The 143755-nt window shown below is 42.9% G+C and overlaps 2 protein-coding genes, 3 long non-coding RNA genes and 1 pseudogene across 12 annotated transcripts; 1 reads left to right on the top strand and 5 right to left on the bottom strand.

Annotated features, from left to right (window-relative positions):
• Positions 1-23597: 23597 nt before the first annotated feature.
• On the bottom strand, positions 23598-31765 carry LOC134477015 (uncharacterized). The gene is made up of 2 exons (XR_010048895.1): positions 28817-31765; positions 23598-24207 (listed from the first exon to the last, which is right to left on the bottom strand). It is a non-coding gene; the product is annotated as an uncharacterized LOC134477015 (long non-coding RNA).
• A 6841-nt stretch (positions 31766-38606) lies between these two features.
• On the bottom strand, positions 38607-61231 carry Map3k8 (mitogen-activated protein kinase kinase kinase 8). 3 transcript variants are annotated; one of them, XM_063253769.1, is made up of 9 exons: positions 60644-61011; positions 59055-59268; positions 56953-57309; positions 51207-51374; positions 47664-47925; positions 46481-46587; positions 41517-41669; positions 40620-40866; positions 38607-39703 (listed from the first exon to the last, which is right to left on the bottom strand). In XM_063253769.1, exons 3-9 carry the CDS (start codon positions 57286-57288, stop codon positions 39573-39575), a joined length of 1404 nt encoding a protein of 467 aa, XP_063109839.1. In that variant the 5' UTR covers positions 57289-57309; positions 59055-59268; positions 60644-61011; the 3' UTR covers positions 38607-39572. The 3 variants fall into 3 exon arrangements, with proteins under 3 accessions (XP_063109839.1, XP_013006742.1, XP_003468694.1); XM_013151288.3 differs by lacking the exons at positions 59055-59268; positions 60644-61011 and adding an exon at positions 61019-61231; XM_003468646.3 differs by lacking the exon at positions 59055-59268.
• Positions 61232-66141: 4910 nt separating this feature from the next.
• On the bottom strand, positions 66142-87793 carry LOC106027418 (uncharacterized). 5 transcript variants are annotated; one of them, XR_010048893.1, is made up of 5 exons: positions 79590-87742; positions 79220-79310; positions 76316-78012; positions 66557-75364; positions 66142-66401 (listed from the first exon to the last, which is right to left on the bottom strand). It is a non-coding gene; the product is annotated as an uncharacterized LOC106027418 (long non-coding RNA). The 5 variants fall into 5 exon arrangements; XR_010048890.1 differs by lacking the exon at positions 66142-66401 and having other exon boundaries at positions 67311-74193; positions 74748-75364; XR_010048892.1 differs by lacking the exon at positions 66142-66401 and having other exon boundaries at positions 67311-75364; positions 87628-87793.
• Mtpap (mitochondrial poly(A) polymerase) lies at positions 87786-111247 on the top strand. 2 transcript variants are annotated; one of them, XM_003468645.5, is made up of 9 exons: positions 87786-87960; positions 93251-93423; positions 94048-94281; positions 96013-96237; positions 101451-101662; positions 103708-103934; positions 108793-108885; positions 108966-109039; positions 110543-111247. In XM_003468645.5, exons 1-9 carry the CDS (start codon positions 87804-87806, stop codon positions 110861-110863), a joined length of 1716 nt encoding a protein of 571 aa, XP_003468693.3. In that variant the 5' UTR covers positions 87786-87803; the 3' UTR covers positions 110864-111247. The 2 variants fall into 2 exon arrangements, with proteins under 2 accessions (XP_003468693.3, XP_063109838.1); XM_063253768.1 differs by lacking the exons at positions 87786-87960; positions 93251-93423 and having other exon boundaries at positions 94100-94281; positions 96009-96237.
• LOC134477014 (uncharacterized) lies at positions 110195-123406 on the bottom strand. Its single transcript, XR_010048894.1, has 3 exons — positions 123247-123406; positions 114326-114534; positions 110195-110536 (listed from the first exon to the last, which is right to left on the bottom strand). It is a non-coding gene; the product is annotated as an uncharacterized LOC134477014 (long non-coding RNA).
• Positions 123407-125470: 2064 nt separating this feature from the next.
• LOC111756437 (U1 spliceosomal RNA) lies at positions 125471-125621 on the bottom strand (annotated as a pseudogene).
• Positions 125622-143755: the final 18134 nt, after the last annotated feature.

The following is a 143755-nucleotide window of genomic DNA, read 5'->3' as shown; positions in this document are numbered from 1 at the left end:
GGCAGCTAAAGTCTTAAGTCAGTTGACTTTCTAAGATCCTATGAAGTACAACAGCCCCCACTTCTTATCTTATTCTTGGATATTCCAAGACCGAAAAAGGCTGCAAAAAACTTCACGTCACACCAAGCCATACCTAAATTTTTTCTACATGTGCAGGCCTATGATAAAGTTTAGTTTCTAAATTATACTAAAAGGGTTACAACAGCAACTAATAATGAAAAAGACAATAATAATAACATTGTTATTTAAAATTTGTATTTACTTCTAGAAATTTCCATTTAATATTTTTGGGTCATGGTCAATCGTAACTGTAAACATGGAATGGGAAACTGGATAAGGGGGAAGCACCGTAATACAAACTACTAAATTAAAGGCACCCCCCCCCTGCCATTCTGCTCTCCACAAGTGTGGTAAATCAGTGATTTAGTTTTTACCAATGAGAATGAAATAATGAATTTGCCTGGTTTCAACCCCTAGATCTTGTAGTGGAAGGAAAAATGAATTCCTTTACCTTTTTAGGTCCTGGAGTGGGCTGCAGATTAAATTGCCATAAAATGGATTAAAGGAGTATCTTTTCTTTCATTGCTGAGACTAAACACCTGATGCCCACAAATTGAAGGAGAAGACATTTATTTCAGCTCAGAGTTTGTAGAGGTTTCAGTCCATAATCCTTGGCAGCAGCACAGTGTGACATGGCCAGAGAAACAGTCTAAGGCAGGGCAGGCAGGAGACAGTGAGCAGCAGAAGCAGCAGCAGAAGCAGCAGCAGAAGCAGCAGCCTCCCCTCTCTCCTTTTATAATCTATCCTGGCTGTAAGCATGTTGACTGGTGCTACCCACACCCAGGGAGGGGCATCTTTACTCCCAGCATCACACCCTTAATCCCAGCACCAAACACCCTAGATCTAACCACCTCCGACAAGCTCCACCTGTGACTGCATGAGGCTTTGGGGGGACATCTAGATACAAGCCATAACAAAGAGCAAACCCATCATAATTAGATGCATGCATAGGACAGTCCCACTAAGCAGAGACCAGAAGAAGGATCAGGTGATCACAGATTACACAGTATCCTGGGCTGGAGAAAGTAGTACTAGAGACTTGGGATTTTTATGGGGTGAGGGGAGACACAGGTCACATCAGGAGCAGGAGGGGGAAACGTCCAGAGTGAAGACTGCCGCTGAGGCAGATCAAAGTCTCTCGGGTAGTAAGAGTTGTGGAGCAGCCCGCTTCCTGACACATGTACTTTTACTAGTGCAGATTTCCTCACCTTCCCTGGGATGTGTGGATGAGAGAGCCAGTGGGGCAAGAATTATCTGCATTTGTAAAACTCGTCACTAGAGGGCCTCACTAGACACCTAAAGAACTGGTTCTTACTTTGTGTCTTTCATTAATAAAGAAAGAAAGAAACTCCACTGGCGCCTTTGGTATGGTTTCTTAGGTGATCAATGTTCTTTTTTTGAGTATTTTTCTCAACATAGTTCAACACCAGCAGCAGTTAATCCTGAAGCAGATGCATGTGAATCCTCTGAGCACCCAGTGCGCTAAAATATAATCTGATCAGGCCACAAGCAGCCTTTCTAGCCAGTTCTCAAACACTTCTGTGGTCCGCTTTCATGCCCAGACTTCACAGATGAAATGCAGAAGGGTTTGTACAAGCATCAGAGTAGACAAAATGCAGGTCAGGGTACCACAAGCTCTGATGAGAACCGCAGTTTCCGACCCTGAGGCTGTTCCATTCCATGACTAGAGGAAGTTAGCGCCAGTTGCCCATGATATGAGGCTTTACTGTTTTAGTTGTGTCCCCTTTTTGCCTCCCCACAGACCTTTCAAGTGCATGAGGTGAATCTAAAGACACTGAGCACCTAGCTGCACACCAGAACTGGCCTCTTAGACCTGGGCACTGAGAACAATACTTACCAAATAACCAGCCCAGGCTCACGCATCCTTCTGGTCCCCCACATAAACCTACACACTTTTCTTCAAACTACACAAACAGAGAGAGCTAGCATTTACTGAGCACCTGCTGCATAACTGATAACACGAGGCTCCATCCTGCAAGAAGCCTGCCTGGGCCAGGAAGACGTGAAGAGCTAGCCTCTTCTTTCTTTGCTTTGGAGGAGGACTCAGACCAGGCCCACAGCCCCAGTGGTCTCAGGAGGAAAGTGGGAAACTGCAGTGGAGAGGTGAGCACTTCGGGAGCCGATGAGCACGGAGCACCACAGCTGAGGTCCTGGCCTGGCCTACCTGAAACCTTGTGCCCAACATTCTGTGAATAGAGAGAGTCCAAGAGGGAATGACAGACAGCAAGCCCTCATTCCTGTCCTCACCAAGCCCTACCTGCACCTGTTAGGATGTGTTCAGTGACAAAGGACCATCTCAAATAAAGCTCCACCCCGAGCTGCATTTCTCTATACTAGAGCAGTGCACTTGCTGAGACTGGAAAGGAGATGCTGAAGGCCGTGTGTGTGTGTGTGTGTGTGTGTGTGTGTGTGTGTGTGTAACTGGACCTAGGAGATGAGCCTCACTCATGCTAGGTAAGAACACTGCCATTCAGCTGGCTGGACAAGGCCTTGCTAAATTGTCCAGTGTGACCTTCAACTTCTGATACCCCTTTGTCTAGCTCCTGAATATGGTAGCTGGGGTTACAGATGTGGACACCACATCCAACCAACAAGTTACTGGGTTGTTTCTTTGTCTTTTTGAAACAGAGTCTCACTATGCAGTTCAGGCTGATCTTGAACTGGTCTTGAACTCACAACAATCCTCCTGCCTTAGGGTAGGAGCTGGTAAGGATAACAAATATGTGAAACGGATTATTTGGAATAATTGTTTACACACACACACACACACACACACACACACACACACACACACACATATATATATATATAAATCTCCTCACTAGAGAGACAAAGCAAGGATGTGAATATTAATTTAATAAGCTTTATAAAATGTGAGCATTAAGCTAGAAGAATCATTTAAAAATGAAAAATAATGAGTAGTGGGATAATAAAAAGCAGCAATTGCTCATGCAGCTGACATGTAAAGACCTCCCACAACAAAGTCACTATGGAATAATGTATCTATTTCTTTGTTGCTGGTGGGTTTCACTTAGCATGTCTTCAAGGTTCATCCAAGTGACGTCATGTGTCAGAGTTCCCTTCCTTTCTGAAGCTGAATAATACTCCACTCAGTACTGACTTTCAGTGGGACGACTGAACGGCAACAGTGTCTGCCAGATCAATAGCTTCAAACCTCACACTAAGCTCTTCATTCTGCTCATAAGGATGCTACGCCTGGCTCAGAAGCTGCACCGGCTGCAAACTGGGGAAGCAAAGAAGTGTGACGGCAAAAATTATTCTACACTGTGTAAGTCTGAGGTGGTGCTGATCATCACTGGCCCCTTGATTTCAAGCATTTCCATTTGACTTTTTCTATTACAATGGCTCTTACTCTTAAAATGAAGAAATAAATATGAAAATGCTGTCTACTGCTTCATATGTCCGTTTCTACCACATAACTGGAAATTGGCAAGTATCCACCGGCTAAGTCTCTGTGGACCTGCTGCCTGATAGGAGAGACCAACGCAAGTCCTAGGCTCTCCACAATCTCCCAGCCCACGTCTAAGCACCGGGAGGTGAAGACAGAGCTTTCTCAGCGTGCACTAAGCAGCCACTCTCTTTCCTCGGCTGCCTCTCCTGTGGCACATGCTTTGGGATATTAACGTGTAAGGCAAAGATGCTGGTGCTGTGTGTGCCATTCCTGTTCATCCAGCTCTGTTCTTCCTCCTTAGCCCTCTTTATCCTCAGCCTTTCAGAAGGCCAGCTATCTTCCATGTGCCCATGTGCCCATGGCTTAGATGTAAAGTGTCCCTCAAAATTCTCCTGTGATTTAAGGCAGGACTTTGGAAGGTGACTGAACTTCAGGAGCGCTCTACCCATCAGCAGATTAACTCACTGATAATTGAGAGCCAATGGGGCTTGAATGGAAGAGGTGGTTGCCAAGGCGTGACCTGAAAGAGGGTATCCTTGTGCCCCACCCCTTCCCCTCTTTTTTGCTCTCTTGCTCTTTCTGGATTCTGATTGCCATGAGTTGAGCAGCTTTCTTCGGCCAGGTCTTTCCACCATATTGTTTTGCAATTGGAGCAGCTAACCATGGACTGATGCCTCTGAAACTGTGAGCCAAAATGAGCCCTTCTTCCTGTCTACTACTTGGTTGTGTATGTCAAGTACTTTGTCCCAGTAATGAAAAGGCAACAAATAAACAGCCCTACTCTGACACATGTGCAAGATGGCAGATGTCAACTCAAGTCAGCCACATATAACCAGTCCGAAAAGGAATGCATATAACTTTCATCCATGCGTGGTGACCAAAACAAACCACCAAAGTAAACCTTTTTGAGGAAAGATTAGGTAAAATCCCACCATATGCAATTGCCATGGTGCTACAGGGCCTTCTTTGTGGTGATCTGGACTATCCTTCAGCTATTCCAAGACCAACAATTTTCAGTCCAAGAGCTACATCAAGCCTGGAAACAGAACAAAGCCATGTGACTTCCTGCTAGGATGATTAATTTCTTTGGTTTGAAACTCTGCATTGAATAACACCTCTGAAGGCTGCATCTCTCTTGCTCCAGGGTCAGTTTATTCTATTGACCCCCGTAGATGAGGTTCTCTTGGGAGCTTTTCCAAGTGTACTGCACATAAAGTCATTCTACCAACCTAGCTTGTGAGGGTTAAACGTTTCCCCTGCCAACCCCTTTGCGACGGGGAGTCCCAGCTGTGGAGCAGTAACCTGTCCCACAGACAACATCCCTGCCAGCTTCTCACTGTGCCGGTGCATACCTAACCACAGAGTCCTCATTACGTGGTAAACAGGGTTTCCTGTAGGGCCTTCCAAAGCAAATGCAGCCACTGGTTTTTCTGGTTTTACACAGAAAATCCACTGCAGCAGGCCTGCCTCATTGGGTTCCTTCCTCCACAGTCTGCCATGACAGTGTTAGCACCCCCACTTCAGGTAACACAATTTTCTCCACATCCGCAAGGCCATCTCACCAGGGAGTGCTGTGCAGGGGAAGAATCCTTCTGATCTAGCATGCACAAGGTCTACCCAGCTACATGGTTCAGATTCCGGCCAGCACTTAGCCAGATCTTCATACTTTCATGCATAATCTTTCCCCTCCCTCAGCTCGTGTGGCATCCTCCAGGTCAGGTTACACCAGGATTTAATCCCAGGGAGTGCCCTTGTGGCCAGGAGGGAAAGTGAGGCCTCACTTGAGGAAGATGAACATTGTCTCATAAAGCATGTGCTTCATGTAAGGTTCCTGAATGGTCCTGGCAAAGGCGGGGAAGCTATTAAAAAGGAAATGGGCTACTTTCCTCCTTGTAGAGGTTTAAGGGAATTGAGTGTGTACAGTTTTTCAACCCAAACACCTATACACCCCCCATTCCAAGCTCCCAGGGTCTATTTTTGCCATATGAGGGCTCTGATGTGGCCTGAGAGGCTTTCAGAGCTGGGCTTCAAGCTTCTCTGAAACTCTGTCCTCTAATCAGTGGTCCCTGAGCCTGGCCCTCAGGATGGGATGGGCTCCAAATTTAGAGGAAGTGGAGTTGATGCCTCCAAGGAAATCCTTTTACTTCTACCTTTTTCTAATTGGATGATTGATAGCTCTGAACCCAACAGTCACTTCCTTCAAAGCATTTTCCACAGCCTTGCAAGCTCACAGTCTTTCCATTAGTTTGGCCTATGGTATAGTTTCAAAGCACATGAGAAACTGTCTAAATGAGAGCATCTTTTCCGTTTGTATCCGATTCCAGTGTAATAAGGGTGAAAAACACTGTAACCGAGTGAACTCTGCACACCAGGGCCCAGCAATGGCAGAATCGCTACGGCCACTGGCCCACAAATAGACTGATCCCAGCTCCCACCTCAGAGTCTGCTCCCTCAGATCACGCTTAGATCTGTTTCCCTAAAGCAGAGCTTGAGGTAGGGATTAGTGTACCTGTGACTTACTAAAGGTACACTTTCAGGAAGTATCCTGAAAGGAAGGAAAGGAGCAGGGTGGGGCAGCGGATGCCCTTGCTCTCACTGGAGCTCAGGTGAACCCCACAGGGGGCTCCAGACCATAAACTGCACCGCAGAATCAGCACACTCTGCGGCAAGGGAATTGGCCTCAGAAACCACACAGTAGGTGGTCACTGGCTGATGGCTACTCCAGGGGACTGCAATTGGTATAAGCTCCCAGGAGACACAGCGCCTACTGCATGGAAAGAAATGCTGAAGAAGCTGTGAGCCATTAGCAGACAGCACCCAGGAATTTAGTATTCAGTGCACAGGTCAGGGGCTTGGGGCTGGGGATTCATACACTGCCTACTAGAGACACCAGTGTTACTCAGAGGTCCAAAACCATCAAGGAAGGAACGGTGACCAGAACCTGTACCCAGAGACACTCATGACCCATAAGGAAGAGCTGAGGCCACCATTCCTCTCTCCCACCTCTCCCACAGTCCTCTGCATGTGGGCAGAGCAGCACAGTAACATGATGCACATGAGTTGGCCTCCTGAGACACACAGCTGGGCAGGGCAGGACACAGCTACTGGGGATGATCGTCACAGCTAAACATGCAAAAAGGGGGACTGCCTAACACCATGAGGGGACCTACCAGCATCAGACTCACACCTAGCATGCAGCGGGACATGTGCAAAGCTGTCCCTTTGAGACTGATCAGATGCTGTCTGCTCTGTTCACTTCTACCCACCCTGCGAAGGACATTCTGTTCTGAGTAACAAGACAAACAAATGAAATAAAGGACCAAGGGTTGGAAAAGAAGGAACACAATTGGCATTATTCACAGATAATGTGACTTTCTGTGTGCAGAAATCCCAACATATTCTAAAAAATAATAGAATTAGCAAATCACTCATCTAGATTTCTAACAGAAAGCAAATATCTGAACATCTTGTACTGTACATGTCTGTGTCCAACAACAAAGAATTAGAAAATCTACTTTTTCAAAAAAATTAACTTTTGTTTTTGAAAAACTGCAAAGTAACTTTGGATACATTTTCAGAATATATTCAAACTATTTCTACCTAAGCTCAGAAAGCATTGATATACATCAAAAAAGACCTAGATAAAGAAACAATGAGGAAAGTCTTCTCCAAATTCAGTGACCTATTGAATGTCTTTGCAATGAAATGGCAAGGCGTTTTGTATTGGCACACACTGGTCACACAGGACAGGCTTGCGCTAGGATAGTCACACATTACCAGGTAGACTTTGATCCTTTCCTCCCTCACGCTCCTACCTTGCCCTTTCCTGCTCGTCTGTATTCCCTTTCTCTTCTCCTATAGACTTCCTTTACACTTACCCCTTCTCTCTTTCTAGATTCCACAGCTGAGAGAAAATACAATACTTGAAATCACAAGTTTTATCATGAAACATGAAGTTTACAGCAAAATACAAGTAGAAAATGACAATACATCAAAAATAGCTGAGACATTCCTGAACAAAACAAATAAGAAAAGAGGATTTCCCTTATCAGAATTATTGTACTCTATTACCGTGGTCATTATTACCTAAGTGAGATATTGGCACTGGGTTAAAACAACAACAAAAAGTAGTCCAGTGGAGAAGAACAGACACTGCAGCTCAAATCAGCTGGAACTTAGCAAGCAATGGGAAGTGCAGGGCAGCTGAGTGAAGAGAGAGACTGCTCCTTACAGTGAGCTGGTAGTGAAGCCTCATGAGGGGACAGGAGAAGATGGATCCTGATCTGGATTTCTGGCCCTCAATCTGAAGCGGTATACAGAAAATTAGAAAGATAAGGAGGAGACAAAGGAGGAGACCTTTAATGCGGGCACGGGAGAGCTTCACCGGGCAGGGAGTAGAGAGGCTCTCAAAAGAACAAAGAAGTGGGACTACTTTTATCAGTTCTGGCTGGGGGAAGAGTCTGAGAGGTAGGCAAAATGACGTATTAACCACTGGTTTGAAGGGGCAGCTCCTGTGTAAAACAGGAGACAGAAAGGTTTACTGGGGGTTGGAGGTGGAGGCTTGGGTGGTTGTGGAGTCTTGGGATTGAGAGGGCTCCATGCATGGGCAAAAAGGGAGTGGGAGGTTTATCTCTGGAATGAAGAGGATAACATAGAAGTTACTCTTCCAGAGCTAAGTTGTTTCTCTGGGTTCAGTACCAAGTCGGGAGGATGTAGCTAAACTCAAGGCTAGCAGAACCTATCATATTCCTATATTATATTATGTATAAAATCAAAGGCAGGCACATTATAAGCCTAAATGTCAGAAGCAGAATAAGAAATGTTTAAGAACAATTTTCAAAGTAGAGTAGGAGAGGATTTAGTGAATTTCAGTAGCCATGTGCACACAGGCATAGTGCAAGCCTGGAAGGACCCTCAGTCCTTCAACTTGAAAATCAAGAAGACTGGACAAGAAGGAAATGGTTCCGTATCACTTGCCAGCTTCTGCTGAGGGCAGGGGGACAACCTTGTCCTCTTCTAAATATCCATGACATCAGAGGCAGAGTGAAATAGTCTGCAGCAGCAAGGTCGCAGTGGCTCCCTGGGCAGCTGAAGGCATTCTCTTAAAGCATCTTTTGTAGGAAAGTTTTGACCTTTGCAGAGAGGTATCAGACAGCCTCCCCTCTGTTCAGCCAGGCCTTCAGGTTCCAACTTTAATACTCAATGCTCACAATGGTCAGATGTGAAACTCAGATTTCAGGTATGAGTCATGCGGCCCAGGATGGGACAGGGGAATACCCTCTCCACGGGAGACCACTGTCCCCAGCAGATGGGGCGGGTGAGTCAGCCAGCAGCCGTCCTCTGGAACTTGTGTGCCAGATTCCCCTCACATGGTGCACATAATCAGGGACTTTTCCTTTGTTTAAGAAAACAAAAGCAAAAAAAGGGGACACAGCAGTCTGTCGAGTGGGATTGCAGGTCCTAATTTCCAAGTTGCTGCTTCCTGAATTCCTTAGAAGAAACTTTTTGTTTGATGATTTTTTTTTCTAACTTTTCATTATGAGCATTTCAAAAGTATGCAGAAGTAAAGATTTGGGTGTCACTTAATGGCAGAGATGTACTTGAAAAGCATGTGACCTCAGGTTCAATCTTCAGTACTGTAAGTGCACACACACACACATGCACGGACACAATATATATACACACAGAAGACAGAGAGAATAATAAGACCAACCAGCATGCTAGCCACTCATCGTCAGCACTATGAATTCAGGGACAATCTCATTTCATCTATACCCTGTTTGCTTCCCCACCCCCGGGTGATTTTAAAGTAAATCCCCCATATAATATCACTCAGCACTGAATTCAATGGAAGTTGGGGGTTTTTTTTGTTTTTTTTGTCTTTTTCCTTTTTATCGGTACCAGGGATCAAACTCACGACTGCCTGCTTGCAAGGCAGGTGCTTATGCCGCTGAGCTAAATCCCCAGCCCCTTCAATGGAAGTTTTAAGTTTGTGTTTTCAAGTTAAACTGAACATTAAAAACCTAGATGTTAATATTTACACTTTGTAGACCTTGATTGTTCCTAGGTTATCTTTGTAGTTAGTGACAGAGCAAGGTCCAAACCTAAGTAATCTATCACCAGCCAAAAGATCTATAATCAGTACCCCTGTCAACAGCAGTGAAATATATTGGATGTGGAAGGTAACTTCCAGCTTGTGTAACAGCTCCACAAATGTTTTATTAAGCACTTGCTATGTTCAAAATAGCCACATAGATACAAAGAGTGTTTGCAATCTGCAAAGCCCCTTTGAGTTTCCTGACAGTTCTTTGAGTTATTATCATGCACACTTTGTAAAAGAAGAAACTCCGTCCAGAATGGTCAACCAAATGTCTCAGACTTTTGCTAGTAAGAGGTCAGTCTCAAACTGATCTCAAGATCAACATTCTTTCCCACGTAGGCTATAAGTGTAAACATCCCCCAAAGCGCTTTCAAACATAAAACACCATGCACAAATACAACTTGTGTTTTCCTGCATGTCAAAAAAAGCAAGCAGTTTTGCAGTCAGGAGACTATGTAGTGCATGAACTAATGAAGTTCCTTCAAGTTACCTAAGGCCATTCAAAGGGCTCTGCTTGCCGACAGGTGTACCAGGATTCATAGCCCACATTCAGATCATTTTACCAGCAAACTCAGTGAATTTGGTAACATAGTTCATCCCTGGGGACATGAAATGTTCCGTAGAGAAAACGACAAACCTTACATAAAATTCTGACGAAAGCTTGGCCCTGACCACTCACTCACACCCGGTACCTAGCAGCATAGGGTCTGTTTGAATGTTGAAATATAACCCAGTGTCGGACTCAGACAGTCCCTAGAAGAGGGAAAACGGACCGCAGTAAAGGTAGCCCAAATGCAAGGCGTCACGTTGCACGTCCTGTATTTTGAGGAAAACATTCTCTAATGCTTGTTTCCTGCTGCTCTGTGAGTCTCCTCCACAATTCTGCTAGAGCAGAAGGAAGGAAGGTGACAAAGCACGAGCAAAGAAAGGAAAAGGAAAAAGGCCTTTACTGCCTCATGGGAGGGCTGCAGGAGAGTGCAAGATGCCCCTGGCAGACAAGAGAGGACTTTTCTTCTGCCAGGCAGGGGGTGGAGTTTGAAGGGGAGGGCACAATGACGTATTGCAAGCTGATTGGGGGAATGCTGGCGCACCCGCGAAAGGCGGGGAGTTCAGTTTTCAGGTTTGGAAGAAGGTGGAAGTGAGTACTGCCCAGGCATGCTGGGCCTCTATAAATATTGAAGTCGTCCTTTAATAAATAACTCTTGAGAGAAAAGGCAGGGTCTCCCGAGAATCCGCCACACCGGGACTTGGGGCCCCAAGCAAGAGAGCAACCAGCCAGCCTTCCTGGGGAGCGGCGCAAGTGCCAGGAAGGGAAAAGCCAGCATCTCCGGGAGCCAAAACATCCGAGCCCCACCCCACCCCAGCCCCTTAGCAACCCTTAAGGGCAGCCAGAGTTGAGAGCAGCCAAGGCACATAAAGCAACTAAATATTTGTACTGTTAGGTTGACTATGCAGGCCTGGGGCCAGCGGTCTGAGCATCTCTTGGGAGGATGACCGTATGCAATATAGCAAATATGGGGATTTCCTTCTGTCTTGTCTTTGAAGGCCAATACTGTGCTCCCTGTTTTGCTTTGTTCTGATGGTTTGGCTTTAATATTCTGTTTTGATTGGCTTTTTGTGTTTTGTTTTTGGTTTGATTTTAATATACCTGATGGAATGGACAACTATTGTGAAGATAACAAGATATATTATGGTAGCTATTAATGTTTTCCTGGTGTCCTGCTCTAAAATTCTGTACCAATTTTGCTGCATTGTCTTGATTGGCTTTGTTCTACCTTTTTTTGTTATACTTTAATATCTTTAAAATAAAAAGAAATAAAATAACTGCACACTAAGAAATGATACATGTATTAATTTCTTTAATTATCTGAGAAAGTGCTAATTTTCTTTCTTTTTGAAGAAGTGCATCCTTGAATCACTTTTGTACGAGGACTTACAATGTATTCTAATCAAACAGCTGCAAGCCCACCTTAGAGTCAGTATTTGGGGTCTATTACATTCTAGTAATTATTAATTCATGGTAAACGTACCCTAAACAATTTTTTTAAAGCAAAGTGCTACAATTTAAAAATAAAGATTCAGTCAGCTTTGAGTATCTGACAATGACTCATTGCTTACTTTCTTGCTTGACTGACTGATATTTTACTTTTGCAGTGACAACTGAACTACCTTTCCTGAGCAATATCCCTAGTCCATTTTTTATTTTTTACTTTGAGATGGGATTTTACTAAATCTGTAAATTGCCCAGCCTTTGCTTGAATTTTCACTCCTCCTGCCTCAATCTCCCAAAGCGCTGAAATTACACCTACTTACTAGCTTGTCCGGCTCTGAGTCAACTTTCAGAACCATGTCCCTCCCATCCTTTACCAAAATGCACCCAATGCATACCAGGCTGTGCACCTTACACATTCACCAGCACAGCACCACACACATACCACAATTCCCCCAAACAGGACATAGCTGGAAGATAATCAGCTTTGGAAACTAGGGATCCAAAACTCCAGCCCCAGTCGGACTGTCCTGGCCCTGTTTGCCATCACCCTTCTCTTGCTCAGTGACTGTCACTCATCCTTTTATGTAAATCTTCTGTTGTAAGATCTCCATAAAAATATTAAAGTCGTCCTATAATAAAACAACTCTTTCTACTCACTGAGAAACCAGATATGTATGAATGAATGCTCTGTAAGGCAGAGAAGCCGAGGCTAAGCTGCCTGGGCTGGCATCTTCGATCTCTAGTTTCCTAGCTGGTCACTTTCCGACTAGGTCTTAGGGTAGGCCCTAAAGGGAACAGCGTCTGATCTTTTCTTAAAGATAGAAATAAGAACAGTAGCATATGAATATGGAATTTCTTTTTTCCATAGCTGCTAAGAGAGATTCCAGGGTACATATTAAATTGTTATGAGAGATGATTTGCTTAGCCAGCTGTGTATTCAGCCATGCTTAGTACAATGAGCAGTCATTTTCGCACAGAACACTGAGGGCAGTGTCACATGTTCTACACAGAGCAGCGCAGTGATTTGCGACCTTACACCAGGTCCCTCTATTATTTCCCAAATGAAATGCATAGCAAATAAAACACACATACATACTTAATGTATAAGGATGTGCTTTAGATCTACAGAAACTACAAATGAATTTATATTATTATAAAGGGGAGATTCCCTATGTGCAGAGTACACTGCAGCTAACTTATGGTTTAAAATGGCAAATCCACACTCCACGTGCTCCTGAAAACCTACAGTTTTATAAAAGAGAAAAAAATGAAAGGAGAGAGAGAGAAAGAGATGGAAAGATACATGGTAACTGACTTAGCACACCCAAGAAAATAATACAGTGTTGGGAAAAGTCAAAAAAGGACCTGACATAAACAGCAGACTCCACGGCTATGGAAATATTTGATTCAAAGTATGTTTAAGGCCTCTGAAGACCACATTAGGCCTCTCCCATGGTTAGCCTGCCCCTCCACACCCTGGTGGGGCGCTGGAGGGTGATTCTCCATGAAGAGAAGCCTGGGGGATTATCCAGTTTTATCTTAGATCCCTGATCTCCCAAACAAGTGTATGGTGGAGGTTAAATAAAAAGAGACAACTTGTATAATTTGTAGGGTTCCGGGAGGGTCAAAACCCTTTAATTAAGTGCAAGGCTTTGAGGGTAAAGACAAAGGATTCTCTGGGTCAGTCCACTTATATTAGGACCAAGGACAAAGGGTGGAGAAACTGAGGAAAGCACAGGCAATGGCAGGACCTTGGGGGTCACTTCAAGGACGTCTCCAAGTAATGAATCAAGTCAGGTTAGTAGCACTATCGTATCATGAAAACATGCTAGAAGTGAGACTGTAGGAATAATCTTTGCAGCTGCAGTCTCTACCTTGTTAATTGGGGTTGGAGCCAGAGTGTCACAGCTGTGGCCTTATGTTACCCTCTGAGGTATCTCTGGCTTCACAGGCCACTACAGGCCTCAGCCAGGACCAGTGATGCATAGAGGTTCATTTACTATGAATCAGCTCCCATCGCCAGGCAAGGGGCCTAGGCCTAGGTCAGACTCACAGATAAACACAGAAAACCAATTAGTGAAATTTAAATCTTGCTCAAAGCTGTTTCATAGTGGTCTCCAACAGGGGATCTCAGAGAGGATGGAAGGAGCAGTGAGGAAACTGGGCCAGGATGGTCCAAGTGGCTCCCTGGAGCTCCTGCCCGGTTTTGTACCTCCATGGAGGACAAGCCACAAGTTAACCAGAGGTCAGTGTGAATTTGGGACACATAGCTCAGCTCATCCTGCAGGACAGAACTGGAGGGGTGAGAGGAGGCAGTAGCAGCCTACAGCTGTGACGCTCCTAGGCCATCCCAGCTCTCATGCAGGGCCATCTCGCAGTGGGATTTCCCCAGTGAGATCACTCCATCCGGGACTGCTGCCTCTCAGCCCCCTGCCTTCTCTGCTCCATGCCCAGGTTAGAGCTGTACCCTCCTCCCAAGACCTCCTCCTTCCCCTCATCTTTTTCAGAAGTATTTTCCCCAGTCACTCTCTTGCCCTTCAAGGACACAACTCCAAGACAGACAACATTCTCTCAAATTCATTCGAATTCCAGTGTGATTTTATTGAGCAATATTTGCATGGATGGGAGATACTTGGAGGGTAGCTGGTGGTAAGTGTGTAAAGCATAAGCTCCCTAAAAAAAGGGCAATGGTGGGACTGGCAATGGTGTAGCTTGGTGGTAGAGCACTTGCCCTGCATGTGTGAGGCTCTGGTTTAATCCCCAACATGAGAAAACCAAACAAAGCATACATAGTTAACTGTAGAGAGGGAAAGTCTAGTGTACTACATGATTCAGCTCTAAGCAATGACAGTAATGTAAACAGTGAACATCAATCTAACTGGAAGACTCAGAGACAGGAAGTGTCCATGAATGTGGTGGGGGTTGGGGGGAAAGGGAACTAAATCTTCATCATTCACATCCAGAACTCCATAGGTAACGCCTAAAGTAGGAAAAAAAATTAGCCACGGAAATTTGTTACTGAGTGATAAAGTCACTCTTACCCAAAGACTCAGGTAAAACTGTTCAGTGAAGTTATCTCTGCAGTGTAGAGGAGAGAATTGCTGAGGAGATTGTGTGTTTGTTTGTTTGTTTGTTTGTTTAAAAACATAAAGAATAATTCAAACCCCGAGTGGTGGTGCCCGTCTATAATCCTGGCACTCAGGGAGGCTGAGACAGAAGGATTCTGTGTCCAACCTACGTAACTTAGCAAGACACTATCTCTAAAAAGGACTTGGAATGTATCTCAGCTCAAGGGCCTTGGGGTGAGTCCCCAAAATGGAGAAAAGAAGAATAATTTAATTCATAATGCATTTCCCATTCACCCTAAAAATATTTGTTATCAGTGTTTATGGCTACAACTTCTTCTCTAAGCTAACTCATGGATCACAGCCCTTTCCTTACTCCAAATGTCTTCACACAAAATCTCGCTTTTATTATTATTTTTGAATACATCTGGTGGCCACCAAGATTGCTGCCTGCCCAGCAACAAGGATGACAAGGAGAGAGGGACGTGACACTTATGTGGGGATGCATGTCCCGAGTTGCAGTTTGCAATTTGAACCTCATCACTGCGGGAAACAATGATGTACTGATTGTTAAACCCATTTGTGTTACAACAGAATTCAAGATAAGTTCTGTTTAGTTTCCCAAGAACCCTGCTCTGTTTTACTTTCATGCCAAAACCAGTCAGATTGGCTTCAGCCACAGAGAACATGCTTGTGTAAGATTAAATGAAAATGCTGGCAAGGAGCTGCATTTTTTTTGTAAATAGAAAATGGATTAAACTTTGAAATATTTGAGCCACTGATATGAAGTCAATGTGGTAACCAGTGAGGAAAAATCCTCCCAGGAGTCTAGACCGGGAGGTGGTGACTAGGACGCCCCGGAGGGCCACACTTCCTCTTTCCCCTGGGAACTTCTCAGGGCTTGTTGCTGTGGAACTCCCAGATCTTTAAGAAGATCACCGTCTTGCTAGCTGGTTTTGTAGAGGGTCCTGACAATGGCCAACCCTGAGAATTAGTAGGCAAACATACAATATACACCCAGGAGCCACAGACTTAGGGGCAAAAGGTACAAAGATACTCACCTTTCATGAAAATAAGTTTGAATTCTAGGGAGCGAGTTCTCTAGGTGAGGAGGCTGTGGGATTGGAAGGAAGGTCTGATCACTAAGACATACAAGAGGACGAGCTCTCAGCAGGGCCTTGGGGTGCCAGCCTGGGGGACAGCTCAGAGCCACGCCCTTGGGTGAGGCCTTTGGAGCCCCACAGAGCTCAGAGCAGCCAGAGGATACAGAGGGAAGAACAGCAGAGGGTGTGCAGGCAGCCAAGGCAGAATTCTGGGGCTCCACCCAACATCCAATTCAAATCTTCTAATGGGAACACTTTCTAATTCCTGTCCTGGTAGAGAACACACAAAGGTCAGGTGCACCTGGCCACACAGGCTGCAGGCTGAGTGCGGGACGGCTACTGGAGGTCAAGCAGAAGACAGAGTCCCCTGTCAGAAAGAGCCAAGGGAGTGGCTGCCATAGCACAGAAGGCCATGAAGCAAAAGAGGAAAAGAAACCACACCATGGTGGGGAACAGCAAATCCACTAACCTGCTGGGAGTTTGGGGACCTTCCGAACTCACCTGAAAACTGTTATCACAGAGAGTTTAAAAGAAACCGTTTGATGCAGAAGACCAGAGTGTGTGATTTCTTTGACTTTCCGTCATGCCTTTGGGCAAACTGACGCCAAGGTGACGTGTCATTGCTTGGTGGCCCCTCAAAAGGCAGTGGGTGGCCTCAGGAGTGAATTGTTAGATTCCCCACACACATATGCGGTGTGCACACACACATACACACACACACGGTACTGCTTATCACACTCTGCGTTTGAGGTCTTTCCAACTGCTGAAACCACTTCCTAAATTCAAGAAATGAGCTGTCTTTCTCCTTAGGTAAAATACAAACACAGACTCTGTTGAAAAAGTAACTGAATAAAGTTGCATCACACTGAAATGCCTCTTTCAACACTATAAAAATCATAAGCTCTTCGTTGGAAGGGTCTTATTGGTTGGTGGTTTTGTCTGTATTCTGTCTTAATAAAACAATATGAAAAGCATGATGGGAAAGTATTACACTTTTTTACCTTAGCAGAAGTAGTGAAACTTAGTGTGCACAAGTTCTGGGCTATCTGGAAAGACCATAGGGATTACATTCTGCATATTTTCTGCACGTGTCTTTGATTGCTGTTGACACTAAATAAATAGTAAACATCTCAAAATAATGTTGAATGCTAATGAATGCTAGTTCATAAAAGGCAAAATAGGGCATCAGAAAAATCACAGGCCGGTTGTGGTTTTGAACACATCTGCATAGTTCACATGGTCACCTGCTGTGTCAGGAAGTATTTTCTTCTTCTCTTTTTCCTGTCCCCAACACTTGTTAAGTAGTACATTAAAAATAACTTGTAGGAATACTATTTTTCTCTTTCATCTATTTCTCTACTTATTCATTTGTATCACTGTATTTTGATGGTTTGAGAACTTGGGATAAGGATATAGGTGAATTAGATCCAAGAAAATGTATGCATTTTGGTTGCAGTCCCTGGCAATGAACAATAAAAGTTGACTCCAGAAGACTTCTGTAGATGAGCGGTTTGCTTGTAAATATGCTGAACGATTTACAGTATCAGAAACAGTGAACAACTGAAGGAGGCCAGGCACGGGGATATCAGAAGGCTGTAGCCTTGCCTTCCTCAGCAGCTCCTGGTCCCTTCTATGTTTGATGTGTGGGCTCCGTCACCCCGTTCCATCCTGCCAGCACGGATAAACCCTAGTGCCTTCGATCTGCCCTGCACCTTGTCCGGATTTGGAGTACATGATGAGAACACCCCACTAGTTTCTGTCAACAGGTCACACTGGACTCCAGGAAGAAGGGAGGTAGGATAGGTTCCCATTTGGGCCTCTAGAGAAGAACCCAGCCGCCATCATGACCCACACAATCCAGCATTGCACACCGGAAAGGAGGTTCCAAAAACTTTGGCACGCTAGGTGTAATAAATGCAATGTGAATAATATACCCTGGAGTGTGTGGTATGCACCCCTGCACCCCCATACCCAGCAGCCCTTTGTACAGTGCATTTTGGTCCATTTTCTTCTATTACTTTGTTTGGAAAGGCTCACTGGGAACCACTAAACTGACTCATAGGCTAGGATAGGTCTCAGCTCCGTCCTTTGGAAAACTACATTACAGTATGCTTCGGTCAGTGAGTGGGAAATACAAGAACACCTTACTAAGTTTCTCTGATAATTCCAGGCTACACTAGTTCCAGAAGAAAGCGTGTTCTGAACTTCTGCCTCCACAGGGGATCCCGCTTCTCTCCTGGGCTTTCCTCTGCCCCTCACTGCTTCCCATTTGGAGTCCTTAATGACTCTGCCTGGAAAATAAGCAAGTCCCCTCCCTCCATCCTGCCCCTCTGCCTGCCTTCCTTCCCTCCTCCTTCCCATCACTCCTTCCTCCTGCTTTACTTTCTTTAAAAAAATGTATAAATGGGCCCTAATTTCCCTATTGCCCTCTGTTGTTGGGGGAAGACACCATAGCTCTAGGCTGCCCCGATGATAGCCTGAGCCTTTCAGATCATCAGTTCTCCTTCTGGGAAGATTAAATCCCTGGGTCTGAATGAACAGCCCCTGTTAACAATCTCTTAAAAGTGTCTTTCTGGTTTGAAACTCTGTGATCCCTTCTCCTTATCCCATATGCTTGATTCATTGCTCAGGACTTTGTGGCCACACTGAAAAAAAACGGGTGCTAAACTGCTCTGTTTATTCCTAAGTGGCTGTTAGCTCTAAACAACTCATTATAATGCAGCGGATTAGAGTTAGCGCCTTTTTTCAGATCAGGAGTTAATACAAAGGCTTAGGTGTTAATTATAACACTTCAAGATTGGCAGGGACAGCAGGGAAGGTGTGGGAAGGAAGTGGTTAAGGCAAGGTGCTGGGGCGCAGTAAGACAGAGGCACAGGTGTCCCCAGAGCAGGGCTGAAGGGGTTTCTCCCTCCACATCCAGACACGGCGCACCTACCGTGATTCCCCAACACCCACTCCGGTGGGACTCCACTGAGGTCTTTGATTAACCAAATATTTCAGCCGGTGGCCAGAGATTAGTCTTACTTTCTCTTTTCTCCATTTAAAATGGGATTTTAGCTTTTGTGGCAATGAAGTTTTAAAGAAAATAGGGTGCGATCTACAAGCTCAACTGTTTATGGATTTTCAGTTCTGTTTTTTTAAGTACTAGGGATTTGAACTCAGGACCTTCACAATGAGCTACATCCTCAGCCCTTTTTCTTTCTTTTCCTCCACTTCTTCCTCCCGCTACTTCTTTTTTAATTTTGAGACAGGGTCTCACTAAGTTCCCCAGACTGGCCTCAAATTTGATCCTCCTGCCTCAGCCTTCCAGAATTCTGGGATTATAGGTACATACATACCACCATGCCCAGGTATGAACTTTCAAGCTCTTGGCATAACTAGGCCTTTGTATTCCGAGTCCAAAGTTCAAGTAATTTGAGTACCTTTTTATGTCCCTTGTCTAATCAAGCAAAAACGAATCCCAAGGCGCATCCAGGTCTTGGGCTGCTGTGACAAAATGCCACAGGTAGGATGGCTTATTAACTACAGAAGCTCATCTCTGGCCGTTCTGGAGGTTAAAACGTCTGAGATCAAAGCACCAGCAGACTACGTGTCTGAAAGGTCCCCTTCCTGGTTGCAGGGGTAGTTGTCTTCCCACTGTATCTTTGCTTAGTAGAAGGGAGAAAGACTGTGGTGTCTCCTGTAAGGGCACTAACTCCATGCATGAGCTCCCCACCCTTATTACCAAATCATCTCCCTACACTTCATTTCTTAATACCATCATGTAGCAGGTTAAGTTTTAACATGTGAATTGGGGGGCAGAAAAATTAATATTTATATTTTGAGGACATATGTGAGCATGGGAGAGGGAGGAAGATGAAGAAAAAGAAATACATGAACAACAGTGCAGAGCCGGTCAAGTGAGCCCAGGTTCCTGTGGGTACCTGGAGCCCACTCTTAGCTAACTTGAATCAGGTCTGGTGGAGGACTCGGGTGCGGACAGACCATAACATCACCTTCATCCTGGGCCACATATGGGTGGGTAGGACACAGCTTCACAGGGCTGAGAGGGGTTGGAGAGGGTAACTTCTCCTTGAAGAACTCTTCTGCCCACAGCACCTAAAAGTTCACAAACCAGTACATGTTCACTCCCTTAACGAATTTTCATTCAGATTATAAATACAGTTGGGAATGAATCACACTGACTCACTGTACGTTACTATGAGCAAGCCACCGAGTGGTGTCAAGAAGTAGAGTAATACAGAGGGACAGACACAGGAGAGTATAGTGGCTCAACAGGAAAATCCTTACCCTCTGTCACAGATGGCCCAGGACCAGCCCGCCCTGTGACACACACTCTATTCCCACTGCAGAGAAGACCCGTAATCAGGATGGGTTTTCTAGAATTATTACAGGATCCTCCCAGGATAGGCTCTACTTGGCAAAGCAACTACGACCAAGGCAAGAAAACAAATGAGAAAACAACATAAAACATCTCACATTGCACTAAGGAAATGTTTCTTCGTGCCCATGCTGGACACCAGGCAGGAAGGGAGCTAGAGGGGAGCTCCGGGTGGGAAGGACAGCTTGGAGGTCCCTGGCAAGGGGGAGCAGGTGGTGGAGACAGGGTGAACTGTGGGTCTCTCTTCCACAGCCCTGCATTGGTATGCTCTGGCCTCATCTACCCCGACTCCTCACCGCCGCTCTCTGCCAACCCCTCACATACGTCGTGCTGCACCCCAGTAGGCCTCACGCAGCGTGGGTAAATCTCCTCTGCCGCCTTCCCATGGCTTGGGTCTGTTTAACCTCAGGGGAGGCCTCCTGATCCCTGCCATTCCCGAGACTCTATCTTCTGTGATCCTCCCTAAGCCTCACAGCACCAAGCACCTGGTCTGGTTTTTTTTTTTTTTTTTTTTTTTTTTCTTTCTTTTCTTTTTCTGAGACAGGGTCTGTCTAAGTGTCTGAGTCCCTGCCCAGGCTGGGCTCAAAGTTGTCGCCACCTGCTTCACCCCAGGATGCCCCTGCACACTCATCCTATTGGTCCTGGCCCATCTTTGCTCATTATTTTATCCCCATCCCTACCACCAACGTAGGCACTCGGCATTTGCTTAAAAATGAATGAATAATGAGCCCCAAATCTTCTTCCCAAGAGAGGACTTCCTGGGTGAAGTATCAGGGGGAAAAGGCCTCTGGGAAAGGTAGACAGGAGAGTTTAACAGAGGGCCTGAGAAAAACTGTCATGGAAGGTAGCCTGTGGATCATGGAGCCCACGCTCAAGAAATGGTCCCATCCAGGTCAGCCTCTCAGTTCAAGTGAGGAGGAGCAGGGTAGTAAAGAAGAGAGAGAATGGAAATTTCCTGCTTCGGGACACAGGGCCCAGTAAATCCCAACAAAAGTGGAATTTCCTAGGTGCTCTGAGTATTTGACTGCGCGTTCACACTCATGATGGAAAGGTCTCAATGACAGACACGCCATCAGCCCTGGGACACTTGTAGCTCTCCTTCCCAAGGCTCGTTCTTAGATGTCTCTCAAACAGAAATTCTGTGGCACAGGGAAATGGGCACATGAATTTCAGCAAATCTAGGGGCACATTGATCTTGCATGACAAGGGTTCTCCAGTCTTGCATGGTGCTATGTGCACAATTATTTTAATCCACCAAGAGGACTTCAGACTGTGCTGACTGTGTGTTCTTATCAGTAAACCTTGGTGGCTCTGAGGTGAGCCCGTGGAACTGGTCCCTCGGTTTCCAGATCTAGAGGTGCCGCACAGTGCAGACACAGCAACCTTGGGTCTCTTTCCTTATCTGCCCTAGGGAAGGGGTTGATCTAAAGTGTTTGTATGTTTAGGATTCCAAGTGCATCTCAGAGTCAGGGTTGGACAATATCTTGAATTATTCAGGGCAGGTGCACACACAGACAGACACACACACAGGCACACCACATTCCTCTGATTCCTTCAGACCTCAGCTTCCTCAGATAGCTCACTGGTATCTGTCATCACCTTTGACCCAGTCCGAGGTGACCTGGATCCAGTTCTGTAGCCATGACTCACACTGTGTCAGTCTGTGACACTGCTGTATTCTGCAAAGTCACTCTTGCTCTGCCAGGGAACATGGGTCCTTGTAGCTCTGAGCTCACCACAGATCCACCCATTTGTCCTCAACAGATGCTTTTCTGCCTTTTGGTTTTCTTCCTCTATCATAGAAGTTGTCCTTGATAAATGCCTTCTTTTTCCTTCCAGCACTAGAAAGGATCATCTTTTTTTTTCTTTTTCTTTTCTTTTTCTTTCCTTCCAAAACCCTCTTCTCTCCTCTCACTCTCTCTTGTGTCCTTTTGGGCCTCAGTTACCACTCCCCTTCATGCTGAGACCTTAACCCCAAGCCTCCCCTCAATTATGACACATGCCAAGTTAGCTGATCACTCCGGAGATCTTAGAAGTGACCACTCAAAGTACGGTAAGCATGAAAGTGGGTGATAACAATAATTTTTTAAAATTTATTTTTAACACACTTAATTTTTCAAAGTTATACTTTTTATTTAAAGAGAAAAAAGAAAGGAAATAAAATAAAAAAACAAAGCAGTAAAAGGGTACAAATAATACAGGTAATAACAATAACTACATCTAAATAGGAGGTAGAAACCAGAACCATTCCAAACAAAGACCTGGTTCACCCTCACTGCTTGCAGACATGTCTACCGTGCCATTGAAATGCCATATGCACTTCTTTCATGAGATGCATTTATATCCTAATCCTGTGGGACTGAAGCCCAATTCTGACTACACAGTACATTCAGTCTCTTGAATCACATAGATTGCGTGTCTGTGACCATTCCCTGAATCAGCTGAAGTTCTCCTCTAAGGAACGGGCTCTAACTGAGTGGTTAAACCTGCTGTCTCGGTCATGGTCACGGTCACTGGAGTTGCAGTTTGGACAGCAGCTGCCTTCCCCTCAGCCCTGCCCTGCCCAGTCTTTGACACCTCCCGTCTGACCCTCCAGCTTAGCCTCAGACTCTTCCTTTCAGTTGTCTGGCACCTCCAGGAACAGTTCACCAAGACAGTCCCAAAGCCAAAAGCAACTCAGGGGTTCTACTCCTATCGGTCTGCTTCTGCCGTGAGGTTTGCGCTTCTCACCCTCAGCCTTCTCAGCCAAGCCCCACACTATAATTTCCCCAGCCTATGCTACTACTCCACGACGACCAACAGATCCCCAATTCATGCCAGGTTAGCACAAAGTGGGGCTCAGTATCTCCTGTATCCAAGAAATATTTTTTTATAATGACAAACTAAAGCCTGCAGTGGGGTTTGAGGAGAAAGCTGGGTGCCATCCAGCCCTGTTAGCAGGATCTCATCCTCTATTTGGGCATCAACCTAAGGCACTGGCCCTGGTGAGCTGTCCTGTGTGACGGGACAGTTTCCAAGCAGCCACGTCTGGCACATGCATATCTGTGTGTGTGCCCTCACGTGCTCGCCCTTCTGGGCAGCTCCGGGGATATTTCAGCATTTCCCATGTGTGAATTCAGGGTACCGTAACCACAATCCTCTGTGGTCACCCCAGCCTGGGAGGCCATCGTAGGCCTTGGCTAATGCCCTGCGGGATCATTGCTGAGAGGCCCTGCTTGGTTGCTAAGGCCTCGGTACGAAGCAGGTTGTTGAGGGTATATCTACACTGGTTGTCATCTTCCTGGCAGCTCCGACCCTTTTGTCAGTTGTTGTCAGTGACTGGGAAAGGAAGAATTTCTAATTTTGTTTTATTGATGAACTTGGTGAATGTGTGGCAGATTTCTGTGTCTTAGAACACAGAGCTATCTGACTTGGGGGAAAAGATCCTAAGAAATCCAAGATCCCAATCAGCAGACAACTGGATAAAGAAAAAGCAGTGTTTATGCACAATGGAGTCCTACTTTGCTACAAAGAATAAATCTGAGTCATTTGCAAGAAGATGGATGCACCTTCAGATCACAATATTAAGTGAAATAAATCAGACACAGACTTAAATATTGCATGATTTCTCTTATATGAGAAACTCAAAACCAGTCAGTGAGAAACCAGGGGTGTTTTCCAGGAGACCAGGCTGCTGGGCTGAGAGCTTCAAAGATTTCCCCACCTGAGATCTGGAGCTCCAGGGTTTGGGGCCCTCCGGGGCTCCCACCTCACCAGCTGCCAGCATGGGCCTCCCCCCACCTCCCATGCCTTGTGGTCAGGGAGTGTCACTCTGGCTGCTGTGCTGCTGTTCTAAGGCGGCCTTCACTGTGACCAACAGCATGGCCGGCCCTCTGTTATCATTAACGGTCACTTTCATCTGTGAGCAAGCTGTATGCATGTGCTAAGGCTCCAGCTGGAGGTCAGGGCAACTGGCGGGGCAGTGGAAGGCCGTCGTGGTCAGGCTGTCTGAAGAGATGCTCCCAGTTGGTGCATTTCCTCAAACCTGGTCCGCTGAATGGGCCAAGCTCTGGGTGCTGATACAGGCCCTTAACTGGGTGAAGGACGAAAGGTGAATATTTACGCAGGTTCCCAGGACACCTTTGCTATGGTTCATGTTTCTAAGATGCTATCATAAAACAGACGAGGCCACAAAATGGGCTCCTGAGGCCTCTACCAGCCCTTGACCAATACCTGAAACCTAGCACAAGAGACTCTGTTCTTTTGAAGATCTCCAAATAGATGTCGCTGAAAATGAACCACTCTGGGTTTGATATAAGTATTTGCTGGTCTTTTCTTTCACTTTAGTCTGAACACAGAAATTCCCTACTAAGACAGAGAAAGCCTCATAATATAAACTGCAAAATTCCGGCCCTGGATCCGTTACTCCAGTAAGGTGAGCTCATCCTGAGGACGGCTGGGAGGCCTACCCTGGCGGGCCAGCCCACTAAATGCTACCCTGAAGAGACAGTGCACTCAAAGCCTGGCTTCCCTCACTGCAGAAGCCGGCAAATCAACACATGGTTAAAGGTCGACTAAACATCGCACGCTGGAGCCCCTGCCCTGACTGACTGAGGTTCTGTTGTCCGAGTTGGGTTCTGAGTCCCTGCTTTCCTCATTTATTTCGGTGCTTGCTACTGGACTCTGGGTTGTGTCCCCAGAAAGCTAGACAATTCACTACAAGGCTGCTTTGTTATGCTCTCAAACTGGTGTAACTATCCTGCGGGGCACCTTGCTTTGTCTTGCTGAGTTCCTGATTCAGTTGCATGGCCATGTTGCTGGTTTCCTGGTTCCCTACCTTCTATTAATCTTAGTATTAACCATTATTCTCCGGGCTGCAACTTCAGCACACTGGGAGGAGACTACCAGGAAAAAAACAGAAGGTCATGAAGAAGCTGTCCTTGCATCACTGTCCCGCCTGCTTCTGAACAAGCCGGGAGCTGTCCCTGACACGCAGCTCCACCTAGTTTCTTCTAGCACAACAAACATTGAGCTGCCTGCTCGTCCAGTTCTTTCCGAGCCGGCTGCAGTCCGCTCACAGGCTCAGTCACGCGCACACCAGCTTTCAGCTGGGTTTCACCATGTGGGTCAGTTTCATAATCTCAGCTGACCTCCCAGGTCTCCTTCACCTTTGACACCTTTTTTCTGACGCCTCCGCCTCTGCTTCAGATCCCTTCAGATGCTCCTCCTGCTAGGCTATAGCTGTCCTTCTCTGCAGGTCTTTCCTAGGGCCTTGTTGCCCGATCCCGATCCCCACTGCCCGCCTCCCTGTCATCTTGCATCTGAACCAAGCAAAGTCCTGCTCACCCCATTGGTGATAGTCTGCTCCTGGCAGTGCTCTGCTCCCTCTCTGGGATCTCCCCACTACTCCCCCAGCTCCCTTCCCAATTCCCAGCCTCCACCAACCCATCTTCTTGCCCTCACCCTTCTGCCTGCCTCCAACCATTGTTGTAGGCTTCATCTTCTTTTCCGGAGTGGCCCCTTCCTATCCCGAGCAGATGTTTCGTTTCCCCTCTCTGAGCTCTGGTCTGTGCATGGGTAGTTTATACAAATGTAACTTCCTTCACCCTAAGAGTGTGTGTGTGGGAGAGGGGGAGTTGCTCCCTCAAAGAGCTGCTGTAGGTAGTGTGCTTGGGACACTATTCTCAAGTGCAAAGCAGACTTCAGATAGTTTTCTTTTTTGTTGTTGTTTTGCATTTTTAAAACAACAAATTGGTTCTTAGTACCTGCAAAAATTAATGCATGGCTGCAACAGACAGCTGCTAATGGAAACTCTAGTATTTTGTTTTACACAACTTTCTTTGTTTCTTAAAAATAATGGAAAAAAAAATTTTGCAAGCATGTCACACACACAGCTGTCGACTCCTGTTTTGCCCTCTGTTGAAATTCATGCAGTGCTCACTGCGCGTTTGTGTGTGTGAAGCATCCGACTGGGCCCTGGATTCCTACTTCTCTGCACTGAGGGGCTCAGGTCCCGGTCAGAGGGACTGAACAGCTGTGCAGCTTTGCAGAGCACACGGGCTTCTGTGGCTCCTGGTGTGGCCTTGGGACGGGCCAGGCAGGGCTTCTGCTGACCAGGAGGGACCAGGCTAGGTTCTGAGGGACTGAAGGATGGAGAAAGGCAATGAGGAAGGCTGGTTCCAAAAGAAAGGGCCCCAAGATTTTCAAAGCTGAGCCTCTATATAGACTCAAACTGTTTTTGGATACTAATTGACTCGTTTCTTCTATGTAATTCATTCCCTTTGCCCAATTGGAGTTTATACTTTACTCCTACAATCCAAGCCCCAACCTGACCTACTTAGTAGGGCATGTTAGGAATAACATCAAATCAGAAAGGACAGAATTTTGTCATTCAGGAAAATGTAAATGAAACTGAGAGGCCATTATGCTAGGTGAAACAAACCAAATACAGAAGGACAAATTCTGTGCCTTCTGCCCAGTGGGCTAGAAGAGAGTGGATCTCAGGGAACCAGAAGGCAGGCTGGACTTAGCTGAGGCTGAAGGGGGTAGGGATTGGTCAGCAGGTACAAAGTTACAGTGAGGTAACAAGGATAAATTCCAGTGCACCACTGCACAGCAGAGCGACTGGGGTTAATAATGTATTATATATTTCAAAACAGCTGGAAGAGAAGACTTTGAATGTTTTCACCAGGAAAGCATGCTAATTACCCACTTCTGGCCTTTACCATATGTGTGTGTAACTCTTAAATATGTAGTTAGAATGCATCAATTAAAAATTTAAAAAATCTATAACAAAAGAAATACCCTCAAAATCTAAAGCATGTACCCACAGCCCCTCCACATGCACAGGACTTCTCAGAATGACACGCAGTTCCTTGCACATCAAAAAAAGAAAGAAAGAAAGAGGCCCCATGAACGGCCTGGTTTGCACATGACTGAGGTGTCCCTGAGGGCTCGGGCCCCAGCAGGAAGGAGCAGGCCAGCAATCCACAGTGCCTGTGCTCACCGAGAATCTGAGCCTGCCGAGAACCCACCCAACTGTCCCCAACACTTCCCTTTTTCTCAGACCTTTTTAGTTTTCCTAGCTCAGTTCTTCATCACCATCAGTAAGCACAGAAGAGGAAGGAAATAAATAACACCCTTCTTGAGAAGTTGTACTATTTTCAGATCCAGATGCCACGGATCCACAATGAAGGCTTGTGCTGAAACCTCTATTGAATTTCCCACCGGAATCAAAAAGCCTTATTTCTTGGTTTTGGTGTGGGGAGCCAGGATGTGTGCTGGACGCTCCATGTTGATGTGGGAAGTGTGGATCCCTCCGTTTCTCTGTTGTTTTCCACCCCTTGCAACTCTCCTTGTTTGCCATCTTTCTCAACCATGTGCTTCCTCTTGAATTAAATTTTATTCTCTAAGGAAACACCCTGTTTTCATGGTTTATAATTTCTTGCTAACCAGACTGTGTGCAGCTAAGATATTAAAACTAAAGCCAGCCAGGCGTGGTTACCCACACCTGTATTTCCAGCACTTGGGAGGCTGAAGCAGAAGGATCACTGTGAGCTCAAGGCCAGCCTGGGCTACATAGTGAGTTCAAGGCCAGCCTGAACAGCATAGTGAGAGCTGTCTCAAAAAAAAAACAAAAAAAGAAGAAGAAGAAAATGCCAAAGTTCGTAAGTTAACTGGAAATACTACACTAATAATCCATCTCCTTCTTACTCCTTTTTTTAGTATGTTTTTAAACTTTCTCAGTCCTTTTGAGAATCTACATATACCTTATGCAAAATAGGGGTTTCCAGAGAGAAATACATTCATTCACTCAACCCTTCATTCATTCAAGACAAATAGGGTAAACCTTTAGAATGCTGAGCTCTGTGACACACCCTAACTTAGGTATCTGGGTAAAGTTACAGAGGAGCCGGCCCAGCCCTAGATTCAAACCGTGATCAAGAATTAAGAAGCTGCTCAGTTTCCTCAATGCATTTCCAGGGATAAAAAAACTCTTTGCACATTGTCGCAGTGGCATATCTAACATACTTAACCTCCAGAGCAGGTCATTTTTAAATACTTCCTTTCTGAAAAAGTTATTTTCAGTTATAGTCATGAAGAGAAACAGACAAATAGTTATGGTCAGAAATGAAGCTCAGACAATAAAAATATTATTTTACTATACTTTAAGTATATATCCATGCCAGTATAGAAAATCAAAAATAAAACAGTACAGTAGAAAAAGTTAAAAATAAATTACTAACTTAAATTGCTTTTTTTTTTTTTTTTGAGACAGGGTCTCGCTATGCAGTTCAGGTTGGCCTTGAGCTCACTTTGTAGCCTAGGCTGGACTCAAACTTGCAACAATCCCCCTGCCTCAGCCTCTTGAGTGCTGAGATTACAGGCATGTGCCATGACATCGGCTACATTAATGTATTTTCAGGACAGGAAAAACTACAAACCTGTTTCTCTTGCAGTAAAGAAAGGAAAATCATTAGTTTCTGCTTTCCTGCTCTAGCTTTTGTGAAAATCTTTGTTTCTGAATATGCATTGGACTAAATGCTCAGGTCTGCCCATCTTCATTCAGAATTAGCCAAAGAACAGTTTATAGTAACTTTAATTCAAGAGTTTCTTACACGAGTCAGTAACAAATAGGACAACAATATAGTGTAGCAGAAATTTGCTTAAATCTCATCTCATCATTCCAGAATTTTTATTACCTGCATTTTTGTTTCTTGAAAATTGAGTCCAGCAACCTCCTTCCCATTTGAGTCTTTTAAATATCTTCCTTTGAAAATTCATCATGGATATCTTTTTGCTTAATAAAAACTTTTAAATTTTTTCTTTCCCTGAAAAATCAAGAAAAACAACAGCAGAACTAGAGAAAACATTGATACTACTGGATATAAACCTTTAGAAGACTCTCCAGGGGTTGGGGGAATGAGGAGGGCCTGAGCACTCATCTCTGAGTTTCCTCTGGCATCGGAAGGCCAGCATCTTTTGTCACTTGTATTCTTCAGCATTCAGTCAGGAAGAAAGGGGTGGGGAAAGGAAAGAAAGTCTAAAAATGATCAAGATGTATGTATATACTAATCCACCAAGATCAGTACAATTATGTACAGCAAACATACTAAAACTTAAAAAAAAAAACACTGACAATAAAATAAAATATGTGTCAAAATGTAAAAGGACTGGTTAAAGATCAATTTTATTTATTTATTCATGAATGTCACTAGTTTATATTTCATGACAGCAGTATGGAAGGCTGTTGTGACTTCTGTGCACCTGTTTTCAAGGAACAGTTTCAAAGTTAAGTACTTACCGTAAGTTGTTTAAGGCTTATCCCAGCTGTTTGCAGGAATCTTGCATCTGATTAATCTCCTCTAAAGCTTCATCCAAGAACAATGCTACAACTCAGAAAATAAAAATAGCACATAGCAGATAGCAAGATCTCAACTATGAAGCTCAGAAATAACTTTCCAAAATCAGCCCCTGAGGTATACGCACAGCTTTATAAGAAGGCTCTGAGTTATCTGAGGAAGATTTCTATTTATTGCCTACATTATTCAGCATTTTCATGGATGAAGCACAATGACAAAAGATGAATAAAAATTTTCCCACCATCCCGAAAATATCACACATGAAGAAACAATCAAAGAGCACAAACTCCGAGAAACTGGGGAGAGTAATTTACAGAGAGTCCTAAAGAGACGAGGGATCAGTTCCTTTGCTCTTGCTGGACCCTACATGAGCCTCAGGACGTTGTTATTTATTTGAATACACTATGGGTTTATGCTCAGCCTATCTGTACCCCATTGTTCCAATGGATGTTTCAGATATTGGGCAAAAAATCTTTCTATAGATAAGAAAAAAGCTTTAACCTGCTCCTTTTCAGTATGGGCAAACCTGATCATTTCAAATATTTAATAACTGCAAAATATCAGGAACACAATCAGAAAGACGGCCAGTATACATCACTCTATTAATATTGTCACCCCGATATAATCTCCCAGAAGACAAATAGATTAATTTTGAATGTTTTGGAAATGTGTATGAAATAAAACATCTCCTAAAATATCGGTATGTTTAACTTCTGCAATACTGCGTTGTAATTTGAAGCTATTCCTGCTGGCACCAAAAAGGTCCCTTTTGTTTGTCCATGATGCACCTGCCCCTCAGTCACAGAGACAAAGGTTTTGTTTGCTTAAAATGATAATTAGGCACAAATAATGTTATAAACATTGCTCAGTTTGTTTTTGTCTTGACCTATTTTCACTTGGTGGATTTTATGTGTAGTTTTTAGGAGTTCCTGCTCCATTGCCAATATTCTGAATTTTTCTTAGCAAGACTGATTCGATTCCAAAGTTTCATATTCAGGAACCTTAAGAAATAATTTCTGCCAAATTTTAAAGCCAATTACAAAGCTAGATGGCTTTCTTTCTTTGTCGTTGTTGCCAGGGATGGAGCCCAGAGCCTCAGGCGTGCTGAACACTTGCTCTGCACAGAACTACACCCCAACACTCACCACTGCCTTTGAGCGGTCCCTTACTTAGGCATCCCTTACTAACTACATGGAGGAGAATGCATGCTCTGTCCTCCTGCTGGGGTTAACCTTATATGTACACAGCAAGCTGAGAGCAGATAATTAAATAGTGGATCCTGGGGCTGGGGATTTAGCTCAGCGGCATAAGCGCCTGCCTTGCAAGTGTGTGGTCATCAGTTCCATCCCCAGTACTGATAAAAAGACAAAAAAAATGGATCTCCTGGACCCCAATAACCAAAGCCCATTATCACCTCTCTCCACCTGTCCTAGGCGGCCTCTCCTCCTCTTGGGTCCAATCATCAAGACTTAAAGCTTATGTTTTCCATTGACTCATTTTTCTGTTTCACTCCCACATCTAGCCATTCATCTCCTACCATTTTTTTCCTCTGTAAAACATCTTTTGTCCATATCACCCAGCACAATCAAACTCCGGGCTTGCACTATTCCACATCCGTATTTATTTCATAGCTTGCCGGATGGCACCTAGAATCCGACGCCCTTTGTTCTAAGGTGAATTTGTTGTTCTTTTAAGCACAATCTTACTTCACGCTGCTTTCACCTCAAAACTGAATAGCAAGCTTTTTCCTGCCACATCAAGGGAAAGTGACCTGCTTTATTTCCAGGCCATTCGAGGTAATACTCCACCCACTTACCAGTATTTCTTACCATTCTTCACGCTCTTCTGGCCACGGCCACCCCCTTCCTTATTCCACCACGTGCCTTGCTCATCTCTGCTCCCAGATGTACGGCCACGCTTCCTCCCTCCTGCCCAGCCACAGCTGAGTGGCCCTCATGCTGGATTTCCACTGCTGTAAAAAAATACTTGCCTGAGATAACCAGCTTTTAAGGAGGCAGGGCTTACCGTGCCTCGCGGTTCCAGAGGCTTCACTCCAAGGTTACTTGGCCCTGTTGTTTGCACCTGAGGAAGCACGGGAGATCACGGTCGGTGCGCATGGGAGAGAAGACCCATTTACTACCTGGCAGCTGAGAAACAAACAAGACGGAAGGGCCTGGGTCCCAGTACCCCCTTGGAGGCCACGCCCCCAACGACCTAACTTCCTTGCAGTAGCCCCGCCTCCTAAAGGTTAAACACCACTGCCTAGGAACTGAGTCTTTCATACTTGATCCTCTGAGGGAAAATGCCAGATTCAGACTCCATCACCCTGCAAAAATCACGCTCAGTACAACAACACTGAGCAAGTTATTTCGTATCTCATTTAGTGTTTTAGATATTACAGGCAGTAGGTAGGACCTGGAGCCGGGCTTTGGTGCTAGACGACAGCGTCCCTGTGCCTCTTCCTGAAATTGCTCTGATCTGAGTGTGATATCTTTCTCTTGAAGCTCTGTGTCTGATGCAGTTGGCACAGCTCCTCAGCTTTACTTTACTCTTGCTGTCCCTGGTCCCCTGCTCATGGAGCCCCGTGGGGGCACCACATCTTCATCTTCGGTAGGCTCAGATAGTCTCAGCCTCCAACAAGGAGTGTGTCAGCTCTACCATGGCCCCCACTGCAGCCAGTGGGAGCCCCAGCCACTCTGTGCCCAAGCTGAGTGCGTCCAGCAGGCTCTGGTCCTCCCCAAACTTACACATTTAAATGAGTGCTAGACAGTAGTCCTGGAAGCTGCCTATCCCAGCAGCTGCCCCAGAGTGTCTGCATTTACCGTCCAGAAGGACAGCAGAGCTAACCTCATGGGAAACTGTAGACCACTGAGAGAAAGCCAAGGGAGGGCAGAAAACACATGCCTCCACCTTCTCCCCTTAATAGTGTGTTTGGGACACAGTGTTCTGTGTGGCCTCTCCCAAGACAGCCCACATGACTAAGCAACTACAGTGACTTTTCCCAAAGCTCCGGCCAGTTCAGTAATCCATGTCCTCTTGCTCGCTTCCCTCCTCTTCCCTGCCGACTTCCCTCTTCCCTCACTCTCACTGTCCTGGATCTGAAAGTCTCCCAAAATATTTTCACTTAAGATTTGCCTCGTGCTGTGTTCTCTGGGAAGCTCAGCCCTGCCTCACAGAAAAGATGCTAAGAATGCAGCCCCTTCCGATTCCATGACTTATGACAGACCTCATTTCTTCAGCTTTCTATTCTGTATCTTCTCCTGCAGTAGTCTGAGCCACACACATGTACCCTTCATTACACCACCTGACATGCTTGTATTTATTTATGTATTTGCAATACTAGAAATTGAACCCATGGGGGCTGGGGATTTAGCTCAGTGGCATAAGCGTCTGCCTTGCAAGCAGGCAGTCATGAGTTCGAGCCCCGGTACCGATAAAAAGGAAAAAGACAAAAAAAGAAATTGAACCCAGGTCCTTTACACTTGGTCTCAGGTCTGGCTCAGTCATTAAGTCCCCAGGCTGGGGTCAAACTTGTGGTCTTCGGCCTCAGCCTCCCAGAGTACAAGGATACTGTTTTCATAGTCCTGATCTTACTTCCCAACCAAATGGTTAACCCCTTAGAAGCGTAGACCACATTCTCCACTTCTGTTTGTAGAGAGATGAGAGCATATTCCATTCACAGATACAATGATAATTCAGTAACTTCATTTCTACAAATTAGAATAATGTCATTGTAAGGGCATTTGGATTACCATTTTTCAAAGCTTTGGTAGGAAATTTCTTTCTTCTTTTCCCTGTGATATTATGAAGCAAATAGAATTTAGCAGAAAAGGTATGAGTTTTGGAAGCTGGGTTCAAATCTAAGGTCTCCCTGGTACCATCGTGTACCCTCACATCGCATACCCTACCTCCCACAGTCTCTGTTCCCTACTTTGGTGACATATATAAAAATGGTTCCCACAAATGAGGCCATTCAGTAAACAACCCATTCCTTCCAAAGTTGTTTCCTACTTGGCAGAATAAAACCCTAAGACAGTGGTTCAAGCCACACACTGACCACTTCTAACTGAGCAGCCTCGGTGAATCCCCAGTACAGCTCTCCTCTGCCCAGCCTCGGCTCTGGCTTCCAGCAGGCAGGTCCAGCTCACTCTGGCCTTCCCTTTCTAAGCCTGAGTCACCAAGCAAATGACGAAGAAAGCAGCCCTCACAGCACAACTTTAAGGTCAAGATTAGTTTGGAAGAGTTTTGCTTTTACAATTGGCATCATTTTGTAGAATTCATAATTTACTGGGAATCCATTCTAAAGAGAGTACACTGCTACGATTTGGCTTAGATTCAGTTTTTAGGACTGAATCTTTCCACATGTGCATCCCAGTACCCTTAGGCTGGTGTAGCAATATTCTTTGTCATTGTTAATTTCAATGGGAAACCATGACTTTATTTTCTTACACCAAACATCATTAGTTTTCCTTTGAGGTCACTCTGAATTTGCCTCCAGCTGTAGAATCTTTCCTTCCCCTCTGTCCTTTATCCTAAGCCTATTCTTATGCACCTGCTCTGCACCTCATGATGTCTTGGACAGGATCCAGCCTCCTGCTACCAGTAAAAGGGAAATTTGGTCAGATAGTTCCTATCAATACCTCACCCCAAAAGCTAACAGAAGTACAAATTTCTGCCTTGCTTCTGCTCTGGGATTTCCCGAGCATACACACTAAAAAGAGAACAGTAAGCAACAATCAACAGTATTGTCTGTTAGCAAAATCTTGATGTTAGAGAAGTCAAGGGCGCGGTTCCCACCCCTGCTCTGTGCACAGATAGATGTAGACCTTCAGCAAGTGGGCAAATTGGCTGTGGTTCAATTTTCTTTTCTACAAAGTGAATCAATCGCTGAGTGTGACCTGAAGGGTACCTTGCTCTAATCCTCAGTTTCCAGAAGAGGAAGGAATCCTACAAGGAAAGCCAGATTAGAGCCTCTGACCTTGCAGCAGAAATGGCTAGGAAGCAGCTTTGCCCGCAGAGTAGGAGTTACGCTAAGGGATCACTCTGAATAAAATACTTCCTTCTGTAATCTTCAGGATATAGTCCATCAGGAAACCGTGTTACAGAAGTGGTATGAGTTAGGCTCCAGAGCTGCTTGGCTGTTGGTCACAGAGAGAGTGCTGTAGAATTGGGTGTTTGTGTGCGCTCAGACTGTCTGCCGGTTAGCAGCACTTGCTGCTGGGAAACACCCCCAGGGGAGTGAAGTGGGGGGTGGGGAGGACAGCAGCAACTAGGGAGGCCCTGGCCAAGCCTTCCTGTTCTCCTTTACCTGCTGCCAGACCAGAAGGTGCTTGGGACTTCAGTGAAACAATCTGAATGACTTTCCCTGTTTTTTTTCTCTTTATTTTGTAGGTGACTCAAAATGAAAATGGTAGTTTCTCACTCACTGGTCCTGCAGACTCACAGATAAGTCCACATAGAGAAGTTGGAAGGGATCCCAGGCGTCCTCTGGGCCCTGAGTTACCTCTCAGATCTCTGTCCTATTGAGAGCAAAACTTCTGCAAGACCTAAATTTCTGATTAAAAAAAAAAAAAATAGCTCCACAGATGGCTGGGTGTGGTAGCACATGTCTGTAGCCCAGCACTTAGGAGGCTGAGGCAGGAGGATTACTGTGAGGTTGAGGTCACCATGGGTTACATACTGTGTTCGGGGCCAGCCTAAACTACATGGTGAGAGCCTGACTCAAAATATCAAAAAAAGGAAGGAAGGAAAGAAAAAAAGAAAGGAAGAAAGAAAGAAAGAAAATAGTTCTACAGAAAGAAGAGACTGGTATGTGTTCATGTGCATGTGTGTGTGCGTGTGCATGTGCGTGTGTGTGTGCATTGCATGTGTGTGCATGTGTGTGCGTGTGCATGTGTGTGCGTGTGCATGTGCGTGTGTGTGCATGTGCGTGTGTGTGCATGTGCATGTGTGTGCATGTGCATGTGTGTGTGTGTGTGTGTGTGTGTGTGTGTGTGCAAGACTGACCAGAAGTCCATCCTAACTCCAGGTCTTCACTATTGCTAATTAACCCTCTCTGTGTTGAAAATCTTCCTTTTCATCTCCAATGAAGCCTTGGAAGAATGTGAATTGGGCTTGAAGAGTCAAGCATACCTGAATTTATAAATGAACCACTATGGAGACATGTTGTAAAATGCTCTGTGAGGTTCTCTACACTCACGTGTGAAGATGGAGATGAAGCCTATTCACCCTCATGAACCACTAAGGATTAATGAGTTAAGGAAAATTGTAACACCTCAATTTGTAGAGCAAATTCCATATTCTTTTGAATCTTACTGTGTCCTCTATGATGGTGGTATTTCGAGGCCAGCTTGGGATGCCTCCCTGTGGGCTGTAATGGGAGGATGCTCTGGTCTTCACTGCTAGCTCATTGATTACTGATTCCAGGTGGCTTTTCTCTTACAGTCCCCAGAATTAACAGAATCTCATTGGTCAGCTCTTCCTCTCCTGCTGTTAGCACCTCTAGTTCTGAAACAACTGTCTCCACCTCAGTTAAGGTCTTAGAACTGAGAGCAGATGAAGCACACTCTGTCCTTGAGTGGGTGGCTCTGGGAGGTCGTCAGCCAAGACAGCTTCCTACAGCAGGTTAACGCAGGAACATGAGCAGAAAGTTAGAAGAGGGAGGGTCCCCAGTGGAAGGAGCTCCTAGGGGTGGGGACCTTAGGCCAGCGGAATAGAAACTTCATTCCTCCTTTGTCACTTTCTTCTCAGAGAGAGCCAAGCAGAAATCCTGGTGAGTGTGCACACGAATCAGTGCAAAGGCTTGATGGGTATTGCTCACACCGTTCCCTCTCTGACCTGCAGCAAACTTTGCAAACTTTGATGCTGGCACCCAAGAATTGTTATTGAAATTATTTTCTCAGGCATTGAGATTAAATTGGTATTTAACAAAGTGAGGTGTCAGGAGGAAGGCAAGATGGCAAGTGAATGGTTGGCAACAAAGTCTTTTTGGAAACAGATTGGGGTGTAAATTAAAACAAATAACCTTCTAACACTTCCAAAACTGCATGTAGGAGGTGGCCGAGATCTCCTGCTGGTGCCCCATGCGATGTCAGCACATTCTTGGTCCCAGCAGTCCTTATGAGGTTTCAGTTCTCAGTTCTCCAGGCCTGGCGGGGCATGCCTTCACCCCAGCGCTCTAGGACACTGGGACCCAACCTGGGTAGAACAACTTAGCGAAACCCTGTTTCAAAGTAAAGCAGATTTTGTCCAATGGCAGGCCTGCCCTTCCACAGACCCCACTGCAGTTGGCTGTCCCTGGGACTTGGCATGCGGCAACCTTACTTCCTGTCACAGAGCCAATTTAAAACAAAAATCCCCCTGGCCCTCCAGGAAAGCATGGGCTTTCATATTGAGTTACACCCAGGAAATGAGCTGTCAATAAGAGGCCAAGTTTTCTGGCTGTCCTGATGAGGTGCAGCAGGGTTCTACACAGGCCTATGAGGGAATTACACTTAAGGGGGACAGCTGCACCGGCAGGTCCCCAGAGGCACATCTCCTCGATGCCAAGCAGCTCCCCATTTGGTCCAGCAGATGTCTGGCAGCCCGTCTTCATCTCTTTGTTGCTATTTTACAGATATTAAGACCAACCCAAGGAAGGGGTGGGGGCAGGGAAGATCAGAAGATGGGCTCCAGGTCGGCTGTATGACCTTCAGCAAGCGTGTTCCGCGACACCTCTACCTGGCAAGGGCTTGGATTCTGTGAACTCTCAGGCTCGAGCTGGAACACGACAACGAGCAGAAGCTGCTTTCTGTCCTAACCACACTCATGTCTGACATGCACCAGCTGTGCTGTCAGGAAGGTGAGTGCCGGATTCCCTCAGCACCCATTCAGGACATCCTTGCTTTTCTCTCTGAGCTCTGCTGGTGCCCATCTTCAGGCTGCAACCCCTGGCCTCACTAGTAAACAGCTCTGCGAGCCCTGGGTGCACATGTCTCAGCCGTGAACTTCGCTTGTAAAACTCTCTCACGGCCACTTCCTCAGATACCAGTGCCACAGACCTGTGCTCCCATTAGCTAGATTAGCTTTTCATAAAAATTATCAAAGTGTAGACCTCGACCCAAGTCTCGCTGGGCCTCACCTAGGGTGATATCAAATTAGGCCCAAGGCAGACAGAATTCCTGAGGCTGCAGCTTCATCAGATTCACAATGACCCACCTCTGCCCTAGGAATGGGTTCCCAGAAGGCCCCCGAGCTTCCTGGGCACGAGATGACCGCTCACTTATCAGTGCTTCTGTGTGCACTGTATGAAGAAGACTCCATTACTTTGTGAGTTTGAGCATACCAGCCTTCAATTTCTCTGAAAAATAAAGAAGAGGTAAGAGTGCCTCTTGCATGAACATGCCATGAGGCTACAAGATACTGTGGCTTCCACCTTGTATCGCTCCCCAAAGCCTCATGTGCTGAAACTGTGGTCCCCAGCTCTTAGCACTATTGGGAAGTAGCAGAACCTTGAGGTGGGGCCGAAAGGCAGGAAGTTAGGTCACTGGGGCATGGCCTTGAAGGAGAGGATTCCTCTTTCCTCTTTCCCTCTCTCTCTTTCCCACAAGTGACTGCGGGATAAAATTTCTGAACCCATGAGCCAAAATAAATGTTTCCTTAAAAACTATCTCCGGTATACGTCAGGGACAAAGCTGGCTAATAAGCAATGGCATGTCTTAGGTAGCATGTGCAAAAGTGCTGAATCTTCCTCATTCAGTCCATGAAAGGTCAGACTCCCATTCGGTGGGAATTCAGTGTATGTCACTTAAATCCACCTTATCCAAAGACCAGTTATTATTAACTTGCCAAACAGCAGGCGTACAGATCATGCAAGCAAGCACCCAGAAGTAACACAAATGGGTGTAACAAGATTCAAAACAGAATCCCACTTAGTCGAAAGCATGGGCCACGGTTATTTTCCGCCGCAGTGCACGAGGGGCTACAACACATGCCAGCTGACAACTCTGATTTTACACAGCAGCAGTCAGAAAGTACACTGTGCAAAGATGCTGGGTATATTCTGCCCTCCTGAGAAGTGTTTTCCCCTCGAACATTTATCCTAACCCCATGGTCCATTGCCTGTCCCACTTGAGAACCACAACCATTACAATTAAGACAAAGTATTGGTTTATTTAGTGACTGACCAGTCATATGGCACAAAAGTGTTACATGTCATTTACAGAATGTAAAAACATACTTTAGGTAGAAATATTTACATACTTTACAATGTTTTAAAAAATCTATGTATTCTGAAAGAAAGACTCATTGAAAGCATTTGATATAAAACATACACAGTATGTTATCTTAATACACAAATGCTTCAAGGAAAATAGTTATAAGAATTACAAAAGTAGCATCACCAAAAATTTACAAAAGTTCCCATCTTCTTTAAGGTCACATTTCTCATCCTTTGGGATGTACAGAAATTATGTGGTTTACACAGTTTTATCCACATTCAAAACACAAGTGTTTTAAATGTCTTAGGCATAGCACGTACAGTACAAAGTGTTTCCTTAGGAACATAACGAAAATCACCACTAGTGGCCTGCTGTCCGATGGCTCCTAATTAACCAGCCATTTTTAAGACACTAGTTAAGTTTCTGCTACAATATTCAAGTTGTTCTATTCACCCAAAATGTAATGAATTCAACTTATACCAGGATCTACTGACAGAGGCTCAGAGTTGTCACAGAACATACACTAATATATACAAAACAGCATTCCGGGTTAAATAGAGATCTCATAAATAAGAACCAAGAGCAGGATTCTGAGAGGAACATATTTGTGATAGTGAGTCTTAAAATTTCAAAGTGCACAGTGAATGGAGTCAGTCGGCAGAGTGCTGAGTCCTGCCACCTGGGAAAGGAGAACCTTGAGAGTTGGCGGAGACCAGAATAGCTTCACAAAACAAACACACAGAGGTGCTGGCAATCCCAGTCATTTGTCATGGGAGCCGCAGTGTCCAGATGGAGCATATAATTCACATCCAGAGCCACTGTGGAGAGCCTGGAGAGCCTGGAGAGCCAGCTGTCAGGAGGTCAGCACTGTCCTCGCTTAGAGCAAGCAGCACAATCCCTCAGCCATACTCCAGTGTTGGGGGGCCCCGCACGAGATTGAAGTAGCCCGCGAGGGCACCCAGGTCGATGTAGAGAGAACGCTGTCTCCTGAGCACCTCAGACTCCTCAGTGCTTCCTGTGCATGAAGAATCTGTAAAGGAAAACACAGGAGAAATAAAATAAACGACAAGGGACCCTGTCGAATAATATGTACACATTCCCGGGTCGTGTAAGCTCTGCTTTTATTATAGATTGGCCTCTGGACACACTGCAGGCTCGCCTATGGAACATGACATAGACCACAGAATTCCAAAGGGAGTCAGTGATGACAAGAAATTAGGTAGACACGCTGGCATATATGCCAACAGCCTGGATGGCTTTCTTACACATGGAAAAGTCAGGCAAGAATCAGAAAAATGCAAAGAGGCATTCCAGGCTTGACGTCGGGGTTTGTGAATGAATAAAAACACGTATATTCAGTGCTCATGGAATGAAAGTGGACTTTCCTACACAGGGACGATTCCAAGCTGGCAAAGATTTCAACCAGAGGGACATAAAAATGCAAACTGACATCACACTCCATGTTTTGCACACACTGAGCAGGGCCGGGAGGTTTCCCATGAATGCCTGGGACTCACCTTAACTGACTTAAACAAAACCCCACTTCACTGCCAACAAAGCTGCCTGCTTGATTTGTTTTTAAAGATAAACAATATTCTCTGTTGCATAAAATGAGTCAGAGGCAATTTCTCATGACTATAGTATTATCTGCACTTGGGCTGAAAACCCCCCACAATGAAGTGGTAAAATAAGGGCACTTGTTCTGTTTTGTTTTTGTTTGTTTGTTTTGGGGAAACACTGTTGCTATGCTGCCTAGACTGGCCTAGAGCTCCTGCACTCAGGTGATTTTCTTCCTTGGCCTCCTCTGAGCATTAGGGCTACAACTGTGCACCATCACTCTCAGTGCTATTTCCCCTCCTCCCCTGCACTTTCCTGGAGCACCCCAAAGGTCTGAGGACAGAAGACTGGCAGGCAAGAGCACCATCCACAGCAGGGCGTCTTCTTACCTGTGATGTTCTCTGGAAGCTCCAGCTCCTTCCTACTCAGCAGCCTCTTCCGCTCGAACAGGGCTGAGTCCAGACTCTGGCAGCGTGGCTGGTCCTCCCTGGGAGGGTTCAGGGCTTCGTGTTTGAGCAAGTCTGCGGCTTGTGGGCGGTGCTTTGGGTTCCGCTCCAAGGCTGCTTCTATCAGGTCCCTCATGCTAGGGCTGCAGTCGCCGGCAATGTCTTCCAGCGGAGGGGCCTGCTTGTGGATCTGCCAACAAACCAGCCCTTGTGGCACCATGGTCTGGACCTGAGCCCTCTGCGGGAAGAGTGCTCCAGGCCACCTCCCGCCATGGGAGCTGCACCAAGTCCAGGCCATCACAGTGTCAGCAATTATCCCTTGGGCTCCCAGTAGGGGCAGCATGCTAAACCCACCTTTTGGTTCTATACTGCAAAAAGCTGCTAGTTCTGACATCAACAGTGACAACTTCCCACCTGCAGGTGGCCCTAAAGTCACTGCAGTAACAGGTATATGTTCCCAACTCCTTCACCAGTGAAATGGGAGCGGGGTATCACACTACAAGCCAAGCTGACCTGGAGAGAAGTGCTGTCTTTCTTTAAAGTATTCAAAGAACATATGCAACTTTCATGGCTGTCAGCTCTACAGCATTCTGATGCCAGGAAATGGTGTTTTATTATATACACAGCACAGTGTGTGTACAAGGCATATTTTTCAGCAAGCCCCCACGGACATGGCCCTGTTTCCTCGGTCAGTATGGCCCAGCTTCCTTCCACATGGGAAGAACCTGCAGCTTCTCTCAGGGTCACTGTCACCTTCACCCCATGTTGGGGGGGGTGTCACAGGAGCACAGCAGCCCCTCCCTTCCAGCAGGCAGCACCTGCCCAGCAAGCCCCACTTACTATGTAGAGGTAGGAGGGGTAGGCTGAGCGCGGGTAGCGCTTCACCCAGGGCGGGGTACCCGTCTGCATGTGGATGAGTGTGGCCCCCAGGCTGTAGATGTCTGCTTTGGTGGAGTGGCCCCGGCACAGGATCACCTCTGGGCTCATGTAAATCTGGGAAAGACACAGGAAACATCAGCCTGAGGCCCCCATTTGTGTGCACTTCCATTTCCCCAATCAGCTTGCAAATTTGGCTCCTTCTCCTTTTATTTTATTTACTGTACACTTCAGCCCTTAGGAAAAAAACTGTCATGGGTGTGCACCCTCAAACCGAGGAGAACACTGAAGACTCTGGGTAGCTAGAAGCCTTGGACGGCAGCGTCCCTGTCTCCGACCAAGATGGCATCTTCTCACAGGCTGAGCAGTAACCGACCCCACGCAAAGGACCTGGAACTGAGAACTGGCCCAGACTCCCACCAACCAGTTCTGCTGACACTGGCTAGGTACTAGTTCACTTCCCTAAAACAGCAATTCCTCTCACATGTAAGTGACACTGCTCCTGCACCTCCTCCCTGTCTGTCATTTAACTGCAAACGTCTAGTTATCCATGGGAATAAAAAGTGGCAGGAACTATGGGATACTGGCATGAATTGCTCAAAAGGGAAGAACTTAAAAAGCAAAGAGCAACGCGGCCAAAGTCATCTCCACTTCTGCACTTCTGCAAACAGCCTCTTACGTCTCCCGAGCTCAGAGCCCAGTAAGTAAATTTAAATGCCTGCCCCGGTGGTTAAGAGCACACTGCTTGGTTTCACTGGTTGATGCTGAGGAAGTAGGGAGAGTTTTAGAAATAGTTTCTCGGCCGGCCAGGGATTTAACTCAGTGGCACAAGCGCTTGCCTGGCAAGCATGAAGTCCTGAGTTTGATCTCCGATACCAAAAAAAAAAAAAGAAAAGACAGGAAATAATTTCCCTAAGTTCTTATTATAAATTCAAGAAGGAAAGAGGAACAATAAACACAGTGACCAATAACCTGCATGGTGGGGACAGACACATAATAATTAATATCCCAATTATCGATGCAAGTGGAACATTCCTAATCTGAAAACCTCAAATCCAAAAATCTCCAAAATCTGAAGCCTCTTGAGCCCTGACTAGATATCAGAGTGGAAAATTCCACATCTGACCCTCACATGACAGGTCACAGTCCAAACACAGGCACAGGGCATGGTGACACATCTATCACCTCAGTGCGTGGGAGACTAGGGCAGGATGCTCATTAGAGCCCAAGAGTGTGAGGCAGACTCTGTCTCAAAGAACAAAACAAACAGCAAAACAAAAAAACTAAGCATATTTTTAAAATACTGAAAAAAATTACCTAAAGCTAAGTGCACAATGTGCACATAAAACCCACATTTCATGTTCAGATTTGAATCCCCTCTCAGAGCTATCTCATTATGTCTACGCAAATACTGCACAATCAGAAGGAATTCAGAGGTCTGAAACACAGAAGATATTCAGCATTTAAGAAAAGAGATATTCAATCTGTATTTTAAGTTTAAAATTCTGTAATGCTGTTATTTGAATATAGTCAGTGTGCCCAGAATACGTTTTTAAGTAAGTGAGCAGAGAAGCAGATTACAAAAACTGGGGAAATTGCCCAGTTTCCCCATCCTAATCCTGCTCAGCAACTTCCTGCAACCCACTTCCAGGCTGGCTTCCTTTCACTGTCAGCTAACAAGCTAAGCTGACCTCCGTGCTCACAAACTTTCTCTGCAGCCAAGCAGGGACTCTAGGAGGACTATTAATAAATATATTCACAAAGTTAAAAACTAGAAGTCTGACAATGTACCCAGCAGTGAGTGGCCGCACACTTAACACTGGATGAGGGGGAAGATCTCATGCTAGTGTTCCTAACACAATCGTGTAAAAAGAAAAGAGGAAAAGAACAGCACAGAGTGGGGATCACTGTCAGCAGATGACGCTGCTCCCACACAGAGAGCAGAAGTCCAGTCAAGTAGCCATAGACTGTCAGCACAAGCATAAAGACTGCACAACTACACACCAGGCTGCATGCAGGGACGGCAGACGATGGCACCCTTGCACCCAGGAATGTGGGCACTGGAACCTGGGAACTAGGTGGAGGTCAAGGGCTTTTCAGAAAGGGGACAGACTGCCTGTGTACACCTATGCCTGTGCATGTGACTGCCACACGGAAGGTAAGACCAGGCTCAGAAGTAACAACTTCTCTTAAAAGAGATCACAGAATCAAAGTAATTCTAATTTGAATTTCTAACATTCACTATTTCTTCTTTGTGCCATCTAAAACAAAAATAATATACCAGATTACAAGGTTAAATATAACACACTGAATGTAAAAGCTGAGAGAAGAGAGAGAGGCAGAGAGAGGCCACACAGGTGACCAGGCTTTGTATCTGTGTGAGCTATGGGGGTGGGTATCAGAAATTGTAAGGCACGCGCTCCTGTCCTAACAGGAGGCAGATCTGCATGGTTCACGGAATAAATACATCTTGTTTGCTCTTTTGTTCTAAGGCTTCACCCGGGACTTCACAATCACAACCAGACTTCTTGTTCTTAATGAACTGATTGGTGAACTCTGCACACACAGTGAATGTGGGCTTACTGAAAGGTCACTTACAACCACCAGAGCTGCAAAACAATCTGCACTAATTGAAGGAACAGGATCTAAATAAATACTCCTCGGGGGTGAAATGTGTCGGCATTTCTCACCCAAGCCCCCTAGGAGAATCCCAGAAAAGCCAAGTCTTTCTCCAGCATTGCAAAATGTGCAATTCCACCACACTGCCAGGAAGCGAAAGGTATTTTCCAGCTCTCATACCCTACAGCTGCATCTTGACCTAGCTCCAGGAAGGGCGGAATGTCATATAGTGGAACCCTTGACCCCTGCCAAAATAGTTCAGACATTTTCCAAAGAAAACAAGTCATAAGTATTACGTCCTTAGATGTGCTTTGGCAAAGTATTCTTAAGATCTGGGAACTAAACTTTATTTAAAAAAAAAAAAGCTGGCAGTTTTCTCTTTGAATCTTTATTTTGCTTAAAGAAGTGATCAAGAATTCCTTCTCCCTGCCAGGTGTGGTGGTGCACACCTGTAATACTAGCACTCAGGAGGCTGAGGCAGGAGGATTATCACGAGTTTGAGGCCAGCCTGGGCCACATAGTGAGACCCTGGCTAAAAAAAACAATCCTCTCTCAAGTTAAGCTGCAAGAAGACATCAAGAGTATCAGCAAAGCAAGAGTGGATCCTGCTACCCAGCAGCCTTTGTGCTGCAAGGTTTACGAAAAAGGACAGAATCTTGCTTCAAAAGGAAACCCTGCACTTGGGTTGTACGGAGCACATCTGCTAACTACACTAAGCGCTGCCACGGGGCTGGACACCAAGACTGACCTCAAGGCACAGCAGCATGGGACCCTCTCCCCACCTTGGATGGCGCTTCCACGGGAGAGAGGGTGGGGCCTGCAGGGTCTCAGGCCAGGGGAGAGGGCCAGGCTACCTTCCTGGCTACACCTGCTGCTTGCCCATACAGCCTACTGTTGATCCCTGAACAACTCAGGTACATTTAAAGGAGAGGAAGAGAGGAACGGGGAAAGTGGATCATGGGCACGGAGGGGCAGCCACATAGAGTAAGAAGCTCTGCTGTGCTGCGGCCCAGGATGGTGATTACAGACAGTGACTGGGAACCATCCATCTCACAAAGCCCAAAGGTATCAAATGTTTTCATCATGAAGAAGTGACACACACCGGAGAAGCCATGTTTATCTTGCTTACCTAATGTATTCGTGTACTGAAACAATGTGTTAGCTATATTTAAAAGTTACACAACCCTTAGACTTTAGGCTTAGACTTGGAAACCACGGAGATCAAGTCTGGGATCTGTCAGCTTCTGAGTAACTTCTGTACTCAGCACTGTTCGGTAATCTCGCTGAGATTATTTCCTTACTGTAAAATGGGGATAACGTTACCTGCTACAGTGCTTGTATCCACCAGTAACAGAGTCATTGTGGAGATTAACTAATGTAACTTGCTTAAAGTGTTGCATTTATTATTATAAAGTTAACTGTAATTCTACATTGTTTGTACAGCTGAATTGTGGCTATGGGCCTGCCTCATAGGAAATGTGTGGTGACCAGAGGCATTACAGAATTAGAAGCTTTTCAGATTTTGGAATATTGTTGGATTTTACAGTACCAGCTGCTATGGTAAATATATTGCGGCACCTTGAGAAGTTTAGAAGTTTAACTGAGAGACTCAACAGAGAGCCACGGTTCTTACTTTGTAAATATTTTGGTCCTGTGCAAAAGGAGGTCAAGGAGATTTTGTGAATGCTACACCCACCCCCCACTCTGAAGTGGCCCAGGAGGGTGGCCCCCCTGAAGTGGGGCTAGCCTGTGTACAATACAAGGCAGGAGAAGAGGCTTGTTTTGCTCCTTTCTGCTCTGACTGCTTTTGCTGGCTGCTGCCTTGAGTATTGCCCCGGTGCCTTGGGAATCTGCCTCGGAGCCAGCTGATTGTGGACTGAAACCTCCACAAACAGTGAGCTAAATTCTGAGTGCTGGGTGTTTTGTCCCAGCAACAAGAAAAAAGTAACCAAGACACCAGCTGAGTAACCCTAATCTGGATTTTCATACTGGGGATGTGAGATGTTAATGTATTTTGGCATTAGATTGTTTCTCTGTATCTATCAAATACAAATAGATACATGTATATAAACAGACACACATCATGATATACTTGATATATTATCATATAAATAACAGGAGAACAGATATACAAATTAAAATGCTAAACTTCACATCTCATATACAGCAAGTGCTCATTAAATTTATTCTAGTGATAATAGTGACCCGGCATAACGGTTTTTATCTCTTTCTCTGTGATTCTTTTTCACAGTACTCTAGTACTCTTTAACTCTTAACAAAGTACCAGTAACTGTCAGATGTATAGTTACCTCTGTTCCTCGGAGGTCTTTAGGTAAATAGGTATCTTCAGTCATTTGAACACTGAGCCCAAAATCCACCAAAACAGCTTTTGTGGACATGAAGACAATGTTGCTGGCTGTAAGGACAGAAATTCTCAGCAAAAGCTGTTTATAAGGCCACATCCAAGATGGAAACATTATTGAAAGTGAGGAATTCCGAGTCAGAGTGCAATGTAAATGCACCACACTCAGAGGAACAGGACGGGGATGCGGATGGTGGTGAAAACCACTTCTAACCTGTCCAGAGCCAGCTAACAGAGGCATAAATGACCGTGGGCATTATTAATCTCCAGGAGTTTGATTTATAAATTCTAAGGTATGAGCATACTGTTATCAAGACATTTTTCTAAAACACAGAGTGAAATTTCCAGTTTCCCTAGGAAAACCTGTTCTTTCACCCACGTAACAACAGGTACAAAGGACATAGAGTGGGTCTAACTTTCCCACTTCTTTACCCTATCTTAATTCTAAAAAACAGTCTCCAACAGATTATGGTCAACTTGGTTTTCAAAATTAAAAAGACACTTGCTCCTTAAAAGTGTATGACTGTTGGGCCAGGAGCTTAGCTCAGCGGTGTAAGCACCTGCCTGCAAGCCCAAGGCCGTGAGTTCGATCACTGGTACCACACAAAAAAAATGCCTAATTGTGTGCTATGTGAATATAATGTAAATAATAAATAAATTACTTTTTTCTTACTTTTGTTATTTATTTGTTCTAGGGATGGGCACTGGGGCTGAAACCCAGAGCCTTATGCATGCTGGGCAGGCACTCTACCACTAAGCTCTATCTCGAGCTGTAAGGTTCTACTTTAAACTCCCTGTCGACCAGAGCACAGTTGGTTTAGCTAACAGAAATGTGACTATAATATTGGCAACAGTTTTTGAGTAATCATCCAGTGACTTGATCCCGAGGCCTGTCTCAAGAGCACTGGAATCAGGTGACCAGGGCTCTCAGGGACTCGCCCTTCTGCAGAGGCTGTGCAGTTTGAAGGGAGGAACCCACCCGCCTGTCTCAAGAGCACCGGGATCAGGTGACCAGGGATCTCAGGGACTCGCCCTTCTGCAGAGGCTGTCCAGTTTGAAGGGAGGAACCCACTTGCCTCCTGTCTACCACAGTTCTGTAAGCCAAAATGGCACACACCCAGGCTACTCACGTTTGATATCATGGTGGATCACTTTTTTAGAGTGTAGAAAGTCAAGTCCTTTCAGAACATGCTTGGTCACCCAAATAATTTCAAACTCTCTCATGGGTCCACAGCTCTCCAGCTTTTCCAGGACAGAGCCTCCCTCTCCCGCCTCCATGAAGAGGTGGACAGTGTCCCCCCACAGGACGGCCCCGTACAGCTCAGCAATGTTCTCGTGCCGGAAGCAGGCCTGTATCTCTACATCTGACGGCTTAAACTGATCGACAGGGATCTAGAACAGAAAAACACAAGCAAGACTATAATCAACTTCAGGATAACTGAAAAACACAGAATACAAGTCAACCCACAACCGAAAAGCCAATATATACCACCCTGGACACCTTGGCCAGCATGAGATGGTACTGCCACATTAAAGTAATGTTTACCTCCGGTCTGCGTGTATCTCAGAGCTCAGGGTCAAACTCAAAACAACAACATAAAGAAAGAAAAACAGGGAAGAACTAGTTTAACTGAGAATTTAAAAATTCAACCAAGGTTTTGAAACTGCAGATACACCAGAAGAAACTGTCATGTCTCTTAAACGCGTCATTTCTATGGCACCTACTGTCAGCTATGTCTTCCTATGTTTCAGCCTGGGAGGTGGATGTGAAATTGTTAGCCCCCCAGTTTACCCTCTAACAGTGTATTTAAGACAAGCACTATTCATACACCACCCTGTGCAAGACTATTAATAAATACTTATTTTAGCGCAGATAGATTTGGAAGTGTCTCCAAAATATAGTGATAGGGAATAAAAAAGCAGGATGTGGAATTTCACATTTCATGTGCTCATTTAATTTTAAGCTGTGCACACATCTGCGCATAGAAAATTTCATGAAAGACACCTAAAAATCCATTAGCAGTAGTTGTCTCAAGGAAGGGATCTTATTGACAAATTCATGTCCTTTTAAGCTTGTTTCTTGCTTTTTATCATCTATATACTTTTCAAAATTATGTTAAATATTAATAAACATTTAGTGACAATAAACTCAAAATGCTTTCTCTATGCTTTTTAGAGTAAAATTGATAAACAGGACATTGTGGTTCTAAGATTTTAATAAAATGTCCCCACATTTTTTACAATTTGAACATGTACTTTCTAAAATGTGAGGTTTAAGAGTGAAGAGACAACCTCCAGAATGGAAAAAAAATTATGCCGTCTATTCCTCACTCAGAGAACTATTATCTAGCATATACAAAGAATACAAAAAATTCCCCCCTCTCCACAAAAAAGAACCAAACAAAAAGACACTTCTAAGAAGCAATACCAACAGCCAATAAATACTTGAAACAAATGCTCAACATCTCTGACCACCAAAGAAATGCAAATTAAAACAGCAGTGAGATTGCCTCTTACTCCAGAAATAGTAGTTAACGTCTAGCAGTCAAACCATAATAATAAATTCTGGGGAGGCTGCAAAGGAAAAAGGAGCCTTGTTGGTGGGAATGTAAACTAGTACACTACTAGTAAATGTAAACTACTGCGGAAATCAGGATGGAGAGTCCTCAAAAAACTAAAACTAAAAATGTCATGTGAGTCAGCTATTTCCCTCCTAGGTATCTTCCAGAAACAGTTTTTAAAGACACCATATTACAGTGGTATGTGCACACCCATGTTTACATTAGCACAATCTGTAGTAGCTACATTTTGCAAGTGGCCTATATGTCAATTAAAGGATGAATGGATAAAGACAATGCGGTATTTATGCCCAATGGAATACTACTCTGCCGTATAAAGGACAAACTTGAGTCACTTGTAGAAAAAGGCATGCATAGTGGTAAGTGGAATTAATCAGACATGCATGTTTAAACATCACATGGTTTCTCTTATATGAGAAATCCAACATATAAATAAAGGACAAGATAAAAGATAGATAATCGGAAATAGGGAGACAGACACTTTGCAAAAGGGAAGGAGACCAAAAGATGGAAGGACAGAAGGGAAAGGGCAGAAGAAGATAATGGAAAAAGTATTAAGAGGTGTTACATCTGTGTACCAATTCCCCATGAGGAATGTAGTCATGTACTTCAAACTTGTACTAATGAAAAATAAATTTTTTAAAAATTTATAAACTTTAAGTGACTTATTATAAATCTTTACCTTCTAATAATATATTCTAAATAGTATAAATAATAGCTACTGTAGCAAATTCTCTTTTCTTCCCTTCCTCCCTTCCTCCCTTCCTTCCCTCCTTCCCTCTTTCCTGAGTGCTGGGGATAGAACCCAAAGTCATGGGCATGTTCAGCAAGCCCTATACCACCGAGCCAGACAACCAGCCCAGCTCTAGTGCGTCTTTATGAAGGATACACGACAACATATTATTTGCCTTTAAGTATAGTACCAGTGACTGAAACATAACATCTAGCAATTATTTTTTTTTTCTAGCAATTATTTTTTATTAAATCAAATGTGAATGTTTGGGCCAGGAGTGAAGTTCAGTGTCAACGCATTTGTCTACCATGTGCGAGGGCCCTGCGTTCGGTCCTGGGCACTATGACAGAAAGTGAGTCTATTTTACTTTATCATATTTCAAACAAGCGAGTTAAACCAAAAAAGATACGCATGAAAGTATAGAAATGGTAAGTGCCAAAAGCAATGAATTATCAACCGAACATACAAAGGTAATCTTCACATAAACAAAAATACAGAACCCGGAAGCACCAGAGAAATCCCTTGCGATCCCTTCCGGCCATTTCTTCCCGAGGGCACTGCACTGTCTGGGACCCAGCAGCATGGATTTGCTTTGCCTGTTTCGGTCCTTGATACATAAATGGAGTCTCAGCCAGTATGTCTTACTTTGTATCTGGCTCTCTGGGTTCAAGATAATGGTTATGAGATCGAGACACAGGGTTCTATTTACAAATCACTGATTCTCTTTGTTGTGCAGTATTCCAGGGTGCACATTTTCTACCTTTCAGCATCTGGGAAGTTTCCAGTTTGGGGCTCTTATAAGTAAACAATGCTGAGATGAACACGCTAGAATACAGCTTTAGCTTCTAGTGACCACATGGACAGGGTTCTGTTGGGTTTAACTTCAGGTAAAGGACACATGCACACTCAGCTTAGGAGATGCCAAATGGTTTTCAAAAGCTAAAACGCCTTCACAGTTACAGTTTAGCAGGAAGAATCAGGGACTTTAAATAATTGGAATATTCAGATTCAGCCTTTTAAATATGTAGCCTGGAGAAGCTGTCCACTTTCCACCTGGCCTTAGCCTCCCCTGGACAGGACACAGAGGCTGTGCATAGGTTTGCTCCTACACTGAACAATACCTCGCCTGCCTCTCTTCCCAGCCAAGAGATATTTTTAGCCTAGCTGTTTGCTGCAAAAAACCATCTTGAAATCTATTAGGCACCTAGACAGAGATTTAGGGGCTGTGTGGTCCCAGGCAGCACGCAAATCCAGAAAAACAAATGCTTCCAGGAGGTTAGATCTAGTCTAAGGGTAGATCCCTGGGTTAATGCAAACAAACAAAAGCAGGAATGTCCAGCACACCGCCTAAATGCACATACCAGTTTGCATGCCATTCTTTTCTTAGTCTTCATATCTTGTGCTAAGTACACTTTTCCAAAGGCCCCACGAGGAATGAAACCAGAGCCAATGTTCCTGTAAGTCAGCTTCCAAGGGATGAGCAAAACATCAGAGTCTATTTGGTAGCGGCCATTGTGGGGAGTGATTACCTGAAAGAAAAGAAAAATGCAAGGGATAAAAATTTGGCCATGACCTCCTTTTCCAAAGCCCATCCAATAGAGGTTGGTTAGTGCAGAGGCATTCTGACACCCTGCAGTCAGAGTGCGTGGCGCTGGGCACACCCCAATGCTGTGCAGAGGCTATATTTAGAATGTGAGCAAGCAAGAGAAAGCTCGTGAGACATGGTGCCTGGTCAGACTCGATCATGTTTCCATCTGCACTGCCGAACAGAATGCTAAACATTTTTATCTCAAAGATAATGAGAAGAAGTAGGAAGACGGAGCTTTTTCAAAGGGGGAGGGGATCAAGAGATGAAAGGAGGTTGGGGAAGACAGGAAAAGAGAACTGATGTGTGTCATGTGCCCACAGCAGCTCTCCACAAGGACCAGAATCACTATGTACTGGAAACACACACAAAATAAAGGCTGAAACAATAACTGAATAATTTATCTAAGGAACATGAGGACTGTGACCCATAGGCTGAAAATAAAAATTGCAACTCATCCACTTGTTCTATTGAAATGTGCTAACCTGCTCGTCTGCATAGCGATTACTCACACGTGATGCAGACAGAGAGCACGGAAATCAGCTGAGGATCGTGGAGAATCGAGGAAAACAACGTGCAATGCCGGAGCAATGAGTTGGCAATGTCACCTAAGCAGCCAGGGCAGAGCTGTTTCTCACGGACTCCCTCAGTTACTATTACTGCATGTCTGACATGCGCCCAGAATGCAGTCTAGGCTAAGCAGGCAGCCACATGCAGAGACAGGTGACCCCTGTCCTCCGAGTTCCCAAGCAAGCAAACACTTAGGACCAGAGTTTGCAACACTAGTTGATTGCAAAGAAAAAACAGATCAACACAATACATAAAAATGATACAACTCAATTCACAGGGAAAAAAAAATCAGTAAAACACAACTCGGCAACTTAGAAATCAACAGACACATTTCCCAATAGCACTGTGGTTCACAAAGACATGAATGTTGGTCAAAGCTCTCCAACTGCGTGTTGAAAAACCTGTTTTTTAATGTATAGAAAGTACGTTAATGTCTAAACAGGAAAAAATATAGATGGAAAACAACAAAATTAATACGGTAATCTATGGAATATAGGACATGGAATAGATACCAAAAAAGAAAAAACTCTCTAAAGTGTTCACTGAGCGATAAACAGTTTGAAAAACCTGCTTTTGCTAGCTGTAATTATTGATATCATAGCTTCAGATTATAAATTAGGAATCATGAATCTACCAAAGGGGACAGTGCGCTATTTCCAGCACAGGGAGAGCTGAAGGGGAATGTGGAAAACCCCAGATCCATCCCCTGGAAAAAGGAGCACTGGACAGGGCAGCAGTCGTCCAGAACTTCTGCTCAGCACTGTACGGCACAGGCCAGGGTCCGGGAGGCTTAATCATCCATGTCTCGTATTGCTAATTTTAGTACTATATCCAGAAAATACTATGCTCACTGCCAATCACCAGTGAGGCAGAGTCACCCTAATACTTGGAAACTCAGTCTTCAAGCTAACGAGTGAATTATTTACTGAGAGTCCTGCTCTGTGGAATGGCATGCAGGCCCTGGAAGGCATCTGAGTGAGACCATGGTCTGGTCTTGTTTAAAACACAGCAGCAATGTCACTTTTGGCCACAGGCAGCCTCTGTGTGCAGTTTACTGAGGGTCTGACGATCGTAGACTGAACCATTCGAAGGCCCCCAATTCTCTTGCTTTGGTAGATATTAGTAGATCCAACATCCCAGGACGCTCCATAGCATCATTTCCAGGTTTAACCTGCCTCTTGAATTCTACTTTTGTTCCAACTACATTTGTTATAACTCAGTTTTCCCCTCTCATTCTGCCTGAGAGAAGAAGGATTTAAGAGCTGCCCTGCTCAGGACCTCAGAATATTACCTCACTAGGATCCACCAGTGCCCTGTGAGCTCAGTACTACTATTATCCCCATTTCACAGATGAGGAAACTGACATTTCCCAGATGAGGGTTACTTACTAGGCAGCGCCAAGGACAGGATTCAAACTCTGGTCTGCCGGACTCCAAAGCCAGAGCTCCCAGTGTTTGTCAGGAGCCTTTAGTGTTCCGGAGGCCATAATTACAGCCAAGCTATGAGACAAGCCTAGCTATTAAAAGTCTCCATTTACGTGTCACCCAGCACACCTGAGTGTTTCCTTTGCCAGGCCTGTAACCCTGAATTTACCTTCTGAGTTTGAGGACCCTACTCTGAATGTGTCCAGAGGACAGCTCTAACAACAGACCCTGAACCAACTTGGTAGTTCGCAAGTCCTGGCCAGCGTGCAGTCCTGCAAAGGTCCCGCTCTTCGCTGGCTGAGACCAAACCTATTGGAATCTGAGACCGTTTTCCCTTTTTCTAAACTCTCATCAAACAGCTCCAGAGATCTCCACACCCTTTATTCCTGCCAGTTCTTCAACTTGCCCAAACCACCTTCAAATGCAGACATTATAAGCTATTTCTTCACCTATATCTCTGTTATCTACAGGAACAACACCGGGCCCAGGAGCAACACTTAGAAAAATTCTTAGATATTTTAGTAAGAATAAATTTTGTAAGTGGCCAGTGTGATATTGATGGCTTTGAATCAGGTATGATCTTGGGCTACCTCCTGGCAGAGGTAGATTATTCTAGAACAAAGGCAAAATCAGCCTTGTCCTATTTGGCTGGTCACACAACAAGCAGTCACCCGTGCTTGGGTTCTGGGCTAGCCCGGGTCTTAGTTCTCCATGAGAAAGAACTTTTCTTATAGTCAGAACTGGATGGAGGAGCCAGGGCTGCAGGATGGGGTGAGCGCTAAGGAACAGGTCTTCAAGCACAGAGGAGAACGTGCTACCAGCTGCTAGAGAGGCTGAACAGTGGGCCGAGGGTTGTCCTCAAGAATCCCCTGGGGTTTTCCAACCCAAGAAGCCTGACTGCAGGTCCAACCACAAGAAACAGCAGGCAATATCTTACGCTCAGTGAATGCTTTGGGATCTTACTGCTCCACGCAGAATCATCAAGAGTTCGAGCAGAACCCATTTTGAATTATTCCAGGCTATAAATCAGCCTAGCTTAGAAATAATTTGCAGTGCTCTGACACAAAGAAATTCCTAGATTAGTTCCCTAAAGTTCTTTGGCTGGATTTCAGTAGATTCATAACAAGCATTATTTTTAGAAAAGTAGGACACAAACATACACAAAAAGAGCACCATTCAACACAACTGTGCTCCATGATGTTGTTGTAAATCCTGCTTCCCCACCCTTTCTAATTAACTCTATGGCACGGGGACTGCTGGCTGGATGAGCACACTAGGTCTCAGTGCCTCTGGGCCTTTGCACACACTGTTCCCATCATCTTTAATATGCCCTGCTTCATCTGATTGACTCTAACACAATGTTCAGACTTTGACCATTTTTCTTGGAAACCCAGGCTGACATTCTCCTCTCCCCCTGGCCACACTCATGACTGTGGGAAGTACCCTGCCAGAGCATTCCCAGGCTAGCAGGATGCAGCTGCTTCAGGCAGTGGCATACTGTACTACAACTGCCCGTTCACTTGTCCCGATTGCACAGGGCAGCGAGCTGCCCAAGGCACAGACGAGCCCAAGCATTCCATCTGGAAAGCTCTGACAGAATGCAGGCACCCCACCCTTGTCTAGCAAAGGAATGTCCCTGTGCGTACACCTGGAAGGTGGATTTCACCTCGGAACCAAGCTGTGTGGTAGCTAATGCGGAGACACAAACACCGCTAATACAACCCACAAGCGATGGTAGCAGGTGGAAGACATGATGACCAAGGCCTGGAACGCAGTTCAGCCCCAAAGAGCCCCAACCTCCACAGCATGAAAGGAGGCAGAATGCCGGCTACTGCGGTGAACCATCAGGGATGACCAGTCCAGTGCTAGGCTACTGCCACAGAAGCAGTGCCACGAGAGGTGCTGCCAGGCGCGACGATCAGCTGATCTTTAATTTCACCACCAGCAAAGTCAACCACGCCGGGAGAGGCCAGACCTACGGTCCTTTGGATTCTACCATCCAGTGTTTTCTTTCACTCTGGGCTTCTCTGTTTCAGTTTTCTTGCTTACATTTTATATTCTTGGTCATTTTAAAAATTTTTTAAAATTCTAAAAGTTTTCAAGATCCCTGCCTTTATGATATGACCTGTCACTAAATGTTCTTTTTAGCAAGCATTTGTTCCTCTTCACAGCGAAGTCCTGGACAGGAAGTGACCATATTTGACTCTTACCCTTTGTGATAAAATTTTCACTTCCTTTTAATGGCTCAGTTTCTTTTTCTGCACTAGCTCGTCCAGCCCTGCTCCTGAAGACCTTCAAGGAGCTGTGTCTTTATAGATGGAATTATGTTTATCATTATATAAATTATATCAGAGTGCTACAGCTTCCTTAAAATCAGGTATTGCCCCTAGTTCCTATTAACTAAAGGAAGCAATGCTCTGAAGACAGACCACTCAGCTAATTGTTAAGTGCCATTTGGTACATGCAGGCCAAAAGAAGTCACACCACAATGCAAAATATAAACCCGCTCCACAGAGAGCTGAGCAAAATTCTAACAAAACAACTAGCTGCATAGCTGACCCAAATTACTGCATTGTTTTTCATTAAATGCATGCGGCATGCCAAAAACAAAATAATTAAGTACTTTAACCAGACTCTGCTGGGTGGACACAAAGTCTCCCAGCACTGGTCACTGCGCCACTGAGATGCACCAGTGGTGAGAGTCACTTTCATCAAGAAGCATGTTTTGCAAGCTCCCACCTAATCCTCTGCAAAGTGTTCTTTTTAAAAAACTAGAGCACCTTTAGCCAGCACCCACACTCACCTCTGACACACATAAGGGCAGGTACATCTACACATGTCACCTGACACACTATTGTGGCAACAAAGTGCTGTCACAATATTTAGGATTATCTGCATGCTTGGGATGACTAAACTAATACCTGTTTTGTCATTCATGTTTTGCCAATTAAAAATAGCACATCTGTACACACACGCCATATTTTTGGGAGAACTGAATTCAGCCACTGTTCCTATTACAGCCCTTCAAGATGTGCTAAGAGAGAAGAGAATAATTCAGGCTCCGAAATTTCTTTCCTATGATAGTGATGATTAAGCTCTGTAATGAATTGGTAAATTAATATATATTCTCAAAGGTTAGGGTACACTTACTTAGCACACGCTAGGCAAAAAAAAAAAAAAAAAATCAAAAAAGAAAATAAAAAAACAAATTACATTCTTAATTATCTGTCCTTGTGCACAGGGCCCATTTCTCATCAGTGTGCCATGAGATGACCCCAAACACCTAAGCAAGAATAATGTGCTCCTGAGAGCTGCTCCTGAGTTGTGGTCAAGACAGTCTAAAGGAATCTTTTCTTGAAGACTATTTGGTTGCATTTTTATCACAGAGGTGATTCCTGTGGATAGTCACCTTTCTAATGATCATATCTGGCAGGCAGTATACACCAAATTCAAACGCCACTCTGCATTAAAGGAAGGCACATCAGTAAAGCTAAACACACAGCACTCGGTGGATTACGAAAAACGTACCATATTTAATAAAATCCCAGATTCCTGCGGTCGGTGCCCATAGAAATGCTTTGCGGTGTTGGATATGTGGTTTGCAAATGCAAGCAAGTCCTCCACAGTGCCATATCTCACTGATGACAACCAGGGCACCTCTTGTCCTCCCAGCAGCAGAGGCTCGGAGGGCTGCTGGTTTTGATTGCTGTCCTGACACATGGTCATGAGGCTGGGTTCGTACTCTGCCGGCTCTTCACTCGTGTAAAGATTTTCCATGATGTCGATTACATCCGACACGTTTAAGTGTTTAATTAACAAATCAATGTCTTCGTTATTGTCACTTCCAGTGCTCATGAACTCCATTCCTGTGGCGCTTTCTGGAGTCTACAAAAGGAAACACAGACACTCTGCTCACTGTACTGGCATCGACAGTTGAAGACAGTTGGAAGCTCAGAGGAAGGGCTGGGAACAAGGCTCCCTGCTTGTAACACCAGGGCCCCTGTCAACAGCGTGAGTGAGCCCGCGTAGACAGATGCTGCCAAGTGGAAAGAGACCTTAGATAATCCTTAGAGCCCTCACTCTGCAGGGAGAAACCTGAGATCCAAGCAGCTTGCTGGTTACTCACTGTGGCATCAGCTCAAGCTACTAAAAACAAACTTTCACCACTCAGTCACGTAAAGTGCAGCTCAGGAATCTCTGAAGACCTCAAAGACCTTGCTCCTGGAAGCTTCCAACCTTACACAACCCAGATGTTCCCCAAAGCACCAGTTCTCTTTGCAAAAAACACAAGCTCTTAGACCTGCAGAACTTTAAAGATACAATGATGCTTGACTAAACTCAGGAGCTAACTTGACAAGATTCAGATGCTGAGGGCAGAAGCACACAGAACAGATTTTAATCTAAGGAAAGTGATGATGGTAGGAATCGTGCTGGGCAGATGAGCTGGAAATGGGCAGGGGTCTGGGGTTCATGGAGGAGGGGGAAAAAGGATTAGTGAGGAGGATGAGAAAGGATTTTTGACTTGTTATTGAGCTGTCCCCCCTGAGACCAGAACTCTTTAACAATGCAAAGCAAATACCCCAAGGGTCCCCAAAAGGTATTTCAGCATCTAGATCAATGACTCTCTAGAAATGGTTGTAGTAGACAAAGACCAGAAAAGTCAAATTCACAACAAGCAAGTCATGGGTGAAGACTTTTAGCCAAAATGGCATTTCAGTTCTGCACAATCAGGTGCAGCACCTGTGGAGCTGTAAATGAGAAAAAGAGGAAACACAGCACATCACCTCTTGGAATCTCAGAACAATTCAACTCTACTACAAAGGGAATGAGATAGTAGGATTTAAGTGATCTAAGACAACTGCAAAGCTTGTCTATTTACTTATGCCATGGACTTCTGCAAACACAGCGCTCCTCTGAGAGATCACTTAGGATTTTAAAAGTCCAAGCTGGTCTGGGAATTAGTGGAACAGAGTTTACTTAGCATGCTCCAGGTCTTAGGTTTGATGCCCCACAGTGCCAGAAGAAAAAGTTGAAATACTGACACAGAGGATAAAGCCACACACTTTGATTGTGACAGATCAGGGCTTCAGTTCAAAGCTCCAGAAAGTGCTCCATGGCAGTGCCACCTACACACAGAAGAGCCATGCAGTTTACTATCACCCCGAATTCACTCAAAGGTCATTCTCTGCTGCACAAACGGAGTCTGGAAAGAAGTGTGGCAACAACCATCCTGCACTCTAACCCTCGCTAGGCTCAGACTGCTTAGGTCAAATCTGCCTTCCCTCCCCCTTTATTGTCCACATGATGCCAGATGAGCATCTTTACAGCTCTGCCTCAGCTTCCCCCCATTCATAAAAAGGAGCCTACACCTAGCTGAACAGTTCAAGAGGATTCAGCAGTTGAGAGGATTAAGCATATACATGTGCAGCAGGTGGCTGTCCAGCGTCTGGTGCACAATAAGTCAACTGTGTCATTTTTAGCTACTTTTGTGCATGAAAGAAAGAAGCCCTGAGTCGACCTAGCTTTGTAGATGATTACATTAACCTCCTTTCTCTTATCTGCAAAGGGATGTGGCTACCAATTCTTCACGCATCTAAACTAAGAAACAAAGTGTAGGGGGAGGCAGAAACCTGTGAGATGCTTTGATGCCGGTTATGAACCACACTTCAATCTCCACGCAGAGGCGGCCTGGCCCCTCTCAGAGATCTCCTGCATCTCTGTGGAGGCTGTGACTCAAGTTTTGGCATCTGTGGCATTATGAAGGGAACTTCTTGGGTTAATGGGAGAACTTCTGACTTCGGTTTCACAGAGCCATTTAGTTGCAGTTTCTACTTGTAGAATTTACTAGAAAAACAGAAGTTTAAAAAAAAACAGTCTAATTTAGAAGCCACACTGGCTGCAAAGACCCAAGGCTCCTAGACTGACTTATCAAACGGATAAGAGGGAAGCAAATAAACTTCCCAGTGCTAACAGGATGAGAGACAGACAGAGAGAGAGAGAGAGAAAGAGAGAGAGACTACAGAATTCAGATTCACTTAATGAATCTAGAGAGCAAAGACAGGTTTTGCTTTTCAAATCTTGCAGAAAGCCTCAAGCACTCCAGCACTCACACATAGAACCTGGGACAGCCACTGCACACTGGCGGTGAGCTGTCTGTATCCCAGGAAACTCTAAAAGGCTCACCATCACTGACCTAGGAGATTACACACATAGGAAGCCAGGGAGGAAAGGACCTGAGGAGGTGGAATGCTCCGACAGGTAGGTTTTCTACAGTGTTTGCTTAATTCCTTAGCAACAAGGCTCCTGTCACACAGACTTGCCCTCCCAGCAGCCCCGTGACCAGTGACCAGGCCGCCTACTAAGGGCTCCTTCAAAGTCTCAGCACTTTCCCACCTTGTCATTAAGCAGGCAATAAGCTAAGGTTCCTGAGTTAGGCATGCTTAGTACCCACCTAGAAAAACATGTAGGTGGTGAAAGCATTCTAATTTAGCAACAGAGGCTTTTAGTATAATTGTGCCCCACAAAGTTTACAATAAAAAATCTCACACATTTCCCACTTCCTAATACAGCACAGAAGTATGCCAGTGTTTGAAATGGAACGATGTGCCAACACAGTCAAAGCTATTTACTTCGACTTATTTCAGAAACTGGCAATAAAAGCAAACATGGACATAAATGGAACCGGTGTGTGGCCAGGCAAACATGAATAACAATGGCCAAGATCACAGGCAGAAGCTCAGGCCTGCCAAGGAGGACTGAGCCTAGTCCTGTTTCCCACTTAAAAGCTCCTTCTGCCAAAACACTACACTGACCCTCAGGGAATATTTCCTACTTTTTGTTCCCAAAAAGCCCAAGAATGATGCATGCTGGCCTTACAGAATCGAAGTCACTCTGCTGCAAAACTTCTACGCACTTCTCAGCTATTCTATCCTCCACAGCCAAGTCCTTCAGGGGCAGAACTTACTGTGCACAACTTTAGTCCACCGGAGAGAGGTGGGGCAGCAGCAGGCACCGGAATGGACACTACAGTGCCTACAATCAGGACTCGGCGCCACTACATGGAGCAACTGCTTGAGCATCTTTACCCAGAGCAGGCTTTCATCCAGGTCTTTCCAGCACCAAGCACTCTCCCAACCCCTTCCAGCAAGTTCCTAAAGCCAAGGAGCACCTATCCTCTGGGCGGTGGCAGCAGAGTGCTGCGGCTGCCTGGCGCACTTACCCGGGCTCGGCAGGATGCGTGCGGCCGTCGCGCCGGCGTCCCCGCCGGAGGCGCGATGACAACAGCTCCGTGCTTCCTCGCGCACTGCCAGCCCGGCACTGCCCGGCTGCCGCGGATCCGGGAAGGAGGAGGAAGGGGGCGGAGCCTCGACTCCACACCTCGTGAGACCCTTGCGCAAGGTGCTTTCCAGCTGTGGCCGCCTGCAGCTGGCGCCCGGTGCCTGGCACCTAAGAGCAGCTGCGCGGGCTGCGGGCACCCCACTTCCCTTCGCGCGCAGCTCTGCCTCCTGCTGGGGTCAGCCCCGCTTCCGAGTGGACACGCGGGGCCCTGGAAAGGAAGCGAACCGAAAGATGCCCGAGCTCGTGCTCGCGTTACCTGCGGCCTCCCCGCGCGTCCGCAGCTCGGTGCACGGCGAGGGTCCGGGCGTGGGGAGCAAGGACAGCGGGTGGCGGCGCGGACCCGGGCGGGCGCCCTCCTCCGCGGCCCCGGACTCGCAGCGTCTGAGCCGGCCCAGGGGCGGTGCGGCGCGTGCTAGACACCGTCTCCCCGCCTTTTCCATTTCCCCTTTCTCTTCGTAAACAGAAAGAGACTGTCCGGCTCCGGGCGAGCCTGAGCCCCAGCTCTGGGAAATTCCGGCCCCCCTTGCCCTCGGGGCGCTTGGCGGACTGGGGCGGGGCTGGGAGGAGCCCAGGGCGGGGCGGGAGGAGCCGGGAGCCCGGCTGTAGAGGGGCTAGGCCTGGGGTCGCGAGAAGACGTCGGCTGGGGTCGCGTGGCCGGGACCCCGAGGCCCCAGCCTGCAGCTGCGGCGGGTCGGAGCACCAGGGCACCCGGGACTTTTTCCGGACCTGCGGTAGGGGGCAGCCTCAGGCGCAGTGGGCAGTGCGACTCCAGCGGCTGAGCGGGTCTCGTGCGTTCGGGCCTGCGCCCGCTTTGTGCGCCCCACACCAGAGGACCAGGCTCCCTGCTCCTGGCTGAGCCGCAGGAGGCTTAGGGCTTTGGATTCTTGGGACCGCGTCCTCGGTGCGTCTGTTACGGGCAGCGCGGCCCGGCCCGGCCCCGCCCAGATTGGTGCAGGTCCAAGCAGCTTGGGCTGCGATCCGTGCGAAAGCGCGCGCTCCGGTTCAAGACCTGGGAGAGGTTGCCGCAGGGGTGGGGTTGGGGTCCTGGAGAGCCGACTCTGCCCCCAGGTCCTGGTGAGGGTCTTTACTGTTTGGTTGGAAGTGGAGGCTTCTTGCATTGCTCCACTCCGGAGTGTACCTGCCTGGTATCCCCTAACCTTTAGCCCTGGAGGCTGATCGAGGCTTTCCTCCTTCAGTGGGAAGTGTTTAGTCCAGGTGACGCCGGAACACTGTGCTAGGGGAAAAAAAGCATCCTTCTCCACGAAATCCACTCAGCCGGACCTCCCAACTGCGGGCAGTTCCCACGCCCCTACCTTTCTTCCTTCCTCTGGGGCCCCAGGTACCCGGCCCATGCACGGAGTCCAGAGAACGGAGGAAAGTTAGCAGCGTCCTCTGTCCCAGCGACTGGCGCAGGGAAGTCCCAGGCACAGCCCAGACCCAACGCCTCCCTAAGACTGCAGGTCTCCCTCTGCACCGCGGCTCCACGCGGCTTCATTTACGCAAAGTGAAACGCTCTTCTATCCGAAAAAGCCCTAGAGAAGGGCCGGCGGGCAGAGGCCAGCTGGTTGAGCAGAGCCCGCCCTCCAGGGTCTTGACCCACAGCCAGGCAAGGTGGAGTGGCGCAGGCCACCGAGTGCACTGGTATCAAGTTACCCCTCCCGCTTGCTGGTAAAGGACCTTGGGCCCTCGACTGAGACGCGTCCCCAGCCCGTTTTTATTTTTTTATTTTGAGGCAGGATTGCAACTCGCCATCCTTGGGCCTCGGCCTCGCAGAGTGGCTGCCTCCACGCCCTGCTTCCCAAGTTATTCTACAAGCTAAGGCTGGGTGAGTGATGTGCTAGCGTTTCGTGGAGAATCCCTTCGGGAGTGGTGATCCTTCAGATCCTTGGAGGTAGGAAGAGCGGTTCCCCCTGCACAGCTGAGCCGGCTCAGACACCCACCCAGTGGAATTGTGGGCAGTGTCCCGCGGGGGCTCCAACGGAAGTATCGGTGCCCTTGAATTTTTTTGTTGGAAATTAGGTTGTTACCTGTAACTGTAACGTGAAGGATGGCTCTCTAGCTTTCACTGCCTTTAGACAACAAAGGATGATCTTTATAAGCGTTTTAAAAATAGAAACATGGAACCACCCTCCCCCTCCCCGCCTCTTGAATGAGCTCATTAAAACCACACCTAATCTTCCGGGAACTAAGTGTTACCCGTACTTCCTACAGAGGGCTCCCTAATATAGCTGCGCTTTCGGGAGCTGGTGAAACTGCTGGTCTCCTAGAGCGCGCTCTGGCTGCTCCAAACTTACGAAATAGCAAATTTTGTCTGCTGGCGTGAATTTGGAGAATTCACTTGAAAATATTTTTAAAGCCTAACAAAAAGATTCCATCTGGCCACCCGAACAGACTCAGGAAAGAAAGAAACTGGAAAGAAAACGTTTGCAAACTGGCTGCATTTTTCTTAGGCGGGCTTCCCTTAAGCTCCCTACTGAAAGAGGCAACCTCTTCTTTTATTTGTAGCTGAGGAAGTGCGTTTTAGATATGACCGGAGAAGTCACCTGAGCCAGAGTTCATGTGATCACGGGTGTTGGCGAGAGGGTAGTTGGCCAGAGGACAGTTGCAAAAATCATTTGAAAGTGCATTACAGAACAGCTCTCCTGGAGCTGTTTGCAGACTGCAAAATATACTTTCAAACTGTACTGCAAAGGCTTCCACTTTACAGTAAGTAAAGAGGCTTTCTTCACTCAGTTCTGGACAACAGGTTTCTAATCTGTACTTTGTATATTCGAGTTAATTTGCCCATGCCAGAAAAATATATGACAATAGTTATGTTACATGGCCTGTCCGTTAACTTACATAATCACAGGTGTGGCTGTATATTAATAACTATAAGGCACTGGTTTCCTGTCCTTTTCAGATTTGTAGAATACAGAATTTTAAGAATAAAAATAACTGAAATAAATTGCAAGATATTTATGTAGGGCTTGGTGAAAACTATGGTTCAGTCTTCTTTTTAAAATTATGACAAAATACAAAGTATTTAAGGACGATAATTAAATATTGAATTTAAATAAAGCTTTAAATAATTTTTGTTCAGTACTGGAAATTGAATCCAAGGCTTCTCACTGAGCTATATTCCAACCTTTTTGCATTTCTTATTTTTAGAGTGGTCTTGTTAAGCAGCTAAGTTGCCTAGGCTTTGCTTGAATTTGGAATCTTCCTGCTTCGGCCTCCCAAAATGCTAGGATTACAGGACTGTGCCATCATCCCCAGTTTAAAGGAGACCCTTTTAAAGTCAAGAGGAACTTGAGTCTGATTTCATAAGCATAACGTTTTGCTACATGGTTTTATGTTGAAACAGCTCGATACGCTTACTAAGATGTTTGAATAATGATCTCATCACATTTTTAATTATAGCCTTTAGATGAGGGAGTAACGAATTTAAAATGATTAGCATGTTAAAAAAATTTTAAGCCCCTGAAACCAGATTTTAAATACCCAGTAACTTTTTCTTCCCCTACATGTGCTGTAGGTCACAGTAACTTGTGTGAATTTCAAATAAGATTAAACTTTTTCAGACTTGGTGTTTGGAAACCACAAAGCTATGGTATGCAGAACACATATGCTTGGTTAGAGTAGGCGGCCTGGATCCTGCTGGAGAGGACCATCAGCCCCAAGCAGGAAGTGCCTGGAGATGAGCTCAGTCTGCCTTTGCAGGGTGGGAGCCAGTGCTCCACATCATGCCAGTCTTTGCCCCTGACCACCCTTGGGCTCTGCCCACTCTCCACTGCCAGGTGGGGTACCAGTTACTTCCTCTGGCTCAGACTGGAGCCCTGCTGTCCACAGCCGCTGCTGCTTAGTTGCAGCATTTGGGGCTGGACCAGCAAGGCATGTCACACCCACAGGGGCCACAGAATACATCATGAAATTCTGCTCTCTCCCCAGAACCTTTCAACCACTGCAGATGACTGCAAAGGCAGCAGCCCTGGGGCCTCAGGCCCTTCCGGCCCAGCTTTGGGGTGAGCACCAGTAGTATATTTCGGCTTGTGGTTGTGTAAAATGTCACCTTTAGCTTCTGCAGTACTGCTTCTGGTCCTGCCCAGGACCCCGGGAGAGGAGTGCAGGCCGGGATGAAAGGGCAGACCTCCCAGTCCTTGCTTTTGCTTGGGACTGTGCTTAAGAACCACCTGTCTCCATCATTTAGCAAAGTGGGATCAGCTAGGAAACAAGGGAGACGGGGGTGCCAGGCAGAGATGGAGGCGCTCCATGGGGAAGGGGTGGGAAGACCCCATGGCTTCCTGAAGGGGAATTCCTCAGTCCACTCAGCCGTGGCTGTTGTGTGGCATGCATGTGTGTGTGTGAAGGCTGTGTACACTGAGCCTGTGTGTGGAGACCATCGGTTCTCACGTGCAGAAAGTTCAGCTTTAGGTCTCTGCAAGTGTTTGAATTGCACGCTGGTGTAAACGGTGCTTTTGGTTTTACTTGCTTAGTGTTGTGACTTCCCCAAATCTGAGCTCCTTGAACCATAATTTGAAAACAGAAACTAGTGCTCCACACTTCTGGTCCACCTGCCAAATGAAAAGTGATGGAGCATTCCTTAATGGTGCTCTCCGAAATGGACTCTCATGGAAGAGGTGCCTCTGTACATCTAGTATGTGTTATGCCCACTGGAAGAAGACAGGGCTGCCCTCAGCAACTGTGAAACACCTTAGTCTTCCTAGTGCAGTGCCTCCCCTTAGGTTACTTTCCTCTTCTGGCCAGCCTCTGGGCCATGACTCAAGAGGCCAGTGAGCTTGAGGTGGTTGCCAGGTCCGCCATTGGGAATCAGAAGAGGTGGGGCTCAGATATCTGCTCCCTCCTGGCTGGGAGATACGAGCCCAGGCTGCCTCCAAAATAAGTGGCTGCTTCTGCTGTCTGAAGGCTCAGAACCTTGGGAACCCACAGGGGCTGCCTGTCTCTTCTAGCCAGAGTCTGGGGGAAAGCTCTCGGGGTGATGATGCAGTGAGCAGAGTGGGCACAAGGCCTGTTCCCAGGGTGTCCACAAGAATTCTTGGGGAGACCTCTGTGCCACTGGCCCTCAGCTTCACAGGACTGCAGGCCAACCCTCCCTCTCAGACAGTGTTCTTACCTGAGACTCTGACAGGCAGCAGCACCCACAGGGCTCTGGGAGCCAGTGTGAAACTTGTCAGGACCGGGCAGAGCTTGGGGTACACAGAGCCATTATCATCCTCATTAGTATTTGTTTTGAAAGCTAAACAAATATCTTTATTTTGCATGATAAACATTCATACCAGAGCAGCTGCATTAACAGCATTCTCTAGTTGTAGACACTTAAATGTATTGGTAAGCTTGTTATTTTTCCATAGAAAACATTTCTAAGGTCTGTAAGGTTAAAGTTATTAGAAAATTCATGAAACTATTAAAATTTAAAGTGACTGTTGGTTTGATATAATATAGTCTAGTTTTAGCCAGAACTGGTATTAGAAAGGACATTTTAGTTCATTTTTTTAGTTTTGATTTTTATTGGTACATGTTTGCAGGACATGATTACATTCCTCATGACAAGCTGACACATGTACACAGCACATCTTAATTTTTTTTATGTGTTTCTTCCAGCCACACTCCATCTCTTGGTCACCTTTGCCCAAAGAAAGCTGTGTAAAATTACAAATAAATAATATATATATTAAAGACAATAAATACTAAGTACCACCTCCTGACTGTTATCTTACACTGTTGTCTAGGACTCAATCACTATTGTGTCTGCACTCAGTGGGTGGTGGAAATGTTACTGCTGCACAATTCTTACCAAAGATGCTTGCGTGGCCTCATGCTGGTGGCCTAAAGCACATCCTGTGGAAGCATTCACCCTGGGGAGAGGAGTAGGAGGACACAGATCTGGGCAAGAGGTTCAGGGTTGCTGGTTAAACATGAACTAGCACATGACTGTCTCTGAGCATTGTTTGTTTTTTGGTACTTTTGCCACACTTTAAATTACAAGTAAATGTTTTTGTTCCACATCCTCCTCTTCCTCATATTTAATAACAGTAACTCTTGGATCACCTTAGACCTTAGCTGCATCCCTGAGCCTACAGCAGCGCCACTGGGAGAGGGCTGGCAGACTCCAGCCATCTGTCCCAGTGGGCCACTAGGCAAGGTGGCACTCACTCTGGGGCAGTGGGCGGGGCACTTCCGCTCAGAATGTCAGCTCTGGCTGATGGCATAGTTTCTGGACCAGTGCTTTCCACTGGCCTCCGAAGAGTCACCTTGGAAATTCTCATGCAGTAGAGGCAGGTTTGGGCCCCAAAATCTGAATTCCAGAAAGTGTGAAGGGACTCTTTTACAAGGAAGTATGAGCCAAGTGCCAAGAACACTTTTGGGATTCACATCTTTGCTTCACATTTTCTAATCTTTTGTGATCTTGGGCAACTCCTTCAACTTACCTGTGCTTGAATTCTTTATTTGTATAAAGGAAAAAAGGAAGAGCTACTCTGTTTTCATCTTATTTTGCATAACATGAAACACAGTACCTTGTGTTCACAATATACATAAGAGGAGAAAGGTAAAATCAATTAGGCCTTTATTGATAATGTGCTAAAATACTTTTGAAGATATACTTTCATTTACTGGTTAGTGATGGTCACTAATACAATCATTCTGAAAGTTGCTAAAAATAACCCAATTTTATATTTGATGCATCTGAAATTTAGAGATAAATTATGCAAGATAACATACAAAGCCAAAATTCTAAGCCGCCTTCATTGCATTCTAAATATGTAGCCATGGGGCTGGGGATTTAGTCAGCAGCATAAGTGCCTGCCTTGCAAGAATGTGGTTGTGAATTCCATCCCCAGTATCAAAAAAAAAAAAAAAAAAAAAAGAAAAGAAAGAAAATTAAAATATGTAGCCACTGAATTATACAGGGAAATGCCCTGGGTGTGGGTGATACACCATGATCTGTCCACATGGCAGACCATGAAGCCACAGGCCTGTGCTCCTCACTTCTCCCACAACTTACTCTAGGCCACACCTGGTGCCCTCCCATCCCAGCCTGATTGAAACCCATGCCAATGTGGTTCTGGTGAAGGGAACTCGTGGCCATCACCACCCTGCTCAGAGCTGGCATTCACAGACCTGGGCAAGTGCAGGAAGATGGCAGCATGTTTTTGGCTGCAGTAATTAAATATGCGAAAGCCTCAGCTGCCCCAACCTAATGTGTGGGCAACAGCCATAGCTGCTCCCAGAAGAACACTGATGGGGAGCTCCCCAGAGTCCACGCTCCATGTTTTTAATTTATATCTGATTTCAAAGCAATTCATGTTTAGTAAAGCCACTCCGGAAAATAGAGATGAAGGCATTGAGATGGGCAGCAGCTGTAACATTTTAGCAAGCATCAATCTGGTTTTCTGTCTAAGACAACTATTAAGACTTTACTGCCACGTCTGTCATCCTAACACTGAAGAAGCTAAGGCAGGAGGATTGCTGCAAGTTCAAGTTCATCCTGTGCTACATAGTGGGTTCAAGGTTGGGCTGAACTACAAAGCAAGACCCTGTTTCAAAACAATCGGAAAAAAAAAAAGACTATTATTGGCAAGGTTCTGACATCTTGTCTCACAAAGGGCTAGGAACGTAGCTTAGTGATAGAGAACTTCTGAGTTTAATCCCCATATCACAGAACAGCTGTGTGCAAAACCCAGGGGTCTACAGCTTCCTCAGGGAGAGACACACATGGGACAGTCAGCTAATACCTGTAAAAGGCAGCTTGTGATCAGAGCCAAGGAGGAAGCGGATAGGTGGAGGAAGTGTGACAGCTGTGGGGAGATGATTCCACCTCAGAGGTCAGAGCTTGCTTTCTGAGAATGTGACTCCCTCGTACAGATAATGCTGTAGATGACGGCAACCTGTCATGAGGCCAAAGTCACTGCATATAACTAGATACTTGTCACTCCATGGATGCATCTATTTTGTTACTAGTTGATGTGGAGAAAGTCTTAAGTAAGCAAAGGTGATTTTACCGGGTACCTGCACTTCATAAATGATGTGACTGAGGTGAGGTGGTGACTCAGAATTCCATTACTATCAAATGATGGAAGCAGACTCAGAGTCCAGCTTTTTGGACTCTAAATCCCATCCATTACGTGTGGCTCTTTCCAGAAAGATGAATAAAAAAGAATGCTGTACTATCTAATTCTTACAAGTATACCAATCAGATATGATCAATTTCATAGTATTTATATTTTTCCCCAGATGGAAAGTCTGGAGTAAAAGAATGAACATGTTTTAGAGCATGTGACACCCACGTGCCAATTTTTGTTTTCCTTTTACTTGTTGCATGTTTTAGAAAAGCTATTTAATTCCTCTGAGACCTAATTTCCATATTAATGAAACCAAGAAACTTAGTAATTGCGCCTATTATTTCAATGTTTAAATGTAGAAAACAGAGATTATAATAAAAAGACCCTTATAAAATATGAGCTTTCCAATGCAGTAGAACAGGTTTGGGAGCCCTTGTTGGTGGCTGGATTTTCCTTTCAACCCAACAGGGCCCAGGTTAGTAACAGAAACCCCTGGTCTGTGCGTGGAGAAACCAGCGTAAGCAATTCAGCAGGTTGAAGCTGTCTCACTGTGGTTTTTCTTTTTAAGACACCAAGGCTTCCGGTTTCCTTTAGTGTTTCTTTTACTACATTCACTTTATTGCATCATTAGTTTTGTGGTCACAGTTTCATTTTTACCATGTGAACTGGATTATCCCATTGCAAATCTCCCTCCAGTTCTTGGAAAAATAATCTGAATCTGATAAGGCATAGGACATTTTTAAGGAAATACCCAACTAAGAATCTGTGAACTATTTAACACAGTTTGCAGATGCTTTGGGAGATCTTAAAGGGCTCTGTAGAAAGGTGGATTTCAAGGTCCAGTTTCGAGTCTCAGGGACTCCATGGAGCGCTCATTGTTTCAAACATGGGCTTTCCTAGAGGCTCCCAGAGGCTTATCTTCTTCTAACCCAGCTGGGATGCCACATACCAAGCAAAAGTGGCTGAACCCATGGAGAAATTTAGGGCTCCAGGAGACTCTCCCCAGTGCTGGTCCGCACCCAACTAAAGGCTGATTTCCCGGGCTTTCCTGGCATGGGGCAGTCTCACTGCAGTGTTGTGGCCCCAGCATCTCCTAGGGTACCCAGTGGCTCTGAAGGGGCAAGCACCTGAAAGCTAAGAAACACGGTAAATAATCTCACTTCCCTTGGACTCCTCCAAGGGAGTTTTCTTCTCTCTTTCCCCTCCTTTTATAAAGAAAGCAAGATCTGAGCTAGCTGTGGCAAAAACAGAAACGAGTTCGGTCGACCCTTGAATTATGACTGGCCTCACAAATGAACAATTTCGGACCAGAAATTTAGGTTTAACTTATGACTGACATCTTGAGTTATGGCCCAAAAGGCAGCAGGTTGTAAACAGACTGGCGATACCAGGAAAGTGCACATTAGCATCAGTCTGAGCCCAGGTGTGTGTTTGTGAATGTGACGTGAGTCTGTGCTTCATGTAATCGCTACGATTACTGCTGTCAGAACGGTCCAAAAAAAGCTAGAAAAGAAGCTAAGGAAGGGTAGGTAAGGAAAACAATCACAATCGAAAAGATAAGAGAAAGACAGATGAGCTTAGACCAGTTTTTAGTTCTGAGCTAGAAGCAGGTCCTAGCGGGCTACAGACTGTTCTGAGGAGAGAGAGGACAGCAGAGCCAGGTTCCTGATGCTCCTGTGGAAGCAGTTACTCCTTCCAAACAGCAATTGCCTCCCGCTGCGTCCTCCTTTCCTGTAAGCCAAAGGTGTCCACTTGGATAGAGACTTGGACAGTGCGAAACTGTTCCTGGTAAAGATTTTGTAACTTCTTGGTGAATACACTAGGAAAATTATTGGTGTTCCTGGTAAATTATACACATTATATAACCCTTTTATCATGAAAAGGTTAGGTAAGGGGTACTTTGGGAGGTTTGGAATGTATTATAGGTGTTTCCATTATTTCTTATGGGAAAAATAATTTCAATTTATATCCAACTTTTGTTACAACCAGCCCTTGTGAATGAATTGAGTTAGTAAGTGAAGGACCTGTTGTAATTCTATACTAGTGGTTGTATGTCTGAGTTCATGGGCTTGTTGATGGTCTAAATTCAAGAATTCATTATTATAAGATGGGATCACAATTAACATTTAAGTGAATTAATATAACTAAATCAAAACATTGTATAAACAAACAGAAACAAATGCACTCACTGTTCTCTGTGGAGAAAAAAGTACTTATTTACCAAGAACTGGGGTACATGAGATTTGCTCCAGTGGGAAACAAACTCTTCAAACAAGTACATTAAGAAATAAATGCAGTATGTACAGGTTGTACACATGCTGCCATGACGTTTCTAGGTTTATCACATTGCAGAGGTTGTGAAAATGGCAGACTCTCACACCATAAGCTCCCAAAGGCTTCTGAAGAAAGAAGCAAACCCTTGGACCAACATTAGAAACCCTAATGTCTCAAAAAGAGAAAGTGGACTTAGTTCGGAATGTATACAGTAAAGGTGTAAAAACACTGGCATCCCATTCCGAAAGCTGGTGTTCACGCTGTAAAATGTTTGCCTGCCAGTACTTGGTGCACGAGTTTACATCTAATTGAGTTTTCATGTTTCCTGAACAGCAGCAATAAGAAAAAACTCACAAGGGGAAGCAAAAGCTGCCAATGCAAAGCATTAACACAAAACATCTCACAGCATAGCGAAGAAAGTAACAACCTCTTTGATGGGACAGGAGAATGTAGCTCAGAGTCTGAACCCCACACCACGAACATATAACACAACAACCCCATCCCTATTCTACCTGAGCAGCACCTTTTAGATCAGAGCTCTGTTTAACTTGCTGATTAGAAGAATTTCTTTTGATCCTAATAGAAACATTTCCTAATTTGAAGTCAGTTCAAAAGCCCTCTAGGTTTTTAAAGTCCATGAGTTGCATTTTCCTTAAAGGCCTTCTGGACTTTCCTTTAAGGCTTTTCCTTAAAGGACTTCTGGTCACCTAGGCTACTATTAATTCTATTTTTTTTTTTTTTTACTTTGGGCAACTTATTTAATTTTTGTGTGCCTCAGTTTTCTCTCCCATATAATAATGGATATTAATATATTTTATATTATAATGTTGTTCTCAGGAGTTTGCCAGGAGAACAAGACAATGCAGAACACATAATTTATAGTATTATTTATAATGGTCACCCAAGGAGTCAAATACAAAGAAAATGTAGGATATCTGTCCACAACACTAAAGACCTAGAAAATCCAACCAAGGGCCTGGATCCCATGGCAATACCCTGCATGAGTTCAGCTGGAGGCCTAGAGCCCATGACAATGACTCACGCAAGTCTATTTCATGGATCTGAGCTGGAAAGGCTCAAAGATCAGCAGTGGAAGCCAGAAAGTCTGAGCCAGTGGGGTGAAGGATCTGTGCCAGCAGGCTGAGGGATCTGCACTGGAGACAAGCAGCAATGCTCAAAATAAGGATCAGGGCTCCCCTGAAAACTACCACAGCCATCCTCAGCAACAAGGAGGTCCCGGGCTCCTCCGACAGTGAGAACAGCCGAGTTCATATCAGGAAGTCAGTGTGACAGACTTCTGGAGATTAACAGCACTATCTTCCCCTCCGGAGCCAGGAAGCACTGCCTAAAGTAAGGACTAGAGCTTCCTCAAAGCGAACTGCAGCCATTCTCAGCAACAAGGTTCCAAGCTCCTCTTACAGTAACAGCTGAGTTCGTATCAGGGGAGCCAGCATAACGAGCTCCTCCAGGAACACCAACAGCTCAAAAGAACCAACAGCTCCTAACACCACCACTTCGGAGAACCCACAATGCTACTTTTCCTCTCCAGGTCTCCTTTTTGTGCTGGCCACTTTCCTCAGGTGGATCATCTATACCCAGAACTATGCTGATTCAGTTCAGCTGGTGTTTAAATTGACCACTAGTTTTTAATCCATCACATATAATTTAAAATATTTTAAATGTTTTATAATAAACCTCCAGTTGTAAAATGAACGTTTATTCCATGTTTCAACTTCTCTGAAATAAGTGTCTCACCATCATAAAAAAAAAAAAGTACTGTCATAATCGATAGCATTTTTTCTTAGTGGAGCTGAACAGAACATCTCACAGATGATGTCTTAGAGTAGATGAAACATGATAATGACAACTTTGTGGGGTTTAATTGAGCTAAAAAATAAAATGCTTAGAGTTATGACGGGCTAATAGAAATCGCATGGTAACTATAATTTATGATTCTGAATCATGGATGGATTGTAAATTAATTCCCCCTTGGTGACCCTCTGGATTGTTCTAGTTTTCCTACCAGTGTATATGACATTGAATGTGCTGCTATGTAAAGATTTATGTGTGTCTCTATATAGGACAGACACTTAGAAGTGGAATTACCCGGTCAAAAATCATGAACACATTTAAGGGATGGACTTCTAATAATAGTGATTGGCAAGTTAGTCACACTCAGGTTAGAAAGATCCCTCATTCTGACCTGGGTCTTTGTTTCAAACTTCTTCAATTTTTACACATGTCAAACTGGGGAAAATAACATTTGTAGGTATATTGTGATGTTTAAGTAATATGTGGTAAAACACAACCTAGTGAGGACACATAGTAAGTTCAAAGCCAATGCAAACAACGAAGACATTGAGAAGCAGCGCTGTCCTGGACTGCACCCCACTGGGAAGGAGCCCTCACAGGACAGTGGAATCCCGGTTTCCAACAGTGACCCCAGGCGGCCTGCACAGAAACAGCAGCAGCAGCAAAGTGGATGTTGTCACAGATCATTAGATTTACCAATTCCTTCCCATGGCACTTTTTTTTCTCTTTAAAAAAAGCTTCATTTGCTGCATACAGCCTAGGGAATGCACAGTAAATGGACCAGGATCTGAAAAGTCTTTCAAATACAAAGCAGCCAATGATAACTAAACTACTAATGCGCTTGGAAACAGAACCCTAAAACTTTTTTCAAAAAAATTTATATAGTTTGTTCTTAACCTTAAAAAAATTCGTATTTCAAGTTGTAAACTTACCCCAGTAGTGTACTATGAAATGGTTTTGAAATAACAGAAACAGATAAGACCACAGATGTAAGAGGCTCGGTGATTCTTCACTGGCCGTCAGCAACATTTGTTTTTAAGGTAGTTTGCTAGTAGCCATGCCAAGATTTTTTTTCAAATAACTTACAGGAAATACAACACAGTAACAACTCTGGGGGCTCAGAGTTTCATACAGTTCTTCCCTGGAAGGTCAGTACTTCCTTCATGCACGTCAAGGGATGAGGATCCGGGCCACGCTGCATTTTGTTGGAATATCCATTCCAACAGACTTGACCTTTGGACACAGCATCCTAGGTACCGCACCAGGAACACCACACAATTACTTTCTGTCATTTAAGAAAGAGAGGGGAATGTCAGCACATTTAGAGGCCTCAGCAGGCATTCAGTAATAACATAGAATGGCTAAATAAATATTCCTTACATATAAAAACCCAAGCTGACGGGGGGAAAGGTATTTGGGAATCTCTTAATTTAAAAAAAAATCTAGAAGGATTTGCTAAGGGCATGATCCTATTGTTAACTCACAAATAAGGATTTAGCCATCCACAAACCTTGAATGAGGTTGGATGTGCCTCTAACATGACAGAGACACACAGCTGTGTATTTGCTGTCTACAGCGCGCATCGCATTTTCCTTGATACAGTCATTAAGAGCAATCTGAATTGATGTAGTTCATAAAATAAACCCTGGTCTGAGCATGTCACTGTAGCTTACAGTTACTGCTGCTAAGCAAAAACCTTTAGGCACAAAACTATGCAACAATGTATTCACTTCCTAATAAAACAGACCCTTCTGAAGGCATTGAAATAAAATGATTCCATTTTGTATTAAACCATGTAAGGTGGAACTTTGCAACAAGAAAGCATTAAAGGATACTTACAAATCCTTTTAACTCCTACCAGTCTTTTCTCCTCCTGGACTTGCACCTGCCCAAATTCACCCACAAGTGCTCGGTGCAAGGAGAGCCCTGCTTGGTGGATTAACACCATTGTTCAGGCCACAACTGTCCTTACATGTTTTGCATGAAACATGATAAGAAGACCAGAAGCTTAACTTTCTGCTGGGTCTTGTCTACAGTAGCGTACATTCATTGTCTCTGAAGGCCGTACTTCAAAAACAAGAGCATTAGGAAATCAAAGTTTTATATTGGACAACTTAAATGCAAAGATGTCTTACACAAACATAATAAAACCTTGAATGTACCTGTACTCTGCTATTGAAAATAGCACTTATAGAAGAGAATCTCCCCAGGCAGAATGAAAAAAATACAGCGAAACAAAAATGCTTCACCAAAAACCCAGGAAGAAGTATGAAAGCCACGAGCTGTTTTCTCTACCAGAGTTTTCCATTCGTCCCAGACTTGCCAAACGCGGAGGGTCCGAGTTGGGAGGAGGCCAAGAGCACAGTTAATAAGGCAGGCACCGGAGCCCGGGCACGGTGACCATGGGAGCGTCCCAGTGTTTGGACTCTGCTGCGCTGAGTCTTCCCCATGCTGGCCTAAGGAGAGATGGAGGGTTCAACTACAGGGACACCGCTGACCCTCAATGCTGGTGAAAACACAGCAGTGCTCATTTTATTTTATTTTATTTTTTTTATCATTTTTATCGGTACCGGGGATCGAACTCACGACCGCCTGCTTGCAAGGCAGGTGCTTATGCCGCTGAGCTAAACCCCCAGCCCCAGCAGTGCTCATTTTAAAGCTGCACTTTCCAGTATCACCTTTAAAATCACATCTTTTGTAGCATTTTAAAGCACTATGGTTTGTATCTTTAAATATCGAGTATATTTTTTCAAAACTGTTCCCAGGTCCTTAAGTGTGCTTCTTTTAAAACATGGTAACTACATTCAAATTTTATTTGTCAATTTATTTGTTATACCGTTGTAAAATACATGGCTTCTAAAAATCACATTTTAAATTAAAATTTTTTGCTTTAAGTTTGGTTTTCTTTTTGTTTGAGAAGGGAAGGCTATGAACACAATGCTCTTTACTTCTTTTTCACATCAATCCACTGCCAAAGCTTCTGGTTCTAGATCTTACAAAATTTTGTGTGGAAAAATAGTAGAACATTGGTGGTTGATGGGCAAGAATGAGTTACAGATGTACTGTGATTGGCCAGTGATGGAATGTTTCTTTTTTTAAGTGTGCTTTTTTTTAACATATGGCCGATCTATTAGTGAAGATCCTACAACATAGAAACATCTGGAGTGCAGAGGTTAAGAAATAACCTTCATACTGAAAATGTATCCTTAAAAACCAAACAAAAAACCAACACCTCTATACAAACAGTACAGCACAAACATTTTTCAAAGACGGTATTAAGATACGGACCATTGCAGGCACGGAAATGTATGAACACAGGCCTTGAAAATGGAAAATGGACTTTAAAAACTGGCCAAGAATGTCACATATGTAACAGATTTCTGTGTGTATTTGGTAACGCTCCTCACTTTCTGGTTCTTATGTTCTTTCTTCACACATGGTACAGCTTCCTTTGGTGGGGTCTGTGGGGCTGTCCCTCTCCCTGTTGCCAGCCTCAGCCTGTCTGGTAGGCTTGGTGAATGCGGCCTGAACAGCATCAGCGGGGAAGGCTTGACGTTTGCAGCCGCTGCTGGTCACCCTCTTCGCAGCGTAGCTATCATGGAGATGGCCGGGCAGCCCACAAGTGCCGGAAGTGTGAACGTTCAGGGCACCATGCACACTGCAATGACCAGGCAGCCCTGGGAAGGTGACAAGGGCATTGGGACCACAGGGATGATGTGGGTGCCGCGGGGCAGTGCTGGCTGGGATGGCTGCGGGGCATCAGGGCTGATTCTGTGCTGCACGGTGTGAATTTTGCCATCTCTAATCATTTGAGAGGCCAGGCCTGCCTGAAACACGAAGTACAGAGCCCGATGGCAGGAGTGGCCACTGCACCAGGGTTCACGACACCTGGACTGATGGCAGAGAATCCCAAATTCAGCACAGTCCGTACCCTTTTCTTGCTGCCTGCCACAGCTACCACGGCTGGCAGAACACCCCCAGGTCAGGGCCCTGGGCCCTGGGGCTCTGGTACCAGCCTGGCTCCCACCTTGAGTACCTGCTTTCAGAAGCAGTCCCCGGGGGCTGGTGAGTATTGGAGGGGTAGCCCGGTGGCTGAGCGTGGAGGGTCGTAGAGCATGGTCACTGGGCACCCTTGGCTGCCTTCTGGTGGCAGGAGTACTGTTCTTGTCCAATGGCTTGGCCAGCGTGACCTCAAGGCATGCGCCCTCCAGCCTGGTGTCCTGGTGGTGAAGCATGGCCTGCGCGCTGTTCTGGCTGCTGACGTCTGTGAAGGGGTGGTCATAGACCTTCTTGACATCTTCTGCGCACCCAGGATTGAACTGGCCAAAGCCCTGTTGATGGTGTCCTCAGTGGTCTGGAGCATGAGGCTGTGCACACACAAGAGAGTCACAGTCTCCATGGTGTCCTTATCCACGTTGATCTCGGACCCAGCCTGGTCCACCATGATCTGGCAGCCCCACAGTTGGAAGCTGTTGGGCATGCCACACTGTGGCTGTGGTGCAGTGGCTCTCATTCTCCACGGAGGGAATTCGTGGTTCTCAGTCTTGTGGGCCATGCTGGCATGCACGATGAGACCAGCACACCCTCGGTGACCTTGGCCACCTGCATCTCCATGTTGGGGGTGCCGCAGGTGAAGAGGGACAGTTGTCCATGTGGCAGTACAAATCCAGCAGCCAGTGGACCTCGTAGTCATGTCAGCGCTTAGTGCACTTGGCAGGACCTGATGAAGGCCAGGGCCAGCCGTGGTTCTTGCTGGCCTAGTCCATTATGAGGCACAACCTGTAGATGTGGCCCACAGCCCCAAACACAGGCGCCAGGTCTTTCTCTTACACGTCGCCTAGGATCTCGCCCATGAAAATCTCACAGTTGCTCTGGGGGTGTGGCTCGCCCAACTTCATGGTGGCCTGCTGTACTGACACTGCCTGTTGTCCTGCAGCAGCGCTGTAGCCGGTCCACTCCATCAGCGCCATCAGGGCCACACTCACCACACCCTCAGGTACCTTGACTCAGAGCTGCGGTGGAATCCTCCGAATTCATGTCAAAGGTGTCCATGGCTGAGGACACCAAAAATCACCAGCTAGATTGGTCTGGTGGTTTCTCAGACCTGGAACAAGAGTAAATAGGCAAGTTCAGTTAGCACACTTGGGATTTCCCTGTTCAGCCTTTGAAGTCTCGTTTGAGGCAAATACAAGCCTCCTCAGTGAGCCAAGGAATTGCTGTGCTCTGCCGGGTGAACAGCACAAGGTGTCCTTCAGCTCCTGTGCTCAAGCTAGGCCATGCTGGGGCCTTCCCTGAGGGGCGGGGACCTTCCCTGGGGGCAGGGACCGGGCACCCTCCTGCAAAGCGGCTCATTTGAATGTGTTCCTACCCAGAGTTACACTGGTTTCTGTTTACCCAGGAGCTGAGGCACCGCTGGGCTGGTGTTTGTTAGCAGGTCAGAAGTGTGTGCCTAGGTCTCTTGAATCATCCAGGACATACAGAACTAAGGAAGGAGATACTGGGCCTTGCCAACCTGCATCCATGGGTCTCAGTGATTATAAAGTAAATGATGATCCTCATGTATCATATCATTAGTTTTCCCTCACCTGTGGTTTCACTTTGCACAGTTTTAGTTACCTGTAGTCAACCTCATTCTGAAAATATTAAATGGAAAGTTCCAGAACAGACTTTGCACACCTTTATCTCCTGTGACATCCTGCGTAGCATGATGACCTCTCACACTGTCCTGCCCTGTCTGTTCACGATGGGAATCACCTGCTTGTTTACTGGAGTCGTGCCATTCCACTCCCAGTCACTGACAGCTGGCTCTACTGGGACTGCCGAGACACCTCAGTGCTGGTGTTCAGGTACCCTATTAACTTAAGAGTCTGGCTTCCAGCATACAAAAGAAGTGATGTTGACAACTCAGTTATGCTCAGAGCGTTCCTTTAGTTGCAAAGGTGAAATTTCGTCATAGCTATGTATGCACAGGAAAAACAACAGATGAGAGTTCCAGACCACCCTCAGCTTCAAGTGTCCACTGGGGTCACATTTCTCCCAATAAGGGGCATGGATGAATACACGATGTTTTCTAAGTGGGCAGGTAAAGAAGTGATTACGGACAGTACAGGGTCACAGGGTTTACCATTTAATCAACAGGCACACTCTACTGTTCAGTGACACATGCTATATCTATGAACTGATGAGACAGCGCAAGCCATCTCTAAGGAAATGACAGAGGGACAGTCTCATTATCTGTGTAACGTGAGCATGAAAGTCGCATTGGTGATTTTATTTGTACCCTATATTTCTCATCCACCTCCAAGACTAACCTTAGTGAATGGCTGAAACTTGCGTGCTGATACGGAAGAGTCAACTCATCAAAGACCTGCTAGTGCTCGAAGTATTGCAGACTTTAGGAGGCTGAAAGATTAGAAAGGCAATCAGCAATAATCACTAATGAGCACTTTGAAAACATTAAACAATTGACTTGTTTAATACACATATGTCAGAGACTGTGTCAACCTTATACAATTCCAAAGTTTGTACAATCTATTTGTAAAGGGAAAGAAAATGTGTGAATTAGGCATAAACTTCTGTTTTTTAAAGAAATGCTTATGGCCAAGGTTGTTTTAGAGTTCGCAGCTTTCAGACTGCAAATATTTTCATATAAATAGTGAGATATCTTAGAGTCTTAGTTACTTTTCTCATTGATGAGACAAAATACTCAAAACTCGAAGTTACAGGAGAAAAGCTTCATTTAGCTGGAAGTTGGTAAAGGTTTCAGTCCACAGTCAGCTTGCTCCAAGGCAGGGCGGCAGGGCAGAGGGGTATCGCAGGTGACAATCAGTCCACGGCAAGGAGGCCAGAGACAACACACAGCAAGTAGCTGGGGAACAGCAGAAGCAGTAAGGCGGCAAAGCAATTTATGTCCCTTTCTAGTCCACCCAGGCCACCTGCTTCCAGGTGGTGTCATCCACACCTGGCGGGGGCACCACTAATCCCAGCATCACATCCTTAATCCCAGATCGCATATCCTAATCCAGCTATCTTCAAAACTCCCCTCCTCTCACTGCATGAGGCTTTGGGGGGAGACATCTGATCCCAGCCATAGCACTTGAAAGACAAGAGCCAAGCCTAAACATGGAAGTCATTTCTGCTGCAGGGGTCCCGTACACAAAGAGCAGACAGGTAACTTTTAAACAGAAGTTTAAGTGACCTGTGTTTTGACTGTGACTCATAATATGAAGTCTGATGTTGATGTGATATCATGTTGATATTCAACATGAATGTTTCAAATTTTAGCGTATTTCAGATCTAGAATTTGGGACGTTCAACTTGTATACAAATGTCTAGAACTACAGAGCTTCAGGTAACATTGAAAAAATTATAATCAGTAGCAAAAACATAAAAAATACAAAAATATGTGGTGAGTTGGAATAATAAATTTGAAACAGATGAATATAAATCTTTACGTGGTTTTAAAACCTAGTTTGGCCATTTTATTTATTTATTCGTTTGTAACTGGATATGGAGACCATCTCACGCATGCCAAGCAAGGGCTCTAGCACTGAACTACAGTCCCCATTACACTCCCAGCTAACTTTTAAAGCTTTGTACAATAAGTTCATTAACTAAGTAAGATGGAGTATCTAAAATGTTGAAGGGAAATTACTTTTCCTTCAAAACATATACAGGGAGAAAAAATGAAAAACTACAAAAAAGTAGACCGTGGAAAGCAAGCCTCACAGCCTCTGCAGCTCGTCAGCTACAGAATCCGTCTTCCATGAAGCAAACTGAAGACCAACAGGCACTTTGTATTTTAGTTAAGAAGCACTTTAACTCTTTCAGATAAATTCTAGAATTATAGCATTTGAAATGTTTTCAAATTCAGAAAGTACCCTCCTTCCACACTTGGCTTCAACCCCACTGTTCCGCTGCATCTCCAGCATCAACCAAGGCTTCCATGCTGCCTTCCAGAACATGGAAGCGTGTGGTGGTAGAGGGGTATGAGAGTGAGTGTGTGTGTGTGTGTGTGTGTGTGTGTGTGTGTGTGTGTGTGTAGGTACAGGGTCCTACTCCTTATTTGTTTCCCTTAGCAACCTTAACAGATCTTTTTTTTTTTTTAATAGGTACCAGGGATCGAACTCATGACCATGCGCTTGCAAGGCAGGTGCTTATGCCGCTGAGCTAAATCCCCAGCCCCAAGTATATCTTAAAGATATTAGGAGATCAGGAAATAAAGAGGTTCCTCATTCCTTTAGTTTGCTTCTCATTTCTCTCTATAAGAAACCAGCTGTAAGATCAAGCAAGAACCCCAATGAGATATATTACCATATAGATTTCTCGGTCTAAGGATAGATCCATTTGTAAGTCTGGCAGGTACTGCTAGCCTGCCTGAAGGACATTTGTAAAAGGCTGCTCACCCAACAGTTCAGTGAAAGTTGGACAGTCTACAGTTTTAATTGTGTTTGCAAGTCCTGACCTCTTGAATATGGAAAGGGAAGCTTTAGTTTGATCTCTGTTTGAATGACCTTGATTCCTAACTGGAAGAACATCATTAAATTCCTTAAAAATATCAATTAACTCGTTAGTAATATTTTACTTTTACTGTAAGTCTGTTTAAGGATTTAAATGGCATAAAATGACTAGTGAGCTAAGTTGAGATGGAAGGTAAAAAACGTATTCTGCTCAAGCTCACAGATGGATGCCCTATATAGCACTAGTGTGTGTGTGTGTGTGTGTGTGTGTGTGTGTGTTTGTTTAATAGAGGCCTACATTTCAATGTGTTACAAACCAGCTGTGTTCTTACTGTTGAAGATACTGTGGTGAATAAGTCACAGTTCTTAACATCAACTGCCCACAAGCTACACTTCTCAGTCGGTAGCTCATTCCTGGTCCTTTTCTGATACTTCATCTCTTTCTTTAGAACAAATGATCTCTTCTCCCTTCTCCTTGTAGCATTTACTAGACTTCAGCATCACTAGTCTGCTCTCCTAAGCAGAGCATGGACATAAGAGCAGAAATACTCTCGACTCTGTGTAATCTGTGTACAGCTGTACAGTTGCTGGTGTGTAATGATTTTATTTTTTAATTTTTTTTGGTAACACAGCTCAAACTCACAACCTTGTGCTTGCCAGGCAGGATGCTGCTGAGCTAATCCCCGTCCCCCCCCCCCCATGTGTAATTTTAACAGTGCAGCTTTACAGTTCTGGTGTGTCTCTGGAGAACTGTTAGTCTCTGTGTTACAGGGAACAGGATACTCTGTTCTCTTGGCTTTGGCAGATTGCTGACCCTCTCATATCTTTGGCTTCCTGGCATCAGACTCCAGTGTTTGACCTCTTTTCCACATAGCATTCATTCTCTGTCCATCTGTCTTCACATGGCCATGCTCTACAGGACACCAGAGTCACCAGATTAAAAGCCCACGTGGTCTCACCTTCGCTACATCTGTAGTGGTTCTATTTCCAAATAGGGTCACAATCTGGGAAGGTTAGAACACTTGGGGGGGGGAATATAATTCATAACAAATAAACTATAAACCCATTTTAAATTAAGGCTGCTACAAATATTTAATAATACCCCAAAGTTTGGTTCTACTTTCCCATATTTGAGAAAATCTATTGACAGAGAAAGAAAAACCTGGATGAACGGACCTCAGCTAACCAGGTCAGCTGACCCTCAACTCATGGAAAAAAACCTCACGCACTCGTCCTTCCAATACAGTGGTCATTACCAGGAGATAATCAGCTCCTGTAGGCATAGTTTTTTACTAAGTTACACAGATAAAAACAGTATTTACAAACACGTATATAGTTAGAAGCATTCCAATACAAAACATCTGCCGCCCCACTACAATTTTAAAAAAATAACCCTATTAGATTTTAAATTTATTTAATTTTTAAAAATACATTTTTATTTAAAATGTATTCTCAATATTTTTATTTTAATGACAAAATTGATACATTATTCTTATAAAAATGTATATAGTTCAAAATTGTAGCCAAGCATGGTGACACATGCCTGTAATCCTAGCATGAAGAGGTTGAGGCAAGAGGATCACTATGAATTCGATGCCAGCCTGGGAGACACAGTAACGTCAAGGCCAGTCTGAACCACAAACGGAGACCCTGTTTCAATCCCTTCAAAACATCCCCCCAAAACAAAAACAAACACAAATCATATGAGATATAGTCATGTTGATAGTAGCACAATTCACAATAGATGTATCTTAGAAAAGCCTAAAAGTTCATCAAAAGATGAATAATAAAGAAAATGTAGCATAATACATATGCACTACTCTGCAAGAAAGGAGGATAAATTTGAGTCATTCATAGGAAAATGGATGCACCTTCAGGCTGTAATTTTAAATGAAATAAGTAGTACAAACAAGCTTAAATACTACGTGGTTTCTCCTATATAAGAAAATCAAAATATTAATTAAGGAGAAAAAGAAAAGGTAAGTAATAGGAAACAGGTAAATAGATTTTTTCCAAATGAGAAGACCAGGAGATGAAGGAAGTGGGGAGAAGGAAAGAGAAAGAAGACATAGAATTGAGATGTGTCATGTTCATGCTTCAACTCCTCGTGATGAATGTAATCACTATGTACTGCAAACATGTGCTAACTTTAAAACCATACAAGGTAAAGTTTTCTCATTGCATACTCACCTTCTAACAAGGTACGTCACTTTTTGGAGCAGGGACAGTGAACCCACATATGTACATGTCCTACTTCATGTGGCCAATCACATACATGTAGGTTGTTTCTATTTTTTCTATCAAGAGTAATTCAGGGTGAAAATTCTTTTATAGATAATGTGCATCCTTGTGCAAGTCTGTTGGGTAAACATGTTGAATCAAGATGTGAATGTGTATTTAAAATTTACATGAATTTGAGTTAGCTTTCTATTTATTATATGGCATGAAAAATGGCTCCCAGTAAACTAATCATTGCAATACTCTTCAGGAAATCATGATAAGTCAGAACTGGAATCCAAATTTTAAATACTCTAGACAACAGCCTTGTTGATCATTCTCCATTCCGAAATGGACTCTCATCCCAAAGCAGTTTAGGGGAAGTCCAGGGACTGCCAGTGAATCACTTAAAAAATACACCACCTCAACAGACGAGGAAAGTAACTCACAAAGTCTAACCCTTTACATGAAAAACTTCCTAGCAAACTAAAAGAGAAGGTAACTTCTTTAGTCTAGTAAAAGACATCCTCAAAATGGCCACAAGCAATGTACTTAATGGTGCATTCTCATCACTTCTATTCAGCATTATAGTAGAGATTCCAACCAGTGCAATCAGGTAAGAAAATGAAGTCAAAGCTTCCAGATTGGAAAAGAAAGAGTAAAAGCAACTTTACTTGGAGATGACATGACCTTGCGCATAGAATGTCCTAAGGAATCTACCTGTAGCAGCCCCAAGTCAAGCTATCAGAATAAATGAGTCAGCAAGGTTACTGCATAAAAGCTCAATATACAAAAATTAATTATATTTCTACACCCTTAAAGTGAACAGTCTGAAAAATATAACTGAGAAAGCAATTCCGTGGATGAGTAAGAAAGAAGGGGTGCAAATTCAACAGTCTAAGCAGGCTTACTACTGAACCTGAGAGGGACCTCTTTATGCAATCAGAACAGAGAAAGTATCTCCTTACAGGCTAAGACACTTTTTTATAGTGTTTTATGGTGGGCCTTTGGGGGCTGGGCAGAAAAACAGTGAGCTTGTGGCTTGTTAATGTGTCCTTTGTAACCTGTTGACATGACCTTGGGGATCAATCATGACCTGCTGACGTGATTTAAGTAAAATAAAACCCATGTTCCTGTTAGATGGCAGGTGTGCTCATGTGCATTTGTGGTTTCTCTATCCGGGACTTAGGGTTTATCAACAATGCCATTTGTAAAAGATCACAGGAATTCAGCATGGCTAAGTACAGGAGGAGTCAGGTTGTAGCTTCTCAAAGCAAATCAAATAAAAATACAGGTAATTAGAAGAAAGCGAAGGACACAAAGCCTGAGGACAAACTCAAATCTAAAATAAAAGACTTTCAAATAAAACAAAACATATAGGACTTTATAAAATGGCCAACCAGTCCACAGGGCTGGTAGTTGAAATGCCACCTCTGTGAAGACCAGGGACCCAACATTGTGGGAACTTTCCAAAGCAATAGGGTGGCTAAATCACACAGGACAGATTTGGGATATGAGACCCTCACTCCTTTTGCCTTCCTCCACACAGAGGATGCTGCAGTCTGGCAGCAAATTTGGCCGGCACACACAGGTACAAGTGACCAAGGAACTACCGGAAGAAAGGCAGCTTTTGTCTTTGTTTTGTCCTGAGCCATCACAGCTCACTATCCAAGCTATACAGAAGTTAGGGACCTTCTTGGTAAGGGACTTTCATGATGAACGTGGTAAGGGCAGTGAGAGGAACCTGACCACCCCCCCTGCACTGTGTGACAAGTGGCTTGAGAGAGGGAAGTGGTGGACTGGTATTTAAACAGCTCAGCAGCTGTGAAGCTGTGATTGGGAGGGCGGCGCCCACCCTCCTCTCTAAAGAGGAGCCTGGGATCTTGGCTCAAAATAAAAAATAAAAAGGGTAGGGAAGTAGCTCAGAGGTAAAGTTCTCCTGAGTTCAATCTCTGGTACTGCAAGAAAAAAGAAAATCCAACTACTCTTTTAAAAACCCAATACACAAACTGATCCTAAAGTTCACAGAAAATGCAGGGATCTAAAAAGTGAAAACAATCTTGCAAAAGAACCAAGTTGGAGAATCTACACTTCTTATTTAAAACATTTTTACAGAGTTACATTAATCAGGAGAAAATGATGTTCACATGAGATAGGCTTACAGATCACGGGAACAGAACTGAGAATGCAGAAATAAACCCAGGTACATTGGTCACTGACTTTGACAAGGAGGCCATTGTCATTCAATGAAAGGAAAATGGATCTTTTCAATAAATATTGCTGGGACAGTTAGATATTTGCATGCAAAAGAATGAAATTTGACCTTTACTTGCTATCATCTACAAAAAATAATTTTAAATGGTCAAAGATCTAAATGTGTACGCTCAAAATATAAGAAATCTTAGAAGTAACATGAGGTAAATCTTGGGTTAGGCAACAAGAAAAAGTGGGTAAATTGCATTAACTTTTGTTTTTCAAGATATCAAGAAGGTGAGAAGGTAACTTGCAAAAACAGATAAAAATTTGTAAATCATATACTGCTAAGACTTGTGTCCAGAATATATAAAGAATCCTTCAAACTCAATAATCAAAAGGCAACTCAGTTAAAAAATGAGCAAAGAATCTACTTAGGCATTTTTTCCAAAGAAAAGAAACAAATAGTCAATAATTACATGAAAAGATGTTCAACATTCATCATGGAAATCCAAATCAAAAACATGAGATCCTGCTTCACACCTGCCAGAATGACTGTCAATGAAGCACTAAATAAAGAATAACAAGCATTGTCAAGGATGTACAGAAAGGGGAGCCTTAGCCATTGTTAAGGGCACAGAAAAGGAGGCATCCCTCTGAAAACCAGCCTGGGAGTTCCTTAAAGTTAAAAAGAATTCCCATATGATCCACCCACCCCTTCTATTTCTAGATATACATCAACTAGAAATGAAAACTTATATACATATATATATATATACAAATACCTGTCACAGTAATGTTGACAGCTGCCTTCTTTATAACAGCCTGAAGGTGGAAATGACCTAAATTTCATTAAGTGATGAAAGGGTAAACATGTGGTCTATTAATCCTATAGGATTTTACTTGGTCATAAAGTTCAATGAAGTACAGCACAGATAGATGGTACAATATTAACGAATACTTCAACAACCTCAAAAACATTATTTAAGTGAAAGAAGCCAGTCACAAAAGCCTACATATTGCATGATTCCCTTTCCACAGTTTGGCAATTCCTGGGGAAAAATTGCTGCAAAACTGTATGGACACACCAAAAACCCCTGGGCAGAACAGTAAATGAGTGAATTGTATGACATACACAGTAAATGTGAACAAAATTGTTAATAAGAATAAAGATTCTGGCGGCTTTAGACTTCACTTCAGCAGTTATTCAGCTTCTCTGATTAGTTTCCCTATAAATCAATGGAGATAGCAGTTGTTTTCTACTTCACAAGGTTGTAAAGATTAAGATAAGGGAAGTGTTTAATTAAAAAAAAAACCTGTTACATCATTTATCATACCCTAAGTTTTCCTAGAAAGAAAACTATACAAATACCTTATCCATTCCACCACCTCCTTACTGTAAATGATGCGGACCATTGAAGTTACCCTTTCTTTGGAGTACTTTTAAGCACACTGTGTTCAATACATTTTAGAAGTTAGGTACCATGTTTACTTTGCAGTTTTAAGATTGTGTTCATTTTTGCTTCCTAATGACATTAATGGAAATTGTCTGAAACTTTCCCGTTTTGTGGGGTGAAGGTACATAGTCAAACTAGTAATATGCACCTTTTAGAAATAGGGAGAAACTGGGGAGGGACTCAAACTCAATATCAGGTCAGCCACACAAATCATACTACATGGATGATTCCACTTCGAAAAAGATCTACAACGTTCAAAACCTATGTTTTGTAGGGAACTAAACATAGCACTGAAACTGAGAATAAACTATAAAAAGTAATTTAAACTCTGTAAAACTAAAATACTGAAATACTACACTTACCTCACAAGACTACAATAAAACAAATACTTACAATCAGTCCATGCAAATGTGTGTGCAACCTCAAACCTGTTCATTCGGCCTCAGATTCGCGTTACAAGCGAAGAGCGTTCTTCTAATTTGACCCTCGAGGCCTCCCGTTGTTTTGTTTCAGCGCGCGTGCGCAGAAAGCTGCTGCCCTTTTGGCTTGGAGCACGTCTTACTTCCACAATGGCTGGTCGCGGCGTGGGGCTGCTAACCGGTTTGCCTCTCCGTGCCCAGACACGAACTCGAATCAGGTGTCCTGCTTTCATACGTCTCAGTTGTGCAGGGACCGTAGCCGCAGACCTTAGGAGAGAAGAGCAGCCTTCTGGGAGCGTGGAGACAGGTGACGGCGCCGTGTCCCGGGTTTGTTCAGTAGCCGAGTCCTGCAGTGAGCAAGGGAAAGGGGAAGAGTCGGGGTCTCAGGCGAACCCTTGTCTTATGGAAGTGCCTTGGCTAGAGTGGGAGGTTGTGTCCCGTCCTCCGGTGATCTATTCGGGACCTGGGGCTGCCGTCCCTGCTGCAGTCGGGGCGGGGTGTGTGTGACGTTTTCCTCGGGGCGACTCCTGCGGACAGCGGAGAAATGAAGCCACTATGGTCAGGCCGGGAACACAGTTTGCTAGCGTTTTACAATTTGTTAAAGCAGTGTTAATAATAAAACGCCACAACCAGTCATTCGCTTCACCATTCTCTTAAGGTGTGCGATTTTGCTGAGATGTTGCTGAAGGCTGAATACTGTAGTGAAATTTAACGAATAGTTATTCCAGATTTTCAGACTCTAAGCATTGCATGTGATATTACCTGGTATTTAACCTTTGGGCAAAATCTCATTAATAACGGATTACGTCCACTTGTCCTGCAGATGTTCTAAATTCGTAACCTTATTTTAGTATGAGAGACCCTGTCTTACTGAACCCCTCTTGTGGCCTAATGGCTTGTGTATGATGTTCACAGCTAAAAAAAAAAAAAAAAAAAAAGCTGCAAGAAATGTGTCGTTATGTCCATACTACAGATAAAGAAGCTCAGAAAGCTAAGTATCTTGTTCAGGGTCACGCAGTGTAGATCTTGAGTCAGGCAACAAACAAAATGTATTGATTTCTGTCGGTTTTTTGGAGCTACAATTTTAAAAGGAAGTTATTTTGGGGAATAGTTGTAAAGCATACTAAACAAGTAAAATTTCCCGAAAAGTAGATTACTGAAGACATCAGAGTGTATGAAAGAGTCATGGACAAGGAGTGAAAATACTATGTGTGGCATCTCATTGCTTGGATTTTTATTTAATAGAAGCTGCTTTTGTTGAAAAATTTTAAATAACCCTGCAAACTTGAGTAAGGATTTTGCCAGAGAAGCAGTTTAACTTATAAGGAAACATTTCACTAGTGTCATTAGCATAATATTGTAATTGGCATGGCAAAATGGAACTTTAGAAGTTAGATTTTTTTTTCCTTTTAGAAAGAGTGGCTTCTCTAAACTTCTTCAGGCCAAGGGCCTGAATAGCTGCCCCCAACTCTTAGCCCAGATGAACAGAATATGCAGATGCACAGGGGAGGGAGAGATCTAGGTCCAGGAAGGGATACAGTAACTCTGAACATGTCTATTGTCTCCTTGTGTTCTCTCACTGCACTGTTCCTTGCTGTAAAAGACTAACATATTATGTGTATCCTGTGAAATGGTGATTTGAGGCAAATGGTCTGCGCCATCTCCTCTGAGTTAGCTTTAAATAAATGTTTTTTTTTCTACCAAAATAAATGGTCTTCTTTGATACAGTCAGTGAGAAGAACCTAAAATGGCCAGTAACAGCATAACTAAATTTTCAACGACTCTTTCAGGGGCATTAATGACAACAAAATGCTCGTTCAGATTTCTTTACCATTTCTAAAAAAAAAAATGAAGATAACTATACCATATTCTCACTTAGAGGCATGTAATTTATAATTGGAAAGAACTTGAGAAATATCCAAATTTAACTTTTTACTCAGTGTGAGAACTCATGGCCTAAGCAGTCATAGTAATGTTTTATGGTAATAAGGAACACTTGCTCTCATAAATCCAATGTGATCAGATTCTAGTGGTTGGGAAATTACCTGTAATGAGGTAGAATCTACGAAGCTTCCATGTCCATGTTCATCTTAGTTTTGACAGCTTTCACCTAAGAAGGAGGCTGTAGTAAGAGAATGTGACTGGTAAGAGAAGTAAGAGAGAAGAGTATATCATTCAAGGGTGCAAATGACAAGAGCTAATTTAAGTTGGCGTGGGACAACACACAAACCCACGTAACAAACTCGCCTGAATTGTTACGGTCAGTGCACATTTTAGCTCTGCCCCTCAGCTGTTGTTTGGAGCCTTTTAATTTCAGTTTCTTCCTCATGGGTGTGCTGGTGGTGGGGTTGATAGCTCCATGTTCACATGCTTGCAGCATTCTCCAGGGAAATAAAAATCTCTTACCTATCTTTGGAAAATTCCAGGAAAGATTTTGATTGATTTTATGCCTAACTTTTGGACCAAAACAAGTGTCCAGAATCATCTGGCAACCTTGGCCTACTTAATGGGAGGGAGTTAAGTGTGATGGTAGATGACTGTATCTACAGTTCCACTCTGTGCCCACAAAGAGGGTGTGTTTCTGTGCGTGTGTCTGTCTCTGGGGTGCCATTACCCAAGGCACCAAGCAGTAGCTCAGTTCTGCATGAAGCTGCCTAGTTTCTTATGTGTTTGGCTTCGTGCGTTAGTTTCCATAATGATCCCTGCCCTGTTTAAGGGAGTAGGAAAGAAGTGTGTACATACTTGTATGAGAGGAAGTTGCTGTATTTGAAGACGGCGCTCAGCTCTCAGGCTCTCCTTAGTCCGTCTACCCCTTGGTGGCATAAGTCCTCACTGGTAATTCTTTATCACATTCTGGAGGTTTTGTTGTCCCTTTCTCAGTGTTCTTTGGCTCAATAATATTCTTTATGTCTGTTATGTGTCCTGACCAGTAATTAGCAAAAAACACAAAATAGTATTACCCTGTGAACTTGAATTTTTAATAAGGTAGAAATCATATATATAAGTATATATACTCATATACACATACATACACACATATATATGTATATATACATAGGTAATACATATACATACATATATATATGTATATACATATACATACACATATATATATATATATATATATATATACACACATATACAAACATGACAGTCCTCTGAGGCATTTTGAGTTTTTATCAGATTTCTAGAATTATTTTATAGAACCACTGCTAGGTTAATTTTTCCCCCATTATATACTGTGTTTTTATTTTGATACAACTTTAAAAAGTATTGAAAGCTAAGGCCACACTTAATAGTTAGCAATGATCTAGAGCAGGATTTTTACTTATATAAACTTCTATACTGTTTGACTTGTTCAGTAAGCAGTTGGATGTCAGTGTAGACTCAATAAAAATTGGAGACAAGAACGTGTAAGTGATAATTACAGCTGAAGATGGGGTGAGATGCTTTAGACAGAGCCTGTAGCCTAAGAAGAGAAGGATACAGCAACTGACAGGAAGGAGGATGATAGTGAACTGAGATCCAGTTGAACAAGGGCAGAGTTGTTGCTGTCCTCCACGCGGAAGAAGATACTCTTCCATATTGTTAAATAAGTGTATAACAGTACTGTGAATTACGTTCCTTCATAGATGCTAAAGTAAGGTAATACAGAGGTGGAAGAAATTCTGCCATGGAGAATCAGAAGGCTTCACAGACCTGAGCAGAATTTGGAGGAGGAATGGGATTTTGCCAGACAGAAAATGAGAAGGTGGGCACTCCTGCAGAGGGGTAAAGGCAAGAAAGTTTGTAGTGTGTGACAGTTTGGGTGTGTTGAATACCGTGTATGAAAAATGCAGGAGGCAGACACTGACGGGGAAGGGAGTGTGAGGTTCTGGCTGCATCGGTTCTGTACTATGGACCTTAGACTTGATCTTTAAGACAGTGAGTCCCTGCCAGGGATGGAGCTCAAATGCACAGCATTTTCGCGCAAATGCAATGTCATGAGTTCAATCCCTGGTTGCCCCCACAAAAGTGAATTGCTACTAAAGGATTTTAAGCAGAAAAGTCAAAGACTACGATGTTAAAAAACATCATTGTACAAAGATCACAGTGTGAAAAATTGCTTGAAAATGACAAAAGTAGGGCAACTAAGACCGTTTGAGAGTCTAGCTGTTTGGATAGTACAGTCCTGATATATAAGATTGATGTTAAAGACCTGGCAGTGGGAGTGGAGAAGAGGGCACATCCTTAAAAGACACATTTCCAGCGTTAATACAGCACAGCAGGTGTAAGAAGGATACTCCTCCATGTTCCCCACCTCGTTACAGTGCTGAGCAGGTTTGGACTGAGTTCTCTGTGGGCCATTGGAGCTGCCCATCCGGGTTGACACTCGCAAGCTCAGTTTGCCAGTGTCCACAAAGATGTCTCAGAGCTTGCTGAAACTAAGAGAGCGTATTTGGAGAATTTCCTGGACTCATCAGGTTTACAGCATTAAAAATTAAGTACTGAAAACACGTACTGATATAAATTTCAAAAAAACTCATGAGGCTAAAAGCTTAGGCTAATTTCCAGATATCAGTTAGGCTTTTGATTCTATTTGGAATTTTGTTGAGAGTACTAGTATCAGGCTGAGAGATTCTAGACTTTTAGTTTTATGGATTGTTTTGTTTTTTGTTTTTTGAAACAGGGTGTTACTAGGTAGTTCAGGCTGGCTCTGAACTCACTGTGTAGCCCAGGCTGGCCTGAAACTCACAGCGATGCTCCTGCCTCAGCCTCCTGAGTTTTGGGATTACGGACGTGGCTTACCACGCCTGCCTTAGACTTTTAAATACCCTACTGAGAGCTAAATGTCTTGCCGAGATTGGAGGCCACATTGTTAAAATTCAGTGTGTGTGGCTTTACTATTTTCTTCACACTTGATCTTTTTCTTCCTTATTCTTAGTTCATTTGTTTATCCTTCCTTAATTCTTGACTGTCATTCTTATTTTCATTCCCAGTAGGACTTTTACCTCTAGAAGGGCTTTTAATAAGTGAAAACCAGCCAACAAACAAAAATCCCTCTGCTTCCTCAGTAAACTTATGGTCTCTTCTTGGTTCACAGCTAGGTTGTAAACTCTCTGACTTCTCTGATACAGAGCACATGATAACTGGTAATTTGATGGTAATTGAGGTAGATCAAGAATCTTGACAGAGAAAAACTCCTTAATACCTTGCTGCAGAACATTGAACTTCAGAGATCACTGTCTCATTGCACACAGGCTAATAGTTGTTTCTTTAGGCTTTAGGACAGTTTGCACAGATTTTACGTGCCTGTATGTAGAAAAACAGTAAAAATGGCTTTCCTTTTAAGGTTTTATGCCACTTTATTTTTAACACCGTCCATTAAATGTAGCAAATCAAAATTTATAAAAAGGATATATTTAGTAATAGTCACAGAATAGTAAAATGGACTTTGAGATAACATATCTTAACAATACTTGAAGAAAGGGAAAAATAAGAGCAGGAAGACGTTGTGGAGATTCAGTATAAGCTCTTTGTATACTTTATCATAGTGTGTTAAGTTTTGCATGCATGTATATTCATATGTCGTGGACATGTGTTTGTCTCATTCCTAGGCTCCAAGGATAAGACTCCCAAAAAGACCTTCTCCGAGGTGCAGAACGAAAGACGAGAGCAGGCCCAGCGGACCGTGTTAATACACTGCCAAAATAAAGTCAGTGAAAGGAAGTTTCTCAAGTATTTATCCCAGCATGGACGTATTCACAGTCATTTCTTCTATGAGAGCTTTGTACGTATGTGAAAAACAATTTAACCTAACCTCCTTTTGAAGGGTAGATATTTTTGTTGTTGTCTTTTGTATTGTGGTAAAGTTGGATTCTCTTGGTAGCTCACATTGTTCCTTATCTAAATTTCTTTGTGGTTCTCTCTCTCTCTCTCTCTCTCTCTCTCTCTCTGTCTCTGTCTCTGTCTCTGTCTCTCTCTCTCCCCCCTCTCCCTCTCTCTCTCTGTCTCTCTCAGCCTCTCTCTCTCTCTCTGTCTGTCTCTTCAGTCTTCAATGACCACCACTACAATAATAACAGAAAGGGAAGAAGCAAATCCTTATAGCAGCATTTTAGAATTCACTGTTAGAGTATTTTGGATCACCTAGTTCAGTGTCTAAATGAAGGCCAATAGGAGAGGCTTACTTTTTTGCCTTTTAATTTCTATTTCAGCATTATTTTCATTTTCTCTTGACTGGTAGAACTTTATAGTACTCCTTTTTAATGCTACAGTGAATAAAATCAGCACTCAGGTTGCAGTCACTTAAAAATTTCAAAAGTCATTCTGCAGCGTGCTGGTACATTCTGAAGACCTTTCGTTATCACTGTGTTAAATGGATCATTGTGAAATGTGTTGTCTTTTCTTGTTGCAGGGTTTCTATGCGGTTGTGGAATTTTGCCAAAAGGACAGCGTGGATTCCCTGTTGAAGCGGACCCAGACTCCTGCCCACGGCACAGAGGCTGCAATTCCCTTCCGGTCCCGCTTCCTCAGTTTAAAGCTGAGGAGTCCGCCGAGCCAAGGTTCCGAGCAGCCACAAGTGCTGTTGAATAACCAGCTGCCTCCGTCAAACAGAAAGCTTTCTGAATTGCTTTGTGCTGCGGAGAGTGTAAGTTCACCCTGCAGATACTCTGAAAGTTCGGCAGTATCCAAGCCGCATTGCTGGACGCGGCTTCAGCCCTGTAAGATGGGAAGGAGTAGGCGGCTGGAAGGCGGTGGTAGGGGTGTTACGAAGGAGAGGCATTTCCTTGTGTTTCTAGCTTTGCAAGAATTCACTGGGCTCGGTGTACCAAGTGGATCCTGGGTTTCCCATGTGAGATTTCTCAATAACTGATGTGCGACTATGGATTCTTACACAGTTTTTCTCCTGTGTCTTTGTTCTCACTTCTGGCCATTTGAGCATTCCCAGAATAAACCCTATTCAAGTTGTATTTTAGAAGTACATTAGTGCATTTGTTTAGCTAATTTCTTTTGTAGCTTTAATATCTCTTATTAATTATTTGGCTTGTGTTTCAAAACCAAAGCACCAGACACATTGAGTGAGAAGTGAGAATCTTCATCTCCAGGTCTCCAGGTCTCATTCCCCTGCTGTACCCGCAGTCTTCTAGTGTTGTGGCCTCTTAGGAGGATTCAGGCTTTTTCTCTTCTCTGGGCATAGGTGACATAAAATTGTGCATGGTATTCTATAAGCCTTGTGATGTCTTACTTCTGGTTTTCTCTTTCCTTTGTCCTACTATTGTGCCTTGGTTTTTCTTACTCAGATTTGTCTTGTTTTTCTTATTCATAAAGTATATTCATAAAGTATAACATACTTTAAGCTAGTTTAGGGATCCTTGGAAAGAATCAAAAATACTGTTTTCCGTTTGATTTTCTAATTCTTAAATGTTTTGCTTTTAACCTTATTGCTAGGATTATTTCCAAAAGATGAAAAATATTTCCAAAAGATGAGAAGTATAAAATAAAAAGTGGCCTTTATTCTGAGAACACGGAGAGAGATGACCGGCACCCCTACCGCTGGCGTCCGCAATCTCTCCGGCGGACACGTGGCGTGGGGGCATGTAAATAGCCTGGGTTTGGGGTGGAACCTAAGGCAGGCATTAGGGATGCACAGGTAGCCCGTTGGTCCTAGGTTTGGCGCCATATGTAAATTTCCAGGGATGGGAAGATGGCGTCACAGGTAACTTCCTAGGGGCAGGGGAGATAGGGCTTCCTGCTTCCGGTTGAGGTTTTCCTGGCTACAGTGTCCTGTCTGGGCCAAAACCCTTTCACTTATGTAGTGTTTCTTTTATTTATTTTTTAAGTGAATGTTTAGTTCAATTATTTTCAGTATTGTTTAAAACTGGAGGAAATTGAAGCTTTGATTTTTTTTTTCCTGTTTAATACTGAGCTGTACTCCACAATTTCATAGTCTGATTATTCTAACACCAGTCTTCAGTGAATACGTGTGGTCATTTCTAAGCAGCAGGAATCTTGGTTCTTCACTCCCTGAGCTGTGTATTTGTGGTGTTCCTTGTCCTTCAGTGTTCACTCCCCCAGGTCTGTCTCTGTGGTTGGTTTGCCTCTTATGGGACACTTTGCTACTTTCCTTGTCCTAAAACAATACTTGATGTTCATTTCATACGATAAGCAGTAGTTCTAATTCTTGCCCACTTTTCTTTGCATCATTTCTCAGTGCTTTTTAAAGGACATTAAAAAAAAAAATCTACCTTAAAGACCAAAAGGAAAAATACCTATTTTAAAGATAGGTACCCAGAGCCATCAGATCTGCAGAATAAAATAACAGTTCTTTTATGTGACCACACTTTTTTTGTATTTTGCTGTTTTTATTTTGGCCAGCTAGATAGATGATCAGCTGAATACACTCCTGAAGGAATTCCAGCTGACAGAAGAGAACACCCGGCTCCGTTATCTCACCTCCTCTCTTATTGAAGACATAGCGGCTGCCTATTTTCCAGACTGTAGAGTCAAACCTTTTGGATCCTCAGTGAACACTTTTGGGAAGTTAGGGTGTGATCTGGACATGTTTTTGGATCTAGATGAAACTAAGAAGCTCGACATTCAGAAGGTAATCGTATTTGTTTATATTACTGTGATCCTTTATAAAAATTAGAAGAAATCTTTGAACTTAATAAAATTATAACTGTTGATTTCTAAACTCAGTACACATTGTTCTTAAAGAATAAGATTTGTTTTCTGTTTTTAATACTTTTTACTCTTATTTTATTTTTTAATTACTGGGAATTGAACCTAGGCCTTCACACTGAGTTACACTCCTGGCTCTTTTTTAATGTTTTATTTTGAGACAAGATCTTGCTAAGTTGCCCAGGTTGGGCTTGAGCTTGTAATCCTACTGCCTCAGCCTCTTAGAGGGCCGGTATTATAGATATGCCTCCAGGCCTAACCTCTGTGCTTTTTTCTTTCTCTTTTTGCTTTTTATTCATTTCCTTTTTTCCTTTTATTGAATTAATTCCATTTGCTTTTTTAAAAATAATCATGACCAAAATACTGTCAGCATAAACAATATAAAAATACAAATACAGAGATATTTTGCTTTCTGTTTTACTTGTCAGAATCAATATGCATCTTACACTCCCACATATTTCAGTGCAGGCTGGTCACATTTCAAGTGGTCAGAGGGTAAGTGACCACCACGTCAGACTACAGGCTCCAAACTGGAGTTCTCTAACCTGGCTGACAGCATGCGTTGTTTGCACCGTTGAATCCTCCTGACTAGCACACAGAAGACACCGTTTGTGCACGCTGAGATTAATAGATAAGTGCAAGAAAAGGTTTCAGCCTGGGTCACGCATGGGAAGGTGAAAGTCAGGGAAACGTGAAGAGCAGGGTGGGAGCAGCGAGGCACTGGGGACCCTGGCGCCCCTGGCCGGAGTGTGTGCTTCAGCACTGTCACAAGGAGTGACCAAGCACTGGCTCCATCTCTTCCTGAACGGAAGTCGCCTGGGTTGAGTTGCTGCTGATGTCACCAGCAGAGGAACAATGGCAGCCAAGCGCTGTTGACTGCGGGAGTTTGTTTTAAATGTGCCCATTGGACCCAGGGAAGCAAAGACTGCTATCTCTATTTTCCTGAGAGGAAGCTCGGATTTAGAACAGTTTAATTAACAAGCTGCTTAGTGGGGAGAGTCAAGCCCAGGGAGCTCCAAGTCAGAGCGCTCTCAAACTGCTGCATTCCGTTCCTGACTGATTACATATAAGAGTGGGGCAGTCTCTGTAGGCACCGGAGTGGCTAAGAGCTGAACAAAAAACCCTGTTGAGGAATAGGTATTTCGTGTTGGTTTCTCTTCTTGAGAAACTTGGACAAGACAGTGACTGAATAACTGGGTATTTGTTAGGGGAGATGAAGTAGAAGAAAGGGGCTGTGCTTTCCTGTATGATTCAGAAGTTGACGGGTCATTGCCTGTCGTCATGAAAATGAAGTTCCTGCACCTTGTAGTCATCAGAACAGTTCTGGTCCCTGAGCAGAGAGAAGTTTGAACTCCCATAAAATAGCACAAAGTAAAGCCAGGTGCAGCTGTGCCGTAGGTCCCTGAAAGAGAGAGCTCGCGCCTTTTGCATGCACTCACCTGACCTGGTGTCAAGAGCACCCTTCAGGAGAGCCCACTTCTGGGCCTTGGGCAGGCAGTGCCTGGGAGCTCCAGGTGAACACGCTGGCCTGCCTGGGTCTCGGGCCAGCCCTGGGCCCTGCGGGCGTGCAGATCACTCCCTTTTCCTCCTAACCTCAGCGGCAGCCCCACCTGAGGACTCCTATGGCTTTGGAACTTCTCTTTCTCCTTTGCGACCCCCAGCTGTGTCCCCTCAGAGCCTCTGTGCTTTCTGTTTCCAGGAGGCAGGGGTGGCATGACAAGAAGAAGCCATTCCTAGGCAGCCCTTGCGGCCCCTCCAGGACACTAGTTGTGGAGATACGTCTGGACCCTGGGCTGCAGCAGGTGCTCCTCCAGTCCCCAGCTATGTCTGTCTCGCTGAGCTGTGTGTCCAGAGCCCCAGAGTGCTGCCCACTGCAGCTCCCAGGTGCCCACCTGGCCCACCTTCGCATCGTCCTGTGCCTCCACCTCCCCTGGAGTTGTGAGAAGACCCTAGAGATTTGATACCGACCTTTCAGCTTCTACGTGGCAGTGACCCAGGAAGCCTCTGCACACATTTCATTGGCCAAAGCCAAGGCCAGGACCACACTTAGCATGGAGGTGCAGGGATGGGGTCTCTCACTCAAGGCGAGAGAAGGGTGCGTTGTTGGATGTTACATCCCACTCGCAGTTTACAGCTCTCCATTTCCTGCCTCTGACCCCATCACTCAGATCTGTGTTCTTCTAGGGCTGTTTGCACTTCTGTTACCTTAAAGGTTTTGGCATTCTCATTTAGAGCGCTTTCTGTTTTATAAAGCTCACTGTCACCTTCGTTGTGAGTCTCACTTTTCTCTGTTTCTGAGTCCACAGTTACTCCTTCACACTGGGTCTGACTCTCCTCTCTCGGATACAGTCTTACTATCCTGAGATGGCTCAGAACTGTTTCTTACCCTGTTTAGTCAGTGGAAGATGTCTCTTTCTTTGTTTTTCTGTTGAGATTCATACTTTGTTGGTTGGTTACTCTTTTTGGGGGTTCTACTTCCTAGATAAGTTTATATCTTTGCATTTTAAAATACAGTGGACTAGAGAAGCTTGAAGTTACAAAGAGACATTAAGCCCAAATGACTAAGCCCAACTTTCTGAAATGTCATTGTTTATAAGGAAAATTTTTTATTTCTTTTAGTATAAAAACATCCTAGTACATAGAAGTCTATAGATGACAGAATTCAGTAAGATACAATATTTTTGTTTGTAAGGATTTTATCCAAGTAATGCTTACATTATTTTGTGTTTTTCTGATTATAAAACTATATATATTTAACTGCACAACCATCTTTAGGGAACTGTGAACAGTTTAATGGTTTTATTCTGGATTTTTTCCCTTTATAAATATTTTTAAGCAAAACTAATCTTTATGACTTACAACTTATTCTACAAATTATAACTTGATTTTCCCCATTAATGGCATTTGGCGGTTGAACCTACTCTTTGGTAGCCTCTGAATGTCCCCTCAAATGAATGTGTCATAATTCAGCTAGTCTTGTTTGTTAGGTAATTAGATTTTATCTTTCTCTGAACTCTCTGTGGCTGCTATATTAGTGGAGAGTCTTCACTTGTAACAAAGGGAAACTCAGACCAGCTTTAGCAGAACAGAGGAAGCACCCTAAAACTTCAGGCAGGAGTGTGGGTGAGTACTGGGAATGGCCAGGAAGTGGGAGGCACAAATTACCAAGAAGGCAGGAAGCGTCTGTTTCTCTGTATGTTTCTTTATGCATTTCATTTCTCCATCTTCCCGTTCCTACCTCATCCGCTGTCTGTTCTCCGTGCTGTGGTATGGGTGGCTGTGCCTGCCTCAAAGCTTCTGGGTCCCATGTTTCAGCAGCACAGGTGCCCCTGAGCCCCCTCCTAGCTCCCAGTAGAGATCAGCTGTCCATGCTGGTCCACTCAGCAGGGAGGAGTGGGCTGGATGTCCATGATCCCCTTGCGTCCTCCTTATGCGGAATGAGTTTAAGAGGGGTGGTTGAGAGTAACGGAGCTTATTAAGCCAAGTGGAGGTGGCAGAATCTGCCTACCACATAGTAGTGCTGCAGTGAAAGGACATCTTTGTAAATTGACTCATTCATGCAAATACTGATTTGAAATAGTTTCCCAGCATTTAATAGTTAAAAGATACATTTGAAGTCTCAGTAGGTAAGTTCTACAGGAAGTATATCCTGGTTTACACTCCACCAACAACACTATGTGTGTTTTTCTTACCCGTTATTGCTGGTGATAGTTTTCCTTGGTCAGACTTGTAGGTAAAGTCTCACTCGAGCATGATGGCAAAGTCTTACAATTCCAGCTGCTCAAGAGGCAGAGGCAGGAGGATCTCGAGTTAAAGTCCCACTTGGGCAACTTAGAACCTGTTTTAAAGGACCAAGAATTTAAAAAGGGCTGGGGATGTAACTCAGTACATAAGTTCTGCATTCAGTTTCCAGTACAGGGGAAAAAAATCTCATTACTACTTTACTTTCTTTAGTTTCCAGAGAAGGTGAGCATCTTTTACTAAGTTTGATAACTGTTTATATTTCTAATGTGATTTCTTTTTCGGGTTATTTTTGACCATTTTAAGAATTTGACCAGGTCTCCCTAGTCTCCTTTCAGTTATATAAACCTCTCATAAATCAGCCTTTAGTATGTATGTGTTTGGTGTTTTGGTTTTTTTAATCTAGTAGAAAATGGACAAGTTAAAAAAAAAAAAAAAAAAAAAGAAAATGGACAAGTTTTATGCAATCACAATACTTTCTTTGGGTCTTACGTATTTTTTTGTCAAGCTTAGTTTACTATTTTAATATAAAAACAATCAGCTGCTGTCTTCTAGTATTTTGCTGATGTACTTTTTACATTCAAGTCTTTTTTTTTTAATGAAAAATTTTTTTTTTTTTTTGGTACCAGGGATCAAACTCTCAACCTTGCGCTTGCCAGGCAGGCATTTACACCACAGAGCTAAATCTCTGGTCCTTACATTTCAGTCTTTGATCCTTGTTGAATTTACTTCAATTTTAGGACTAAACTAGGGATCTAGTTTTTTAGTTTTCTTTTTTTTTTTAAATGGCCATTGGACTCATTTGTCAACCAAGTGTATTTCCCAATCATTTGTGGTATTTTATTAAATAAATTTCTTAAACATTTAAATCTGTATGTCCTGCACCCTGAATTGTACCATATCAATCTGGCATTCTTAGGCCTGTATTGTACCGCTGTGGGATTGTAATAACCATTACAGTGAACGGCTTGCGGGGAACAGGCAAATGTATGTCTGCTGGATTACTAGAATGAGTGGTTCTGTCTATAATATTTATAATACCTATTGTACTGTGGAATAGCAATTAATCATAAAAAGTAAATGATTTTAACGTAGTGCTGTATATTCTAGAGAAACAGAAGTATCTGTTAACGTACTCCCACAGCTGGTACATGTGTGACTGTCCCGTCAAGTGGTACAGGCTGCCTGCCTGGTGGGACAGTTGTGCGTGTACCGCACTAGGGGTCCAAGCTGCCTGGCAGTGGGATATGAATGACAGCCTGTCAGGAACATGTTAAGTCTGGTTTTGACTGATTGTATGAAGAATTCTTATTCTGTGGTTTCTGTGTTTGTTTTGCAAGAAAAGTTTGTTAATTTTTTAAAAAGCTTCTATTTGCAAATTTCTTTATTTTTCAGAACAAAGGAAATTTTTTGATAGAATTTCAAGTGAAAAATGTTGCTTCAGAAAGAATTGCAACTCAGAAAATCCTGTCTGTGATAGGAGAGTGCCTTGACCACTTCGGCCCTGGCTGTGTGAGTGTCCAGAAAATCCTGCACGCCCGGTGTCCGCTCGTGAGGTTCTCCCACCAGGCCTCTGGGTTTCAGTGTGATTTGACTACTAACAATAGGTATGATCACTTAAGTTCTTCATCTTAAATGTGAGTGTTTTAAGGTATTAGCTTAGTTTTCTTGTTTAGATACAATGTCTTTGGGCTCTTAGAAACACTTCCATAACTACTTCTTAAAATATTTGAATTCTTAGATTGGAAAGTAACAAATTCTATTTCTTTTATTTATTTATTTATTTATTTATGTCTTTTTCCTTTTTATCAGTACCGGGGATCGAACTCACAACTGCCTGCTTGCAAGGCAGGCGCTTATGCCGCTGAGCTAAATCCCCAGCCCCCTATTTCTTTTATTACATCTACTGGTATTTAGGTGTTCCAACGGTATGTCATGTTATAGTGTTAAACACACCTAACAGTGAAGCATGTTCTTACTTGTATAGTCTGACAGTGTAAAACTCACCTGGGCACAGTGTGTCCTCTGCATATCCTTAAGAGAACAAGGTAGCAACCTGGCCTTCACCTTTGAACTGCCTTCCGGTATCGTCAGATTTGTATACTGGCTGAATGTAGTGTCTGCCCAGGTCAGAAAGTCGAAGCAGCATAAGACTGGATTGTTTATGTTTGTTGTTGTTGTTATTTTTTAGTATATTTACATTGTATTTCCCTAACATCTTGTTTGCTTAAAAGAAGTAGAGGGAAAACAACAGTCTTTTTTAATACCCTGAATACCTTCTTTACATTCAAAATACATTCACGTCTCATTTGAGGAATTTATTTTTTAATTTGGGAATTCACACCATGTTTTATTGTCTATTAGATAGTTATGACTAAATATAGATTCAGAAATCAAGTAGAGCACTTTTGATTAAACCCAAGCATTTGTTGACAAGCCAGTGCTTACTTAGTTCTGGATTTCTGAGCCCATGGAGAGTCATCTTTGTGATTTCATGCCAATTTTAATACAAAAATAGCATATAATGCACTTTTGCCATTACATTTTCTGTATAGTATATAAAGCAGGACAATAGAATGTTTGTTATTATAATGCTGTTTTCTTTACCTTGTTGAAACAGGTTTTTGAGATGTTTTAACATGCTCATTTCAGATTTTTATACAGTTGCAATGTTTATATCAGATAAATTGCCCAGTTATTTTTCAGCTTAATTTAGCTTCTTTTACATGTATAACACAATCACCATGAATTCCTAATTTACTGTTTATTCTCTTAAAACTAGGAAGATGTAAATGCTGTAATATAGTACTTCCGTGACATTTAAGTAGACTATAAATTTAAATCATTTAAATGATTTTTGTGCCCTCTTTTGGTTCTTTGAGAAATTACAAGACACATTTTCAAAGATCAGTAGGAACTTAATTTAAAAATGTTTCTGATTAATCTTTGAATTTGCATTTTGACTAGGAAACTTACAAAAGCTTTTCTAAAAGTTTAACTAGTTGCTATCAGAGTTAGTTAATTTAAGGTGGAGTCTTGCTCTGTGGCCCAGGCTGGTCCGGGATTCCTGGGCTCAAGGGATCCTCTTGGTTTAGCCTCCGGAGGGCTGGAGCCATAGGCACGAACCACCGTGCCCCAGCTCAGAAGTGTCATTTCCTAAGGGCACTTTTATCTTCAGTTTTTATTTTTACAAATATTAGGCTTAAGTAATTGTGGCTGTTTCACAAACTACAAGAATTTTACTAATAAAGCAAGTAAATATTTTTCTCTTGTTGAGGCTACCTTGTTTGCTAAAGCACAGAGGTGTGAAACTTGGGGGCAGTCGCCCCGTATCTGTGTGTAGTGATAGTTCTGAGAGCTCTGTGTGTTTCACTTATTATTAAATCATGTGTAGGAACTTTTATTATAACTCCAGCTGTTAGAATTGCATTGTGATTGTCTTAAAAGGATGCTTCGATGGTGTAGTGTTTGATACTCAACTGTTGATATTAAATTTTATAGAGGAAATATATAATGCCTTTGATTGTTTAATCGTGGTATTTTGAGTGCATTCAGACACAGGAAGTATTCAGCTATGTTCCCAAATGAATGCTCTGTTTGACCTTTGGATCATAACTGGCGTTTGAGAATTGTTTTTATGCTTCTTTCCAAGGATTGCCATGAAGAGTTCTGAGCTCCTCTACATCTACGGTTCCTTGGACGCGCGAGTGAGAGCTCTGGTGTGCAGTGTGCGATGCTGGGCCCGGGCGCATTCTCTAACAAGTAGCATTCCTGGTGCTTGGATCACCAATTTCTCCCTGACAGTGATGGTAATCTTCTTTCTTCAGAGAAGATCACCTCCTATTCTTCCAACTCTAGATACTCTCATGACCTTGGCAGGTGAGACCGACCGCAGTCCTCTCTGTTTTCTCTTGTGCCGTGAAAATAATTGCTGTGTGTTACCAAAGCTGTCTAGATTTATTAGTCATATAATCTGTTATCTAGATTTTTAAATCTAACAAAAAATTATTTTCTCTACGAATCTTAAAAGTTGAGTGCTTTTTTTGTTGTTGTAATGTCCACCAGGATTCGTGAGAGCAGATGTTGTATGAAACTGAGCCTTCAAAAGTTTTTGAAAATTCCATTAGCTTTAGTAGACATTGCCAAATAATGTTCCAAAAGGTAAACTCCTAAATATTCTAAACCAGCCCTGAACTTGTTTCTCACCCGCTCCAGAAGCTGTCTGCTTTTACGTTGGCCATTCTACGTGCTCGCGTAGTGGCATTATGGCCAACTTTGAATTTTCTTTTTCTCAGTGACTGATGAAATTCAGCATTTTCCATATATCTGTTAGCCATTTGAATGTTTAAATGTCCATAAGTCTTTTCCCTATTACCATCTTACTCCTAAGAAATAAATAAGGAATTCCTTAGTACTCTAACGTGAGTGCTTTGCCTCGTGCCTGTCTCCAGGATGTGTACACATGGTTGCCCTCACTCCCTTTAATAGTGTTCACTGTCTTCACAGCGATAAAAAGGACTTTTTCTAAGTTTTATTTTAGGCATCTACAATTAAAGAGTGAAGTATTCCATAGGATTGATAATAGTAATTCACTGTCTGACCTGTGTCTTATATCCCTTTGCCTCTTCCTTGGGCAGTTAACTATTTTTTAACTTCTAGTTGATCTGTATGTTTTAAACGATTTGTAAAATGCTTGAGTTACTGTTTCTGGATTTTCCCGGTGTAGACCCTTAGACTTCCCTTTCGGGAGAGGAGCGCTCACCACCCCAGCAGCCTCCCCTGCTCTGGGTGTAGCTGGGTCACACTTGCCAAGCTCTCTTTGCATTGCTGTTGCTGTGAGTGTGGGGGTGCTTCTCCGTCTGACCCCAGAGTGAGCAGGGTTTAATGTTTTGCTGCTAGTTTCCTTAATATTACCTTTTTTCGGTTTGACTTGTTTTTTATATAAGCATGAATTGAATCTCAAAAGTGGCTACCAATTAGGACAAGACTCGTAGAGGCTTTCCTCAGATGTCTGAGAACCCCCTCAGTGCCCTACAGGTGCCAGTTAGAGCAGAACCAAACGGTGACCCCCGGAGAAGGACTGTGGCTCGCGGGAGGCCTGCAAGCCTTGGGCCTGTTAGTCAGTGTAGTAGATGTGGAGCACAGCTATTCGTGTCTTTCTAGCCAGTCAGGTTTGGCTCCCGGTACACTTACAGTAAAAGTAGTCCCGTGTGAGGGGGTTTTTTTGAGAGAGAAAGGTACTGAGTCTTCCTTCGACCTTGGCATCTATTGTGTCCTGTGCACTTCAGCGTTTTAGGGACGCATGTGGCTGCCACAAAACTTTCTTCTGCTTTGACCAGGAAAATGAACCTAAATGAGTGCAGAGCTCATAGATGAGACTGTACTGTCTCCTCTGGGGGCTGTTGACACAGCTGTCATGACCTATAGTGAGCTCTGTGACAAACTGCGAATTACTGTGGTGTGCTGCTGTTTCCTGAAACGTGTGTCTGAGAATGCTGCTCAGTGATTTGAGCTCGGGTTTGCCGTGTCCTGCTGGGAATAGTGCTGGCTGTGCCCCTCCACAGGGCCTAAAGATTCTAAAGGAAGTAAGGAAGTTAGACGTAATAATCACATAGCTAGCATTTCGGTGTAGTTTTTAAATTTACTTATGGTGACAAGAGGGTTCTCTTAGTTAATTAGGGTGCTTCATCTGTTTTCCTCACAACCCGAGTTCATGTTTCCTTCGTAAATTTTGGGCAGTGCTTCCTGTTAACAAAGGAGGTCACTGCCAACAGATTAAGCAGTGGTGGCTCGGTAGTGGCTAGGCTGAAGGTCAGTTTCCCCCGGCAGGCTACCCACAGCACTTTCTGTGACGCTGAACATGTTTTATCCCTGTGCTGCATGCCTCAGAGGCTTTAGGAAACAAAAATGATCCTGTCTTAAATCGGAGCATAATTCTTTTTGCCTTCAATTGTAATACTTCATATTAAAAATCCATTTGGTAAAAAGCAACACCCATGAAGACAGTCCCAGTTTTTAATCACTCTACTCCTAGAAATCTTTTAGTGTGGCTCTTATTTTTCTGTTAGTGATCCTTTAATGGGACATACATACTGGAAAAGGACTCAGCCGCTAGAAGACCATGACTGGTGCTATGTCACAGACAATGCAGCCAACAGCCACCTGCGGCATGAAAACACATGCCCAGGACCTGTAAAGTAATCTAAAATATTGCTAAGAAAACAGTGATAAGATTGTACAAGTGTTATTTTTTTTCTAAAATAACTTTTAAGAAAGTGTTGAAATTGAAGGCAAAAAAATTACATTCTGATTTAAGTTAGGATCATGTTTTTAAACTTACAGTTAAGTTTATTGGTGCAGTTTAGATATGCGCAATGCTAACACTGATCGTAGGGAATTTGTATGTTTGCATGGTAGGTCTCACTTCTTCTTCCCCATCCCCCTTTCTTCTCTTCAACTCTCATCCCCTCCTTGTTTACATAGCTTTGTTTCCATTTTGTCCTTTATTTTTCTTATTTTTTCTTTTCCCTTTACCTCACAATTTTCCTTTCCCTTTAAACAATTCTTATTTCAGTATTTTGGTTCTTGTTTACACTTTCAGTTTCTCACACCAGAGAGACAGTGGAGTATTTACACATCTGATTTATCCCAATATAGAGTGTGGTCTCAAGAGCGATCCGTTTTGCTATAAATGTCTCAACTTTATCTCTCTATGGCTGAGTAGTACTTCATTGTATGGAAAAAACCCACATCTTTGTTGTCCATTTGTTGGTTGTTAAGCATCTGTGTTGTTTCCAAGAATTAGCTATTATAAAATGTGCTACTATAAATATGGGTATGCATATATCACTGTGGTATGATGCTTATAATCATTTGGGAAGGTACCAAGACTAGCTGGATGGAATGGGACCTCTAGTACTGGGTTTTTGAGGACTTTCCACACTGATTTCCACAGTGGTTATACCAGTCCACACGCCCACCAACAGTGAAGAAGGGCTCCTTTGGTTGATTTGTGGGTCACAGCCATTCTGTCTGAAGTGAGATGGAATCTCAGCATTGTTTTAATTTGCAACTCAAATGATCAGTGATGTTGAACATTTTTTCATGTACTTCTGATATGTTTCTGTTCATTTTGTATGCCCACTTTTTGATTGGGTCTTTAAATTTGTGGGATCTGAATTTTTTTTTTCCAGTTCTTCATATGTTCTAAATATTGGCCCTTTGTCTGACAAACAACTAGCTAAGATTTTTTTCCATTCTCTAGGTTGTCTTTCCACTCCATTGGTGATTTCTTTTGCTGTATAAAAGGTTTATAATGAGATCCCAGTTGTTCATTCTATGTGGTTATTTCCTGTGCAGTTAAGATTTTTGTTCATGAAGTCTTTGCCTATAACTATGTCTTCAAGAGTTCTACCTATTCTCGTTTCCAGCAGATTTAATATTTCTGCTTTAATATTTATTTTTCTTTCCTCCCCCTCCTCCTCCTCCTTCTTCTTTCTTCTTCCTCCTTTCTTTCTTCTTTTTTCTTCTTTCTGTTCTGAAACAGGGTCTCACTATGTAGTTCATTGAGCTCACAGTGATCCTCCTGCCTCAGCTGCCCAAGTGCTGGGATTACAGGCTTGTGTCACCACACCCTGTTTTAATATTTAGATCTTTGAAAAGATAGGATCATTTTTGTTCTCAAAACATAGTTCTTCATAGTTCTACTGTAAGTTGTACAATAGAATACATAAAATGTGCTATTAAAATTGTTTGAATCTAAAATAATTTGTGAGAAATCAAATCAGTAACAAGTCAATAAAAAGTAAAAAAAAAAAAAAAAATCACAGAAAAAGGAGACTAAAGTTTCTAAGAACCCTGTGCTCTTGTAGGCATTCAGAATCAAATCCCTGTCATTCAGGTTATTGAGTAGGTGCCTGCTTTGTGCCATGTGCCATTGCTATGGCCATACAGGGGAGGACGCAGTAACAAGTAGGATAGAGACCGATTGTTTCGTCCCACACTAGGGAGGGGAGAAGGCAGCATTGTCCGAATCAGAGTGAGGTCAGATGAGTTCAGATGGGCAGCACCCAAACCGGGCGGGCGTGCGCTGCCTGGGACCATAGGCGCACCTGTGAAGAGTGGAGTTTATCCTTCACAAGAGCACATTATGTGTTGTATCATAAAAGGAGGGTTAGACTGAGTGAGTGAGTGGTCTCATGGTTTTATATGTTGGTAATTAGCTGATAATTACCTCCAGATATATAAATACTGTTTAAAAATTGACTGCATAATTCTAATGTTTTGTTACTGCATTGATTTTATGATGTTAATTGGATTTCAGTTACAGTGCTGCATTCTAAAAATTGCCTGAAGTTGTTAAATACTGTTAGAACATTCAGTGCGTATCATTTTCAAGTCACCGAATAAAAGTACAGAAAGGCAGCAAATAGAGATAAAGTATAAATACTGATTAAGGGTATCAGGAAAAATAGAAACTCCCTACTTTTCATTGATTACTATGAAACTGATTTGTTCTAGAATCATTGGGTTGTTAGAAAACATAATTTTGGTATGGTAAGGGAAATGTAATGTTAGTATAGTGTAGTCCCAAATCTTTTTAAAATAGTTTTTTAGTAATTGTAAGTATAGATATAACACTAATTGTAGGACATACTCATATATAACAGATTTATTTAAATCAGATTTCTTTTTTGAAGTAGATAATATAATGTGGCATTGTTTAATTCTGTTTAAGATGAAGAAGATGAATGCGTGATAGAAGGCAACAATTGTACATTTATTCGTGATTTGAATAAAATTAAACCTTTAGAAAACACAGAATCACTAGGTAAGTGTTTTTCTTTCCTTCATTCCCTTTCAAATACAGGCAAGCATTGCTCTTACTTTCCTTGTTTTATTTTCTTGCAGAAGTACTGTTGAAGGAATTTTTTGAATATTTTGGCAATTTCGCTTTCAATAAGAATTCCATAAATATTCGACAGGTAAGTGTTTTTGTATTTGATGATAAAGTATTTTTCCTTTTCTGTGCTGCTGTTTTACTCGTTGTCAGAGCTGTAACAAACGTTACTCACCTCCACTCTGCAGCAGCATGTGGTGGAAGGTGACTGCCACGCAGAGGCCTGTGACTCCACCACGCTCGGCCATCTAGGGAGAGCCGGAGGGAGGCTCTGCTGACACCTGGCTTGGTCACAGACTGTGCGCCTGTGGCATCATCCAGTGCTTGCTAAGAGCATCCTATAAGGTTTTTCCGGGAAGACGGCCTTGCAGTTGTTTCTAAGTAGATTCGTGTTCCTGTGGAGCACACTTGGTCCTGAGTTAGAAAGTTAGATTGTAGTGATCTCCTCAGTTCAAGTTCTTAGAACTTAATTTACTTAGAGCATGTGAATCTGTGAGTTTGGTTCTTCTAAATCCATTCCTTCTAGTATCAGTCTACACCTGGGGGATATTGTAATAGTTCCCTCTTTGGGTTTATTCTGTCCAGTGTTTGGGCGTGGATACTCACTCTTCAGTTCTTCCCTGCTGGTGAGAGAGGAAGGGATCTAAAAGCTCTGCCATCTTAAAGGAAAAGGTTACCAAGCATGCAATGTTCTTTGTCCCTTTGTGAGGGCGGGAGGGAGGGGGATTAAACGCAGAGCCTTCACACTGAGCTCCTTCGCCAGACCGCTTTAAAGTTTCTCATTTTGAGAAGGTGCCTCTTAAATTGCCCAGACTGGGCTCAGACTTGTGATCGGGCCGTCTTAGCCTCCCGGGAGGCTGCTGCTTTGCCTTTCGGTTCCTAGGGCTCAGAGATGCCAGGCAGGCAGGATGCCTGCTGAGCGGCGGGTGGAAGGAGCTGGGGAGGGGAGGGATGGGGGCTGCTCCCGACGCTTCTCAAATAGTCAAGTGACTACCACGTCATGTCGAAGAGGACAAGATACATAGGGTTGCTGCCCTTCCTTTGACTCATAGCCTTTATTTCTGTGAGGTGTAGATGATTTTTGGTGAAGTGCCTTTCTGTTGGGAACTATAATGTTTTAATCCTTCATGTTTCTTTTCCTTTCTCATTTCTTTTTGGAAGTGGTAATTATTACATATATTTAAGGATTCTAATTTTGTGCATTTCTGTCCCCACTGTAATCCGTGTTTTTTTAGCAGCTCTCAAAAGTAAATGCCTCTCTGTCTTATTTTCTGCCGTTTTTCTTTTTCCCTTTTCAGGTCTAACTTGCTAGGTAAAATTTATGTATTTAAAAATTATTCTTATCGTTGACGTAGTCCAGGTATCTGTCACCTGAACTGTGGCATCAGTTTTCCCCAAGGAGTCTCATAGCACTGCAGCGGGACGGAGACAGAGTACACCTGTACCTACTCACTCACACGCATACATGCCCAGCGCCCAGGGAAGGCATCCTTTACCCTGTAAAGTTAGTGCTGGTGTTCTGTGTGCTTTGGATGTTTGAGCTCTTCCTGTATTCATAGATCTTTCTCTTCCATGTCGTGACCTATAGGGACGAGAACAAAACAAGCCTGATTCTTCTCCTCTGCACATTCAGAACCCTTTCGAAACGTCTCTCAACATAAGCAAAAATGTGAATCAGAGCCAGCTGCAAAGGTTCGTAGAGTTGGCCAGAGAAAGCGCCTGGGTTTTACAGCAGGAAGAGGCGGCTGCGCCTTGCCCGCCCAGCAAGCAGCCCTGGGGGCTGGCCGCCCTGCTGCTGCCATCCATCGCGCAGAACAAGAAGGTGCAGAAGAAGCTGCCCAGCGAGAGGATTAAGAGCCTACTGGAGTCGGTGAAGAACAACATCGCACGGAGTGCCACGCACACTTAGCTCTCAGACATGAGGCTGCTGCTTTGTGCAGAGAACCGCTTTTCTTCTGTGAGCTGACCTGTGCAGCACCAGGCCTGGTGTCTGCAGACTTCTGCAGACTTCAGGTGTCACCCAGTGTCACTCTCTCCCCCTTCCAACCCTGACCTGCAGTTCTGGGACATTTTCAGTCTGACCAGCCTGGCTCGTGGGTGTCATTTTAGTAAACCTAAGTCCCAAGGATCGGTGAAAGAAGATGGCAGTGAACGTGAAGTGAGTGGTAAAAATGAGTTTTAGAACTAAACTATTTTTGATATCCATATCAGTCCCAGGTTGGAAAACATTTACAAAGACTTCTAGTTATGTGCTTACAAAGATAAATACAATAAAAGCTTAAAAATTTGGTAATTTTCTTTAGTATGTATTTTTCTGTTTTTCAAGTAAAGTATTCTTACATATAAATTAAAACAGGGTGGTACTAATACCCAAAAATATTTTCAAAATACATGAGCGGAGATATTTTAGTTACTGCTTTTGAGGTTTTCTAAGTTAAACACATAAAAATAAGCTGAGGGTTTAGCTCAGCAGTGTAAGCACCTGCCTAGCAAGTGCAAGGTCCTGAGTTTGATCCCTGGGACAAAAAAAAGAAAAAAATATATAGATAGATTATGTTCTAAGATACTATTTTTCTTGTTTTCTAAGATACTATTTTTCCTCTTTTCAAAGAACCACAGCCAGTTGTGGTGGCACACGCCTATACTACCAACACTCAGGAGACTGAGGCAGGAGGATCACCATGAGTTTGAGGCCAGCCTGTGCTGCATAGTGAGTTCAGGGTCAGGCTGAACTACAACACAAGACCCTGTCTCAAAAAAACCCAAGTTTCTATTAAAACAATACAGTATTTCCAGTATGCCTTCACTTCTTTAGAGAATTCTCTCCCTACTATAGGAAGAGAGGGAAGGAGGAGAGAAGAGAGACATCTATGACTTTCAGTTTAAGAAGAAAACAGTGTTAATAGTGTCTCCCTGAAAAGAGTTTTGTGAAGTTGAGGTACACGGAACTGAGACAGGTTACGTGGTAAATATCTCTTAACCTGAAATGCTTAGAAACAGATGTGTGCCCGACTTCCTTGGGTTTTTCTGTTATTTGCCTATCCAATAAAATATCAAGGGTCAGACCCAAGTCTAAACATAAAACTAGTTCATGGTTCACACATGTCTTACATATACCCTGAAGGTAACTTTTTACAATATGTACAATCGTGTATGTGAAACAGAGTTTTGGGGAAGAATTTTCCACTTATAGGATCATGTTAGAATTTGAATCAGGGAATGACCAACCTATAAAATTGCTCTTTACCTATGACTTCAAGTGTTGGTTGTATGTAATTATTTTTCTTGCTATTCAAAATTAAAGTTTGTAGTGGTTTTAAGAAATTATGCTCTTAAATTTTAGGTCAAAAATTATAAGGAACCCTACTTGGGATGTTTCAGAAGCTCAGTAATAGAACTGCGGTGAAAGAAGGAAGTTCTGTGTAATCACCACATGGCTGTGCTGTTGGATTTCGCAACTGAATCCAAACAAGTAATACTGCCTTTTTCTATAAGGCAGTGTCATGAAATAAAATGACTCTTCATTTGTTCTTTAAGTTTATTCTTTGGGCTAAAAAGTGTTTCAAAGTGACGATTTTTCTATTTGTAGATGTTTGATCAGACATTTTCTAGCTTGGCATTAAGCCTAGACTTTATTTTTAAAAAGTATGTATATGTATCAATATTTTCCTTTTTTAGTTTATAGGACAAATGACACTAGGTCTGTTTTACTTTTCAGAATGAAATTTAATTATGTGAATTTTAATCAACATTTTTAATATGCAGTTTTAAATTATATTTAACAGTATAGATTTCAGATAAATGTGTTTTCTTCTAAGTTAGTGTACCACATCCCAAATTTTTAGTGCAATTTTTGTATTAGGGCTAAATCTGCAATGGTTTCCGTTATTATTAATTAAAACTAATTGTAATGGAAAAATTTTGATGTTTTCTTCTCTAGCTATTGTCTAGCCTTTTATTGAGTAGCTGTTGCCTGCAGTATATTTTATTTAGTATGTGAAAATAGTTTTGATATATAAGATTACCTAAATCAAGTGGATTTCAGCCATGTATCATTTCAGATTTTATAGCCCACTAGTATAATTCCTATATTGCTGATCGTTAGAGATTAGAAAATTGGCCAGAAAAAGCCTAGAAAATGAGAAGTAGAGAGCTTGAGACACTCTAGTGTGTTCTATCACATTCATAAAACTTTAGTGATTGCAGTGTACAGGGAAAATAAGGACAGTAAAGTAAGGCATTTTTCCTATTGCCATTCACTACCTCTTCTTTTGTTCTTTTAAAAGGAGGATTAGATCCTTTTTTGGTTTGTTTGTGGTACTAAGGATCAAACAACCATGTGCGCAGAGCAAGTCTTGTGCAAAATGATCAGCGCCTTTACATCACCCCAGGTCACTGGCCGAGCAGTCGTCGTCCTGGGTTGCCTCGGAGGCGGCTGGGCTTGATTCAGGGAGAGGTGAAACTGTGGAATTGGGTTGTGCAGCCTGTGATGCCGACTCATTCTGTGCAGGGCGAATGCAACAAGCAGGAGTCCGCACAGGGCCTCTTGAGGATAACAGAAGCATCCCCTCCTCCCCTGGTCAGCAGGGGTGCTGGCTCGCGCAGCCTGGGTCTGGGGGCGTTTTGAAAGAAATGGAACCAACATAGCCAAAGAGATTTGAAGAGAAACAGTAGGGGACAGCAGAAAGAAGTCAGTCTTGGTGAGTGGTAAAACGACATCAGTGAGATCAGTTCCAAAGAGTGCAAGTGCAGGAGTGCGTCCTCGAGATAAGAGCAGAAATAGCATTGATAGTGGGAAATAAAGTACTACCAGCAAGTGGGGTAAATGTAACCACTCAACAATAAATACCTTGCAGCTCTGGATGGCAACAAGAGCCCCGGTGGGTAAATGGGCTGAATGAAAAATGAGTAAGGAGAGAGGGCAGTCCTCCTGGACTCGGTCCACCATCACCGTGGTGAGTGTGAGCAATGTTCTGAGGGGCCTGCTGTAGAGAAGGAGAGTCAGAGATCCCATCAGCAGGATCTGGGTGAGCCCGAAATGCACCGAACAGAGGAGCTAACTGTTGAGTGGTCAAGGGAAAATAGGATCTCACTCAGGTAAGGTAGAGACAGCTGAAGCGGCACAGCCAGGAGGACCTGGAAGTCAGCCATGCGGTGTCCACCTGTTCACTGGCCAAAGGTTGCAGCAGTGTCCAGCAAAGGCACCAGGTGTGCAGGACAGAGACAGGGACTTGAGGCTCTGCGTGCAGCAGTTAGCCTATCTTTTCCCAGTCCTCCATCATGAGCATTCCTCCCTCAGGATGCCACGGACAATAGTCATGAATTTCCCACGAAAGTTGTACCAAATTACACTCAGGAGCCCATAGCCCACCTTCTTAAGGAGAAAAAGCAACTCTGCCTTTATGTTTCTGCTGTGCTTCAGGCAGGGAATTCCCCATGACTCACGGGGGATTTTCCAAAGAAAATGAAGTTGATGTGTTGGGGGCCAAGTCCCACCCAAGAACATAGTGAAGGCAGGTTGCCCTCCACAGCAGACGTCTCCACTGTCATGTTCCTGTTCAGGCGCCAGATGTTGGGGTTCTGCAAACAAAGGGAAAATAAAGGGTTGCACACACCAATAGTCAGCAAGATGGCTGCCGCCTGGCCAGCATAAGCAAGCAGCTGTTATTGAGATAAAGAACAAAGGAACTCAAATTGCGCATGCTTAGATTATATAACTTGTTTACTTCTTGGCCTTATGGGACTTCATGCTTTTACCTTGGTGGGGAAATGTTTCAAGGTCTGCACCTACTACCAACACTGTCAACCAGATGTGTCTGGGACAAAATGGAGTCAGTGTGGCCTCTCTACACCTTGGCCTCAAAATTACACCACATTCAGTTCCTCACAGCCTGCTGGTACCATCATAAGGAGAGTCCACATTAGCACATTTAATACACGCAACTCTGACTGCAGTAAAGCTACGAAAAGGAGCCAAGCAGACACAGCTCATCCAGATGACAACTCTCAGCTTTCTAGAGCTGGCCTGGCAATGGGTAGGTAGCTGTCCCTGGGTCTTGGGTCAGTGTGTCTATCCTGTAAATGTTACAGAAATGGAATGTTCAAAATTCTCTGGAAGGGAAGCAAACATGGCTGCCTGGGATGACCAGCCAGGGCAGAGCAGATCTTGAAGGGATTGTGGGGAGACGAGAGGAGCGATCGGGGATTATGCTGGAAAGAGAACAAGGTAGATAAGAGTCAGAGGGAAGCCTGTCTAGGGCTTTGGAAGTCGAGATTGGCTGGGGCGGTTTTCATCATGATACTTGGAAGGATGAGGCTGAGTGCGGTGCTGAGTGCGGTGCTGCAAGACTGCAAGTTAAGGAAGTTGAATGTATCTTCAGTGGCAAACCACGGACGTGGTGTCCACCACACGGGCATAATAACAATCAGTGCTCCGGGAAGTGAGTCTGTTGGTGAGAGATTTATATCACTGTTCCCTTTTTCCTTTTAGCAGCAAAGGTGAGTCCCAAAGGCCCGTCGTTGAAATAGAATTTGACTATTAATTTTCCACAAAGGTCCAGGTGCTCACATTCTTATGCCCTAGAAGAATCTTCACTAGTATTTAGTAAGAAACTAAAGCTTAAGCTTAAAGCTATCAACAGAAAATAACAGGTCATAATATATAAGGTAAAACCTTATTAGTGAGAAAATTCTTTGCAACACATACTTGGAAAATAATAAAAACATGACCAGAAATTGCTTTCACCTTGGTATGATGTTGGGAAATTTATTTTAAGTACTTGAATGGCTTACTTTGGTTTCCATGCTGAATTCAATTACTTGTGGATACAGATTCCAAAGAATATAAACATTACAATATTCCTTTGGAATTCTCATGGAGCAACTCCCAGAAAATGTCTGTTGTAGACAGAATCTTTACTCTTCAGTATCTGTGATTCAGGATATATAAAATCACCACAGATTATTAAAAAATATACTTCATATTTAAATATGATTGCTCATGTTTGGTATCATATTTGTGTGTATCTACCCACTTTAAGATTAAAGACATTATTCATTTTTTACTGGTAGATAAAAAGGTTGAAAATTTTCCTTTTTTTTTTTTTTTTTTTTTTTTACCCCACAGGCAAAGTTTTTTAAGCTTTCAAAATGTGCTGAGGCTTACTTTAAAGAGTATCAGGTAACAATTTGATGCTAGAAATCACACACTGTTGTGGATGTGTGACCTGCTAAGTACAGGAAGAGCATCGTGTCAGCATTTGGAAAGTTTTGGATTTCAGAGAATTTTGGATTGGACTTTCCCATTAGGCATGCTTGGTGGGTAAAATCCATACAGATACTCTGTAGTCTGCAACACTGAAATCTAAAACACTGTTGGTCCCAAGCATTTTCCTTAAGCGGATATTCAACCTGTGTCTAATTTGGAGTAGGTCAAATGGAAAATAAAGTTCCGAACTATTTTTGTCTGGTTTTATTTTGAAGTATATAACATTGAAAACTTACTGTAATGTATGTGGTCAAATGGAGCAGATTAGTGAGATCACAATTGTCAGCATGACATTCCCTGTCACTAAAATTTTTTACGTATTAAAGTTGTTAGGTACAGTGGAAGTGCTAAGGTTCCTGGAGCTGTTCCTATTATAAAGTTACTGGTTCCTGACACAGTTTAATGCAGTTTAACGACTGAGGTTTTACTTAACCTTTGATAAGTTTATTGTTACACCTGTGCTTGGAGAGTGGCGTGAAAAGGCGTAATACGATGGTCGAGGTCTGTACCGTCTTAAAAGTGCCCGGGAAAGGTGGGTTACGAAGCCCGCTAATGTATCATGAGAGAAGCCAAGTTACCAATAGTGAAGTAAGTTTCATTTTAGAGAACTTCGCACACGAGCAAAAGTAGACTAAAGAATGCTGTGAACTTGCATGAATCCGGTATCTATTTTTATACTTAACCATGGTAAATTGTCTTTAATTAACAACTGACTGCATCAACATCCTACTTTCGTTTTATTTTAAGTCAATTCCAGGAATTCTACCATTTTTAAGTGTGTCAGTGTCTGTAAAGGATAAAAATTTTGGTTCTAACATAAGTACAAAACCATTGTCACACCAAAGTGAAACTTAATTTTTTACTTACTTATTTTTTGGTACAGGGGATTGAACTCATGACCTTGCCCTTGCCAGGCTGCGCTTATGCCACTGACCTAAATCCCCCTGAGCTAAATCCCTGGCCCAAAAATTAGTTTTTAATAACATCAAGTTATTGTCCAAGTGCACGGTCATTTTGTATATTAGTTTTTTTCCCACATGCATCCTTTTGAATCAGGATGCAGTCACAGCCCACATCACGTGAACAACTGATCTGCTTGAGGATTTTTGACTTCACGTATTTTCATGTCCCTTGTCTCCCTTAGTTTATTGAAGATGTGGGGTCGTTTGTCTGACAGTTCCCCACAACACAGATTGTGGTGTTTATATCAGCATACAGTCATACATGCAGGTGCTCAGTACTACTTAGTTCCTTAAAATAACTTCTATTGTTTAAGAAAATGATCAGTTTCTCTTCAAATACAGCTTTGACTCTGTGGCCTTTATTCTTCTGGGTTGCGACCTACACTCATTAGAACTTTTTGCTTAATTCCTTGTCTCTTCTATGCTTTCTTTTCTCTATCCTCTTGTCTCCATTCTAGTAATTTACTTATCACCTATATTATTGCTTACCAATTTTTCTCATTGTCTAATTGTGTCTAATTTTTAAAATCCACTTATTCTCAACTTGAGTAGTTTTTATTTTCAGCTCTAGAATTTCCATGTAGTACTTTTTCACATTTTTTCCAACTTTCTGTCAAAATCTTCAGGTTTTTGATTTCCTTTTATTACAGATAATTGAGAAGCTGTGCTCAGGGCTTAGGTCCTCTAGCTGCCCTTTCTGTTTAAATTTTTATCATTCTTATTGCCTCCTAGTATACCTGCTGCTGTTGGTGGTTATTTTGTGTTTTGACTTTGTGAAAAATACGAAGTTCTTTGAAGGAGATTGCTGTTACTGTTATTCTGAAAGGGTTTGCGTTACTTTATTCCAGGATGGGCTTAAGATTCTGAATTTGGAGCCAGATCCGACTGTAGTCGGTCTTCACTGTCAGAGTGTGGCAGTGTGATGGCAAAGGTCTCCAGGCAGATCCACTCCTTGGTAGCCTGAGCTTGTGTCTGCTGTCCTGAGACTTCTGCTCAGCTCAGAACTACCCCATCAGCAGGTATCTCTGGGGTAAGAACAATCCCAAAGGCTGGGCTCACCTACATGGTATCTGTTTATGTCTCTGCAGTCCTGTACGTTCCACCTCTTTAGTAGTGTTCTGGTACTTGCACAAGGCTGACTCTGTTTTTCCCAGTGTTTCTGGTTTTCAGCGAGAGCTCTGGATGTTACCTTGTCTCCTATTACTAGAAACCATGGAGTTCTTTTGGATTCCAGTTTCTGATCCCTGTGTGCTTTTTTAGGAGTGTCACACAGGAGTTTATACTTCCCTGTGAGGAACTCTCAGCTGAGGCCTTGCCTGTCACTGCCTGTGCAGTGGGCGCTGGAGCACAGTGCCAGCTTCTGCCTGGCATGAATACCTAGTTCACCACGAGGAAAGCAGGGTTCTGCATGTTATTCTGCGCTCTGCTCCAGGGGTCAGAAATTGCCAATGTATTTCTGGCCTGTGATTTCCTTAGAGAGGATTTTGTACATGCCAATTCAAAACTTAAATTTATGCCATTTGTGAATATGTGTACAAACTTCCAAGTAAGAATGGGAAAAATATCTTCTTTGCCCAGCCATATTGAGACTCCTCAAACCACTAGGAAATAGAGTATTTCTTCCAGTTTTCCAAAATATTTATCTGGGCTGATACCAAAAATGAAGCATTTTAGGCCGAAGTGCTTCTGGAAAACTTTCTGATTTATAGGAAAGTTTAGAAAATCTTTTTTGGACTTTGAACGTATGTCATTATCAGGGTATGTTCTTCATTAACAAAACATTTGGTGCATTTTTTACATAGGTGAAATAACTTAGGTGTTTGTGTATTAAAGTAATTTATTTCTATGATATGTGATTGTAGTTTTTCAGCTGTGTTATCAGCCTGTATTTGTCTAGGTTTAAGAATTAACAGAAAATTTTGAGTTATCAACTTGTATTTCTCATTTATTATATATATTCTAATATTACTTTACTAGATCTTTTAATGTTTAACAGATATTTCATGTAAACCTTGACATTGTTTGTCTTTATGTTGAGTGCTCTAGACAAAAAGTGCTTTAAACTCCTTGATTCTTTAGGATCAGGGAGTTTGGGTAAAATTGTTAATTTGGGAGCAAACTGAGTTAATATTTGAATCTAAATAAAATGCTTTAACATGCTTCTTAATTTTAAAACCTTTTGGAGTTCCCATTTTCTATGCAATATTAGCTCTACTTAATGTTCTAGAAGAAAGGTTGGCTATGATTAAATATGTACAGTACCATCCTGGAATAAATTTTATTCACAGATTAATAAAATATGTGGAGCATGATTTAGAAGGAAATATTTTAGACCCTTCCATTTGGTTCCACAAGCCTCAGTCTGTTTTAAATTCTGTGCAACTAAAATCTGTTTTTTCTTAAAAAGAAAAAAGTTCAAATTACACTTTGCAGTGTATTGTTTTTCAAATTTTTTATATTTTTATTAGTATATTTTATCCATAATGATCACATTCATCATATGGGATTTGATCTGTACATAATAGACATTAGTTATTATTTTTCCCATTATTTTCCCCTCCATTAAACTGTTCTTCCCTTTCCCATTTACAAAAGCTTTGTTTCCATTTTTTTAAAACTTTTTTTAATGGTATCAGGGATCGAACTCACAACCGCCTGCTTGCAAGGCAGGTGCTTATGCTGCTGAGCTAAATCCCCAGCACCCTTTTTTCCATTTTAATCTTGTTTCCATTGTCTGTTCTTCCCTTTCCTCTTTCCCCTCTGTTCCCCTTCCATTGGAGCCTGCTCTTTCTACTTCCCAGTGTCTGTCCTCCTTATGCTTATTTTCCTTTGGCTTCTTCACATAAGAGAAACACTGAGGCATTTAAACCTGTGTGTAATACATCCATTTATCCAAAAAGATGATTCAAATTTATCCTTGACACAATAGAATTCTATTGTGTATAAAAACCACATTTTCTCTATCCATCCTTCTGTTGATGTGCATGTGGACTGTTTCCAAGAGTTAGCTGTTATAAATTGTGCTGCTGTAAACACGGGTGCGCGTATCCCACTGTGGGATGATGCTTTTAACTCTCAGGGTGACACCTAGAAGGGGGGAGCTGGGACAAATGGAACTTTTAGTTTTAGTTTTTTGAAAAATCAGTCTCCATACTGATTTCTGTCGTGGCTGTACCATTTTGCATTCACACCAGCAATGGAGAAAGGCTCCTTTTGCTGCATAGCCTCATTAGCATTAGTTATTGTTGATTTCTTGATAATAACCATTCTTTCTGGAGACAGACTCTCAGAGTTATTTTAATTTGCATTTCTCAAATCACCAGTTGTACTCTTTCACATTCAGAATGGAGATACTTGAAAATAACAAATTGAGGGAGAAAAAAAGAGGGTAGTAGATTCCCAAGCCCCAGGAAGGATCTGAAGAGAAAAACAGAGCAAACAGAGAAAGATAAGAGACGGATCACACACAGAAAAAGGGCCAACTGGCACTTTCTCCCCAGCTCCAGGCTTGCAGCATCAGACATCCCATTATGTTCAAAATAGCTGCCCACACCATCAGACAAAGTAAAATCTAGCAAAACAAGACAGAAGAAAGCCAGACCTAACAAAATTGTGAAAATACAAGAGCTCAAGACAAGACAATAAGAAATTAACAGTAGTTTCCCCCTTTTCCTCCCAGGTTTTTCCTCCCCTTCACTTTTACAATAACTATTTTGCTTTTGGATCCCATGAACTCCTTCTGTTTCTTATGCTAGGGTTCACACATATGAGTTCAAACTGTTTCGCCCATGAACATGATCTCCAGTTGGGTCCATTACCTACAGGAGCTTGAGATTATTCTACTTTATTACTGGGTAGCTTTCCATTGTATGAAAATACCGTGTCTTTCTTATCCATTCGGTGGTTGATGGGCAAGTTACCCTTGCTTTTTCCTGGTCTCCTGTTGCATGGAGCAATTGTTTTCTCTCCTTGATTTTCAGTCTCTGAATTTCCTTTGCAGTTAAATATGTTTCTTGTATACAGTATATCGATGGATCTTGCTTCTTGATCCACTCTGCCTGTGTTTCTTTTTATTGCTGACCTGAGGCCATCTACATTAATAGTTACAACCAGCACACATTGTCTCCGCCCTGCTATCCTCCTGTTGTTGGCCTTCCACTTTTCCCTTAATTCAATTGCCTGTCTTGTTTGGCTATATTCTGCTGCTGTTCCAGGAACCATGATCATCTTCATCTCTCTCTAGAATGTCCTTTAGCACTCTCTGTAGGGTTGGTTTGGTAGTCATGAATTCCTTTAGTTGTTCATCATAGAGGTATCTTATTTTTCCATCAATTTTGAAACATAGTTTTGTAGGGTACATCAATCTGGGTTGGAAGTTGTTTTCTTTCAGAATTTGAAATACTTCACTCCAAACATTTCTTGACTTGATGGTTTGTGTTGAGAAGTCTGTCATGATTCTGACTGGTTTTCCTTTTAGGTGATTTGTTTCTTTTTTCTAACAGCTTTTAATATTCTGTTCTTGTGCTGAATTTCTGGGATCTTCATTATTACATGTCTGAGTGTAGATTTACTTTGGTTATGGCTAGCTGGTCCTTTTGTTTTGTTTGAGTTTTCTGCTATTATTCTGTAAATAGCCTTTTAATTTCATTTGTGTTGACCCCTGCTTCTTCACTGATACCTATCACTACTAGATTATGCTTCTTTGTGTTGTCTTACAACCATTGAATTATTTACTGATTCCTTATTATTTTTAAGAGCTCTTTGCTTTCACAATCACTAGCTGCAATCCTATCTTCAAGGTTTGAAAGTCTATCTTCAATCTCTTTCAAGCAGTTTTTCCAGCTTTTGAATGACTTTTTAATTTCCTGGATATCTCTTTGAATCTATTTCATGAATTGTAATTCCTCTCTATATTGTTCATTCAAGCTTTCTATCATTTTCCTAGGCTCCTCTTTTTTTTTTTAATCTTTGTCTCCTTTAGATACGCTGAGCAGTTCTTTCAGTATGTTTGTGATTTCTTCTTTTACATGAGCATCAGGTCACCTGTTGCAGTATCACAGGGCTTGTGCTCAAATAATTTCCTTTACTTAGTGGTGGCCTCAAAGAGCAAGAATGGCAAAGTTGGAAATTCCTGTATGACCATGGAAGGTGTAAAGTGCTTACTTTAAGTGGAATTGTTATGGTTTGGATCTTGAGTGTCCCCCAGTGGTTCATATGCTGAAGGCTTGGTCACTCACCCACGTCACTGCTGGGAGGTCATGAAGCCTTCAGGTGGCAGCGCCCAGTGCAATGCAGTGAGGTCATTGGGAGTGTGGTTTTGAAGGGGACATCAGGATGGCAGCTCCTTCTCTCCTTGCTTCCTGGTCACCATGAAGCGAGCAGCTTTGCTCTACCGCACATCCCTTCCACAACATACTGCCCCACCACAGGCCCTAAAACAGCGGAGCAAGTAACTGTGGGCAGAAACCTCTGAAACTGAGCCAAAAGAAACCTTCCCCTCTTTTAAACTGTGCTTCCCAAGGGCTTTACCAGAGTGATAGAAAATTAGAAAGTTGATTAACACAGGTATATTGCTATAATTATTCAATTGTATTGCTTATAGCTAATGTCTTCCTATGCCTAACTTATAGATCATTATATATATATATTGGAAAAATGTTTAAGCTTTGGTACTACCTGCAGTTTGAGGCATCTAATGGGGGTCTTGGAACAATCTTTCATGAACAAGGTGGGGAATCTACTATGTAATACTCTAAGGCAGAAACTTTACTAAAAACAACAGTCACATCTCAAGATTCTGTTGTCCTGATTCTTGCTTTTGTTAGTGGTAAATAAACACTTTTACAGAAGGTCCATTATAATGCCAATGAAGGGTATCGTCTATTGAAATAGGGGAGAAAATCATGAAAGAGGAAGATGAGAATTGAGGGAAAAGACCAACAGCATAGGAGAAGACCGAAGAGAAGAGCATGCTGATCTGCTAGCGCTGATCCTCTCCTGCACATCCTCTTCCCCCTCTTAATCAGGAGGGGAGAGAATTACACTTAAAAGAGCAAAACTCACCCTCTGGGAAGAGAAGGCCAGGCAGCTAAGCAGATGTCTGGAAGGTCAGTTCTGCAGTATCTATGTCATAAAAGCTATTCCATCTGACTAAAACCAAGCCACCACTTGGTAATAAAATATTCCAAATAAAATAAATTACTTGTTTTCATCTGCCGCTGCAGCAGGCTGTGCTATTGCTGTGCGCTAAAAATCTTAGTGTTGTCAGAGAGCCTAAGACAAAATTAGAATTTGGCTCCAAAACACTGGCTTCCCAGAGGTTTCTAGAAGCTCATTAAACTGATGAGCTTTTCATGTGTCCAAGTGATTTAAGAGTGATGTAGATCTGTGTCACAGTGCACATTCTTTCTCCACTCAGGGAATGAGTCACTGGTGACTGGGAAGGAACACAGATGATACCTTATTTGGAGAGTTGGGAAGTTGCTTGGGTCTCTTTCAGGCACTGTTAAATTCACTCTAAAATCACAGGTCCTGTTGCATTGTAAACATGCGCTACCCAGGCTGGGGTGTGACTCAGTGGTAAGCACTTACTCAGCATCAGAGGCCTCAGGGTTGATGCCCAGAACTTTCAAAAACTGTACTACATAACACTGTAAAGTGACACTGCCTGCTGCAGTTTCACTATTCCTTCTGTCTGAAAATATCTTCTTATTCCTCTTCCAGCTACTTTTATTCTTTAGTGAAATAATTTTTCTTAAAGTTCAAACTAAAAAACGGGAAGTTGATTAGATTTACCTATCTATGCATCTGGAGTTTGATTCCTCAGTTTTCTTTACCCTCCAGCTCCAATCTATCAGCCTCCCATGAGCCATTCCCCGCACAGCCCAGGCATGTCTGCTTCTCAGTGTCTCTACCTCTAATGCCTGCTTTGGGTCATTGTTCCCTTACCTCCTTCTCCACTTCCAATACTGATCTCCCTTTCCTGTTACACACAGTTGTTAGTGTTAATCTGCTCCAACTGCCACCACCGAACATGAAGTCTTAGAGCTTAAATAGCAGAAATACATTTTCCTGACACTTTGGGAAGCTGCAAATCCAAAATTTGGGTTCTATACCACCAGGCCTAGCTTCTGGTAAGTTTGCTCTTCTTGGCTTGTAGACTGCTTTCTTTTCACTCTTTTCCTTATGACTTTTGCTTACTGCAGGGAGAGAGAGAGAGAGAGAGAGAGAGAGAGAGAGAGAGAGAGAGAAACAGAGAGAGAGACAGACAGAGACAGAAAGAGAGAGAGAGAGAGAGAGAGAGAGAAACAGAGAGAGAGACAGACAGAGACAGAAAGAGAGAGAGAGAGAGAGAGAGATCTGCAGTCTGTTGTCTTTTCATAAGATACCAGTCCTGTTGAATTAGGTCCCAACATTCTGACTTCATTTAATCTTAATTACCTTCCTGATTCAGTCTCACTGGAGGTTGGAGCATCGGCATATGAACTGGGGAAAGGGGAACATACCATTCAGCCCATAACCGCTAGACTAATCTTTACAAGGCTAAAAACAGGTCATGTTTATTCCTTGATTAAAGTTCCTTGTTACTCTGAAAATGAAATCCGAACTCCTTGCTCTGACTCACAAATTTCTTCCTGACATCTCATCAAAGGCCACCATGTCACACACTGTCAGGATTCATGGTTCTTATGTAACGCAATAGGATCATTTAATGCAGAAACCCTTATCGGTCCCCCTTTCAGTAATACTGGTATATAGTCAGAGAGTTCTTCGCTGTGGTCACCTGCTAAAGCAGAAGGAACCACACAAAGTCCAGTCGATACCACGAAATGATCTATCGGACAAATGAGGACTTTGGAGAGAACAGGATAGGAGGACAGGCTTCCCACACAAATCCAGCATACTTCAAGAGAGCAAGTTAAAGTCATGGCCTGGTTCTTACTGTGCCTCTAAAAGGTATAGAGGTAGTCTCAGAGTTCGAATCCTAAATGTCCCTAAAGAATCATGTGAAAAATGCTTGGTGTTGCTCTTCGGAGGTGACGGAACCCTTAGAAGGTGGGGAATACTGGGCGGACCTGAAGTCATTGGAGTGTGGGCTTGAAGGGGCTATTTGGGCCCTGCCTCCTCCTCTTCATCTTTGCTTCCCCCACTATGAGATGATTAGCCTTGCTGTCATGTACTCCCATTATGATATATCCCCGCAGGCAATGGAGCCAAGTGACTGTGGACTGGATCTTTGAAACCTTGAGTCAAAATAAACCTTCCTTATATTTGCCTGGTATTTTTTTAGGGGAAAGTGTGAATGCACTCCCCCACTCACACAAATGATGCAGTCAAGTTTCCTGAATTTGGGGAAATCACAGGAATCAGCACATCCAGGGTGCAACCCTGGGAAAACTACCTTCATGATTATGATATCTCCCCTGCCTGGTAAGTATCCTCTGGTATTTTGTCATAGCAACAGAAAGCTGACTAACATGGGTAGCAAGGGAGGCATTTGCATGGATTTAGTTTCCTATCAGCATCAGGAAGCAGGGGTACTGATCCTTTCATCTGCTGTCCAGATCCGAAGCACAAGAGGAAGGGATAAAGCTGAGACTTAAAGCTCTCAGCAGGAATGAGAAAAATAATGGAGTCCATTTTCTTCTTATCTCCCTCCTTGTACTTCTTTGAGAGACCCTGACTGTTTTTTGGGCTTTTCTCTTTCATATAACTTTACATGTCAACATATAAAGCCTCATAAAAAGCCCTTTCCATATTTTTATCAGAATCAATTTTATATGTAAATTAAGGGAATTCTGACATCTTTAGATTATTTAATATTTCTGTCCAAGGCTACCATATTCTATATCTCTTTAAATGTTTTATCTTTCAATAAGTACTTTAGAAAGATTTATTCATAAGTATGTTATATCTATGATCATTTTTTATCCCCTCCTAGAAGCTTATTTATTTTTAATTTTTTTTATTTTAAAAAGGATAAAACAGAATAAAGCCAATCAAAACAAACTGGTTGTTATGGATTAAGAACTGGTGTTAAGGCCAGCTGGATTACATCAGCGTGGCATTGTGTGAAGATGCTCCACCTGAAGACAGTTGCCAGGATAAATAGGTGAAGAAGGGAGGTGTGGAGGTGTTGATGTGTTAATGCATTGTTGTGTGGAGGCATTGTGAATTCTCCTACATGTTGCTGTTTGAACCGTTGGTTCTCCTGGAGAAGCTTTGGTCCTCACATCGAGCATTGCTTCCTGGCTCTGGAGGGGAAGACATGTACCATTTAGTCTCCAGGATGGGCTTGTCACGCTGGCATGTACCAGACTGTGCTTGTCATTGTCGGAGGAGCTCGGGACCTCCATGTTGAAGAGGATGGCTGTGGTGTCTTTCAGGATAGCCCTGGTCTTTGTTGTGAGTGTGACTTCTTGGCTCCAGAATAGAACTCTTATCGCATCAGCACAGCTCCTTCATCTTGCTGGCATAAACTTTCTGGCTTCCACCGCTGATCTTTGGACCTTCCCAGCATGAATTCATAAAAGAGACTGGTGTGAGTCCTTTTTGTGGGCTCTGGACCTCCAGTTGGACTCGTGGGAGGCATTGTCATGAACTCTGGGTTTTTATCTGGACTCATGTTGGACAGTGCTGTGGGATTCACGCCCTTGACTAAATATTCTATGTCTTTGGTGTTGCAGATAGATTTCCTGCATTTTCTTGTGTTAACTCCCGGTGACCATTATAAAAATAATATTATAAACTCCATGTCCTGATTCTAATTGTTCTCTGCAAAACCCCTGACTACAACACCGGTGTAAGAGGTACAGGCCCAAAAGCATTACAAGACCAACCATATATAGTTACCATAATGCCTTTTGATGTCTTCAAAAGAGCTGCAGATACCTTTGGACATAGTCAAAATCAAACAGAACAGAATAAAATAGAAACAATAAAAACAAGACTATGAATGCAGTAAAGGACTTCAAAACAAGCCAACAGTAAATCCAGAATTACTACATAATATATCTTGCTATCTTTGAAATAGCTGCTCCTGCCATCGGATTTAACATAATCAAACAAAACAAAAGAGAATAAAACTCAATCCAGCAAAACAATGGGAATGATATAGGACTTCCAAAACAAGACTATAGGGAATCAACAATGGCTGCAACCCTCAGAAAGAGATTGTCCCTAGATGCCACACTGCCTACTGCTATCCTCTGAACCTGTGATCAGACCACTGGCCCCAGACCTGCAGTGTTAGTGAGACACCAGAGCACCACAGGCATCCAATCACATTTCACCTCCATGGCTGTCATCACAGCCTGTGTTTCTCCTGATCAGCCGGTGGCTTACAGAGGTAGGGTAGGTGGGGATGGGGCAGGGCAGACACTGTGGGATGGGTGGTGTTTTTTCTTGTTTGCCTACCTGCCTGTTGGAAGGGACTGGGGTCTGGCTGTTCCAGTCTGGTGGGGCTCCCCACAGGGTGCTGCTTCCTAGACTTCTGTATCACTTTTCTGCAGTCCTTTAATATCAAATTACCTTTCCAAATGTATCTTAACCTTAGCACATTTTCTATTTGGTCACCATGTTAAATTCTCTTGCTTTATTTGGAGATTTTCTTACATTAGAAATCTTACCATCTGCAAAACAAGGATCATTTTGTTTCTTCCTAGGACTGTTTATAAATCTGATTGCTATTCTGGTCTTGTGGACCGGTGACGTCCTCTAATATCTCACTAAAGAGACATGGCTCTGGCCAGCATCCTGTTTTTATGAGTTCACAGGATGAGGGAATTTCACCATTGTAAAGATGCCTGTAGGCTTTGTGAATGCCCCTTTTCAGGTTAAAGAAATTTCCTTCTAAGCCCAGTTTGCTGAAAATTTTTATCAAAAATGAGTGTGAGCTTGTCAAATGAGTTTATGATGTTTTGAATGATAAACACATCATATATTCCTGAAATTAAATCCAACATGGATATGGTCTGATTTTTATGTTTTAACTACTAATGCATTTTGATTGATACATGTTTGCCATACATGATTGCATTTGTCACGGGGAGTTTGTACATGTACATATATTTCTTAATCCTTTTTTGGTCCCCCTTCCCTGCCCACCCCGCCCATTTCCTCCAGATGTTAATCTTCTTTGCATTTGAAAAAGTTCCATTTCTGTTTCATTTTTCTTTTCACAATTTCACTTATATGAGAAACTCAAACATAAAAAGCAAAACAACTGATAGATAATAGGAAGTAGGGAAATCTTCAAATGGGAATGGAAACAAGAGATGGGAGAGGAAGGAATGGGTGGATTTAAAGAGAGAATCTGGGCTGGGGATTTAGCTCAGCGGCATAAGCACTTGCCTTGCAAGCAGGCAGTCGTGAGTTTGATCCCTGGTACCAATAAAAACGAAAAAGACAAAAAAAAAAAAAAAAGAGAGAGAGAATCAAAGAACATTGTGTAGCCTGTTTTTACAGTATAGACTGGGCATCTATAGTCCAAAGAGATTGAAATGTGAAGTTCAATCTTTTTCTTCAATTTTCCAAATTAGTATATGTTTGTGATACATAATAAATATATTCATCATGGGGGCATGGATACTTATACACATCTTGATTTTCTTTTTTCTTTCATCTACCAGCTTCAAAAAACCAACTTTTCGATTCATTGATCCTTTGTATCTTTTAGTTTCAATCTCATTAATTATCCACTCTGACCCACACAACTTCTTTTGCTTATTAGTTTCAATTTCGTTTGTCTTTCTAGCCCATTGGGATGCATCATGGGGTTATTTATTTGGAATTTCTTTATTCTTTTTAATGTGTGAATTTACTATTATAAGCTTTCCCTTTTATAAATACTTTCATTGTTGTGCTTCCAATGACATTTGATTCTTGGAACCTTAACATTTTTTTCCCTGTGATCCATTGATTATTCATTAATGTATTATTAGATCTTTATGCATCTGCACAGTTTCTGGGACTTTCTTTGCTATTGATTTCTAGCTTAATTCTGCTATGAATTAAGATGGGACATGGGACAGTTTCCATTCTTCTACATTTATTTAAGCATGCCTTATGGCATAAAATATGGTCCATTCTGGGAAAAATTCTGTATGCTGTTGAGAAAAATGTGCATTCTGTTGTTGTGGGGTGAAGCACTCTGTAGATACCTTTAAGTCCATTTTTTCAATGATATGGTTTAACTCTGATATTTCTTTGTTGATTTTTTGGTCAGGTTGACTGTCCAGTGGTGAGAATAGACTTCTGAAGTTCTTCACTATGACCATATTAGTATCTCCCTGTCCTTTTGAGTCTAGTAGTTTTTGCGTTATGAAGTTCGGTATGCCTGCATGCGGTTTAAAATTAGCCTCTCTTCCTGTTGAGTTGTCCCCATATCAGTATGTAGTGGCCATCTTTGTGTCTTCTGATCAGTTTTGTCCTGAAGTCTTCTGTGTCTCCTAATAAAATAGCTGTTCCTGCTTGCTTTGGGGCTCTGGTTGATGAAGAATCATTTTACATCTTTGCACTTCCAGTATGTATGCTTTCTTTTGATGAGCTGTCAATTGTAGGGTGTATATAGTTACATTTTATTTTTAATACAATCTACCAATATGTATCTTTTAATGGGAGAGTTGAAACCAGTGACATCAAGAGATACTATTGTAAGATATTTATTGAATCCAGTTATCGCATTATTTTGCCAGGGCTGACTCCTTTATTTTTGCCTTTTGTTCAGTCTCCAAGCAAGCTGTATACTTTTCCTTGGTTTCTTTGGTGCTTAAAACCTCCCTTTCTTTGTCTAGGATTCATTTTAATATTCTCTGCCATGCTGGACTAGTAGTCATGTATTTCACTAGAATATTTTTTGTTGTGACAGTCACAACAAGAACTTCTTTGTCAGTTTTGAAGGCCAACTTGTTATTTTACTTTAGGGCTTAAAAAACGTACTTCAAGTTCTTTTGGCCTTCAAACTTTGGGCTGAAAAACCCAGTTATTCTGAAACGCTTGCGTTATAGGTTACCCGCTGTTTTTCTCTAACTCTTTTGGTTTTTCTTTTCTTTTTTCTTTTTTTTTTTTTTTTGAGACAGGGTCTCATTATGCTGGTCTGACCCAGGGTCTCAGGCAGGCCTGAACTCACTTTGTAGCCCAGGCTGGTCTTGAACTCACAATGTTCCTCCTGCCTCAGGCTTCTGAGTGCTGGAATTACAGGCATGTACCACCATGCTCGGCAAAGGTGGACTCTTCTTTTGTAATTCTGGGGATTGGTGCTATCAACATGGGAGTACATATATCACTGTGGTATGATGCTTTCAGTTCTTCTGGCAATATGCCTAGAAGTAGACTAGCTGGGGCAAATGGGACTTCCAATCCCAGCTTTTTGAGGAATCTCCAGACTGACCTCCACAAGTGGTTGAAACAGTCTACACTCCCACCAACAGTGCAGAAGAGTTCCTTTTTCCCCCACAGCCTCTCCAGCATTTGTTGTTGGTAGTTTTCGTGATCCTGGCCATTCTTTCTGGAGTGACATAGAATCTCAGTGTTGTTTTAATTTGCATTTCTCTAATGACTAATGATGATGAACATTTCTTCATGTATTTATTTGCCATTTGTATTTCTTCATCTGAGACCTGTGTATTCATCTCAGATGCCCATTTTTGGATTGGGTCTTTGAATTTCAGGGGTCTGATTTTTAAAAATTCTTTATATATTTTAGGTAGAGGTCCTTTGTCTGAGGTATAGTTCATTAAGGTTTTTTCCCAGTTTGTGGGTTTTCTTTTTACTCTGCTGGAGATTTCTTTTGACATGCAGAAACTTTTTAACAAGACGTGATCCCAGTTACTGATTCTGTGAAGTATTTCCCATACAGTTTGATTCCTGTTCATGAATTCTCTACCTACCCCCATGTCTTCAAGATTTTACCTAATTTACTTTCCAAAAGATTTAGCATTTCTGTTTTAATATTCAGATCTTTGACCCATTTAGACTTTAGTTTAGTACATGGTGATAAGCATGGGTCTAGTTTTAGTTTTCAGCATATGGAGAGCCAGTTTTTCCAGCATCATTTATTAAAGAGACTGTCGTTCTTTGAGGGAACATATTTGGCCCCTTTATCAAAGATAAAGTAGTTGAATATGTTTGTAGTTGTGGTTGTATCTTCTAATCTATCCATTGATCTTCAGATCTGTTTTTATTCAAGTATCATGTGGATTTTATTATACTTTCTTTAAAATAGAATAACTTCAAGTCAGGGATTGTGATGCCTCTTGCCTTGCCTTTGCTGCTTAGAATTGCCTTTGCTATTCTAGGTCTCTTCTGGTTCCACAAGAATTTTAGGAGTGATTTCTGTAGATCTATGAGGTATGTTGATGGTATTTTCATTGGGATTGCACTGAATCTGTATAACAGTTTTGGGAGAATGGCCATTTTCATGATATTTATTCTTCCTATTCATGAACAAGGGATGTCTTTCCATTTTCTGAGATTGTCTTCAATTTCTTTTTTCGGGGTATTATAATTTTCCCTGTATAGATTTTTACTTCATTCATGAGATTAATTCCTAAGTATTTCATTTTTTGGATGCTAGTGTGAAGGATGTGGCTTCTCTTATTTCTCTCTCTGTGATTTTGTTGTTAGTGTATAGGAATGCTATTGATTTTTGAGTACTGATTTTGTATCCAGCTATATTGCTGAATTTATTTATTATATCTAGGAGTCTTTCAATGGAGTTTTAGGGGTCTTCTATGTAGAATATTATGTCATCTGCAAATAATGATAATTTAACTTCCTCTTTTCCTATCTTTACCCCTTTTATTTTTCTCTCTTGTGTAATTGCTCTGGCTAGTATTTCCAGTACTATGTTGAATACGATGATAAGGGACATCCTTGTCTTATGCCTGATTTTAAGGTAAAGGCTTTCAGTTTTTGGCCATTTAATATGATACTGCTGTTGGTTTGTTGTAAGATGGCCTTCATCATATTGAGGTAAAGACCATCTATTCCAATTTTGTGTAAGGTTCTTATCATGACATCATATTGAGGTAAAGACCAACTATTCCAATTTTGTGTAAGGTTGTTATCATGAATGAGTGTTGACCTTATCAAAAGCTTTTTCTGCATCTATAGAAATTATCATGTGATTCTTACTTTTGGCTCTACTGATATGGTAGATTACATTTATTGATTTACATATGTTGAACCATCCCTGCATGCCTGGAATGAATCCCACTTGGTTGTGATGTATAATCTTGATGATTTGCTGCATCCTGTTTGCCAATATTTTATTGAGGATTTTTGCATCTGTGTTCATTAGGGAGATTGGTCTGTAGTTCCTTTTTTCAGTTGGGTCTTTCCCAGGTTTTGGCCTAGAGTAATATTTGCTTCCAGGAATGACTTAGGAAGAATTTCTTACCTTTCAATTTTATTGAAGAGTTTGAGGTGCGTTGGCAGTAAGTCTTCATTGTATTTCTTGTAGAATTCTGCAGTGAATCCATCCAAGCCTGGGCTCTTCTTTGTAGGTAAGGGCTTAATTACATTTTCAATTTCATTAATAGAAATTGGGCTATTCAGCAGTTTTATATCTTCTTGACCCAGCTTTGGTACTTCATACATTTCTAGGAATCTGTTCATTTCTTCTGTGTTATTGAGCCTATGACTGTAGAGGTTTTTGAAATAGGTGTTGATGATCTTCTGTATTTCCACAGAGTCTGTAGTGATTTCACCTTTTTCATTCCTTATTGCATGAATTTGAGCTTTTTCTTTCCTTTTTTAATAAGGTTGGCTAGGGGCTTTTCAATTTTATTTATTCTTTCAAAGAACCAAATCTTTGATTCATTGATTCTTTGGATTGTTTTCTTAGTCTCTATTGCATTAATTTCTGCTCTGATTTTCATAATTTCCTCCCTTCTTTTGACTTTGGGTTTGACTTGTTCTTCTTTTTCTAGATGTTTGAGGTGTATTATCAAGTTGTTTATCTGTGTTCATTCTGTTTTCCTGATTTGGGAACTCAGTGCAATAAATTTTCCTCTGAGGACTACTTTAATTGCATCCTACAGATTCCATTAAGTTGTATTTGTATTTTTGTTTGCTAGTAGGCATTATTTGATTTCTTCTTTAACTTCACTTGTGACCCACTGATTACTCAGGAGTGTATTATTCAATTTCCATGTGTTCATGGAGCTTTTACAGCTTCTTTTATTGTTAATTTCTCGTTTAATGGTACTGAGATCTGATAACATGCATGGGATAATTTCAACTCTTTTGCATTTACTTAAATATGTTCTGTGGGCTAGTATATGGTCTGTTTTAGCGAATGTCCCATGTATTGCTGAGAAGAATGTATATTCTGATGTTGTTGGCTGGAACACTCTGTATAGGTCTAACAAGTCCATTTGTTCACAGGTGTGATTGAGTTCTGTTATTTCTTTGCTGATTTTCTGTCTGGTTGATCTGTTCCTTGGTGTCAGTGGTGTGTTAAGGTCTCCTGTTAGAATTGTGTTATTGCTTATTTGATTTTTCATTTCTGTTAATACTTGCTTTGTACAGCTGGATGCTCTGGAATTTGATAAATACATATTTAAGATTATAATCTCTTCCTCTTGAAGTTTTCCCCTAACTAGTATGTAGTGACCTTCTTTATCTCTTCAGATCATTCTTAGTTTGAAGTTCACATTGTCTGCAAACAGAATAGATATCCCCACTTTTTTGGCATTCCTGTTGCATGAAATATTATTTTCCATCTTTTGACTTTCAGTCTATGAGTATCTTTTTGGGTTAGATGGGTTTCTTGTAGACATATGGTTGGATGTTGTTTCTTGATCCATTCTATCAGTCTATTTCTTTTAATTGGTGAATTTAGGCCATTTACATTAATGGTTATAACTGTTACACATTGGTTTATTGTTGGCATGTTATCTTTATGCTGTTACATCTTTACCTTTTCATTCTGTTTAATTGTCTGTCTTCTTAGTGGTTTTTTCCTAAGTGTATCTAAACTGTCTTTCAGTATTCTTTGCAGGGTTGGCTTGGTGATCATGAAGTCCTTCAGCTGTTCTTTGTCATGGAAGTATCTTATTTCTCCATCCATTTTGAAGGACAGTTTTGTAGGGTACATCAGTCTAGGTTGGAAGTCATTTTCCTTTAGGATCTAAAAGACTTCTCTCCATGCTCTTCTTGACTTTATTGTTTGTGTTGAGAAGTCTGCTGTGATTCTGATAGGTTTTCCTTTATAGGTGATAGTCTCTCTCTCTTTTTTTTTTTTTTGGTCTTTTTCCTTTTTATTGGTCTTTTTCCTTTTTATTGGTACCAGGGATTGAACTCATGACTGCCTGCTTGCAAGGCAGGCACTTATGCCACTGAGCTAAATCCCCAGCCCCCGATGATATTCTCTTTTAACCACTTTTAAAAAAAAATTTATTTAAGGAGAAAAAGAAAAAAAGCAGAGAAAGGGTACAAGTTATACAGATTTACAGAAAAAAATAAACAGTAGGAAATCATTAGTTAATGGATTACATATTGTCATCTTAGAAATAATTGTTCAAGTTACAAAATTAAAGCTTATAAAGTGGACATTCCAACAGTGAGACTGCAAACAGTTCCGTTCAATGATCCAACAAAACTCAGTAATATCATTATCTATCTTATACACTTAAATATACAGGCCGTTATATAGTTTAGAGCACTTTCTTTTCCTCTCTTTTGTACAATGACAATTACACATTTTGGGTTTTGTTGCTCCCACAGTTCTTATTACTTTTTTGGAAGAGAGTAGAACCAAATGTGACATAACAGAACAGAGTCAGTCAAATCAAAAGGGTGGACATAATAGATAATGTAAAAGCATAATACAAGGTGATCAACAATGGTTACCATAATGCCTCCCACTATCTCTAATAGAATTGCCTATATCATCAGTTATAATAAAATTGAACAAAACAGTAAAGAATGAAACCAGCAAAACCAAAACATTGGAGACATTATAGGTCTTCAAAAGTAGATAATACTCAACCAGAATGGGCGTCATAATGAATCCCACTATCTTCACAGCTGTTGCCTAAACTTTCAAACCTGGTACTATCAAGCAAAACAGAATAGAGGGACAACAGTCAAAACAAGATGGTGAGAGCAATATAGGGCTTTAAATCAAGATAATGGAAAGTCAAAGTGGGTTACTATAATATATCCTGCTATTTTTATTTGTTTTTCCCTTAATTAAAAGGATAAAAATAAAAAAGTAAATAATAAAATGGAGATTGAGATAAAAGAGGGCATAACAGCAAAACAGCGCAGATCAAAACATAACAATTTAAGCAAAATAGTGTTTCACCACAAGATAATCCCGACATAAAAGTAGTTACTATATTGTCTCTTTCCTTGAAATCTTTGAGTATAACTTCATATACTGTAGCATCAAATATATCAAAGCAATGTAAAACCATTTAAGAGAATGATAGTATTATAGGGTATTTAGAATCAACTAACAGAAAATGAACAATAGTTTCTGTATAATCTCCTTGTCTATAAAAGTTTTTGCTTATACTATCATACATAATAAAATCCAATAAGATACAACCTGTTTAGACCAATGGAGACAGAAGAACAAAACTTGATGAGACTTCAAAACAAGATGATACTAAATCAGTATTACCTAGTAAGACAACATTTTCTCCAAAATAGCTGTTCCTGTCATCCAATCTTCTCTGCCTCATTTCTGTTGAGCTCTTTTTCTGTCATTAGTTGTCAGTTTGTCTTTTTCATTTTGTTTTCTGCTCCATTCATTGTGGCCTCTCTGCCACTATTTCTGGATTCTTCATATTTTTCTTTTTTAGAATATCCTGCAGTATTCTCTGTAGAGTTGAATTGGTGGTTGCATATTTCCCTAGTTCTTCTTTATCCTGGAAGCACCTTGTTTTTCCATCAATTTCCAGGGATAGTTGTGCAGAATATATGAATCTTGGCTGGAGATTATTATCTTTCAAAGCTTGAATTATTTCCCCCCATGCTCTTCGTGATTTGATGGTTTGTGCCGAGAAGTCTGCTGTAATTCTGATGGGTGTTCCCTTGTAAGTGATCTGTTTCTTGTCTCTGACAGCTTTTAATATTCTGTTCTTGTATCGGATTTCTGGAATTTTAATTATTATATGCCAGGGTGTTGCTCGGTTTGGGTTGTAGGTGGCTGGGGTCCTGTATGCTTCCTGCAACTGAGTATCTTTACCTTTTGCTAAATTAGGAAAATTCTCCTGGATTATTTCTGTGAGTAGCTTTTGTAGTTCATTTGTTTGTGTCCCTACTTCTTCTTTTATGTTCTTAACTCTTAAGTTATAGATCCTCTTATCATCTTCTAGTCTTTGTATTATTGCTGTTTGCTTCTTTGTTATTTTTAAGAAGTTTTTCATTTCATTCTCCCATATTACAAATCTGCCCTCCAGTTCAGATAATCTGTCCTTAGTTTCTTTTAAGCTGTTATGCCAGCTTTCGATAGAGTTTTTAGTTTCCTGGTAATCTCTTTGAACCTGCTTCACGTATTCTATGCTTTCTCTATTTTCGCCATCAAACAATTCTCCCCTCTTTTTCTGTTCTTCCATTCCACCATCTGTTTTTTCTTGGGTGGTGCTTAGCATTTCTCCAACTATTCTGCTTATGTCTAGCTTCAGGTCATTAATAATTTCATTCCTGAGCTTGTCTATGAGGCTCTGGAGATAGCGCTTTATATCTATTGGTGCTGTGTCTGCTATTGCCTCTTTCTCAGGATTGGGGGCCAAGGACCCTGTCTTGTTGTTGCCTCTTCCCATATTCTTTGTTCCTTATATATGCAAGCGTATATAGGAGGCCCAGCTTCCTTCCCTGTTGGCCACAGTCTGATTGAATTGTGCCAGCTAGATGTTCCCGCCCAACGCAGCGCACCAGGAAGTTGCAGACCAGGAAGCCTATGTGGGGCCTGCCCTTCCAGGTCAATCTACCTTCAGGCGCTGGGACCTGGGTTGTGCTAGCTACGGGGTCTCAGCTAGCAGCGTCATGTAGGCTAGGCACTGCTCACCAATCCCGCTTGAGAGGGGGATACACTGCAGCACCCTGTTCCCGCAAGTCTGCCCAGTCCCAGAATGTCCTCTGTTGGAGTCTCCTAGACTGTGGAAGAGTCCAAGTTTCTCTCACTCACTGCAGGTCAATGCCCAGCTCCCCGCCTGTCCTGCTTTCAACTCCATTCCCGTTCTCAGCTTTCGTGAGTCTCTCTCCCTGCTGAGCAGATGTAGACGCAGCAGCGGCAGCGGGAAACCCAAATCGCGGCTTCCAATGGTGCGGGCTCTAGCTTTCACACTGAGGCTTTTCTGTTCCTGTTATAGCACCAGGATTGCATTCCCAGTTGGTTTCTCTCAGCCCAGTTCATTCTTGGGTCAGCAGGGCATATCTCCACTTGCTTATGATTCCTTACTCTGCACCATTCCTGAATTCTAAGCTGGGTCTTTCAGAGAGCCTCCGTAGCTGCTGCTATCTGTCTGCCATGTTCTCCCGGACTTAACCGCTTTTAATATTCTATTCTTATGTTGGATTTCTGGGATGGTGATTATTATATGTCTGGGTGTTGTTTTATTTTGGTTATGGCTATTTGGAGTTCTATATGCTTCACTAATCCATATTTCAGTTTTCATTCTCATGTTTGGGAAATTTTTAGCTATTACTTCTGTCAATAGCCTCTTAATATCATCTGTGTTGTCCTCTTCTTTTTCATTTATCCCTATCAATCTTAGGTTGTTTTTCTTTGAATCATCTTGCAGCTGTTGAATTGTTATCTCCTGATTCCTTGTTATTTTTAAAAGATCTTTCCTTTCCTGATCACCAGCTGCAATCTTGTCTTTGAGGTCTGAAATTCCATCTTCACTTTCGTTGAGGTGGTTTTGACAGCTTTCAATGGAATTTTTGATTTCCTGTATATCTCTCTGAATCTGCTTCATGTATTCTGTTTGTTTCTTATATTGTTCTTCCAAGGATTCTATCTTTTTGCTTTGTTCCTCTAATTTTTAAACTGTGTCCTCTTTAGATGTAATCAGCATCTCTTTCATTACTTTTTATCATTTCTTCTTTTACCTGGGAGATTCTTTCTAATTTGAATTCCTTTAGAGCTTCCTGGATTTGCTTCTTTATTTCAGTTGCTATTATTTCAGGTATTTCAAGTGTTTGGCATATATTTTCTTCTATGTACTTGGTGCCTAGGCTTTCTTGGGATCAGCTGAATGTTTGAGATTGTATTTTGGTCTTTTGTTTTGTCATTTTCCTGTATTTCTGTGTTTCAAGTTTTGTTCCAAGGCTTCCTCTGTGCATGTTGGAAATCATCGCCTATGCCCTGTGATCTTGAGACTGAATGGAGGTTGCTGAGCGTGGTCCAGTCAGCCTGCAAGACCTCCTGTGCCACTTCTGGTGTACCAGGAAGCTGGGCAGGCTCCTAACCACTATGGGTGATGATCCAATGCTCTCTCTGAGCTACCACCAATGTGCTGGAACTCTCCTCATGTGCCGTCAGCTCCCCTAATTGAAGAAGGCCACTGGGCATGGTCTAGTCAGTCAGCAAAAATTCCCAAGCCTAGTATAGTGTTGTTGGAAGCTGGGCAGGCACTTAACCACTGGGAGTGATGATCTTAAACTCTTGCTAGGCCTGCCCAGTGTGGTGGAGCTCCCCTTGGGCAGCCTCAGTTCCCTGTATTGAAAGAAGGTTGCTGGACGTGGCCCAGCCAGGCAGGGAAACCTGCAGAGCCCAGTGTAGTGTGGCTGGAAGCTGGGAGGGTCCTAAACCACTGAGAGCGATGATATTAAACTCTCCCTGGCCGGTGCCCACATGTTGAGATAGCCTTTTGATTCACTCAAGAAAGGGTTTAGGTTCTAGCTTCCCATTTAAGAGAAGTGTGACTTTGGGAACATTACTATCACCAAAGATGTTTCCTGATATGCAAGTGAGGGTAATATATCTTTAAAAGATAGTTATTATATATGTATTTACTATGTCTATAACTACATGTTTTACATCAATACACAATATAGATCCTGGCATATAGTTCAGTGTTGTTCACATGCTCACAGCATTGTTAAACCACTGTGATTATCAGATGAGACTGGGTATATTCAGGGCTATGGCCTTAGACACCACAGTGATTATAATTGCCAGCATTATTATTTTTTTTTAAGCCAACAAATAATGTTTACTGATTTGACCTTTAGTTGACTATTCGTTATACTATACTACATCAGACTAGGGAATACATCAACAATTTTTCACTTAAATATGGTATCTACTTACATCAAATCAGTGACCTCAGCATAGTTACTGTCCTTCAGAAGACTTATTTAGTGACCTCTGCAATGCAATACACTAACAGGACAAGAAACTTCTGGGTTTTTTTGTTTTCTTTTGGAGATAATTTTTTAAAATGAATATTTGAACTCCCAGGATGCTTATCTCTATTAGTATATGTTGTCAGTTATACAGAAAGGAAAAATATTTTTAAATTTGGTAAAACATATCAGATTATCTGCTTAAATAACTTCATTACAATGGTAAAACATTGATTTTAGACTATTACAATCCTCTTACTTTTTGTTATTTTTTTTTTACAATCCTCTTTCTTAAAATTTCACTACCAAAACCATTAATTTTGTGAATGTGGTCAACTTTTTCCACAAAATCAGGAAGAATTATAGTACTAATAGCAAGTAGTATCAATATGATACGATAAAGTTTTACCAGTGAGACTTTTCATAGTGTATAGAGTATTCCTGTATACGATCAAACTGTTACAAATAGAACATTCTTTTTCCACAAGAGATTGACCTACCAAATTTTCACCTAACAGGTTTTTCTGAGACTTCAGTTTTCCTTGCTTTGTTTTTTATTGTCACTTTTAACTTGGATTTTCAAGCTCAAACCTAAAATGTATATTTTAGAGTAATTATTGTCACCAATTTTAAAACACCACATAATTTCTGAACAATAACCTAAAGAGTAGTTATATCAATGCTTTTGCTTTATTGAATTTGATTAGTGCATGTTAATATTATAAGATAATGGGGTATCTTCGCACAGCTTTACCATATGAAAATTGTGAAAATTCTCCCAGGGAATAGTAACAAGATGTCTGCTAAATTTGATGTTTCAAAACTAAATTTAAAAAATTAGAGATGTGATAGTATTTACAGCCCATGTGCAGGGGCGATCCTTAAAATGGAATCCATAAAGCTGCAATCCTTAGGTATAAAAGTTTGAAACTTCCAGAGCTAGAGGCTAAGGCTGTAGTTCAGTTTGTTTATTATCACCGATACATTAGCCAAAGTTTGGTAGCTTAATGTTATATTTATTTTGTTCTAAAACCTGGCATTAGGGAAGAGCTTGGCCAGAACCCCTTGGCTCTGCTTCCTTCAGATTCAGGTGGGACAGCACTAGGACTGGAGGACTGGAACCGAGATAGGAGGCAGAGCAGGATACGGAAACAACAGAAAGTGGTGAGACAGGAAACGAGAAATCAGACAGAGCAAGAACAGCCAGGCTACAATATCAGAGAAACAACAGATGAAGGTCATCCTGCCCACCAGGACGCCAAGGCATGAGCAAAACTAAAAATGCATGACCCCAGCCTGTATCCAACCTCATTTGCATTGAAGTGTTGACCGCCCTGGTGAGTTTTGAGTGCTATGACACTTCCTCTAAAAACTTGTCACAAACTCCCCCTCCCAGGGGTGAGCCCAGTCAGCTACTCCACTAGGCCTTGACTCCTGTCACTCTCCAGCTGTAGATTCTCCCATAATCCCAGGACATCTTTAATAGGCCCAGGACCTGTCCCTACTGAGGTCATAACCTTTTCTCAATGGTCCATCCTCACTCTGTGCAGTGTAGTTTCACTTTTCAATAAATCTTACTCTTGCTATTCTTTCTATGTTTGCTGCTCAATTCTTTGTGTGTACCAAGAACCTGCAAACAACTTCTCCAGGATGCTCTAACTGGCAACAGAATTATCTGAAGTTTTCTTCACTACTATTTGAAAGTGATGTCATTGATGTTGGCCGACAGTTGAAAGTTCCTTTGGCACAGGCACCTGAAACCGCTTCGCTGGAATATCTAGACTTTCCTTGTGGCCATTATGTTAAGTGGCCATGAGACCAGTCATTCTAATACACAGACCTTTTCTAATATAGTGTTGGAAGTCACATGGGATCACTTTTCTCATACTCTATTCATTAGAACCAAGTCAGAGATTGGCCTGTATTCCAGCTTTCTATGGAATATTTTAAAAGAACACTTTTAAAAACTAGTCCATTCTGTGGTTGATGGGCATATGGGTTATCTCTAAGATTTAGCTATTACAAATTACTCTGCTATAAACATGGATGCATGTGTATCGCTGAAACATGACTTTTTCAATTTTTCTAGGAAGATACTCGGGAGGGGAATAGCTGGATTGAATGGAGTTTCCAATCCTAGTCTTCTGAGAAATCTCCACAGTGATTTCCACAGTGGCTGCACCAGTCTGTACTCCCACCAACGGTGGAGCAGTGTTCCTTTTCCTCCACAGCCTGTCCAACATTTGTTATCAGTTGATTTCTTAATGGCAGCCATTCTTTCCCGAGTGAGATGAAATCTCAACTACTTCTAAGATAACAATATGTAATTTATCAACTACTGATTTCTTAATTTTTTTTGAAATTCTGTACTATTTCTATTTTTTTCTGTTTTGCTTTTTTTTCTTTAAAAAAATTAAAACTAGTGCCATCTGCCACTGACCACAATGTTCTAATATGTCCCTCCCCTAAAAATATACTGTTTTGTATTGAAAGATCAAATTCAAGGCCTTTGCACTGAACTACATCAGCAGTCCAATTTTTATCATTTATTTTGAGATATGATCTCACTAAGTCACTAAGGTGCCCAGGTTGGTCTCGAACTTGTGATCTTCCCGCCTCAGCCACTGGAGTAGCTGGGATTGCAGATGCATGCTGCCACTCCTGGCCAGAGATGCACTCAATTTAAACAGTTTATGATCTAAAGCTCAGCTGTTAAGACCTTACTGTCTCTCGAAGGTCCTGGTGGGAATGGTAACTGCAGTGCAGCATCTTGAATACCACTCCTCTGAATATGAAGACTCAAGGGCTAAAGAAACACCTGTCCACTAGCCACACACTGTAACACTGTAACAGCTGGAAAGAGTCCCACTGAGCTATAAGATGTTAAAGGGCCTAGTCTACAAAGGAGACACATTTTCATCAAGGGATTCAGCAAAAGTCACATTAAACTATGACAGTGACCAACTAGGAACTGCAACCCCACTGAAACACCCTGTAACAGCTGGAAATAGTCCCACTGCACATGGGAATGGGAGGTACGCGAAGAGGCAGGGCTGGGGCACCCCTCAATCCCTGGCTAGGAGTTGGTCCTACACATGATTTGTCCTCCATGCCCTGTTTTTCTACCCCCCAAACCCCCAGCACTTGTTCTGCTGTTTTCCCAAGAATTTGCCTTTGTTGGCAGCTGAGTCCTTTCCTCAAATTGAGTTTCTGTGAAATTTTCAAGGTTCGAAGACCTTTTTCCTCTTTCCCATCTTGCTTTCTTTTAGTCTGAGTCAGTGTATCGCGCTTTTGCTGTTACATTTCTCTTGTGAATTCAGTCAGGGCTCACGCCAAAAGAGAAAAACTCCTTTGATAACCTTTCAGGTAAGCTCTTCTTGGACTTTCTCTGAACTTGTGCTGGGACAGCACTGTGAAGACTTTTGTACATTTGAGGTCCTTAGGGGAATTTGATGCACCACCTTAAATCCTTCTGCAGTCTTCATTAATGTTGTCATGATCTTGGCTTCATCTTTAGACCACGTGTTCCCAGGGGTGCCCTAGATTTTATCTGCTCCTGGAAGTCTCCTAATCTACCACTGCTGCACAATTTGACACACAGGGAGTCTACCAATGTGAAGAACATATTTGTATTTGTATTTAATCTTCTTCCTTTACCTCCTATCATATCAATTTTAATTTTACTTTCAGCAGACTTGTAAGGATAAAATGCATGTGGAATAAGAAGTATGAAACTCAGAAACCATGTAGCAAAGAATCTGGCAGAAAAAGATGCAAGATTTCCTGAACAGAGCTCTGACGCAGGCCTGTCAAGAACCAGACAGCCCGCTGGGAGTGCTCTGGAGAGAGAACTGTCAGCGAGAATGCTCCGCATCCAGCCAAATCCCCTCCTGGAGCTTCCTCAGTATGGCTGTGTCACTGCCCTTAGAAAGAGTGAATTACCCGAGGGGCTGTCTGCTGCTGAGGTGGCCCCAGAGACACTGATGCTGGGAGGCTGTGCACTGTTCTCACTTGCTAAGATCCAGCATGAAGGGGCTTCCTGGGGTGCATTTTAATGTCGAACAAACCTCCACTGAGAACTTTGGGAACACTTCTCCAAATGCTTCGAGAGCAGCTGAGTCTCCCAGCACTCTTGGGTCTCCCACACCATGGAGACCTTAAAGACTCGGACCTGAAGGCTGGGCTCAGTTGATTCCCTGGTAGCATCTTGCCCATGATGTCAGACCTGAAGAGCCCAAAGTTCCTAGTTGGTCACTGTCATAGT

Source organism: Cavia porcellus, unplaced genomic scaffold (assembly GCF_034190915.1).
Source record: "Cavia porcellus strain 051 isolate PalLab524CR breed Dunkin Hartley unplaced genomic scaffold, mCavPor4.1 scaffold_7, whole genome shotgun sequence".
NCBI lineage: Eukaryota > Metazoa > Chordata > Mammalia > Rodentia > Caviidae > Cavia > Cavia porcellus.
This window is presented reverse-complemented; position numbering and strand designations above follow the sequence as displayed.

Coding starts and splice junctions, on each gene's coding strand:
- Map3k8 (XM_013151288.3), bottom strand. CDS start 57,288: ATGGAGTTCATGAGCACTGGAAGTGACAATAACGAAGACATTGATTTG. Junction 47,926..51,206: donor AAAGAATGGCATGCAAACTG/GTATGTGCATTT, acceptor TTTCTGTTCTAG/ATCCCTGTCGATCAGTTTAA. Junction 46,588..47,663: donor GATCCACCATGATATCAAAC/GTGAGTAGCCTG, acceptor CTGTCCTTACAG/CCAGCAACATTGTCTTCATG.
- Mtpap (XM_003468645.5), top strand. CDS start 87,804: ATGGCTGGTCGCGGCGTGGGGCTGCTAACCGGTTTGCCTCTCCGTGCC. Junction 101,663..103,707: donor GATTTGACTACTAACAATAG/GTATGATCACTT, acceptor CTTCTTTCCAAG/GATTGCCATGAAGAGTTCTG. Junction 108,886..108,965: donor AGAAAACACAGAATCACTAG/GTAAGTGTTTTT, acceptor ATTTTCTTGCAG/AAGTACTGTTGAAGGAATTT.